Here is a 121,896-nt window from a genome sequence, read left to right on the forward strand (position 1 = left end):
AGCAGGTCACCCCCCAGACTGATACAGCAGCACAGCACCACTACAACTGGACTGATAGAGCAGAGCAGGTCACCCCCAGACTGATACATCAGCACAGCACCACTGGACTGGACTGATACAGCAGCGCAGGTCACCTCCAGACTTACAGCAGCACAGCACCACTGGTCTGGACTGATGCAGCAGAGCAGGTACCCCAGGCCCAGACTGATACAGCAGCACAGCACCACTGGACTGGACTGATACAGCAGAGCAGGTCACCACGCCACGTCACTTTCCCACAGACACGTCCTCTCATTACCCTGTCAAGGACTGGAGTGAAAATGGCAGGGCGGGATGCGCAAAATGTGCAAAGTCCGACACCAGGATGATGTCGTTTTTGCCTCGTTCCGGGAATCGGGTTTGGCAGGAAAACTCGAGCCGTACTCTGTTCCCAGCTCGGATTGGGGGGGTTCGGATTTCGAAAATCCGAACCCGCTCATCCCTATTGAAAACCCACACAAGACCAGATATGATGGCTTCTACTTTGTGGGTAACAAACTAATCATGAGTAAGAAATCAAATTATGCTTACAGTGGAGAGCAGTAAGGATCAATTTTCTCAGACTGATCCATTTTGAAGTACAATATTTCTTGACTGGAGCAGAGAATTCTGGGAAATAGTTGAGGTCACTGTCAATCGTGTGCTTGACACATCAAGAAGCATTTCTATTATTGCTGTTTATATAAAGTGCTGCCATAAGAATATGAAGGCATTGTACATAAGAATACATATATGTGTGTGTGTATGTATATATATATATATATATATATATATATATATATATATATATATATATATATATAATATCTAGGATCCTCCTAGTGGGTGCTGTTTAGCCCACCAGATGAAGAATAGGTGGCACTCCATTTGTTGTGGAAAAACGTTTTTAGTATTTGAATTTAAAACTTAAGGACATTTTCACATGTCCTGAAGAAAAGATGGATCTTGTAATGTTGACTTATATGTGATGTTGATTGACAGCTCGCCCCATTTTGTAGGCATGACGGGGGGTGGCTTCACAAACGGAGGCATTCCCATGCGAACGCCTGCCGTTTGTGGGCGGCCCCACTGACATCACCAATGATGTCAGTGAGAGAGCTTCCGGCTCTATTTGAGCCAGAAGCTCTCTGGGGCTTGCGGCCACGAGACCCTACCACCAGGGTCTCATCGCAAGCCCAATGGTCACGATGGTCTTGACCATCGCGACCATCATCATGGCTGCTCGCAATAGCTGTGGGTGGTAACCCACAGCTATGCGAGCGGCCAAGAGGCCGCAACTAAAAAAACCTGCACCCGCCCTGTTTCAGAGCGAGCGCTCGCTTTTTGCGAGTGCCTCTGAATCAGGCCCTTTGATCTTTAGTTCTTTCCATAGATATTCAATTGTATTCGTCAGGTGATTGGCTGGGCCATTCTAGCAGCTTTATTTTCTTTCTCTGAAACCAATTGAGAGTGTCCTTGGCTGTGTGTTTGGGATCATTGTCTTGCTGAGATGTCCACCCTCGTTTTATCTTCAGCATCCTGGTAGATGGCAGCAGATTTTTATCAAGCATGTCTTGGTACATTTTTCCATTCATCAAATAATTGAAGTAAGGAAGTATGCCAGTACCGTATGCTGAAAAATAGCCCCACACCATGATGTTTCCACCTCCAAACTTCACTGTTGGTATGGTGTTTTTGGGGTGACGTGCAGTGCCATTTCTCCTCCAAACATGGTGTGTATTATGGCATTCAAAGAGTTCAATGTTGGTCTCATCTGACCCTCTAGCCCTCATCTGACCAGACTATGGCCCTCATTCAGAGGCGGTCGCAAGAAGCGACCACTTGCTCTGAATGAGGGCAGCTGCTTGCTTTTTCTAGTGCGGCCTCCTGGTCGCTAGCTAAGCTGTGGGTTAACATCACCCTGGTTGGTCGCGATGGTCAAGATCATCGCGACAATGGAGGCTTCCGACGAGACCCTAAGGTTGGGTCTCGGCAACCACAAGCACCAGGGATCTTCCTGCTCTGATCGAGCAGGAAGCTCCCCACTGACATCACTGCTGATATCAGTGCGGCCGCCCACAAAGCGGCAGGCGTTCCCTCAGGAACGCATCCATTTGTGTAAAGCCTACTCAACAGCCGCCCCTTTTTTAGTGAGCTCTGAAGCAAGAGATTTTATCTCTCGCTCCGGGGCTTGCGCACGTGCAGTGCGGGCACAGGGCCATAACATCGACCCGGTTGCGAGCGCCCAGCGCTTGTGACCGGGTCTTAAGGAGACCCTATATTCTCCCAGTATTTCACAGGCTTGTCCAAATGATGTGCAGCAAACTTTAAACGAGCATCAACATGCTTTTTCTCCAGCAATGGAGTCTTGCGTGGTGAGTGTGCATACAGGTCATGGCGGTTGAGTGCATTACTTATTGTTTTCTTTTAAACAATTGTACCTGCTAATTCCAAGTCTTTCTGAAGCTCACCAGAAGTGGTCCTTGGCTCTTGGACAACTCTTCTGATAATTCTTTTCACTCCTCTGTCAGAAATCTTGCGAGGAGCACCTGGTCGTGGCCGGTTTATGGTGAAATGATGTTCTTTCCACTCCCAGATTATGGCCCCAACAGTGCTCACTGGAACATTCAGATGTTTAGAAATTCTTCTGTAACCAATGCCATCAGTATGTTTTGCAACAATAAGGTTGCAAAGGTCTTGAGAGAGCACTTTGCTTTTACCCATTATGGGATGTTTCTTGTGTGACACCTTGGTAATGACACACTTTTTTTTTATAGGCCATCAGTTTGGACTGAAACAGTTTATATTAATTTGCATTGACAAGGGGCAGGATTGCTTTCTAATTACTGAAATTAATAAGAGAACAGAGTAATGGTTGGCATATGTTGACGTAACTTCACAGTTATTTTGTGCAATAATAATTTATTTTGCTCTCTGTCCTTCCAGAGGCATGCAAGGAAAAAACAGTTTTCTACATGACTTCTAAAATCAGAAACTAAAATCTTAGATCGCTATTCCTTAAAAACAATTCCACAGTGGGATGGAACAAAGCTTAGGTTCCTTTCAATATATTTTGTAACAGGATTTATGTACATGTTTCTTACATATTAATTTTAGAAGCTGTAGGACAATTGAGTATTTTCAGCTGTGGAGAAAATTTAGAAAAACAACTAGGTGCAATAATAATAGAATAATTCTTAATAGACAACCATGTGAATTAATTGCTGCTCCTATTGGATCGTATCTAAATCCCAATAGAAGGAAAATGTAACTTTATTAGTAGACTATGCAGAGTAATGAAAACAATAGTCACAGATGCTCCTCTAATAAGGAGCACACCACAATCTAGATAATTTGAAATTATGTACTACATAACATTATTATCTCCAGTAGAAAAGACATGAATCAATATATTAATAACCACAAACACAGAAAATTTAAAAAATATATAAAAATACACATATTAAACACTCATAGGCTTAAGCTCACAATTGTAAAAATACAATAAGTCTAATTGTACCTCTTGTGATTGAATGAATAAAAAAACATGCAATTATGACAATACTATGAATAACCAAATAAAACCGACCGCAAAAAATAATTTTCCATCAGAATATCCCTAGGAGGAATCCCTGTGAATACCTGATAAAACTATAACTACAGTGACTGATGTACCAATGAACTCATACAGTCCTGATAATTTCAATAATCAGTTTAAGTGTTGAAGTGGAAAAAGTTAAACATAGTAGGGAAATACTGATAAAAAAAATATTTTTGCAAAGATGGATTGAAAAAAGTGTCCTCCAACAAAAATTGCCAGAATAGAAAAGAACTGTATAGTTTTATGCGGCTTTGAGTTACCAAGTGGTAAAATAAGTCATTAAGCAAAGGTAAGTAGAGGGTACTCTGACAGTGTTTGGGAATATCCTATATGGATATTTTCTTCTATATTTTTGATATTAGAATACAGTGGTAGAGGAAATGCTCCTTGGTGTCTTAGGGCCTGATTCAGATCATTACTCAAATGCCATCGCAGCTGAGATTTCTCACAGACCACAATTGCGAAAATATGCAAATGACCTACTCAACGTCCACTGAAAGCACCTTATCCACTGCTCACGCACAAAACATCAAACGCAAATCCAGTGGCCTTCAGCTTTCTGAAAAAGTCTAAGGTGCCACAGACAATATGTTAAAAACCCATCCTGATTACCTTTAAAAACAATTATTTTGTGATATTACTATTAGAGAATGGCATATGATCCCGTCATTTATATCTGTTTTTTTTATTTGCTTTGATTTTATGTCCGTAACAAAAACACTAGTTTGCAGGAATCTATGACCTGCAAACTTGATGTGCTCTAGGGAACAGGCTTGCCACCTAGCAACAGCATTTGGGTTAGGCAGCAAGCAACCCGAATACGATGGGCAGAGTTTTCGGAAGCTCGCTGGTGGCAAACCAATGCTAAAGAGAATAGTTGGAAAGATAAAGGCAACTCTTAAGCCTGACTAGTCTGGCTCTTTAAAATTGTGTAGGAGGACTAAAGGTGCCCATCCACTAGAAGATATGAAAACGACTGCACGATTACGACATTGTATTCATGCAGTAGTTTGTCAGTCTGATGTGCCTACACCTAATGAGCAGTCGTTCAGTGTAGGAACATCAATAATCTGCAAACATGCTGAACCTGACATTATAGTCAGGTTGTCCAGCATGTTTGCCCATTGATAGAGGTCTAAACGACCAGTGGGAGCGCGCATTGTTGGTCATTTTAGACATTTTTGCAAACGATTTATGAACAATTGAATGATAACGATATTGTTATCATTCAATCGCTCAATTAAGTCGTCTAGTGGATGAGCACCTTAAGACACAAATGATTTCCAACCAAGAACAAGTTTATTGAACTTTAACGGACAACTCATGGATAAAGTTTATGCGCTGAGATCAGAACTGGAAGGAAAGAAACTGAAGGACAGTATTGGCTCCAAACTTTCAGGAAAGGACTCAATGTTGGGAAGTAGGTTATTTCTGTGCATTATTGGTGGCTGCCCGAGGTTTCTTCGGGTCCCTTGCTGCACCTTGAGGGATGACCAAAGAAAAAGGCTATTAATACCCAAACATATAATCTCCAGAGGAAACAACAGTCCCAGCAAAGGAGAAAGGGTGGGAGCTGTTGCTAGGTGGCAATCAGGGGCTGGCTGGCAACTTTCAGCCTGGGGGGCAAACACAAGCCAGTGGCCCCGGTTTTTCTTTCAGCATATTGTGAAGCATTTAACAGCTTGGCCCCAGAAGGGTAATACCTGAACGCACCATCACCGGAAAACCCCGACCCCACCCTCCTGCTGGCGTTACTGGATAAACGCTCAGGGGGAAGTAGGGGGCACGGCAATGCAGTGCACTCTATTTTTATATATATATATATATATATATATATATATATATACACACACACACGTGCAATATTAGTGTCAAGAAATTATAATTAACGGGAATAGGAACCGATAATTAATAAAAATGCTGCTTTGGGGCACCATGTTAATGCATATATAAATACAAGCATTATATATACCCCTCACACAGCTCCACCCCTACAGCTCTCACCCCTCACTCAGATCTTTCCCCTCATATAGCTCTCCCCTCCTCACATAGATCCCATCCTCTTATAGCTCTCCCTCACACACAGACCCCGCACCACACAGCTCTCCACTTACTCATATCCCCCCATACAACTCTCTGCCCACTCACTCAGCTTCCCCGATCACACACACACAGCCTCCACCTCTCAGACCCCCCCACACACAGCTCTACTCACTCAGGACCCCCACACCATTCCACCCCACCCCTCACACGGCGCTTCACCCACACATAGATCCTCGGGCCCTGGCCCCCAACACAGAACACACAGGGGGAGATCACCTGCTGAGCCTTCATTACATTGAGAGATCAGTGCATCGGGTGTGGGCGTGGTGGGAGCAGCGAGTGCCACTCTTCCCAGGGGTCAGAGCACCCCTGGCAAAGAAAGAGACTGGCGCCCCCTTCCCCCCATTATATTCTAAATACAGTGCATTACAAAAATAAAGGTTTGTAGCCTCATGAGGATGGGTGTGGCCACAAATTAGTGCCAATTCAAATTATGCCACACAGTATTTAACCTCATTCACATTACCACACGGTAGTCCCCTTAATCACGTGATGGGGCTACCACACAGTAGTATCCCTTATTCACATTACACCACACAGTAGTGCCCTTTATTCACCATATGCCACACAGTTCTATCTCTTATAGAACTATTTACCTCCCAATGCATGGGTGCAGCTAGAACATGGTAGGGTAGTAGGTATTACACAGAGCAGAGTCTTTGCCTAACTTTTTTTTTTTTTATAGAATAGCATCCACCTATTTAGCTATGTAGTTATTATGCTAGGACTACAGATGCCACATAATGCTAAACTACACAGACATACAGCAGAATATACTGAAAGTGTGTCTGTGTGTGCAGAGAACGTGCTGTATTAGGGAGGGCATTAGCAGAGAAAAGAGCAAAAACAGAGACACTCTCAGTCACTCATTGGCCACGTCCCCTACAGAAACAAATTGTCACACAGCAGCCAATTGGCACATCAGGCCTAGTGCATTGCACACTTCACTTCTGCCAGGAATGGAGACTAATCAAGGCTCCGAGGGGCCCCGGGGCACTTAAGACAAGGGGAAGGGGGCCCCTATGGACTAAAATAAAGTAACTGCAGTCCTTGGTAGTCAGCCCCTGTGTGGGAACAAACAGCCCCTCCAGCCCCCCACCAGGTGTCTGGAACCTGTATATTATATCTTAAGAATATATATATATTCCTAAACCACAAACATTAACTTCCCAGGTTACAAATTCAACAAAGGGGGTGGGGGGGTTGGACAAAGACAGATGGGGAAACAGAGGGGAGGTTTAGGACATAGCACAGGAACACAAACAGGGGCAAAGATGCCCATAAACCCCAGGGAGGACAGAGACAGAGGGTGAGAATAATACACACTGGGAGAGTGGGTTTACTAACACTTACCTACCTATTCAATGACAGCAGCACTGGGAGGAGGTGGAGTAGAAATCCAGGAAGTGCTAAACTAGGCAGCTGCTGCAAAGATCCTCACAGCATGCAGCAACATGAATCCAAGGGGGTGTGGCTAGCTGACTCGCAGGCAGCTGGTGCCTGGAAGGAATGTTTACATTTTCATTGCATTGCCATCTTCTTATGTCCTCTGGCCTGGGAAGTGAAGCACCCAGCTAGCCAGCAGAGGAGAGGTCAGGGGGCGTGGCATGCGCGTGTTATGTGACGCCCACCACAAGAGCTGTGGCTGTGCAGGTTGGTATATTTCTGTTCCCCCGGAAAACAGAATGCAGTGACCATATATTTCCTCTATGGGAACAAGTAGTATGCCCTGTCCATCATCTCCTCTCTCAGTGCGGATGCCGTGGCCAATGCAAATTAGAATAGAGTATTTTTTTTTTTTATAAAGGCATCTGCACTTGCCACCGGCAGCGATTAACAGATGGGCCCCAGGTGGTCCCCTAACCCCCGCCCGTGCCCTCCATTCTTCTGGCAGATAGCCTGCACATAGTTAGCACCACATACCTCCGGGGCCTAGAGCAATGGAGAAGGGAGCCTCCATTGTATCCCGTAGTACCGCACCGCCCGGCCTTACACACGCAGAGGGAGAAGGCGGAGCTGAACAGCCTCCAGGCAGCTTCAGGATTCAACATACTTTGTAAATGACGCGGGTGGTGAGGTGCACCCCCTAGCCACACTCCGTAGTTTCCCCAGTGCATGTCAGTGTCTGCCGGCCCCTTCACTACTTGCACTGCTGCAGCCTGACAGTGACAGCCGGGAGGCAGGCATAGGAACCTCCCCGGCTGTCACTGATATATTCTTACAGAGTGCAACGGCAGCCCCTAGTGCTGGACAATTGTACCGGCCCGGAGGGCAGATGGCACCCTGCCCCCCGGCCCAGCCCGCCACTGGTGGCAATCCTGTTCCCTAGAACAAATCCAGTTTGCAGATAATAGATTCCTGCAAACTAGTGTTTTGTCCCTTGGGTGGCTTGCCACCTAGCAACAACAGGTGGGCAGACTACCACATACCTGGTGGTACATTAGCAACACTGTTCTTTTACATGTATTTTTGAACATTTAACAACTTTAATCCACACTGTCTCTATATCTCACAGCCCTCACTCCAGTTTTCATCTCACTTATTACCTTGTCCACAGCATGATCACCCTTACTTCAAACAACCCCCATATTCTATGTCCACATAATCCTCTACATTATCCATCCCTATCCTCCCCCTCTTGTCTCCTCCACTTGCTGTTCCCCCTTTTTTCTCTCATCAGTCTGCTTTCCAACCCCCTGCTTCTTTCCCCCGCCTTTCATGTTCCTATACTCTCAACCACCTCCCTCCCTCCATGGCCTTGTTACCCCACCACTAAGCCACATTCCCTCCTGTTTCTGCCTGACACCTCCAGGGCTGCCAAGAGAAATTCGAGTTTGCACGTGGAGTTCGGATTTTTCCCTCCAAAAAAACGGAACTCAGAAAGAGGCAAAACGTCATCTTGCATGGACGAACATCATCATTCCTGCACCTCGCTAAATTCCCCACGCTGGGATGAACCAGAGGTTTATGTTATCTCCTCTGATTCCCATTCTACAGAGGGAGATTGGCCAGAATCTCTAGAAGTAAGATGTGGCTGTTTGGTAGGTGACCCCCTTATACTGACTGCGGCTCACTTCATGCTGCCAGCTAGGGACACATATATGTTATGCCAGCTACGGGCAGTAGTATTGTGCTTGCTCCGAGTACTTGAATGTTGCCTGCTTCGGACAATTCCAGGGAATGAGGGAATATCACCAGAGCAGGTTACCCTGGGGTTAAACTTACTTTTATTTTTATGTATTCTCCTCTGTTCCTGTGGGCTCCATGAACGGAAAGGTGACCTGGTACTTTCATGAGGGAAATAAAATAGATAGAATCTGTGGAGTGAGAAATTCCCAAATTTCTGACCGGAAAATACTTTCCTTTTTATGGAAAAAAATTTCAGAAGAAAAGGATGAGGATGATAGTGCCCTTTTACGGGCTCTCTTCCCTTTGACACGGCCAGCAACAGCAGATATTCTGAGGGAATCTGTCACAGAGACAGAAAAATGTGCCCAGCGGTGCCTGGCGCACGCTCACATTACCGTTATTATTTCTTTATTAGTACAGCATTTCAGTGCATTGGATGAATTAATGATAGAAGCATACATGCATAAACAGAATTAATTTTACTAACCAGTAACTGCTCCCAACTCGTGAGAGCATACTGTACGGCAGGGGACAGAATAGACAAACTAGTGCTGACATCGCTATAGCAATGTCCAATGCATTTTTATGGAGACTGTGTGATATAAGGTCGAGGGCAAATACAGAGCAAATAATTCCTTTTGGTAATAAAAGCTGATACAGAGATAGTATTTAATATGTCCGCTACTATTATCAGAATGTGACTGTAGAATATAATATAGGCCATATAAATATTCAAGTACTAAAATGATGTGTAAATATAGGAAATTGATATAAAATATTTTTGTTATGGTTATTATGCAGTCTCATATAGTTTTTAAAATGTAAAACCTTATAAAGCATACGTAAAATAGAGCAGTGACTTGAACATGTCATTTTATATTGATATTACAGTCAAAATACCATTTGTTTGTCAGCTGATGTCATTTTGCCCCTAATTCTCTGATTGGAGAGAACATTCCGCACCTGGTGACTATTGATTTCTATTTGACACAGATGTTCCCACCTCCAATTTTATTTCATTAGGCTAAATTGCTTTTACAAAACTCATTTTACAAAAGGTGCAATCTGTTCCTTTAATCTATTGTATCTATAAACGTTCTACCTTATTTAGTTTTATTTACATTTTTTTTTCTTTCAGAAACCATATGTTCTAGTTTTGTTTATTCCCTACAACTATTTTGCTATATATGTGTTTCTGTATATTGCATTAGTTGAAAAAACTACAGGCTGTTAGTTTGGCATTGCATTGATTCTGTCTAGAGTAGCTGCAGTAATGTCATCCATAAATACAGTACCCTTCCATGAACATTTAATTAGCTAATCAGGTACCAAGACAGAAGTCTTCCTTCTATGCACAATGTTAGATTAGAGCAAAACGGAAAAAAAAAGGTACTTCCGTATCTTTGCGGCCCCCTGATTACATGCTAGTAGGACTGTGCAATGGATAAACTAATAAGGCAGAGGTTCCCAAACTCCACCATTACAGTCCACATTTTAAGGATATCCATGCTTGAGCACAGGTGACTTAATTAGTACTGCAGTCATTTTGGATATCCCTAAAACCTGGACTGTAATGGTAGAGTTTGGGAACCTCTGTAATAAGGTCTGATTCAGAGGAAGACCGTGTCAATGTTGCACGCAAACGGCCGATGTTTTAGTTCTGCGCATGTACCTAATTCGCACAGCGCATGCATACAGATTTTCTGCACACAGGTTCAGCATAGAATAGGACGCAGGGTATGAGAATTTTAGTGGTCGTTCCTTGGAGGTAACGGGAGTGGTGAAGCCGAAGTGGGTACGTTGCTGACAGTGGCTGGGTTCAAAGACGCACATCGCTTATCACACAGGAGGCCATAGTCACATGGAGAAACTGCACCTGCCATAGGGCTAGTGCAAATTTTCGATGGTGTGTTTAAATACACACAGTGATGGAAATTCCATGTCTTAAGATGCTGCATGTGGGAGTCTCAGTTGTTTGAAAATCGGACGCAGCATTAGCATAAAGACGCAGCCATGACTGAGGCAAAAGACTCTGCTTCTGCCTCCACCTCTGAATCAGGCCCAACGTTCTTTCTGCTATGTATTTGTGCTGTTGGGAAAAGATAACCAGTATGTCTTTAATCTCTCTTGATATTTCAAAACATTATATGCCAAAACATTTTTCTGATTCAGAGATGGACACAGTTAGCATCGCTTCTGGATGCAGCAGCGATGCTAACATGGTGATGCAGCAGGAGGTGTCTGTAGAAAAAAAGACGCCTTCTGCCTGCATCTGCGAAGTGTTGCTTCCGAAGACGCAGCATCAGATCACCATCGTGTCCATCAGAGTAAACTTAGGCAATTGAACTGCTCAGCCAGGGGGGCAGGAAGGTCTGCATCTTCATGTCGTCCACGTTTTCTAGCCTGGCACTCTCATAAAACTGGACAACATGCCCCCGTTTCCGGGAACATAGGCCTGTTCCACAAAGTCCCCTGTCAATCAGGCTACGACTTGGGGAACTGCGAGGAACAAGGGAGGGCATTCACATGTACGGAAGTGAAACATGCGTTGCAACATACTTAGACTTTTTGTTTATCCAATTTGCAGGTACTGGAGTACCAGTGTAAAGATACGTAGTGATGATGACATGAGCTGCCATATCTAGCTGCTTCTAAATCACTGTCTGCATATGGACCACTCCAACTGAGGCAATGATATTCAATTGTTGTTTTTTTTTAGTCATGCCCAATAGACCGGGTTCAGACGCGTAAAACGACTAAACCCGTCTAAGGTCCTGGTTAGAAGGTCCGAAGAGCAGTTTGGACACCCAAAATCAGGATTTTTTGACGATTTCTACTTGCTGCCTCATGGGAGTGCGCCTGATGGCAGGAACAAATGAATAGCTGCTGTCGGGCGCATGTACTAAAACTACACTTACCATTGAAATAAAGGCACTCCTGCTTCTTCTGCTATTGGTGCAAAGCAGGAGGTGGCTACTGTGATAGGTAAAAGTAGCCCTGCTGAGGAGAGTGAACATCAAGTCCCCCCATGGCGGTGGCAGCAGGGACACATCTTGTGCTGGCTGCACTGTGTGTGACTCCCCTCTCTCCTCTCCGTACAGTTGCAGCAGACTCAGCAGAGATATTTTTTTTTTGTCAAAACTTTATTGACAACCGGCCAAAGTGACAGAGGTCAATTCCTGCTGCTTCACTGAGGAGAGGCAGATAACGGCAGCTGTAGGTGATGAATCCGGCGCTGGAGAAGACAGCTGATGGTAAGTGACATGTCAGCTTAGTAACAGCTGGGTCCTTTAGCGCTGCTATAGATGCCACTGGCAGCACCAATATTCTAGCCAGCTAGTAGCACTAGCAGGCTGAAGAGAAATACCTTTAGTCCAGATTGACAAGTGATGTATACAGGGATTGCCTTTTTTTGATTGGCCCCTTTTCTCCACTTAGTACATGTTTGAGAACCAATTCTCTAAGTGCCAGGTTTGTTCTACATTCTGTTTTGGCATAACTTTCTGTTAGTATTGGTGACATTTCATGATTTTCCATCCAGGCAGCTATTTTTTTTACGCACACCAAGGTGCTGAATTCACTTATCTCTTGAAATTGCTCTGCCATGAAACTAGGACAATTGTTTATGTTGGACTCCACATAAATTAAGTTGAAAGAGTGTGTTTATAATATTGAAGTAATCATGACAGTTCTCCTCTATAAAATGGAAATTTCTGGGCATTAACACATCTATTTATGGCTTGAGAAGCTGGCATACATGGTTAGGAGATAACGGTGTTTAGTCACCGATGGCAAAGACTGCCTCCACCTATTTCTTCAGTCACATATATGACACAATTACATCACACCAATGCTCTATAGTGCTCAGACCTTCAGCACATGCTAATTCTAAAGACCTTGAAAGGCTATAATCAAATGAAATATCTGGGAATCCCTCTGGCATTGAAGATATTGGCGTCTTGCTGCTAATTTGAAGCAAGTAAACACTGATTGTGCCTCCAAACCTTACCATCCCAAATGGAGCTGTCCCATAGCACGTTTGTTCATTGGCCTCATCTATGTTTTTCGCCTATTTGTTTTCAAAACTGATTTAAATTATTCACACTGATTGTCTAGTGCATTTGCATATGATATCTTAAGTACAATAGGCCCATAAACATAAATGCAGTTTTAACTACTCCCTAAATCCTGTCATCAGCCCATAAATTTACTTTGAACTAATCCATTGTTACTAATGGCTTATATTCTTACAGGTCTGAGTGTCAGGCAGACCCTTTCACGTTTTTTCTGTCATTGTCTGTGCTGCAATGACATACATGCTTATATAGCCACTTCTTTAGAATGTAAGCTCTCACGAGCAGGGCTCTCTTCCCTCATGTGCTTCTCCACTTACTCCTACTTTAATTTACAACAGCACCTAACCCTTGGTTGCTGACACCATGCTGCTTATTTAAGTGTTATGCAGCAATGTATATATCATGTATGTGTCCTGCATTTTTTGTTAATAACTGTTTTTCTTGTGTGCTCATTTGTTTATGTACTTCGTAAGGCGCTGCGGAACCCTTGTGGCGCCATACAAATAAAGGATAATAATAATATAGGGCTGGTGGCACACTGCTGCAACTGCATTAGTGTCTTTTGCTCTGGTCCTGTCTCAGACATACTAATGCTAGAACGAGCCCCTCCCCTGGTGTACAAACCTGTGTCTGACTATGCAAGGACTGAGACGCCCACATTGAGCATCTTCAGACTCTGAAATACCGCTTGGTGCATTTTAGACTATACTTGCCGACTTTTCATTAATCTTTTCCGGGAGCAGCCCGGTCATCTCTGCTTTGGGGACGGGGCCAGGCTTCAGCTGTCATTAGGTCCCATCCCCTTTGATGGAAAGCCTGCAATTCGTGGGTCCACGAGGAGGGGGCGGGACTAAATGACACGATTTGTGTCGTTTAGCTCCATCCCCTGCATAAGGGCCTGCAAATTTGTCCTAAAATCTCCCCATCCTGCCCACTTCACTAGTAAGTGGGTGGGATGCGGGAGATATGTCTACTCTTTCAGGAGTGCGGGGGGTTACTCGAGAAATCGGGAGCCTCCCGGGAGAGAAGGCATGTATGCTTTAGACGCCACCATTGGTCGCACCATCAAAACTTGCACCAGACGTATGGTAGATACAGATTTTCTGTATGTACGCCAATTTTAGATATTAAGTGTCTATAGGCCTGATCCAGAGATGGACACAATGGTGATTACGGACACAGATCGAGCGATTGCATATGCAGCTCTGCATGTCAGAAGAGCTCCCAAAGCTACAGTAAGAGCAAGATGGCTGCTTGATGTGCGTCGATGTTACCGATATTCACGCGGGTAAGCGACATCTTATCAGAAGGCAGCAGTGGGCATCCTTCTGCAACCAGTTCAGACCATGACACTCCCATAACATACCCATAAGATGGGCCATTTCCGTGCATCTGTATAGCCACCTCCCACTCACTGGCCAGGAACGGAGCTCATTTCCTATACATTTCTGATACTGTGCGTCTCAATTGCAACTGTGCCTCTGTCTTATGCTGGGTACACATTGGCAGATATATTGGCCGCTCAATTTATCAGCCAATATATCGGGTGCCCGTCGGCCAGTATGTACCAGCGATGTCTGAATGACATCGTTCACAGACATATCGCATCGACTGTGCTGCATAACCGATGCCCAATATATCTGCCGATATATTGGGGCATTGCGCTGTGTGGGTAAGGCAGGGTTGCATAAAATTGTTTTTTTTTTTAAAAAATATCAAAAACCGATTTATTTGATTTAAATCAGTTTTTTTGGATTTAAATAGGATTTTTTTTCATTTTTTTTTTTTAAGTAAACGTTTTAAATTCTTAAACATTTATTTAAAAAAAAAAAATTATAAAAAAACCTATATAAATCAAATAAATCAGTTTTTGATTTTAATTTTTTTTAAAAAATCCAATTTTATGCAACCCTGGTGTAAGGGCGGTCAGCTGACCGCCCATACACTTGCAGATGCTGGGAGGGGGGCGTGACCTACCGTCCTCCTACACACAGAACACAGATGATGGTTGTTCAGTGTGTATGAACAACCATCATCTGCAGATATATCTGTTCAGTGTGTAGCTTTACACACCATAGGACAGTGTTGGCTAACCTTGACACTCGAGCTGTTGTGGAACTATATATCCCAGCATGCCCTGCCACAGTTTTAGCATGCCCTAATAGCAAAACTGTAGCAGTGCATGCTGGGTTATGTAGTTCCATAACAGATGGAGTGTCAAGGTTAGCCAACACTGCCATAGGAGTTCTTAGGGTTTTTCACACACACCCAGTAGCAGAAAATCAATCAGCTCTGGGAACATCAGCATTGCATGCGACTCACAATCAGACTAATTAGCAGCCAATCATTAACTAACATGTATTTCCTTTTTAAATCCAAACTGTTGAAACTGCCAAATGAATCTGTACTTTTCAGTGACATATGTGGGACTACAGTATGTGTACAACATACTTAAACCATTACTTGCTGTTCTCGGGGGGAAAAGATGAGATTCTTGGATACAAAGACATTAATCAAGCCACAAAAACAAATACAGTATCAGTTAAAAATACATTTATTAGTAAGTACAAGAAAATATATTATGACCACTTAACTTGCTTGTCAGATCATCTACTTAGGACATAAATGGCTCATTTCCAGGAGCCCCCTCCAACACCTTGGAGCTGGAATCTCGCACATCAAGAGAAAGTCAAAAGTCTACTGAATCTCCTTTGTCCTGAACTTTTATACCAGCCTGCCATCAGGCTGCAGACACCACTTACAAATATGGGTAGCAGTCTATTTCAAACTACTCTGTTGGTTAAATACTGATAAGACAAGGTATAACAAACTATGCATGTGTATAGACCTAAGGACAATGCCTTGGGGATTTATGGTGTGTCTAGTTCCCACATTCCTGTACCATCTAATGCAATGCCTGACCACCACCTAATGTCTGACCATTATCATAAAAGCACTGCACACAACATGGCTACAATGTAGTTCCACACTGTCACAAGATGAAAAGCAGTGATCAATAGAATAAATCACTGCAGCACTATAAATAATAATTCCCTCATTGAAATCTAGGCCATCAGTTATTGTGGCCTGCTAAATATTATGCTCAGTGCTATGAGCTTAGTCATCAGCTTGATGTATTGCCCAGGATATGACATACTTGCAGCTACAAATATAGTGGAACAAATTCACATATTCCTCTTGAAGTACTTACTCAGCTTGTCTTACTCGAATACCGTTTACTGGTGTTTATTAACCAACACGTTTGACCAATGGGAGAATAAGTTTTACATAATGAGCAGTTGCTCATTATTAGTATTGACTATAAATACAGAGTATGTGCATAGTTTATAAAGCAGTGTTCTTGTTTTTTTTTTTTAAATAACTGTAATTTCTGCAATTCTTTTGGTGACTTGCAAAACTATAAATGTTTAAATGCAAACCCAGCATGTTGACCTAAGATGCCCATACACGGTGAGATTTACTTACACGATTTGGCTGTTTTCGATTGATCATAATGACCAATCGTGTAAATGGTGTTTTCCTGGACGATTACGATGCCGATGCGCATCCCCGTCGTTGTGTATTGGCATCGCAGATCAACTGAACCTGCAGTAAGATTTCAACCTATCATGCACATATCGTTCTGTTTGTGCACACAGAACGAAATCATGCACGATAGAGATGCATGTAGCACGGACCAGGGAGATCCGTGCTGCATGCATCTGTGTCATTGACATAGAAGCAGGGACGGGATCAGTGAGACCCGTCTGTGCTGCTGTGTATTTCAATGACACATATGCACGCATGGACCAGGAGATCTGTGCTACATGCATTTGTGTCATTGATACAGAGCACGGACGGGATCAGAGAGACCCATCTGTGCTGCTGCGGTAAAAAACAAGAACAAAAAACCTGTGTAAAAAAAGAAAAAAAAATGCCCCCCCCCTACAAAAAAAAGCAACCAGCCCCGGGCTTTTAGTGACCCTGCTGGTTTTAAATACAGGGGACAAACAATGTAGGGGTTTCCTTGTATTTAAGCTCACCCAGCAGCACCGGGCTAGTCAGAACCAGCCTTGGTGGCCAAAATATGGGTGACAAACGACGTAGGGGTCCACCGTATTTTGTGCAACCAACACTGGGCCCTGATCCGATCCTGGTTCTGGAAATACAGGGGGACAAAATTAGTAGGGTCTCCCTGTATTACCCAGAACCAGCACCAGACTTTTTCTAGCGGGGGGGCTAATGCCAAAGACAGGGTAGCCCTTTCACCGGGCCCCCCAGCTGAAGCATTAACCCTGACCACTAATCAGCCCAGGCTTGGGATCCCTGGGAGCTGGGGACCCCAATGAAGGGTTTCCCCTCTCCAGGGTACCCCAGGCCTAAGCTGATAGCCCGGGGCTATCCCCGGCACACCTGGGCGGTGGGTGCCGAGTTGATTATGTAGTGTAGTGCATTTGAAAGTGTTGAAAATATTGTCTTTTGCTGTGGAACTGCAGGTCCCAGCAAGCCTCCCCCGCATGCTGGTATTTGGCGAACCACAAGTACCAGCATGCGGGGCATTAATGGCCCACTGGTACCTGTAGTTCCACAGCTAAAGCAATATTAAAATAAACACAGGACACATACACAGTACAAAGTATAAGTTTATTATACAAACATGCACTCCACATGTACACATACTCACCTATGTATCCATTGGTCCTCTTCTCCATGTAGAAAATCCATAGAGTAGCTGTAAAAAAATATCCATGCTCACCTTCTCCTATGCGAAGTTTGGGTCCTCTTCGTTCCAAAGTAGGCATCCCTGGACTTGGCAAAATAAAAACACGCATTTCGCGGACCCACGGACTTTAGTACCATCCTATAAGGATGGTACTTCCAGAATGAGAGCTCAGCGGCTGGATTCCACTATGGAGACCCCGCCGCTGAGCACTCATTGGCTGAGAGGCGAGCCTTCTGCCTCTCAGCCAATGGGGGGGGGGGGGGAGGCTCGGCTCTGTGTGGCTTGGAGGGGGCCCCCACAAGTTTTAATCCGGCCCTGACTGTACATTTACTTAAAGTTTCTAAATATGAAAAGTGGTGGTGATGCCCATAGTTTATGCCTATCATTTTCTAGGATGCAATAGAGAAATTATAGCTAGGGGTAAATTTACTAAAGTGAGAGTTTTTAGAAGTGGAGATGTTGCCCATAGCAACCAATCAAATTCTAGCTATTACCTTCTAGAAGGTGCTGGTTAAATGTTAAGTAGGATCTGATTGGTTGCTATGGGCAACATCTCCACTTCTAAAACCTCTCACTTTAGTAAATTTACCCCCTAGAATTTGATTGATTGCTCCAATATCTGCTGCAGTCTCTCCATTTCTAATAGCAGCCGTAGTGCCTATAGGTTTCTATGGGGACTGCAATGCTGTCATATTTATCAATGCGTCACATTCTGGAATTTGGCCCTAACAGCTTTGAAGCCTATAGGTTACATTCCACAAAACTTGGCAGTTGCACATGCGTGGACAGCGGACTGTTCATGCGCAGGAGCATCGCAAAGGCTAATGTGATCATTTCACTTCTAACACATCGCAGGGAACTCCTGTCCCTGCATGGGTTTTTTTCATACATTCCTGTGAATGTTCATTTCATATTGCCGCAAGGATAAGAAATTACAATTATCGGCTCTAAAACCCAACAATTGAGGCCTATGTCCCTAAATGAGCTTGATATTGTTCGGAGTTTTGTTAACCATACTTATCAGCCATCAGTAAAACTTAAGAAAGCAGTAAAAGAAATATGACAATTATTTTCTGTAGTAAATTTCATAATCAGTGGTTTGGGGATTGAATAGAGTTAAACATATACTTATATAACAATTAATTTAATGCAATAATCAATTGTAAGATTACATTTTGATTTTAAAAAGGTTTATAGTAATTATTTAGTATGCCTAGAAACTGTAATTCATGTCATTGAGATAATATATGATAAGGGCAGACTATGCATAGCTGCCTACAACATTCTACTAATCATTTCTCATTGCATGCATTTATTCCTAATTTACAATGATAATATATAGTAAAACCTCATTTAATTTATAATACATAGCAGGGTTGGAGTTTTGCTGCATAAATGTCCAGGGGAGCTTGCAGCTAATGTATGCTGAAGCTTTGCATATAGATAAACCTGTTAACAGCATTTTGTCCAAATGTACTGAATACTTGGAACATTTTAACGTATCATTTAAAATTTTACAATATGGGCAAAAACAATTTCTCATTGGTTAATGAATGGCTTCTAGAACAATCGGTTGTATTGGTAAAAGCACAATGTTTAAAAAATGCCTTAAAACTCATCACTACACCACATTTAAAGTGCAGTTTTTATGCATGTTACCCATTTCCCCAGTGTGTATGTGAGAGCAAGCCTTTTATAACCATTGAAAGTCATTAGCTATGTGTGAAATATCATGAAAGCACCAACTACACATTAGAAATACAAGAAAAAAAGTGATGTATTGGATCTTATTTTAGAGTTTTTTTTGTGCCCGACACGTTTCCACATATATGCAAAATACGATGCACAGTGCCCTAATTCTCAGTGCCAACAGACAGTAGGAAAACTCTTGTCTGGTAAACAGTTAATATAACAACAAGCGTGAAATACCAGAGGTCAGATGTTTTCTGAAAACCGATTGTCAATATACCATTAAACTAACATCATTAATGAAAAGATTGGGGGCACACTACTAAAACTTGAAACCGATTAAACAAATTAGTGTTTTTTATTTTTTAACCTATGCAATATAAATAACAATTAGGACCAAATTATTTGTTGCTATTTGGTTCAGCAGTCTTTCATCTTATTCACCATTTTTCATCATATGGATTAGATTACAGAAGCCTATGGTGTGAATGGTATTGTGCCTAAAGTGTTCTAGGCCCATCTTGTCTCATTTGTAATCTTTCTGTGCATTAGGTAAGTTTGCTTTTTTATGTAGCTCTGGAATATAACTCACAGCACTCCTATGGATACAGCCATAGCCAGTGCCGAGAGTTTTACTGTATCCAAGTGCAAATACATAGCTAAAAAGAAAACAGATGGAAGATAGAAAAGGAAAAGCAATACATTTAGTGAAAGCAAGCCCCCTGAAAGACAAGTGAATTTTGACTGAATAACCCAGATAACAGTCACCACCTTCTCCCTTTTGTCTGTTGTATAACTGGGAGCAATGGTGGATAACTGCGTGGAAACGTATCAGTGACGTGCAGTGAGATCAATGGCTGAAGAGGCACATCTGGAGATGGGTCTGAGGGTCTCATTCAGACCCGGTCGCAAGCGCCGAGCGCTCGCAACCGGGTCAATGTTAAGGCCCTGAGCACGCGCAGCGGCCACACTGCGCATGCGCAAGCCCAGGTGCGAGAGAGAAACTTTCTCGCTCCGGAGCTCACTACAAAAGGGCTGGCTGTCGATGTTGATTGACAGCTCGGCCCGTTTTGTAGGCGGGGCGGGGGGGTGGTTTCACAAACGGAGGCGTTCCTTAAGGAAGGCCTGCCGTTTTCTGGGCGGCCACACTGACATCAGCAGTGATGTCAGTGGGGAGCTTCCTGGGGCTTGCGGTTGCCGAGACCCAACCTTAGGGTCTCGTCGCAAGCCCCGATGGTCACGATGGTCTTGACCATCGCGACCATCACTCTGGTCAGTCGCTAAGCTGTGGGTGGTAAATGGGTTCCAAAGCAATTAACCAGGGATCATAAGGCCCAGAGGGTGGAAGTGTGCAATGACCTTTTGACCAACTTTGAAGCCAACCCTGAGACGTTTTTGGAAAATGTCATTACAGGAGATAAGACCTAGGTATTCCTTTATGTTTACGATATCCCATATCATTGATTAGTGTTTCTACAGTGCCATGGCTACATTCAAGTACATCACTGATATCTCTGATGGTCTGATGGTCACACGATGGTCTTTCTGAATCATGGCATCGACTTTGTGTTGGTTCTCTGCTGTCACTGCAGTTGATGGTCTGCAACCACGAGGTTTGACGCACATGGACAATTGTCCCGATTGAAAACGCTTCATCCACCTTCTGACATTGCTATAGTCAATTGTACGCTCACCACACACTTTTTTCAGTCTTCTGTGGATTTTTGTAGCACTGCAGCCTTCTTTTTTTCCAGAAATTCAATGATGGCTCTTTGTTTCATCTTGGATTCCATAGTATTTCTTGGACTACCTAAACAAAAATACATGTATAACTAGCAGACATATTAAACTACAAACTGACAAAGTTTCAAATAAATGAACAGTATGTTTTTCCTTTGAACATCTATGTAAAAGTCTAATGCGGCCCATACACGATGATTTTGTTTCACGATCTGGCCGATTTCAATCATTCATAACGACCAATCGTGTAAAAAATGGCATTTTCTAGACGGTTACGATGCCGATGCATAACCCGGGCATCGTGAATCAGCATCGTAGATCAAACGAACCTGCAGTGAGAATTCGACCAATGGTGTACGATGTGACACACATCGTATGCTGTTTTGCTTGTCGAAAGATCCGATGTACAATGTCTTGGAAAATCCCTGGCCACTCCCCGCCTCCATTTTCTGGCAGATGACATTGGTGAAGAGGCAAGGAGGAATCATGTTGATCATCTGTCTCAGCTGTTGACTGTTTTCAAGTGAGTACAACCTCATTGTACACCATGCCAACCCCTGGCACACCAATGTTTATACCCCTGGCACATCTATGTTTATACCCATAGCACAGCTATGTTAATACCCCTGGCACAGCAATGTTTATACCCCTGGAACAGCTATGTTCAAATATAACGGCCACTCAATGGTGGGTATTAATGTACTATAAAAACCGAATCAATTGTCTAAAATAACCCAACTGGTTAAACATTAAAAATATGTATTAAAATAGTTTATGTTCTTTTTTCCCCAGAAATGACAAGTGCTAGAGAGCGTCAATTTGTGACTGGATTTGTAGAGCGATATCGCGCCCATTTGTGTTTGTGGCGTGTAAAAAGTAAGGAATACAGCAACAAGACCAAGTGGACTATTTACTAAGCAGTGTTAGGAGACAGAGTGAAAAGTGATAAGGTGCCAGCCAATCAGCTCCCAACTGTCATTTTTCAAACACAGCCTGTGAGATGACAGTTGGGAGGTGATTGGCTGGCATCTTATCACTTTTCACTCTGTCTCCTAACACTGCTTAGTAAATAGACCCCCAAGAGAGTTGCTGCAATAGACGAGCTGGTAACCTTTAGCTTGCCATACCATGATGCGGCCTCTCCAAAATGGGCAAAAATCCAAAACTTGCAAACAGTCTATGTGAAGGAGCATAAGAAAAAGCAGGATTCGCGGGCATCTGGAGCAGGGGCAGATGATGGTACTACCAGCTACTGACGTTCCTTCATAAACAGGAGCCGCAGCGAGCATCACAAACGCTAATCGTAGACAGTGTCACTGAGGAGCAGGGTATGGACAATACCAACAATGGTCAACCGTCCTCTTTGGATGTCGGAAGTACACATACATACACACCATGCCAATTATTTTTAAATTGTTAAGGGGTCCGCTATTGTTAACATGTTTTAGCGGATACAGGGCCTGATTCAGAGCCACTCGTAAGCGGCCGCTCGTTCTCTCTGAGCGATGTTCGCACAACTGCGCATACATATGGGTCGTAATGCGCATGCGCAAACCAGTCATTGCGGTCGGGAATCGTGCGCTCGCAAAACAGCGAGGGGCTGCTAATTTGATTGACAGAATGTACCGTTTGTGGGTGGTAACAGGGGAAGGTGCTTGAAAACGGGCTTAGTGGAGATCCGAACGCAGGCGTGCCAAACGTTAAAAAGGGCGTTTAATGGGAGTGCATAATTAGTAAAGGAGTGTCATCGACCACGTCACTTGGTTGTCTTTTAGCCTGAACTGCTCGCAGTGATAGCGGTCAGAAAAACCTACCACAATAACTGCGAGCAGTTCAGATGCCTGTCGATGTATCCGTTTAATCTAATAAATACCGGAGATGACGTGTGAATGCGAACGGCAAAGGGGTGTCTTTATAAAATAACGAGTGCATTTTTTGTTTGCTCGTTCAGACATAGAGGCGTCAACAAACCGCAAAGAGCGTGCGCTCAATTTAAATAGCTGGCCCCTTTTTTGGAATGACCGTCCGCAAATAGCGTCCGGCTCTGAATCAGGCCCACTGTCCCCCTGCTATGGTACTGTAATCTCACCCATAAGTGACTTTGTAAACTGTCACCGTTTTCCTGCAAAAACCTGAACCAACTTACCAAATTCACCATACAAACTCACGCCAATTTGGGACTTTTCTCCATTTGCCCTTTATTGGACATACACAACATATATTCTGTGGACTCCAAATGCTGCATATGGACTTTATGCTAATCAGAGCCATAACTAGACTTTTTGGTGCCCTGTGCCAGAAAGAGCATTGGCGCCGCCCTCATTTTTCAAAGGGACATAATGCACCCAAAACAGGGCCATGGCTTCATGGGGAAGGGCCAGGGAAGATATAGGAGAGGCCAGGAGAAGCTGGGGATGAAATAAGAGGAAGCTACAAGCAAGAATGATAATAAACAGAAATTTGACATGCCCAAACAGCGCCCCCTGACCTGTGGTGCCCTGTGCGATGGCACCGGCCGCACTACCCTAGCTACAGCCCTGCTGCTAATAGGAACATTCCTCTACCGGTGAAAGAACTTGGTAACTATATATCCATTGGACAGTCCCTCTGTTTCTCAAAATGAGAGTGGTGTAAATTGCAACTTGATAAGTGTTCATTTTGCCTCTGGAAGTGTTTATAGGAACAGGCACCATATGTAAAGACAGCTACGAGGGTGAGGCCCTTGCTCGCTTATTCATCATTTTTATGCAATTGCTTTTTGTTTATTATTACATTTGATATTTTTTTATTGAATACTGTATATTATCATACATCATAGCGCTATTTAATTTATTCTTTGTTCTTATGTGAATGTAAGAGATTGAGTACCCCTTTTTTTTATATAACTGCTAGGAATAACAGAACATCTCAGCGCCTGTAAAAAAAACTTTTTTGGTATTGGATAACTACAGAGCAGAGTGTGCCCAGATCTAAAATGGATGCCTGCCTTTTATACCCTCTAGATAAGCCCTCGCCCTACTGAGGTTCCAGCAGATGCATTGTGAGGTTGTTTGTTGCATACGATATATCATAAACCATTTGCAATCACTTTACGACACATCTAATCGTATGGTCGTTTGTACAATCGTTCCATTTGTTGCCACAAATCGTAAAAAATTTCAAGGGAAGAATCTCAAAAGCAATCGTACACGAGATTGGAACGTTTGGAAATCGCACCGTGTATGGGTGCCTTAACATTCAGTTATACTATGCAGGCAGGTTGAGATTTTTCATCTTTTACCGTACTTGTGATGTCACTGACATAAATCATTAATAGCTTTTGTGATGTCATTCTGGGTATAAAGTTTGGAGCTGGGCACTGGAGAGTCAGGGCCTATTTCAGAGCCGGACGCTATTTGCGCTCGCTCGTTCAGAAAAAGGGGCCGGATATTTAAATAGAGCGCTCGCTCTTTGCGGTCTGTTGACGCCTCTGTCAGAACGAGCGAATGAAACATGCACTCGCTATTTTTTAAAAAACGCCCCCCTGGCCGCTCGCATCCTACGTCATCTCCACTATTTATTAGATTAATCGAGTACATCGAAAGGCGCATTTTCCTACCGCAATCATGCGAGCAGTTGAGGCTAAAAGACAACCAAGTGACGTGGTCGATGACACTGCTTTGTTAATTATGCACACCCTTAAATCGCCAGTTTTGACCGTTTGGCACGCCTGCATTCGGATCTCCACTCCCCGTTTTCAAGCACCTTCCCGTTATCACCCACAAACGCCTCATTCTGTCACTCAAATTAGCAGGCATTCGCTATTTTGCAAGCACACAATTTCCGACCGCAATGACTGGTTCGCGCATGTGTATTACAACCCATACGCATGTGCAGTTGTGCGAACATCACTCGGAGCGAACGAGCGGCCGCTTACGAGCGGCTCTGAATCAGGCCTTCAGTTATCAGCAGTATGTGAGGAAATGTGCCTTGTATGTGATAATCACTTCTGTCACCATGTCAGCTGGGTCAACATTACGCAGTATAAGGTAATGTTATGATATATTTGAGAAATACTTATTTTGACCAAGCAAATTACATTTTACAAAAAATATGAACATATTAAAATCAAGAATTAATATTGTCACTAAATTGGGTTATTTATGAATTCATACTTTAATGCTATCATCCTGAAACAAAACACATTCAAATGTTTAGGCTTAAAAAGTTCCATATTATACTTAATATCAAGATGACTACCATAACCTGAAAATATATTATTTTGCTGATGATCTATTATTAATTTGCAATTAATTGTATTGTATAATTTGTACTGTGTATCATGTCTTTTGTTTTTTTCAATGTGATAAATGACACTCTCATAGGTGTCTTTCCATTATTAGAACTTGGAGATGCTAGTGAACAACTGTAAAGCCCTGTACACATTGGACGATGTGTGTACGAACGATGTCGGATGCAGGTGGGGGTGCCGGCATCGGCAAGTGCATACAAACTTGCCGATGCGGGAATGACGGTGGGTGGGGGCGGGTTTGGGAGTAGGGCCATGCTGGATTCGGCAGCATGGCATTGCAAACGATATCCCTTGATTGGACTACATGTACAGATGACTGCGGATATTGTTAACAACCCGTGGGAGCACGCATCGTTCTTTGGTAAGTGCATGCATACAGGACGATTTGAACGATATATCATTCAAAGATATCGTTATTGTTCATATCGTTCAAATAAATTGTCCAGTGTGTATGGCACTTTAGTACTTGGATAGTTTTAGAGCTAGAGTTAGGTTTTAAGGTGTAATCTAAGATTAATATATTTTTTTTTGACTCAGAAGATTTTAAGATCATATTGGTTCATCAACTACCTTGAAACAAGAAGTTCATTGTTTTCCTAGCACAACTGAGACTGAGAAAGATGTTCCTTTAGGAGGGGTTGGGTAAGGGATGCCGGTGTGCTATCCAGATTCCAATTCTAGGAGACCTATTGGTGTGACACTCCTGTCCTCTTGGGTCCAAGTCAAATGTCTGCATTAAAAGTAAAACAGTACTGACCCATCGCCTATGTGACTATACTGTCATCCTTAGGAAGACAAATTCCTCTGTTGTCATCTTGGAGCCTCCTCTTAGCTTTGATGTGGTGTGCTAGTAAACATGTGTTAATATCATTACCCTCCAATAATCTGAAAGCAGTGTCTCTCCAAGATCTAGCATTTAATAAACATGTCATTTGCTAAAGCTTTAAGCTCCCAATGACATTGCCTGGAAGAAGGTTGATGCTGAAGCTACAAAATGTATATTATATTTAGCAATACAATCTTCTAAATAAGAAAATCCAAATGATTAGCAAGGCCCTGCATTTCATTTCTGTTGTGTACTGTATTTTTAGCACAAGGGCACTTAGGTTTAGCATCTCTTTGGGAGAGATTTAGCGATTTCCTCCCTCTTTTGCACAATTAATCAGAAACAGCAATCAAGATGATCCTGGAGAGATGCTGCATAGGGCGGGGGAGGTTGATAATCCAAGGGTCAATCTGTGCATGTGCATTCCCATAGGTAGCTGCCATGGACAGGATAAACACTGGACATTTGCCATAAGCACCACTCTCACTTTCTCATGCAGATTAGTGGTCTCTCTTTTGGAATTTAACCCTTTTGCTATGTGTGATGAAAGGTTTAGAATTATTCCACTGGTTTTATGGAAAGGCTCATACTGTCAGGGGCAAATGCAAGATTTCTGGAGGAGGTTCCCAAAATGCTTGGTCTTAGCCCACTTGTGGCGAGCGCCATGAAAAGGGCACAATTAGCAATTAACAAGCTATATAGTATGCCTTATACAAAGTGCAGTGTATGCAATGCTTCATAAGTAATATAACCAGCAGGAGACAGGACTGAGCTCTCTCCCACCCAGGGCTAGATTAACAATGGGGCAGATGAAGCTACAGCTCAAGGCCTCCACATAAAAATAGGCCCATCACCATGACATCCTCCCAGCAGTTGCCCACGAATCACAAGTATAAAAATTGGATTTCTACTTTTCTTACCAAATTATGCAATTTAAATTTTTTTATGTGTTTATAGAGAGTGTGCAGCTGATAGTGTAGGCCCTTAATGTCTATATTATATGCTATTATTGTATACTCAGTTAAAAGAAATTAAGTCTGGGAAAAGAATTTAGGAACTGTGTGTGTGATAAATATCTGCACACACTAGGGGCTATATTTACAAAGCAAAGTCGCTGCTTCTTGGTGTGTTGGAGCTGAGAATTGAAAGCACCACTCACATACAGTATACAGCCCCGCATGCTTTACATTGAATGTGAGTGTGCCACTTAAATGTTCAGCTCCAGCCCGCTGAGAAGCCGTGGCTTACAAAAGTAATTGTTTTTGTGTAACTACACATCCCAGCATGCGCTGCCACAGTGTTAGCATGCCCTAATAGCAAAACTGTGTCAGGACATACTGGGATGTGTAATTCCACAGCAGCTGGGCTACATGTTAATCCTCCTGCACTAAGATATTATAAGACCCATTTACTAATGATCGAATTTGCAATGTGATTTGTGTGCGATATAAGCGCCTTTGATTGCATTGCAGGATGTGATCATACCGGCTAAATGTATGAAAAAGCGACCAGTCCTTGTGATGTGCTGGGAGTGAAGTGACCGCGTCAGCGGTCTCTTCACTCTTGTGCTGGGAATCCTGCGCATGCTCGGTCTACAGACCACGCATGTGCAGAGGCCAATGCCGGGGGAGGGTTCCTAAGGAACCCTCTCCCGGCTAGTATTGCTATATGCAGCCCATAGGCTACAATGGCTTACACCATCTTCAGATGGCGTAAGCGGCAGGGACCAAGGTTCAAAATGCGAAGCATTCTGCAACTTGGTAAATGTGACAGCATCGCATCCCCTTTAGAAACCTACGGGGAATGCAGCTGCTGTCGAAAATGAAGAGACAGCAGCAAATATTGGAAATATCTGCTGTGATACCATAATACATTCAGGGGATGCTAAATATTTACAGGTGTCCCCCTAACAGGTGTTTTTGGGGAATAAGCAGCAAATATTTATTGATACATTTTTTTCAAAGTCCAATTAACCTACCAATATGTTTTGGGGTGTGGGAGGAAAATAGAGCACCCCCACACAACTATGGGGAGAACATACAAACTTCACACATATAGTCCCTTGGTTAGGATTTGAACTGACTGTGATGTGAGGCAGCAATGCTAACTGCTACTTTCTATTTGTTTTTCAAGAATATAAAGGAAAATAACAGATGCACAAAATAAACAACCCCCCCCCCCCACACACACACACACACCCCACTACTGAATAAATTAAGAAAGCAAGATTTAACTATATACAGAAATGTTTCCTCCCTTCACTAAACTTTCTGTCATCAGTGATGGTTGGTTTGCTAATGTATGCACTTTGCAATTGCTGTGGAGCGTTATTTAATCAAGTACTTCCATTGTGTGTTTTACACTTGATCAGAGTACAAGCTTTCTGAACTAATTAGCCTGTTATTAATGACCACTACTTGGTGTTACATCCTATACGGATATGTCTTCAATATGTTTAGAAAATGTAGAAATATTTCACTGGAAGTTTATCAACATCCCCAGATCATGGAATTATTATGATCGTTGTTTATGTATTGTAGCTGTGATATTTTGATTTGATCTTTTATGCATATTCAATCTGTGAGACTGTCGTTCTGCAGTCTTTGTTTTCTCTTACCAGATACTGTAAAATCGTGAAGCAAATATCCCCTTTAGACATGAGCTGGGGATCCGACACGGCGTGACACCGTTTTTTTTAACAAGACTTCAAACCGTGTCTCAGCTAGGGACCACCTGTCACACTACACCTTGGACTAGGGAAATTACCAGGTCAAGCCCATGCACACTGAACCTGTGTCTGCCCTGGCATTCAGTGTAATTCATTGAAAAGGGACACTTTTATTTGGCTCGCAATAATGAGCTCATGAAAACTGGCTGGTGACTTGGCTGCATTGGTTTAAAAATTGGTGACAAGTTACAACTGAGCAGCCCAGAGCTCCTGGTTTTCAGCATTTTTTTGCACTTTCACAAGACTGATGCAGCTGCTGACACTGTACTACATTGCACAGTGTAATTTCAGAAAGAGAAGGCCACCTCATCTTCACTCCAGAGAGCCATGGTGTCAGAAACAGCGTCTATTACACTGTCATGTGCTCTGGCACATTAGATCATCTACAAGTGCCCCAAACAGCCAATGAAGTATTTTCAGTGCAAACTGGGTCTAAAAACCAGGGTTATACCGTTCACACTACAGGCGACCCAGGTCAGTCCCGGGAATAACCCTAGTTCCGAGCAGGGACGCGGACCCAGGACATCCAACCTGGGTCGGGTCTGTTCACACATAGCCAAGACCCGGGTTGAGCCACAAGAAGGCTCTGTCTGAAAGGGTGTAGTAGGTATTACCATGGCCGGCGGTTCAAATCCTGACAGCAACAGCCCGACAAGGGTGAAGATCCCGTTCGTCCTAAACGTAAGTATAAACTAACCTAATTTAACCCCCTAACCCTCCTTTAGGGTGTCTAACCCTAATCCCCCCTCTAAGCGCCTATACCTAACCCCCCTTTCCCCGCAGCCTAAACCTAAGTCTCCCGGGGGGGTGCCTAACCCAAACCTCCCCCCGGGGGTGCCTAACCCTAACCCCCCTTCCCCTGGCCTAACCCTCCCGGAGGGGTCCCTAACCCTAAGTCCCGCGGCAGCCCTAAACCTAACCCTCCCCCCCCCCGCGCGGCTATCCGCGCCCGGCTTACCTTCGTTCGGTATGCCGGCGTCGGTCTTCTGGCGTCTGGTTAATGACAGGCGTCGAGTTTTCGACGCCTGTAATTAGTACCACGCTGGGATTAGAAAGTCTGGAAGCCGGCGGTCGGCATTTAGACCGTTAGCTTCGAAACTACATCCCATCTGGAAGGGGAATTAATCTCTCAATGTATGGAGTCACTTTCTGATCTTTTTCATCTGCCAGACCGTTGTCAGATTGCCTGGAAAAATCTTTCAGTTTATGGCCTCTTCAGAAGAACCATACAGGGGCCTGATTCAGACTTGGGATGGAATACAGTAAGATATAGCGAGTAACTGTGTACCTGGACAAACCATGTTGCAATGCAAGGGGTGCAAATACATATATAATTATTGCATGTGGGGTAAATACTTTCTGCTTTTGCATGTAGCCTACAAATGCTGGACAACTTTATTTTTACACTGCAATTTAGATTTCAGTGTGAATATAATCTAAATATCTCCACACATTTTACATCTGCCCCCCCCCCCCCCCCGCCCCTGCGGTGCAGCATGGTTTTACCAAGGTGTATAGTTACTTGCTCTTCCATACTCTTTTCCCAACTCTAAATCAGGCCCAGCGAGAAATTATCATTATTTACATCAATCCCTGAACCATTGGGGTTTACAGCCTAAATTCTCCACAACATACACACACACAAATCTGAATATTTTTGTAGCCAAGTAGAAAAATTTGCAGCAAATTGGTTTACTGCAATTGTTCACATTATGTTTTCTCCTTGACTTCACAACAGTCATTGCTGGAAAAAAAAACATTATTTTAGCCATCTTGTAGAACAGGGGTAGGCAAACTGTGGTACGCCAGCTGCTGTGGAACATCCCAGCGTGCCCTGCCTCAGTTTTGCTGTTATAAAACTGTGGCAGGACATGCTGAGATGTGAAGTTCCACAGCAGGTGGATACCATAGGTGCCTACTCCTGTTGTAGAAAGTTTAATTAATTGTGACATTTCATTGCTTTGATGGTTTATGGTTTGTAGAAAATCCTATAATCTGGTAGACTGGAATCATTGTTTTCCATTGTAATGCAATTTGCCACTAGGCTACCTTTCTAATTTATATCATACAGTGCTGGTTGAAAGAAGTTATTGACTTTTCAGGCATCAGGTTTACAACAGTTTACGTTATTTTACGTTGAACTTTATTCCCGATCTGCATTTATTAATAAAACCATTTTGGTGGCTACAGTGCAGATAGAAGCACATGTCAGAGGCAGCGGATGTTTGCTGAAGCTACTAGTGCAGATAATAATGTGGATGTGGGTAAAAGCCGGAAACATAGTAAATGCATTGAAAAAGCCGATAAGCCATGTAAAGGGGATGTAGTCTGGAAGCCGACGGTCTAAATGCCGACCGCCAGCTTCCAGACTACTTAATCCCGGCGAGGGTTGAATGACAGGCGTCTAAATCTAGACGCCTGTCATTTTACCGATGCCGGGAGACCGACGCCCGGCATCCCGATCGAAGTGATTCCGGGCGCCGCAGCGGACAGCCGCCGGGGGGGGGTTACTTTTAGGGCTCCCAGGGGGGACTTAGGGTTAGGCACCCCCCAGGAGGTTAGGGTCAGGTTAGGGGGAGGGAGGGTTAGAGTTAGGCACCCCCGGGGGGAGGTTAGGCTTAGGCACCCCCCCCGTGGGACTTAGGTTTAGGCGGCGGGGAAGGGGGGTTAGATTTAGGCACTTAGAGGGGGGATAGGGTTAGGCACAGGGGGGGAGGTTAGGGTTAGACATCCCTAAGGAGGGTTAGGATTAGGGGGGTTAGGTTAGTTGATACTTACCTTTAGGACGATCGGGATTTTTTCCTTTGTCGGGCAGCCGCTGTCGGGAATTGCGGCTGGCGGTAATACATATCATACCCATATAAAGTGTATTGAAAAAGCCGGAAATCTTATTAAATGCATTGAAAAACCGGAAACCCTATTAAATGTATTGAAAAAGCCGGAAATCATATTAAGGGCCATATCCAATTAGTTGTGAAAAGCTGCAGTTTAGTGAAAAGTTTACACTTGTGCAAACTTTTCACCAAAAATTTGTATTGTGCTATCCTATTAGCCACGGCTTTTCACACAAGCGAATTTTGCGCAGCTGAAAGCAGAAAATTGTTTTCACCATCTCAGAGCAGATGAAAAAATATACAAAACCCCTATTTTGTGTTAAAAATGTGGTGGCTTGGTTCAGAAACCTTTGTACTCTAATGACTAATTAAGCAAAAATATTTTTTTTAATTAACTTAATTCCCCATAATAATGACATGTCATTTTGGGGGTCAAAATGTAAAAAGTGTTAGAAAAGAGGTTTTAAGTAGTGTGGTAGGTATTTTGGGGGCTGTATGGATGGGAAAAGTGTCTATGGGATTGCAGATGTCTGCAGCCTGACAAAAAATATAATTGGGGAAGATGGGGAAAGGGATTTCAGTAGGTGCTGTCAGTTAGGCAGCTGGTTCAAATAGAGGTGTCAACTCTTTATCAATAGAACATGGAAAACGAACAATACAATTCAATACATGACTTGCAATTTTATCCATTGGATTATAACTGCTTCTTGAGATTTTCATTGTGTTTATTTGCATTATTTTATTCCTTTCATTTTTAGGATGCCCAAATGATATCCTATATGTGTTTTTTATCCAATTTGCATATTATTGAATATCTGAAATTGTTCTTTCTTTTAATCAAGCCATATACAGTCGTTACTGCCCAATGCTAAACATATTCATGTTTATAGTATCTGCTGTTTATGTATATCATGTTTATATGAAGGAGTACCAATGACTATATGTTAATTTAACAATTCATCATCGTTTATTCAATTTAGCGCTGTTCATATTGTATTGTTTGTTTTCAATGCCAAAAAAATATACTAGCACCCAGTTTTATGTACCCTAATTTAACTGCAGCATTTATTTTGCCCAAAAAAATTGTTTTCTATAATTCTTCCACTGTTAAAGAAAATGTAATAAATAACAGCCATTTGACACAATGTAAAAACTAAACTATTACCCAATGTTAGTTTACCTTTTTTGGGGGGTACAGGCACATTTCCCAATTTTCAGGCACACTTTTTGCAGTATTTTTTTTAAGGCAAATGCTGCATCGCGTATTTTGTAATAGGATTGCCCGAAAACCTGCATATGCGATAGTGACACATTCGAGCGAAGGCTGCAAAAAGTTTGCACATGCGAAAACGTAACCATATACGATTTCCAGCTTTTTCAATACATTTACTATGATTTCTGGCTTTTTCAATGCATTTACTATGATTTCCGGCTTTTACCCTCTTCCTAATAACATAGACGTGCATAATGCAGTAAGCTATGGCCACCTTATTTAGGGGGCACGGAGCCTGGAACAGAGCTGGCCGCTTTATAGATGGGCGCAGAACTCGAGGGATTGTGACCGCCTTAAAGAGGGCCGCGGAACCCGTTGCAATGTTGACAGCATTTATGGAGGGGCTCAGTTCCCGGGGCAGGGCAGCAGGACTGGGCTCGTCATAGAGGGGCGCGGGACAGTGCTTGCTGCGTTATAGAGGGGCACATATTCCACTGCACGGCAGAACAGGTCACCTTATAGAGAGAAGCCCGGGGCAGTGCTGGCAGCGTATTACATGGGCGCGGAGTCCGGGGCAGTGCTGGTCTGTGTGTTTGCCTGGCGTAGGTAGGCTGTCTGTGTCCGGCACTGGGACTGATGCTCACACGTGAGACATGTGGCTGCCAGGCTCCCAGCCAGCTGCCCCCATTGGAGGGAGAAGGATGCTGGGGACCTCCCCTTATCTCCTGGGGGTGGGCAGAGAGTCACACAGCCTGATTTACCCGATGATCATGTGCTGGAAGAAGTGATCAGAAAGTAGACGGCAGAATAGTGACTTTCGCACACGACATGAGCTTGGCAATAGTTTCCCATCCCCGCCGGCTCCCTGTCACCCCTCTCCTGAGAGAGATGCTCCTCTAAACGGCACATGCTGAGGACTCACATCCAGGCGCCATGGCAAAGCTCAGGGTGGCTTATGAATACTCAGAAGCCGAAGACAAAAGCATCCGGCTGGGTTTGTTCCTAATCGTCTCCGGGGTGGTCTCTCTCTTTATCCTGGGCTTTTGCTGGCTGAACCCAGCTCTGCAGGATCTCCAGGGCAAAACAGCCAACTGCACGGTGCTGTCTGTGCAGCAGATCGGGGAGACATTTGAGTGCACGTTCACCTGCGGGAGTGACTGTAAGGGCACCTCTCTGTACCCCTGCCTGCAGATCTACGTTAACAACTCCGAGTCCAACTCCAGGGCTTTGCTACACGAGGACGAGCAGCAGCTCATCAGTAACCCCAAGGTACACTCAGCTGAGGGTCTCTGTGGATTGTTCACCCCTGTTTCTGGCCTAGCAACCTTATGCCTTATATGTTAAAAAAGATATATTCTTTTATACGTATATATTTATCTATTATCTATAATTGTCTTATTACAGTAATCATAATGCTGATGTATATGTCCATTACTCCTTTTGTTTACTCGACTTTGGGCTGTATTATTTTACGAGTTTGTAATGTGTTACAAGCTTGATCATGTCATCTTTTGTCTTTAGCCTAAGATTGATTTATATACGTGAAAAACTGGAGCTGATTGCACATTAGGTTTATTATACATCCCTTCATCTTTGTACATATTGTCCAGAGCATATGCTACTATTTGTCTGGTGTATCTCTTTGCCATTATGTTCTTTTGGAGTTAAGAATCAACTTGCTACAATGTATTTTATGCTCCTGTGTTTTAAAGATAAAGAGACATTTTTATTTAGCATAAACAATCCTAGCTGTATACCTATTTCTGCTATACTGGTATGATTGTAGTGTTCTGTTGTACTTAGTTTGCAGAAGGATTAATGTAGCATTGCAGTGCTCAGAATGGATTGGATAGCATTGCAATCCTGGTATCATACTCAACATGATGGGGTTAAATAACATTTGAATAATGTATTTGTTCCTTCCTGTGTGTGCGGATTATATGTTGTCACTTTGTACCCTACCACAAATCTCTACAATACTGCAATTATCTTTATATTAAACAAAAACATATAACTTTGAGTTGAAGCAGCAGGTATGTTCCCATGTGTAATAGTTTTCTTTAAATATACAATAATAGACTTGCATATAGCTATGTGAAATTAATTATTTTAATATATAGCCAGAACAAGAAAAGCTTACATACTGTTGCTGTTAATCCACAACATAAATGGAATATGTTCAAAATGTGCTTGTTATTGCATACTCTGCCAATCAGCGCTGATGAACGAGTTAATATACAATTGCTACCATTCTGAGATAAGCTCTGTTGCCTAGGGGATGAGGTTTGCTAGTATCTGAGGCTCTCTATACAAGGAACTCTAAAATGAATTTAAAGATCACAGCAGAATAGTTCCTCTACTGCAGGAAAGATCCAATAATATCCAATGAACAACTGAAAAACAGAATACTGAACTCAGATAGTGCTAGGCTCATTATTCACAGAACATCAAACTTTATTAATTCTGTCACCTGGGCTGATCAGAAAATGCATACTGTACCATGTATTATTTCTGGCTGAGATGTTACAAGTGTTTGTAGCTATTTGACTTTCTAGGTCAATGTTTATGAAATATTGTTGACATTTACTTATTACAGTATACTTTATGTATCACATGAAAATGTTATGTGTGGTAAAACGTATTTTATTGTACATTTTTTTGGCATACCATTGTAAGACAAACCGCTTTTAAATCACACCAAGTTGAAACATAACGGAACTAATAGTGTATGTTATAGATGTACAGTAGAAGGCACTGTATTTTATAATTCAATTACCTTTTTCTGATGTAGTTGCCTGGAGCATGTTTGGAATAAGATAGTTATGCCCCAACAAGTTCTAATTAAAGCAGAGAAACATTACCACAAAAAAAAAACATTCTTAGAATATCTAACAACACAAAGATGCAGTTTCGTGCACTTTCTAATTACAGTACAGGGAACAAAATTTAGAATCCATATTGTGGTCATGTATCATATTTAAATTCTTTTCTGCTTTTTTTGAGAGAGAATTGTGGATACAATGTGTCAAAGGGAAACTAAACCTCTTATGTAACTCAACTCTGCAGCATGCCAATGTCATCTGTAATTTCTGCTACCCCAGTTCCAGAGCAAGTCTTTCACACTGTTAGGAGGTGATTGGTGCTAGGTAGGGAAATGTCTGTTCAGCTTCCAATCACCATAGAGACAGCTTAATTGAAACAAGGAAATAGAGAGACTTTTATGCCATTTTCTTGTGACAATATATGAAATAAGTAACCCATTTGCAGAAGCAGTTACTTTTTAGAATGCAATTAACATTGCAACCTTTTGAGACATAATAAATATTGAACTTCCATAAATATTCCTTTAAAAAATACCAAGGTTGACTTGTAATTCTGCAGCACAATATTAACTGGCAAATGCAGGCTCTCTTCAGGAGGAGTTGGGTACTGTATGCTGGCTCTCGGGATGCCGGCGGTGAAAATCTTGACGCCAGCATCCCGACAGATTTAGGATACCAACACCTGTCTGTAGGCATCCTAACCCTCGCCCTACACCTAACCCTCCATCCCCGGTGCCTTAGCCAACCCTACCCCCCAGTGCCTAAACCTAACCTCCCCCTCCCCGCACCCTAAACCTAACCCTCCCCTCTTAGTGCCTAACCCTAACCCTCCCTCTAGTGTCTGACCCTTAAACCTAATGCTAAGCCTCCCCCTAACCCCGCTACTTATCTTCGGGATGCCAGCACCGGGATTCTGACAGGTGTTGGGATTTCGGCGCCGGTATTCTAAGCGCCTGCATCCCATGTGTCGGGATATTGACCGTATCCCTTCAGGAGGGTTTCTGAATGCTTGATTTAGGAACAAAGTCATTGAAAACTGCCAAAGCATGCCTAAAGCAGACCAGTTTTTGTAGTTAAATTGTTTCACATACATATGGTTGATTATTCACAAAATCTTATAAAGTAAGTATAATATTTTAGTCAAAGGGTAAAATGTTTTATTTGTTTCCAAACCATGAAAAAACGTCTTACCTGTAGTGAAGTTAGCTGCATCAACCACACAGCGTATGAACATTTACCATAGAGAGGGTAGTGCTTGCTGCATCCACCATGTGGTCAATGTCTCTGAGAATGGACTGCAACTAAAATACTCTTTTATGTTGCCATGGTTACCTACTATGTTTCAGCCCTTAGAATGAATTCTGTAAACTTATAAATATACAAAATTATATATTGCCATGCTTGGTGCTGAACTGCCATTCTTCATCATAAAAGTAACTTGGCTTATGCAGAGGCTGCTGACAGGTCTGGAGGACACACATTCAGTGACAGGACAAACCAACGTAAGCAGGACTGAGAGATACAGTGACAATGATAGCAGACAGACTCACAGGTCAGAGAGACAGGCACTCTTATAGAAGAGACAGAAACACCAGCAGGACTAAGGGATATTCACACTGACCGTGCTAGAGGACAGGGTCACAGGTCAGACAGACTGACAGTGATCACTCACCCTCTTTCCCCTGTGGATAAGGCATCTACATACTACTCTGAGGGAAGTTCTTTTCTCCCTGAGGTGTGTGCAGACCACCTCCTAATGACATAGAGGAGAAAGGCCGCACACAATTGCCCTGTAATGCTGCTTCCCGAACTAGTCCCTCTCCTCTCTTCACAGCCTCCTGCAGTGCCCAGAGGTCCTGCATGACGGGTAAGGTTCGGGGCAACTGGAACCCCTCTTTAGGGCACCTTTGCCGAACACATACTGCAAATATTTTTATTAGTATGTATGCGCGCCTTCGGTGTGTGCCAAAAAAATGGGTGTGGCCACTGGAAAATGGGGGCGTGTCAACATGACACACCACCGTTTCTCGGCACTCTGGGAACATTCCCTTCAATTCCCTATGCACCTTAATAACCCCAGTAGTAGTGCCCCTCTTGCAATGCCCACTGTAGTAGTGCCCCTCTTGCAATGTCCCCAGTAGCTGTGCCCCTTATGCAATGCTCCTTGTAGTAATGCCCCTTATACAGTGCCCCCAGTAGTAGTGCCCCTTATGCAATGGCCCCTGTTGTAGTGCCCCTTATGCAGTGCCCCCATTGTAGTGCCCCTTATACAGTGTCACTTATATAGTGCCCACAGTAGTGTCCCTTATACAATGCCCCAGTAGTGGTCTCTGCTATGCAGTGCCCCTTATGTAGCTCTCCCAGTAGTGGGGCCTCATATACAGTGCCCCCGGCCAGTAGTGCCCCTTACATATATAACACACAGACATACACACAGAAATACAAAACAGTTACCTGAATACCCGCTCCTGCCGCCGCTCGCTTCTCCGTCCACCTGCTCGCACTATGGGAGAGACGTCATGATGCCTCTCCCTTCACCCATGAGTGAGCTCCAGCCAGGGGCTGGCTGGCAACTCTTAGCCTGGGGGGCAAATGCATGCAGGTGGCCCTGGCAGAGGAGTAGCGTGTAGCAAGGGTGCCCGAAAGAACGTGCGTGCTATGGCGCCCCCCCCCCTCAAGTGTTCTAGGGAGGAGGTGGGTCCATATGGGATTAATGTAAGGTAAAAATAAAGATTAGGGGCAGCCCCCTGTCGTAGTGCCCATATGCAGTGCCACCCTGTGCCACAGGAGGACACCCTTATGCAGGCCTCGAGTAGTGCCCCCAGTAGTGATCCCCCCTATGCTGTGCCCCTTGTGCCCACAGTAGTGGTAACCCTTATGCAGTGCCCCTTAAATAGTGGCCCCAGTTGTAGTCTTCCCCCTATGCAGTACCCCCACTATTGCCCTTTATATAGAGCCCCCAGCAGTGGTCCCTCGATGCAGTGTCCCCAGTGATAGTCCCCTCCCCCCTATGTAGTGCCCCTAGTAGTAGTCCCCTCCCCCTATGCAATGCCCCTAGTAATAGTCCCCTCCCCTTGTAGTGCCCCTAGTAGTAGTCCTCCCCCTTGTAGTGCCCCCAGTAGTAGTATTCCCCCCTTGTAGTGCCCCCAGTAGTAGTATTCCCCCCCTTGTAGTGCCCCCAGTAGTATTCCCCCCATTGTAGTGCTCCCAGGAGTCCCCCCCCTTGTAGTGCCCCCAGTAGTATTCCCCCCCTGTAGTGCTACCAGTAGTCCCCCCCTTTTAGTGCTCCCAGGAGTCCCCCCCTTGTAGTGCCCCCAGTAGTATTCCCCCCCTGTAGTGCTCCCAGTAGTCCCCCCTTGTAGTGCCCCCAGTAGTATTCCCCCCCTGTAGTGCTCCCAATAGTCCCCCCCTTGTACTGCTCCCAGGAGTCCCCCCCTTGTAGTGCCCCCAGTAGTCCCCCCAGTAGTATTCCCCCCCTGTAGTGCTCCCAGGAGTCCCCCCCTTGTAGTGCCCCCAGTAGTATTCCCCCCCTGTAGTGCTCCCAGTAGTCCCCCCTTGTAGTGCCCCCAGTAGTATTCCCCCGTAGTGCTCCCAATAGTCCCCCCCCTTGTACTGCTCCCAGGAGTCCCCCCCTTGTAGTGCCCCCAGTAGTCCCCCCAGTAGTATTCCCCCCCTGTAGTGCTCCCAGGAGTCCCCCCCTTGTAGTGCCCCCATTAGTATTCCCCCCTGTAGTGCTCCCAGTAGTCCCCCCCTTGTAGTGCTCCCAGGAGTCCCCCCCTTGTAGTGCTCCCAGGAGTCCCCCCCTTGTAGTGCTCCCAGTAGTCCCAGTAGTCCCAGTCCCCCCCCCCCCCGCAGCAGAGACATAATACAATTTTTTAAAAACTCCCATTACTCCCATTACTCCCATCACTCCCATTACTCACTGCGGGAGCCGGAAGATGTCCGGCTCTGGCAGTGGGAGCAGCAGCCGATGAGAGTCTGTCTGACTCTCATCAGCTGCTACAGCAAACACACAGCTGCCGGCGCCGGCGGCTGTGTGTTTGTGCTGTGTAGCGCTGACCGAACTCTATCCGGTCAGCGCTACACACGCGGTGCAGTCTGTGTCACAGTGACACAGTCTGCACCGCGGTGCGCGGCCCGCATGACGCTGCGGCCCGGGGGGCACATGGCACCCTGCCCCCCGGCCCAGCCCGCCACTGGCTCCAGCCCAGTTCCGGCCGTGAATGCAGCAGCCAATTAGAGGCTGTCTGACTCTAATTGGCTGCTAAAACAAACACACTGCTGCCAGGTAGTACAGGTGTTTTACTGTGTAGTGCAGACCACACTTATGTGCTGTCCGCACTACACTTACTGAAACCACTGACCTGGACTGCGGCTGGCGCATTCCAGGCACCCTGCAAGCCACATGCAGGTGACATGGCGTAGCGATGGTACTGCCCCAAAGGGCCCTGTGCAATGGCACCACTCACACACCCCTAATTACGGCCCTGCATGTGCATTACAAAAAAGGTTTCTTGGGGGAAAAAAAGCTCAGAATGAGGGTCAAAGTGTTTAGTTAAATACCATGAAATTGTAATAAAAGTAAAAATGGACCACAGAGAAATAAAATGTTGATCGATATAGAACTAAACTAGTAAGGATTAACTAAATTGGCTTAGAACTACTGCTATACAATTTTTAGATTATTTTTTATATTTTGCTTGCTATTGCATGATGAAATGATACATGGCCTTCAGCAGTGGCACAAGAGGAATATGTGAATGTTGACCACAGAAAAAGTGTGCCTTCATTTTTTACGGTAGTTTATTTTACAACTGCATTTCTCTGAAGCTTGTTCCAAGCGACTAGTACTTTTTCAGTTAAACAGTATTTTATAATGTTTTCAATAAGCTTTCCTCTGCCAGACCTTCATACAATTACTGGCACCTCTCTTCTTAAGATGACTACTTTAAGTATTTGTTGAGGAAAAGGTGACTGACAGACAAATAAAGAGTATCTCTGTGTTTAATGATTCAGAGCTTGTTTATGGTCCTAAACAGTTCTTTGCAATTATTCCAGGCTGATGAAACATTTTTTTTAAATTAACATGGTTGTTTAATAATTGTTTTGATTAATTTGCTTCAAAGCAGAATCTTTGACAAAAGTAAGTGTTAACATACATCAAATTTACTATGATGGGAAAAACCTAAAGACATATGTTTTGCTACAATATAAATTAGCTGCATTGCAGTAAACGAAATTTTAAAATGCCTTAATCTATATTAACAACAGTAAACAGACTTGTTGGGGTAAATTTACTTAGATGGAAATTTTATTAAGAAGTGATGTTGCCCATAGCAACCAATCAGATTCTGCTTCTCATTTATCTAGCACCTTCTAGTAGATAATACCTGGAATCTGGTTGCTATGGGCAACATCACTTCTTAATAGAACTCCCATCTTAGTAAATTTACCGTTAACTCTGTACTTTGCGCAAAATCATTTCCAGCCAAAGGCAGGTCAGTTATTCTTATCTTACGGGCACTTTCTTTTAGTGCCTCCTAGAAATATCTGGACAAAAATAATAAAAATATCTTCCTTACTGTAAATGAGATGCTGTGGTTCTCCCTCTCCTGTCGCTTCTTACCTGATATATAAGCTTTGGTTTGAGGAGGGAATGTTCCTGGATGTACCATTTAATACTGCTTTTTTGGGTTACTGATAGACTGTGTACATGTGAAGAGCAGTAACAAGCTGTAATACACAGTGAGATCCCCTCATACTTCAATATTAGCTCTTCTATCAGTGTGAAGCAGAATTCAACAATAATTGTACTGTTCACCCACTTATAAGAAACAAGCTGGGTTTACATCATCATGAGACAGGTTAGCTTTACACCACTTATTATGTGTTGTTATAATAATTGCAATCCTGAGTTCCTGTACCTCTGTTACCTATGTGCAATCCAGAGTTAATGTGCCTCTGCTACCATTGTGCAATTATTTTTTCCTGTTGTTATCATTGTGCAATTTTGAGTTCCTGTGCCTCTCCTACAATTGTGCAGTCCTGAGTCCTTGTGCCTATGCTACTCTTCATGTGCAAACCTGGTATTTGTGCATTTGCTATCATGCACAGTCCTGAGTTTCTGTTACCAGTATGCAGTTGTAAGTTCCTGACACACTACTACCGATGTACAGTTATCACCATCATTTTCAAAGTTTATCTGGTAGGAACCACATATTGCAGGTATTACATACAGAGAAACACTTGGTATAAGGAGTGCATGGGTGCAATCAGTGACCAAACACAAGGCATATGGGAAAGATTCACATAATGACACATAAAAATGATAAGCAGAATAAAAATGAATGAAATTTCATCCAAATTGCATTGCAGACAGAAGACATAAAAGACAGGCATGGCAGACTTGAATGTTATAGTTCTACAGAATAAAATAGATGCATAGAATTTCAAACAAATGTCATAGCAAACAGAAGAATTGAACATAAAACATACATCATAGGATGTGCAAAGAGGATGTAGAGTGGACAGACAGAAGGCAGTGAGGGTAGATGACCCTGCCAAGGAGAGCTTACAATATAGAAGGGAAACTCAATAAACCAGGGAAAAGTGGAAATGGGGAAATGGATTTTGAGCACAGGATTAGGATATGGGTACAGATAAACTATATATATCTCAAAAATCCACAATAAGCATAGTACATCCAACAGCTAGATATATGGATATATGTCTCACACGTGGAGGTGCTCCCCTCGAGAGTATCAAATAACTGGTCAAGAGAAAAGGAAGGAAAGAACTCTCTTTTTGGAGGCACTCTTATATTAGTAGAAAATTAAAAATTAACTTTTAATGGTCAAGTAAAAAGATAGTATTCATTGGGTCGCAGGCAGGTGAACAAACTAATGGTAGTATAAGAACTACCTAAGGACGATATACACAAAACATCGATCAGACAACATATAATTAAAAGTAATATTTACAAATATGAAGCTACGTGAAATATTACAAAAAAAGAAAAAGAACAATAATCATATATATAAGCATAAACATAGATGGTAATATGAGTTGCTGTTAATATATCTGGATATAAATTGCAAAAACCTGATTACATGGTCTCGTATATAACACGGCTGAATGATGAAATAATGACACAATGGTCAATCATATAAGTTGCAAAAACCAGATTAAATAGTCCCGTGTAAAGACACGGCCTAAATAAGAAATCAATTAAAAAAATAGAATAGATTGTGCTGAGAATATTATAAAGCATCAATATAATGCAATGACTGGATATCAAAATAGTGACACAGTGGCCAATCCAAAATCAGAGCAGACACACACAAAAGAACATAATTATGTATATTGAAATAAGCTCAATTTAAATTTGATTATGCTGTATATAACAGAAATCTCTCTATATATATATACACAGATATTAATAACACAGCATAATAAGCCAACAGTCATAGGTAGGTTACCTCCCCACTGTGTATGAGACCCAGGTAAAAGAATGTAAAGTAGGAGAAAGAAAGAATGAGATGAATGAAAATATGCTACTCTCTTATGGGACAACACAGCCGCAGCTGCTGCATCCCATTATAGTATATCATTGAATGGTACGTGAGCGTACTGCTGCATTGACCCAGGGTTGAGAAAATAGATAAATTGGCATCTGCTTTTAGGTTAGGTTAATAGGTGGGTCCTGATGTACAGACATATATATGTATATATAGTATATATAGTGCAGGAGCCACTGATGACCGTTACCCAATGAGAGTGCCTATATAAGATAATAGTAGATTGATAACACAGCACCAAATCGGGGTCTGCGTTGCTGCCACTCACATGCCAATAGGTTTTGGTGAGTGGTGGGAAGCGCAAATCGCGTGTGCAGTGATAGAAAAAAAGAGATAAGTAAGGCAATGTTGTGGCTAATACAGGGTAAGGGAGACTCTGTTACCCGGAGGCATTGCAGGGTCACGCAATCACCTCTGTAAAGAATAGTCACTATACACGCCAGAATCGAAGAAACAGGTACCTGGGTGCCTGTATAGAGCCAGCAAACACAGGGAGGGGATCCACCACTGAGAGGGCCGAGTAGTGTGCTGCTTGTCTGAATCCCGCTTGTGCACAGCGGGATCAGCGGGTCTGAGACGCGCGTTTCACATGTGCTTCATCAGTCAGATGCCGGTTAGTGGGAGTACACAGGTGCTCTATGTCCTGTGTAACAACCAATCGGAGGGCGAGTTCCCCGTTTGATCAAATGTATTGGCCTTGTTCATAGGTGAAGAGAGAACTCTCTCTCTATTGGCCATTTGTGGGAGGAGAGATATGAGTCATAGGGAGGTGTGACTATGTAACTGAAGCAGGGTTACGTACAGGGGATGACAGTAAGGAATGATAAGTTAAATAGTGAGGTTGCAGCTATCGCTGCATAGAGGCAGACTCAAATAGGATAAGTAATTGGTTACTTGTAAACCTAATATAGTTATCTTGACATTCATTATATAAGATAAACTAAAATGAAGCAAAAGTATATAAGCTAACAAAATAAATAAATGCAGCCCTGTAGCCTCAGAACAAGGTTGCTGCATAGAGAAAAGGATCTAATATTACTACATTTTTAATTTTTATAAATATATTCAATATATTCAATAAATGGCAAAAAAATGACAAAGTGAATATAACTTAAAATAATAATAAATAGTGATGGCTAGTATAGTGAGATGTGAAAATCAATAAATTGTGATAATCAGGTAAATGAAATAAAGTATGAAGATTATGATTTATGCTAGAATTAGTAGTAATAATAATAAATTAAAATAATAAAATAATAATGAGAATAAAAATAGAAAAAATAATAATAATAATAATAATAAAAATAAAAATAAAATAAAAGAGAAAATATAAAATGAAAATATATAAATAAATAAATAAAACTAAAATGTGAGTGAAATAAACTAAATAAATATATATAGGATTGTAATCATCCCTATGTGTAAACTATGATAAGATAGAATGTAAAGGAGTGAAATAGTGATATTATATGGCTATATATAGATAAAATGAATATAAATAAAATAATAATAATTATTATTATGAAAATAAATATTGAAAATAATAATAATAAAAATAAAATTAAATATGAATAATGATAATAATAAAAATAAAATAAAAATAAAATAGTATAAAAATAATGGTAGTAAAAATACATAATTGACAGACGTCAATTTCTTCATTTTTGCAGTGTACTGTCTCGCATTTTTAATGTTCCCTGCATGTTCTAAAATCCTCTGTTTGAGAATGCGGCTCGTCATTCCTATATATTTGAGGTTACAACTGCACTTCAGGCAGTATATAACCCCCATGGCATCACAATTGATAAACTGTCTTAAATTGATGTTCCGGCCATATCTGTCAATAACCTTATCTTTTTTAGTAATGTATTCACAGGCTTTACACCTGCCACAGGGGAAAGTCCCTCTGAGTATAGTTTGTCTTCTTGGATTGTTTACAAAATGGCTCTTAACCAATTTATCCCTGAGATTGTAGGATCTACGCCAACTGAAAATGGGTTTTTCTTCCAAGGATTTTTTCAAGTCACCATCATTGAGTAGAATGTGCCAGTGTCGTATCATTATTTTCTGGAGTTCTTGCCACTCATTACAGTAGTTGGTGATGAAGTGTACTTGGCTTTTGGTCTCTTTGGGTTTGTTATTTGAAAAGATCAGGGATTGTCTATTTGTTTTCAATGCCTGGTGTTTGGCTTTCTTATCAATTTTTTACTATAGCCTCTATTAAGCAGGCGTGTCGTTAAATCCTCACTTTTAAGTAGGTAAGCCTCATCAGTCGAGCAGTTCCTTCTAAGCCTAAGAAACTCACCCTTAGGTAAATTTCTAATGGTAGGTGGAAAGTGGGCACTGCTACTGTGAAGAAGACTATTGGTAGCTGTCTCTTTTCTAAATAGCTCTGTTAATAAATGTCTATCGTCATCCAAGAATAAGTGAAGGTCTAAGAAGGTGGCCTCTTCCTTGCTGATGGAGTATGTTAGTTTGAGATTGATTGAGTTCGTGTTCAATCTTTCAATGAAGTCCAAGAGATCATTCAAATTTCCATGCCATATCATAAAGATATCGTCTATATATCTAAGCCAGGTGGTTATATGGCTAGTAAGTTGTTCGTTGTCTTCAGTGAAGACAATTTCCCTTTCCCACCATCCGAGGAACAGGTTGGCATACGTGGGTGCACACGCTGCACCCATCGCTGTTCCTCGGATCTGCAGGAAGAACTTGTCATCGAATGTGAAGAAGTTTTTGTGAAGGATAAACTCCAGTAGATCCAGTACAAAGTCATTAAAATCATCCATTCCCTCCATTTGTAGGAAGTATCTGATTGCATAGAGACCAATGTCATGTTGGATACTTGTGTAGAGGGACTCCACATCTAGTGTGACCAGCAACTGGTCTTCTTCAATTTGTATGTCATGTATCTTCCTAAGCACGTCCCTGGTGTCTTGGACATAAGATGGTAATGTATGTACATGGTGTCATAGTTGTTGATCTAGGAAGATACTGGCTTGTTCAGATAGTCTCCCAATTCCAGAGACAATCGGTCGTCCAGGGGGATTGTTGATATCCTTGTGGATTTTCGGTAACATGTAAAATGTTGGTGTTTTTGGCTTATCCACAATTAGAAACGCATGTTCCTGTTTGGTTATAGTTCCTTTCTTAAAAGCCCCATTGACAAGTTGTTGATATAATAGATTGTACAGCTCTGTTGGATTGAAGATCATCTGTGTGTAACAGGTTTTGTCATACAGTTGTCTATAGGCTTCTGTCAGATACATGTCTTTGGGCCATAGGACTATATTTCCCCCTTTGTCGGATGGTTTAATAATTATATCATTCCACTTTTTCATATCTTTAAATGCCAATCTCTCCTCTTGAGTGAGATTATCACTTGGGTATTTTGAAGATATATCATGTTGTACTTTGTCCATATCATGAGAGATTAGGTCTAAAAAGACCTTAATCTCTGGACAGATGGTTTCAGATGGCATAAAGGTGCTCTTCTTTTTACAAATGTTTCTTCTCGTAGGTACCAATTGTGTTTGCCTATTGAGAGGATCATTAGTCTCATAGAGTTCTTCTAAATCAATGAGTGCTTGTATTTCTTCCTCTGTCTGAAAGAGTGAGGAATGGTCGTCAAGAGATGATTCTTGGATTAGAACAGGACTATTTAGTTCCTTATTCGAGAAGAATTTCTTAAGTAGCAGTTTTCATCCAAAAAGGCGTAAGTCCTTTTCCCATGTGAATCTGTCCAATGATGCATTAGGAGAGAAGGATACCCCTTGCTTAATACATTTGTTTCAGTAGTAGTAAGGCACCTTGAAGATAGATTGATGATTTTAAGATTGGATGATATTTCTAATTCTTGTTGCGAGTTCTGGATGATTGTCTCTGGGGTATGGGGGAATCCCATGTTCTTAAATTTCTTCCCTTTCTTATTGCTTCTCGTCCTCTTTTTTGATGATGCACACCTCTTGTGCTCCTGCTTTCTTCTAAAAAAGCGAGTGAGGTTCTACGAGGTGGTGATATTAGTTCCTCAGTGCCAGAGGACTCTGTTTCAGAGGAGCTCCATTGGGTAGAGTGTTTGTATTCTCTATTGGTGGTATGTAATTTGCACTTGAAGATATTGCCCTGGGAAAAGTCTCTTTTGTCCCTAATAAATTTGTTCCTTTTCCTATCTATGAGATTTTCCTCATAGGAGTTTAGATCTTCCTTAATTTTCTCAAAGGATCTTTGGAATTTACTATCATTCTCCCATTGTTCTAATGTTTTACCTAAGGCATCCACTTCTTTGTCAACTTCTTCCAATATTAGAAGATTATGTTTGAGAAGGAGATTCATAAGCTCATGGGAGCATTTTAGGAGACAAGCTTCCCAGTCATTTTTAAGGGTATTGGTGGCCAATTCAAAAGTAGGGAAAATTTTGGGTCTTAACCCCCGAGGAACGATCTTCTGCTTCAAATAATTTTCTATGGTGGTCAGCTCCCAATTTGTTCTAGTTTGTTTTTGAAGTAATAATTTAAGTTTTTTTATATCTTCATCCCAGTTGGATTCATGCGGTAATCCTGCTAATTCACTGGGAAATATACTATTTAGTTCTTCAATGGCTTTCCGTTTAGAACTCAATTCATTTTTAAGGCTAAATGCCATAATATACTGTTCCCTCCGTAAGAGAGTAACAATAAAAGGCCAAATTATGCAAATCCCAATATTACCTTGAATTAATGATGTAAAGTAATGCGTAGTGTATCGCTAAACCTATAAAGTTCTGTGCGTCAAAACGTAGAAGCTGGGGTAACCCAGAATTAGATTAACTCAATAAACCAGGGAAAAGGGGAAATGGGGAAATGGATTTTGAGCACAGGATTAGGATATGGGTACAGATAAACTATATATATCTCAAAAATCCACAATAAGCATAGTACATCCAACAGCTAGATATATGATTATATGTCTCACACGTGGAGGTGCTCCCCTCGAGAGTATCAAATAACTGGTCAAGAGAAAAGGAAGGAAAGAACTCTCTTTTTGGAGGCACTCTTATATTAGTAGAAAATTAAAAATTAACTTTTAATGGTCAAGTAAAAAGATAGTATTCATTGGGTCGCAGGCAGGTGAACAAACTAATGGTAGTATAAGAACTACCTAAGGACAATATACACAAAACATCGATCAGACAACATATAATTAAAAGTAATATTTACAAATATGAAGCAACGTGAAATATTACAAAAAAAGAAAAAGAACAATAATCATATATATAAGCATAAACATAGATGGTAATAGGAGTTGCTGTTAATATATCTGTATATAAATTGCAAAAACCTGATTACATGGTCTCGTATATAACACGGCTGAATGATGAAATAATGACACAATGGTCAATCATATAAGTTGCAAAAACCAGATTAAATAGTCCCGTGTAAAGACACGGCCTAAATAAGAAATCAATTAAAAAAATAGAATAGATTGTGCTGAGAATATTATAAAGCATCAATATAATGCAATGACTGGATATCAAAATAGTGACACAGTGGCCAATCCAAAATCAGAGCAGACACACACAAAAGAACATAATTATGTATATTGAAATAAGCTCAATTTAAATTTGATTATGCTGTATATAACAGAAATCTCTCTATATATATATACACAGATATTAATAACACAGCATAATAAGCCAACAGTCATAGGTAGGTTACCTCCCCACTGTGTATGAGACCCAGGTAAAAGAATGTAAAGTAGGAGAAAGAAAGAATGAGATGAATGAAAATATGCTACTCTCTTATGGGACAACACAGCCGCAGCTGCTGCATCCCATTATAGTATATCATTGAATGGTACGTGAGCGTACTGCTGCATTGACCCAGGGTTGAGAAAATAGATAAATTGGCATCTGCTTTTAGGTTAGGTTAATAGGTGGGTCCTGATGTCATTATTTCATCATTCAGCCGTGTTATATACGAGACCATGTAATCAGGTTTTTGCAATTTATATACAGATATATTAACAACAACTCATATTACCATCTATGTTTATGCTTATATATATGATTATTGTTCTTTTTCTTTTTTTGTAATATTTCTCGTTGCTTCATATTTGTAAATATTACTTTTAATTATATGTTGTCTGATCGATGTTTTGTGTATATCGTCCTTAGGTAGTTCTTATACTACCATTAGTTTGTTCACCTGCCTGCGACCCACTGAATACTATCTTTTTACTTAACCATTAAAAGTTAATTTTTAATTTTCTACTAATATAAGAGTGCCTCCAAAAAGAGAGTTCTTTCCTTCCTTTTCTCTTGACCAATATAGAAGGGAAGGTAACACATATTAGAGGCAGGAAGGACAGTGGACTTAGGGGCATATTCAATTAGCCGCGGGGTAAACCATAATTGTCGCGCTGGTGGAGATTCAATAAGCGGGGATTCCACGCGCGGGTGTCCACAAGACCCCACGCGCGAATCCCCGCTGACGGGCTTTACCTCGCACCTCATGTAGGTGCGAGGTAACAGCTGCATGAAGTCGCCCTTGTCGGCCTCGCACGTCAGAAAAACACACTGTTCCGCACTTCTCGCGGAAACAGTGTGTTCCCGCGAGCCAGGGTTCATTTACCGGCTCGGGGAAAAAGCTATTTTATTGAATAGCTTAACCCCGCGCCGCGGGACATTCGAGCTTCAATTACTCGCGGGAGAAGTCCCGCGGGTAATTGAATATGCCCCTTAGTGTTCCATTTAGGAAAATAAGGAGGAGACTACACAGTCAGAATAGCAGAAAGGTAGAGTTTTTAGGCAGGATGGAGGGTGAAGAGGGGGGCAGGAGAGGTGGGTTGTGACAGGAGGCTCTCTGGAGAGGCTCTAAGTGGATAAATTAGGTAGGATGTCTGTGGAGGCCCAGATACAGAAGATACACAATGTGAAGGCAAGGGAGATTATTGTCAGAAGAGCTGTACATGCTTTTTCATTGGTGGCAGAAATCAGTGCAGTGGGCCTTAAATCTGAAGAGAAGAATGCACCACTTACCATTGAGCTTGTGGAGCTGGGCTGGTCAGGGAACCTTAGACTCTCCTGACGGGGAGGACTGAATCAAGGCTGATGATCCAGGTCTAAGTGGCCAGATGCATTCAATGTTGATACTCTGAAGTCTAGAAGATCAAGTGCAGGGCCTCTTATGGTTGGAGGATGGCAGGCATGGGGTGTGGGTTCGTGGAGCATAGGAAAAGATACAGTCCTCAATCTATGCTACCTAAGTGCAATACTGAGTTCCTGACACTTAGCTACCCATGTGCAGTCCTCAATCTATGCTACCTAAGTGCAATACTGAGTCCTAACACTTTTAGTTTTTACATATGCCTACCTTTCTACATATATATACCCTCCTACATAAGCACTATATATATATTTTTTTAAATGAAAATTTACATATACTGTTGTGGTTTATGATACTTATATAGGGGTTACTAGTTTGGTGAATTCAAATGGCAGGTGCAGTTTAGAGTGAAAAAGTGACTGTACTTTTAAGGACAGAAGATGAGACTGTGATTTCAAGTATAGCAAAATCCAGGAATAGATTTTCATCTGCGTGGCAGGACAGATTTTTATCTGCGTGGCAGGTGTTCAGAAGCAGAGAAAGTAGTCACCCAAGAGACATGGTAAAATAGAAAAGCAGTTGTCAGGAAGTTAGAGGTCAAAGCATGAGAAAGCAGAAGGGTGCTGGATTCAGAATACTAGCTCACAAATACAAGGCTCAAAAACCTGGCAAATGGCTATTCATAGGAAGCTGCTAATGTAGGCCTGAACCTGTGGTAACAAGCCTCATGTGCTGGCAACTCATTACCAATAGCAGGTCAGAAGGCCATTCCCTGATGTAGGTCTACATAAATGAAATTTTAAAGGATGCAACAAGTTATCAACTGTGTCTATGAGTCTGGCTGGCAAATTGTAGCCTTGGGTGTATGCCTAAAGCATTGGCCCCTGAGTGGCAGCCCATACTTAGTGACCCCATAGGGAGACTGTAATTTTTAACCATCAGGGTGGTACTCCTTGTTCTGGTAACACCATTCCCAGATATGGTACTAGAACAGAAAAACTGAAAGAAAAAAAGTTTAATTCTTGGATTAAAGCATTTGAATATGCCGAACCATACCTTCCAGATGAACCAGGGCAACAGGGTGTTTACTGTTATGATTTGCAGTCTTGAACCGTTCTATTCTCTCCTTTTTCAATGATGCACATCTAGTCAACTTGTAAAATGCATACATCCCCAATTGTCCAGCCGATTGATCAAAGTGATACTGTCCAACAAAAATCAGGACAGTTGGGAGGTATGCAGTCCATCAATGTACATAGGTGGATGTGGCTAATGTTGCGTAACACACAAACAAATGGGCGGCATGCAGGCATGGGAAAACAGGTAAGTCAACAGACACACAGGAATAGGAGACAGAGATGTAAACAGCAAGGGGTGGGTGTTAGAGGGACAGTATGCAGTCATTATGTTGACATTTGCTATACCGGCATTCATAATGTTGACATTAGAATGTCAACAGTTATGATGTCAAGATGTTTAATATGTCAACATATGATGTCGGTATAGTGGATTTGTTGACATTAGGGTAAGGGTTAGATTTAGAGGTTAAGATAAATGTTAGGGTTACTGTTAAAGGTTAGGTTTAAGGGTGAAGGTTAGTGTTAGGTTACCTGAAAGCTTCATTGTCGACACTGTGACCATATCAACATGTTGGATGGTGAATGTCAGCATGATGAACATGTTCTGTTGACCATATGCCCATCTCGACATTCTCATGTAAACACATTGACTTGTGATTCCCACTAGCAAAGTCACAAGTCACTTGTGTACAAAGATGCTTCATCTGAACTTCTGAGAAACCCTATGCTTAAAAACAAAATGTGTGGTAGGTGGAGCAGAGACAGGAAGAGGAGGAGGAGGAGGGGAGAGCTGGGTATTAGAGGAGGAGGGGAGCCAGTGATTAGAGGCAGTTGTCACGCCTGGCTCAGGAGCTGAAAGCTGAAGTCTGGGGTTGTGGAAAGAATCAGAGGCGAGGGGCCTGAATGTATGACCTCCTCATCCACAAGTATCGGATGTTGGCGAGACCCAATCAAAGGCGCAGAGACTAACCTGCTGGGAGGTGTTCACCAGTGACCACTCCAAGCAGGATATGGGTTTAAGCTGCACCCTAGCAAGCAGGTTGTGGCCCTTTGATCAGGTATCCGACATATGTGGGAAATGGAGATAGAACACCGATGAGGCCCTGAAGGTTTGCACTTCAGAGAGAAGCACTAGCGAGGTCACTGTACGAGGATGTAGACCTCAGTATACAGGCAAGGTATCAGATGACCGCTGGCACAGGAGGTATACACGGTAGTTGTACTCGAAGAGTGTACTGATTATGTGGGATAGGTGTTCAGGTGCACCACTGGCACAGGAGGATGATGCTGTGATTGTATTCGCAGGAAGTACTGAGTACGCGGGCAAGGTGTTTCAGATGCACCGCTGGCACAGGAGGATGTCGCTGTGATTTTACTCGCAGGATGTACTGAGTATGCGGGCAAGGTGTTTCAGATGCACCTCTGGCACAGGAGGAATTTAGAATAGTCTTGAGAGTAGAACAAACAAGAGAACCTGGAATGTAGTGACGGCAAGCAAACACGAGTAGTAACAACGTTGTACAGGCAACTTCCTGTTGTCCAGAGCATGTTAAATACTCAAAGGTAGCAGTCCATTGGATGTGTTATATCCTGATTAACCCTTGGTACAATCCTGCCTATACCTTCTAAACCTTTATACGCTCCTGCTTATACCTTCTAGGTTGACGCTATTTGCGTACGCAGTCATACAGTAAAATAAAAGCCTTCAGACATTGAAATGTGTTTCCAAAGCACAAAGTATATTATTCCACATAAAAACAGTAGGTTACATGCTGTGATCTAAAGACAATTTAGCACAAAGAAATTATACAGACCCAAGGTACAGTTATACATACGCACGCGCACTGGAACCAGTTACCGGCTTCAACAAGTGACCTCCATCAACAGCATCAGCAAGAAGACTCCAGATGGGAGTCTGTATGCACATTTATACCCTTGCATGGATTGGGAATACAATAGATAAGTTTGGTATGATTCATTTGGTTCTTCTTAAAATTGTCTTGGTTACAGGGTCATTTTTTGGACAATTTCAAATGGATACAAACAGTCTCCAACCTCCCTTTGTATCCTTTTTCCCGGCGCATGCAAATCTAGGCTGCTAACATCACAAAGTACATTTTAGTGTTTTAACACTCTACAGTCCATAAGTTGAGAATGCATTTTGCGATCTTCTCACCGATGATACCGGACAGCTTTTGAGACAGAGTAGATCAGTACAACACCAAACACGGTTTACTTATCATGTACTAAACCTTAGATATCAAAATAGTCTTTATTTCACAACATTAGTAATAAATGAATAAACCTTGAATATTACACTTTGGAGCTATGGAACCTTTTATGTGAGTGTGCAGTATGTAAGTATGAGGGGGTTTGGGAAAAGACGCTAGTTAGTTATATGTAACTTAGGGAAGATGCGTACGCATGAAGCTAATAAAGAGCGTTCGCCTGCAGGATTTTATGCATTCGCTAATGTGCGTCATGTTAACAGCGCAACTGTGTGTATTTAATGTGTGTATGGGATATGGTGAAATATGCGATCGCATTATGCTAATAATAGCATCGCCGTATGTACTTAAGTGTGAGTTTCTCTAAAATTACGCTGGGCGGCCATTCGCAAAATGGCATCGTGCAGATCTCATTTTTTAAGATGGTGTCTTCTGGCCATTCTCAAGATGGCGTCGTTCCAATCTAATTTTAAACTGATTCTGTCTCAGCCAATTATCCAGTTTCGACAGTCCACCCCTTGATAGCAACCAACATGCTATCATACACTGGTCTTACATTTTGACATATCATTTAATGTTATTATGGGATGGCACAAGGTGGTTCTTAATCCATCAATAATGTGTCTCTAGGAGGGGACATAAAACTACCTTTATACGCACACCGCGGATCCTGGAGGATCATGGGAAAGGTGTGGGAATGCACCTATCTTATAAAGGAAGTCTTGTGGGGGAGATAGGGACTTACATTATTTGAGGTGTTTTTTTTAGGATAACATTTTAATAATACATTTTATGCATGTCTAAACATAATACATTATATGATGGTATTTCCTAGTTCAGGGTTGCAATGCAGTTCTACATTTACCTCAGTATTCATATTGCCATTACTGACCACCATCATTATTTCGTTCTTCCGGTTTACCTTATTTTTACATCTTCCACACTTCAACACAGTAGGAACACACCTGACACATATTCCAATTACTATGATGACAACCAGTATAAGGATCAGGAGTTTACCTATGCTTGCGATCATTTCCTGGACCCACTCTCCTAGACCTGAGAACCATTTTGCTGGGTTCAACCATGCAACCCATTCCTCTACCTTCTCCTCTACTTCAGCCACTGAAGCATTATGGTTCTTTCGAAATTCCCATTTTAGCTGCAGAATTTCATCCATCTTTTGGTCTATCACCTCCTTGGGGTCGCTGGTATCATTCGTGACATAAGTGCAACACTTCACTCCAAATTGGGTGGCCAAAGTTACGCAGTACCCTCCAGTGACAGCTGTTAAATAATTTAACACGTCTGTGTTGCACCAGCTCTTTCTTGTACACTTGCAATTCCCTACCTGTATACCTGAAGGTGTCATCATACATCTCGGTGATATTATCTATCAATTTAGCGAGATTTTGGATATAACTAAAATTTAGTGTACCCCGAGCGATCCTGGTGGGATCCAATGCTACTAAAACTTGAAAGCCAGTTGTCTCACTAATTAACTGTGTGGCTTTATGTACATCACCAGGTATCATATTTCTTTTGCCTCTGTGTTCATACTGCGTGTGAAGATATGGTGATGGTGTGTTTTATGAATACCAAGCATTTCAACATGTGTGAGGGTCATAACTTCTGGGACTATTCTTCCCAGATAACACAAACCTTCGGAACTCGGGGAGAGCCACTTATACGCTTTCCTTCCACATATAAAATATACATCATCGGGGAGAACATAAGGAATAGTATGCATTATTATCATTAAACACATTTCCCTTGCAAATAATCCTATCTCAGGTTCTTCCATCTGGTACATGCAAGTTTCTGGTTGTATGATCTTAGCACAATATCCTTCTGGTACTTTACCAATCATTTCTTTGGTGGAACTTAGTGTATACCGATACCTAAAGTGTCTCCCGTTAGATCTAATTGAGCATAATAGATCATGATTCATAGGCTCATTATCAGCTCTCAGTGAGAAGGTCATTGTCTGATTATTCCCCGTCACTTCCCAACTCCCTGGTTTATTGGGGTTGGTTATGTTTAAACACAAAAGTGATCTATCTACTTGGAATTGATGGAGTTTGAAATGAGGCGGTTTGGATGAGAGGAATTTTCCATCCAGCGTTTTCCCTTTTTGTAATTTTAAAATTTCCATAATATTCAGTGGAAATGGCACCAACCCTACATTATGCTGTCCCTGTGGCACGTGTGAGCACACCCAACAATCAGTCTGGTTTAAAACTTTGCCTACCATGCTATGATAATCCTATAAAGGATACCCACCCCAGTACGGATTATATTTAGGCTGGCACCATTGGATACAGTTCTCATCAACTAGGGACCCACAAAGTTCACAAATACAGGAATCTTCAGACGATAAACCTCCACACCTTCCCCGAGTATCCGGAATAGCAGATCTCTTAACAATTACAGTACTAAGATTGGTCAGACACTTCCCTGATTGGCATAGCACTCCTCCTCCTGACTCCACTCCATCAGCACTGCCATCAGCTCCCATCTCCTCTATCGGTCTCCCATCACAGAAACCAGATATCCCCAAGCAAACCAGGATGATGGAAACTCTGGAAGAGAATATGAAAATGAACACAGCAGACCAGTCCATCACCACAGCAAGGACCTGAAAGTTTCTCTAGCTCAGGTATCTCACTACAACCTTTTAATCCTCCCGAAATAAGCTTGCGATCGACAGGTCCATGTTATCAGCCTTGACTCCGCCTTGTTTCTCCAGTGGTTGGTTGACCTTTTTGCAGTGAGTGGAATGGACCCAGGTATCTCTTTCGGCCACCTTCAAAGATGTGGTATATGTCAGTAACACTTGATATGGACCCTCCCAATGATCAGTCAAGCAACCTGAACGTAAGAAATTTCGGATCATAACATATTCTCCAGGTTCAACATCATGACAGTTAGTTTCAGGCATATCATGGGACAACAATTTAAATTTCTGCTGTTGCTGTTTTAACTGCTTACTCATTGATATAAGATACCTTACAGTTACCTCGTTGTTACCCTTCAAGTCTTCCTGTGGACTTATAATCAAATGAGGTTGTCTACCGAACAGTATTTCAAAGGGGGACAGATTTAGAGGGGGTCTAGGAGTGGTCCTATGCTATGTAGGACCAACGGTAATGCTTCTGGTCATCCTAGTCCAGTCTCTGCCATGATTTTACTTAACTTATTTTTAATAGTCCCGTTCATCCTCTCTACCTTGGTGCTGGCTTGCGGTCGGTAGGGGCTGTGAAGTCGACTATTAATACCCATCAGTTTACACATATTTTGAAAAACATCACCTGTGAAATGAGTACCCCTATCAGTCTCGATAATTTTAGGGATACTGTATCTGCATACAAACTCCTGTACAATTTTCTTGGCAGCAAACTCAGCAGTATTAGTGGCCGCTGGGTATGCCTCAACCCAGTTGGAAAGCACGTCAGTGCACACTAATACATACTTGAGATTTCTGCAGGGTGGTAATTGGATGAAATCAATTTGTATTACCTGGAAAGGTTCATCAGTCCGTGGAATGTGGGATGGTTCGGTAGGGATCAATTTCCCAATGTTTTCCTCAAGCAGGTCAGACAGGACATTGCCATCTTTTCCGCTTGAGAAGAAAACCCCGGTGCACACCAGTATGCTCTCACTAATTTGCACATACCTTGCTTTCCCAAATGAGTGTGCTGCCTCAGCCAGGCTGGGGTAATTTGCCTTGGGAGCTACTGGCTTACCTTGTCCGTCCCTCCAGAGTCCAGAGGACTCTTGCCCACATCCTTTAGCATTCCAGACTGATTTTTCCTGGATAGAACACAAATTTTGCATCTCAATTAATTTCAGCATATCAGTTGTTTGATAAGACATAATTTGTTCCGTTGGTATATTCATTTTAACCCTGCTGCCCATTTTGCAGCTTCATCTGCTCTGTTGTTGCCCAGTAACACCGGATCATCCTCACATGTATGGGTTTTACACTTAATTACTGCCACCGTTTTGGGCAGCTGAATTGCTTTTACAAATTGTTTTATGTGTCTGGAATGTGCAACCTGTTGTGTCTGCTGCTGTCATAAAATTTCTCAGATGCCATAGAGCTCTGAAATAGTGTACCACTCCAAACGCATATCTAGAGTCAGTGTAAATGTTAGATTTGCCTGCTGAAAATTCACACGCTCTTTTTAGTGCTACTAACTCCGCCACCTGGGCTGAGTGAGGAGGACCAAGGGGTTCAGCTTCTATGATGTCTGTATCATTTACAACAGCATAACCTGTACATAATTCACCTGTGTCTGTTTGTCTATGACAACTCCCGTCCGTGTAAAATGTCACATCCACATTCTCTAAAGGTGTGTCATGTATGCCAGGTCTTGCAGTAAAGGTCTGGTTCAGATATTCCATACAATCATGTGCATCATTATGTCTGCTGAACTCACTTCCCGCCAGCAACTCGTCTCCTTCCATCATTATGTCTGCTGAACTCACTTCCCGCCAGCAACTCGTCTCCTTCCACCCTTTGTACATCACGTTGTACATATGGTAAATACGTTGCTGGGTTCAGCGTATTGCATCATTTAACAGTGATGTTTGCAGGTGCTATTAGAGCTAGTTCCCATTTGGTAAACCTAGCGGAAGAGACGTGTCTGGTTTGGGCAGAGTTCAGCAGAACAGATACAGCATGGGGTGTATGGAAAATCATATCATGGCCCAATACTACATCCTCACTTTTACTCACCAATAGAGCCATTGCTGCTACACTTCTTAAACACGTTGGGAGTGATCTTGCCACAGTGTCCAATTGGGCACTGTAGTATTCTACGGGTCTACTGGCCTCACCATGTTTTTGTGTAAGGACTCCTGCTGCACAACCATCGGCTTCCGTACAATACAAATCAAAAGGTTTTTCATAATCAGGTATTCCCAATGCAGGAGCTTTTGTCAGACTATCCTTAAGGTTAAGGAAAGCCTGCTCTGATTCCTCTGTGTGTATGACACGGTCGGGCTTTGAGGAAGAGACTAAGTCTTGTAATGGCAAGGCCAAAATAGAAAAACCTGGGATCCACATTCGGCAGTATCCACACATTCCCAAGAAGGTACGAGTTTGCTGTTGGTTATGCGACAGTGTCATGTTCTGTATGTCCTGGATTCGATCAATAGTTAGATGTCGTAACCCCTGGATTAGGCAGTTTCCCAAGTATTTTGCTCTGGATTGGCATGGCTGTAGTTTGTCCTTTTTGCGAGAGAGGAAGCAACAAAAGTTTAGTATCATTTAGAACATGACATAAACGAATCAGAACATAGCAATAAATCCTCTACATATTGTATTAGAACAGATCCATTGGCAGGTTGAAAAGATTGTAAACAGTTGTGTAAGGCCTGGTAAAAGATACTAGGGCTTTCTATGAAACCCTGGGGCAATCGTGTCCATGTATATTGTACACCCCTGTATGTGAAAGCGAATAGGTACTGACAGTCAGGATGATGAGGCACAGAGAAGAAAGCAGAACAGAGGTCAATGACAGTGAAATGGGTTGCATTTGGTGGGATTTGCATGAGAATGACAGTTGGATTTGGCACTACGGGAAATTGGCTCTCTACCACCTTATTAACACCTCTAAGGTCTTGTACCAGCCTATAACCCCTCCCACCACTCTTCTTTACAGGAAAGATGGGACTGTGGGACTGTTGGCTACACTGGTTGTACGAACTAAAATTCCCTGTTGCAGCAATCGCTCAATTATGGGATATACCCCTAATTCTACCTCCTGTTTTAATGAGTACTGGGAAATTTTTGGAGCTTGCCTACCGCCTTTTAATTTTACCATTACGGGGCTTACGTTTGCCATTAATCCAGTGTTCTGTCCATCCTTGGTCCAAAGTGAATCTGGGTTTGGGATAACATTTGATCTACCTGGGATGGATTTACACTTAAACTGGTAGAGAGATACATTATCCTTTGGGGAGTGTCCAACATATCCCTCACCTCATGCACAACTCTCTCTGGGATATCTAAAAATACACCATCAGGGGTACAATATATAACTCATCCCATCTTACATAACAAATCCCTTCCCAGTAGGTTAGTAGGAGCTTCTGTTGCCAGGAGGAAAGAATGCCTGGTATGCAACGGCCCGATAGTAACCTCTGTGGATTTTGTTAAAGGATAATGTTGCACTTTACCCGTTACGCCCATTGCTGGTACTGTCTCGTTGGTTACCTGTAAATTAACGGGAGATTTTATCACTGACCTGGTTGCCCCTGTGTCTACAAGAAAAGGATATTTAGTACCAGCTACATCAACCATCATTACCAGTTCTTCCCTAGTACTTCCCGTTAACCTGACTATCTGTAGACCACAGGTATGACCTGACCCCTAACATTGGCTCCCACTCTCCAATAAAGCATTAACGGCCACAATTGGAGCTGGTGCCTGTTGGACATTTGCTGGTCTCTGCGTATATTCTTTATGGGGATATCCAGGTACTCCTTGGTTAGGGGGTCCTACCCTCTTTGCCGTACAGTTCTTACTTAGATGTCCTGGCTGGTTGCAATTAAAACACTTTCATGGGTTGGATGAATGAAAGGTTTGTTGTGTAGGTTGAGCAGGAGAGAAAGGTGGTGGGTATGGGTAAGGATATTGAGGGAAAGGATATTGTGGGTGATATGGGGTTTGTGGATAGTATGGGACCTGTGGCTGTGAGTGATAAGTGGGGTAGGGCTGCATTTGTGGTGGTGTGGAATTAGTGAGGACATGTAACATTTCAGGTGCAGGTGAAGTTGTGGGTGCAGATGTGTCTGCTGGCTGTGGTGTTACCGTCATTCCTTCTAGAGCTTGAATACTGACAGCCATTAGTTTCTCGCTGTGGGTCTCTCTCTTCTTAGAGATGTTCTTATCATGTTCAATTGCAGATTCTATGAGGGTGTCTATTGTGACTCCCCTCCAGCCAGGCTGTGAGGTCTGAACCTGGGTCTTTAGGTTCTCTTTAAGACCATCCATGAGTACAGTGACAATCATTCCCCTGTGGTGAGTGCTATCTTTAATATCTTCTAACCCAGTGTACTGGGTGATAGCCTGCAGAGCCCTGTCACAATAATCTTCTGCAGATTCACTCTCTTTTTGTTTTATGGTGAAGATTTTGTTCTAGTTAACTACTACTGGAAAATATATACCCAATTGAGTTACAATGCGGGAAATGTTACCTTGATTAATTTGGTCTGTTAAGGGAACATCTCCATCCAATACACAATCCGTGATAAATTTTGTCACGTCGATATTGCGTGGTAGACAGGCCCTTAACACCACTCGCCAATCTTTGTTGGTTGGTTCGTGAGAACTACCAAAATTTCTCAAAAATCTTTGACATTTGGCTAATTCCTTTTTGGGATTGGGGAAATCATTCATTATGGAATTTAGCTCCGCTCTTGTCCAAGGACAATGCATTACTACTTCACTTGTGGGCACTACTCTGTTCGCATCCGCATTCCCATTCGGAACAGTTATTGTCCGGATGGGGTGCAGACCGGCCGCACTGCTACGTTTGACCTTATTACCTGGCTGGGGGTTTAGTCTGTTACTGCAACGTATAGAGTTAACAACTTCCTCTATGGGTGCAGTGGATGTTAACACTTCCTGTACTACCACTGATGAAGATGGTGGCGCCACTTGTGATTGTCGTGGTGGAGCATCTAACATGTGTATAGCATGGGAAATGGCAGACATAACAATAGGCTCATCATCCACATCATAAACATTTTCCTTATGGTTACTCAAGAGAAGGTACAAATTACTTGTTACATTTTTATGGGTTTTTTCAATAACTGTACCTGCACCCCCATCCACATAAGGTGGCGGTGGTGCACGTGAACCACTGACAATACCTTCCACAATGCTACTTTGCTGCATGTGCGCGCTATTTCGCGGCTCGCACGCATTGCAATTTAGCGCTGCGGGTGTACTTTCTGGTAATGCGTTCGCAACGCTAGTTTGCGTCGCTTGCACATCCTTAATCCATGTATCTGCTTCATGTTACCACAATTTTAAACATTCGTAATATTTTACCTTTTTCTCTCGAGAACGCACCAGACTGATGTCATCTCGGACATTGGCCCTCATTCAGAGCCGTACGCTCTGAGCAGAGCGCACGCTCTGAATGAGGGCCGGGCTCCATTTTCATGGAGCGTCCTCCTGGACGCTCGTATAGCTGTGGGTCACCACCCACAGGCTATACGAGCGTGCTTTGTGATGGCCGCGATGGTCGAGATCATCGCGACCATCGAAATTGCTAGCCGGAGCCTGCGGTTGAGGTTTTCAACTGCAAGCTCCGGAGTGATTTTGGCTCTATCAGAGCCAAAATCACTCCCACTGACATCACTAGTGATGTCAGTGGGCCGGCTTCTGATGGGAGGCGTTCCCGTGGGAACGCCCCCGTCAGGGAGGCACGCCCCCGGCACGCCCACCAAAGGGGGCATGCTGTCAATCAACATTGACAGCACGCCCCCTTTGATCGGACACAACGAGCGAAGGACTTTCCTTCGCTCGTCGCGTCTGGCGCATGCGCACGACGGAGCTCCCTCCGTCGTGCGCATGCTCAGTGCATAACATCGACCCACTTGCGAGCGGACAGCCGCTCGCGAGTGGGTCTGAATCAGGCCCATTGTTCGATACATCCTTATCAAAACTACCTATTCTGGGAAACGGTCTAACACTCTTCATCGTTATCTTAAACTATATGTCACAATACCTTATTGCATAAGTACCGTACTTAGTATGCATAATACTAACATCTCTATTGTTTGCGTGGCTCCCATCTTGGGACAACTCCTACATTTTTCAATAAAGATTTAAACTGGTGAAAGACAGTCAAGATACTTTCACTTACCTGCGGACGCCTTGGAAAAAGGGTGTATCCATGAACCCTATGGAAGACCTGTAGACGCCTCCACTCACCTATGGGAGAAAAAGCTGCTCCCACGCAGAAATCCCTTTTTGACTACATTTCAATTGCTAGGGGGCAACAAAGTACCCTTTGTTTTCCAGTTAATTTCGTCCACCCTCTCACCAGTTCACAATCAAAGTTTAGCCAAAACTATGCGGTTCAATTATAGTGCTCAAATAAACAGATTATCACACACTGATTACTGAATACTATAATCACACTGGGAGCCGAACCCTAACAAAAATAACCCATACACCTGCCTTGTGTAAAGTAAATGGTAAGCTGCTACCGAGTCACTAGGCCATTCGTTACGCCTAGCACTTAATGGTCCTACGATACCCTTAACATTTAGGTCCCGTGTTACACCCTAAACAAATTCTCACAGTTACACACTTTTTTCCTGGGCAGAAAAATACACGTTAACCCAGTTATTGGCAACAATTGATAATGTAATCTCAACAGCTTTGTTTAAAACATGTGGCAGCAAGACCGGAAATACGTATATGCTATTGTGCGACTAGTCGCATACACAATAATGCGACTACTACACAACAGTATTATGACTTACACTTAGCTGCATATGCAAAAATGCATCTCAGCTGCGTACGCAAAAATGCGACCCAGCAGTGTACGCAATACTGCGGCACCCCTTTTAGCATGCAATTCTATCAACAAAGGAAAACAAACTTTTTCCTTTCTTGTCCCTGGATTCTAGTCAGCGTACCTTGACTCGCAATCTCTTAGCATCAAGTGGTTGCAGGTAAACCCTCCGTGTGGCCACTCCAACCTTTGGTGAGAGATTGATAACCGTATATTTATCGTGTGAGTTGGTATCGTGACTTCACTCGATGAGCCCCCAACTGTTATATCCTGATTAACCCTTGGTATAATCCTGCCTATACCTACTAAACCTTTATACGCTCCTGCCCATACCTTCTAGGTTGACGCTATTTGCGTACGCAGTCATACAGTAAAATAAAAGCCTTCAGACATTGAAATGTGTTTCCAACGCACAAAGTATATTATTCCACATAAAAACAGTAGGTTACACGCTGTGATCTAAAGACAATTTAGCGCAAAGAAATTATACAGACCCCCAAGGTACAGTTATACATACGCACGCGCACTGGAACCAGTTACCGACATCAACAAGAGACCTCCGTCAACAGCATCAGCAAGAAGACTCCAGATGGGAGTCTGTATGCACATTTATACCCTTGCAGGGATTGGGAATACAATAGATAAGTTTGGCATGATTCAATTGGTTCCTCTTAAAGTTGTCTTGGTTTCAGGGTCATTTATTGGACAATTTCAAATGGATACAAACAGTCTCCAACCTCCCTTTGTATCCTTTTTCCCGGCGCATGCAAATCTAGGCTGCTAACATCACAAAGTACATTTTAGTACATTTAGTGTTTTAACTATAAGTTGAGAATGCATTTTGCGATCTTCTCACCGATGATACCGGACAGCTGTTGAGACAGAGTAGATCAATACAACACCAAACACGGTTTACTTATCATGTACTAAACCTTAGATATCAAAATAGTCTTTATTTCACAACATTAGTAATAAATGAATAACCCTTGAATATTACACTTTGGAGCTATGGAACCTTTTATGTGAGTGTGCAGTATGTAAGTATGAGGGGGTTTGGGAAAAGACACTAGTTAGTTATATGTAACTTAGGAAAGATGCATACGTATGAAGCTAATAAACAGCGTTCGCCTGCAGGATTTTATGCATTCGCTAATGTGCGTCATGTTAACAGCGCAACTGTGTGTATTTAATGTGTGTATGGGATATGGTGAAATATGCGATCGCATAATGCTAATAATAGCATCGCCGTATGTACTTAAGTGTGAGTTTCTCTAAAATGGCGCTGGGCGGCCATTCGCAAAATGGCATTGTGCAGATCTCATTTTCTAAGATGGTGTCTTGTGGCCATTATGAAAGATGGCGTCGTTCCAATCTAATTTTAAACTGATTCTGTCTCAGCCAATTATCCAGCTTCGACAGAAAGCAGCATCAGTTGACAAAGATCATGCTATCATTGGACAGAGGGTCAGTTAGGTGGTGAATACTGTCATGGCTGTGCCCATGATGGCAACCTCAGTTACCAAATCACAGGGCAGCAACTGGAAGACAAGCACACCTAAGGCATAATCCTCAGCGCGTCCTTCGCTGCTGCACCAAACGTCTGACCACGCGAGAAGTCAGGGGAAGTCAGCACTGAGGTGAGTAATGGCTGATCCTAGGCCAAAACCTGACAGTACCCTCCCCTTTCAGGGTGGACTCCGGACACCCACAAGGCTTATCAGGAAACTTCCTGTGTAAAGCTCGAATAAGTTGAGGGGCATGGACGTCAGGAGCCTTAATCCATAATAAGGTACTGAAGGAAATTGGATCGATATCGAGAATCTAGAATTTCCTCAACCTCAAATTCGATACACTATTGGGTCTGCATTTGAGGTGCTTTAGGAGAGAAACATTGAAATTGGTTCAAGATCAGTTCTAATTTATATACCACAGGATTAATCACTCTGAGGATGCGGTAGGGTCCAATGAAGCATGGAGCAAACTTCATGCTTGGTACCTTTTAAACAAATGTTCTTGGATGATAACCATACCCTATCTCCCACTCTCAGAAGGGGAACAGCAAGGCATTTCTTATCAGCAAATCTAATGTAGTTGCTTGAAACTTTCTTAAAGAACAATGGATATCCTTCCATAAATCTCAAAAGAATCCACCTGATTGATTACAGCTGGTACCTCTATGGATGGTAATTCTTGAAAATCAGGCACTCATGGATGTCTACCATAGACTGTGAAATATGGAGTGAAATTAGAGGAAGAGTGATACCTGAAATTATGTGAGAATTCAGCCCACGGCAAAAGATCGACCCAGTCATCCTGTGAAGATGATACAAATAGCCTAATAAAGTTTCCAACTCTTGGTTCACCCTTTCGGTCTGACCATTAGTTTGTGGGTGGTAGGCAGAAGAGAACTTTAGCTTAATACCGCAGATTGTACACAGCGTTCTCCAGAACTTGGCTACAAATTGTGCCCCTCGATTGGACACTATCTCTTTGGGTAGACCATGCAACTTGAAAACATCCTGGATATATACTTTCACCAATTGTGGAGTAGAAGGAAGACCAACAAGGGGAATAAGAAGGGCCATCTTTGAGAATCGATCCATGACCACACACACAGTGTTATGTCCATTTGGACGATGGTAGTTCAGAAATAAAATTCATGGAGAGTCCACGGAGCAACTGGAATTGGTAGAGGTTGTAACGGACCCACAGTTTTACTGCAAATGACTTTGTGCTGAGCACACTTAGCACAGGACATGATGAAATCGCAAACGTCTTTCCTCATTGTAGACCACCAATAGGATCACTGTAAAAACTTGTACATTTTAAGGATACCAGAATGTCCAGTGAAGAGAGAGGCATGGACCCATGTCAGTAATTGAGTAGTCACAATGCTGCTCTGGATTGGTGGGGAATGGGCAGGAATGGGTAGAGTTAGATAATAGAGGCACCTTACAAAACAATAGTGCCTTTTTTTGCCAAACATGACTGCAATTAGAAAAACTGATGACGAGAGAATCCAAAATTTGGTGGGACTCACACATTCCAGAATTGTACTCTAACAACAACATCATACCAAAAGGTTTACCATCCATAAAATGCCCACACAAAACCACGACAATCCCACCTTCATCCTAGAATGGAATAACATACTACAAGACTGTTCTAGAAACCTCATCAGACTAATCATAAACACTCACAAAGAAGAAATTTACAACCTCAACTCAAAGATTAACACACTCGACACCCAACTGGACCCATACAAAAGCAAGGAGGAGTTAAAAAATCTAGTAGACTTGACCAGGGATAAGCTACACAAAACTGAAGAACAAATCATAGAAAGAAAGAAATCCAAAATCATACGAGACAAATTTAAAATCCCCACAAGCAAACATACCAACCAGATTAACAAGAACAAAGAGAACACCAAAACATAACACTACACACCAAGCATAGGAGTGACACGACCCAAAACCAGCAACATCAGACACAACAGGGCACCAATCTACAAGAAGCTACAACTAACTTATCAATAATATATGTCCAAAATTCACAAAACAAAATCCAAACGCTAACCACAACACACACATGGAAGAATGAACCAACCGCACTGACTTAGACTTAGACCTAGACATCTCATTCAGCATCCATGAAATCGAGGAATTATCAGAGACAGAGCAGTATGACCATATTGCCAGAAAATCACTAGAACAAGGGTGGGTGAACATAGACAATGAGGTGAAATCAGTTTTCATGAATAAAGTAACCACCAACCAGCAGTCCTTCACACATCCCACTCACCATCAGCCGTCAAATAATGTGCACATATTGTGCAGCATAGCTCTCCATATATGGGCACAACATATGCAGCAATGTCGCTCACCGCACCCTGCCACATCAGGCACGTACATACGAACAGGCCACTGCTAAGCACCTTCCCTTACACACACCACCCTACGCCACAGTCTACACAACCCTAGGTTGTTCCCTGCACCACACCATTACGTGCAGTCACATTGCTCACTGCACCCTACCATATTAAATACACATATTGTGCAGGTCATCACTAAGCACACCTCCCCTTGCAGACACCACCCTAAGCCTCATTATACACATCCCCGTCATTTTGGATAAGACTGATTACATACAAGAATCAAAACACATACTACAGGACAGCAACACATACGAGACACCAAAATCTGACCGTACACACAAATTCGACTAACAACTAAAAAACATTCTCACATCCGGACTCGACAGAGGTATGCTCACAAAACAAGAACACAGCTTCATACATAACCCACACCCTGTAATCCCAGTCTTCTACTATCTTCCAAAGATCCACAAACACACCACAAACCCACCCGGTAGACCAATCATCTCCGGGATCAACTCCATCACATCCAACCTCTCGCAATACATCGACCACTTCCTACAGCCATAAGTGAAACAACAACCCTCACACCTACAGGACACTACAATATACTCAAAATACTAGAAGACAACACATGGGGGTATGACCACTGGCTTGTGACCAGCGACTTGACCTAATTATACACTGTCATAAACCACGATCAAGGCCTAAACACCATTAGGCACTACCTTTCACAAGACTCGACCCTAGACCAACAGCAAGCCACATTCATCCTGCAAGGTATAGAATACATTCTATATCATAACTACTTCTGGTTCAACAGGGACTTCTTCCTGCAGAAGATGGGAACTGCTATGGGGACCAAATTCGCCTCTAGTTATGATAACCTGTTCATGAGCAGGTGGGAGGACACCCACATATGGACAGGTCATGACTGGGGTGTGAATTTGGTCCTATGGACGAGATACATCGATGACGTTTTCTGCATCTGGAAAGGCACCCTACACAATCTCCTAGACTTCATCCAATACATAAACATAAACGACAGGAACCTACATTTCTCAACCACAGCCAAGACTCTGACAAAGAACTATACAAACAACCATAGACTGCATGAAAACCACAGACGGTTTCTACCACTGCGAGACACGCAGCAATTGCACAGCTCTCAACTAAAGAAGTACAAAACCAATGACAACATTCACGTCCACACAAACAGGTATAAACTACAAGATTAAAGAGCACATCTCCTGCAACACTGCCAATGTCATTTACCTTCTACAATGTCCCTGCAATAAACAATATGTTGGCAGGACCACCAGAACACTCAAAACCAGGATCTCAGAACATTTAAGAAACATCAGAAATAAAAAAGATAACCACAGCGTAACCCTCCACTTTCTGGAACAACACTGTAGCAGCAAAGGCCTAAAATTTACGGGGATAAAACACATGAATAAAAAGTGGAGAGGGGGGGGGGGTAACCAGAATCCTCAACAAGGAACAATTAAGATGGACAATGACACTACAAACTTTCGCATCAAAAGGTTTAAACATAGACAATGAGGTGAAATCAGTTTTCATGAATAAAGTAACCACCAACCAGCAGTCCTTCACACATCCCACTCACAATCAGCCCTCAAATAATGTGCACATATTGTGCAGCATAGCTCTCCATATACGGGCACAACATAAGCAGCAATGTCGCTCACCGCACCCTGCCACATCAGGCACGTACATACGTACAGGCCATTGCTAAGCACCTTCCTTTACACACACTGCCATATGCCACAGTCTACATAACCCTAGGTTGTTCCCTGCACCACACCATTACGTGCAGTCACGTTGCTCACTGCACCCTACCATATCAGATACACATATTGTGCAGGTCATCACTAAGCACACCTCCCCTTGCAGACACCACCCTACGCCTCATTATACACATCCCCGAGTTGATCCCTGCACCTATCCATAGCGACTGAAGAAACATCCTCAGCATTATTGACCTTAACAGCACGCACACCCACCCCCCCACACCCCACATAACACATCCGTTCTTTGCACACCACCTGCCCTCCCCCCACATACCGGTCAGATCCAGCTCCAGCCTACATCCACAAAGACAATTCCTTCCGCCTGACACTACCTCTGCCAACCAGCACCGCCACCCTCCCAACATGCTCATCCACCCATGACCCAGACACACAGCCCCCATCACCTCTCACAATAACCAACCCCCTCTGCACCATTCACAGGCCACCCACGGCCTGCAAATCCTGATCACCCGCACACCCCACACCAACCACCCCACATCAATCCCACTACAGCGACCACTCACCTACACCTCAGCCACCCCCCGATCTCTTACACACATACAAACCGCACACTCTGACACGGACACACCCCTCACACATAATACCTCTTCCCTCCCCATGTTGCCAAACCCCCCCGTCCCCCCGTCACATAACCTCTCATGAACATTACACTTACAACACAGTCACTGTCACACACCAATACCCGCTCACCACTATTCAACCCCATGTCACCTACCAGAGGAATAGGGCCACACCCGACAACCTTCAAAGTCCAGCACCACACTGCAACCCCATCCACCGTCATACTGCAACACATCATCAACACCAGGATTGCATACACAAACAAATCACCCATTACTTATAATGGTCCACGCAACTCACTGTTACCATATGCCATCCCCAGACAGCTTTCAAATCAACACCAGCATCACTACCTCAGCCCCGGCCACTACCAACCCGTTCCACCCACAACACATCACCACAGTTGTCACTGACACACTTAATACCTCACAACACACCCACTAGCTGCAGCCAACAGGATTGGCTGCAACAGAGCCATAAGATCGCACCAACCCCCGCTTCTGCAACCAACATGATTGGCTGCAACTTAGCCACATCATCGCACCAACCCCACCCAACAACTATTAAATATCCCCATGAGCAAGCACTCAGGTAACCTCCTTGAAGAAGGCAGATACGCCGAAATGCGTTGGAGATTCACACCCTCAAACCAACTTCCCATGCTATGTGAGCTTACACCGGTACCCAGAACCGGTGCTCCCCACATCTTCCCTCACTCCCCCGCCGCCTACACCACCTAAACGGCTCTACACGCTGAGACCCACACCCCGCAAGCACCGTCCAGGGGCCCATCAGGCTGTACATCAGCCTAGCAAAACATCAGGTACCTCTCTCCGTCCTGGTCCGCAAGCGCACAGCAGGCAGCGGACATCTCAACCGCACTGAACACAGAGAGAAAGGTCTAACGCCATCTGCAGGCCAGCCATCAGCTGTAGGCAACCTCCGGGCCCAGGAAAGTGCAGACTTCCCACACGCTGCCGGTCTTCAGCGCACCACAGCAACTGGTCGACCGCAGCTCCACTCTGCACAAGCACCTACCGGTAGGAAAGAGCTTTGCAGAAGCACCGTGCAGGACACCACCTTATTCAAGACTTTATTCACTGATATCACTTACCCCCCCTGGAAATCACACTCCAACACTCACTGCACTTAAGTCTGTAGACCAAAGGTCCAGCAGGGAATATGTGCCGGTGAAGAACTGCATGGCAAGGAGCCCCCTGCAAGGGTCTACCAACACTCCCACCCACAGCCAGTTGAGCACCTACACACCCTTTGCCCCCACCCACAGTCCCTCATCCCAGACACCAACCCATACCCCCCCTACCCATTCCTGCCCAATCTCCACCAATCCGGAGCAGCATTGTGACTACTCGATTAAACGGTTTGGCTCTATCTCTGTTGTTTGTCTTTATTTCCACACACAATAAAATTCATCACCACTAACACAACATCCCCTCCAACCCCCATATGAAGAGCGCTCCCGACCACCATTATCGCATTGACCATAAACAAAACCAGGTACTCCTTATAACAGGTGCAGCACTTCCCCCCTCCCATTACCCCTTCTTGGATTAGCGCGTCCACCACCTACCATTTACTTACCATGTCGGTAATCTTTTGCATAGCTGTGGAGCAACAAAGATTTTACCAAGTGGAGGAGACAGGAGTTGAGTGGGTGCAAAGACAAGAGGGTCCAGGATTTGGTGAATTTGATGTTGATCTTCTTCCTCCTGTGCAGACAGAAAAGACAGGGTATCAGCTTTCTTATTTAGTACCCCTGATCAAAACTGAAGCTTGAAGTCAAATCTAGCAAAGAAGAGGGACCAACGAGCTTGCCTGGCGTTTAAACGATGAGCTGTTTAGAGGTAAACCATATCTTTATGATCAGTAATGATGGTGACAGAGAATCTAGCACCTTCCAAAAGATGTTGCCACTCTTCCAGTGCCAAGCGCATAGCCAACAACTCTTGGTCACCAATGGCATAATTCTTTTCAACAGGGGTAAATTTCCGCAAGAAGAACCCACATAGATGAATCTTCCCATCCTTTGCAGTCTGAGATAGAATGGCTCCCACTCCAACCGAAGAGGCATCTACCTCTAAAATGAAGGATTTATCAAGTTGTGGTTGGCGAAAGGACTGGAACTGTCGTGAACGCTGTTTTTAATTTTTGGAATGCCGTCATTGCCGGGGAAGGCCAGTGAGAAGCATTGGCACCCTTTTTGGTGAGTGCCGTGATGGGAGCGACCAGAGTGGAGAAATTAGAAATAAACCTTTGATAATAATTAGAGAACCCTAGGAATCGCTGGGTAGCTTTCAGAGAGTTGGGTTGAGGACAATCCCGAATGGCCCTCAATTTGTCTGGATCCATCTGTAGAGAGTTTCTCGAGATGATAAGTCCCAAAAATGGCACAGAGGTTTGCTCGAAAGGACACTTGGAAAGTTTCCCAAAAAAAACTGTGGTTCTGAAGATGGGACAAAACCTCCCGTATGTTGTCTAGGTAAACCACAATGAACTTGTAGAGAATGTCCCTGAAAATGTAATTAATGTAACCCTGGAATACCGCAGGTGTGTTACATAAACCGAAGGGCAATACCAAGTATTCAAAGTGGGCGTCTCGGGTATTGATCGTGGTTTTCCACTCATCCCCCGCCTTGATACAAATTAAGTTGTAGGCTCCGCGGAGATCCAGCTTTGTAAAAAAGTGAGCCTCATGAGCCTTGTCAAACAGTTCAGAGATGAGTGGCAGGGGGTACCGGTTCTTGACAGTAATGAGATTGAGTCCTGGGTAATCTAAGCAGGGTCGGGGCCCCCCGTATTTCTTTTATACAAAGAAAAATCCTGCCCCAGCAGGCGAAGAGGATGGTCTGATAAACCCTGTGGCTAGGTTTTCCTTGATATAGTCGGACATAGCCGCCTTTTCTAGAACCGAGGGTAGATTTGGCCCCGAAGTGGCATTTTTCCAAGGATGAGATTTTTCCACAGTCCCAAGAATGATGAGGAGGTAATCCGCAGCCTGTTAAAAAAAGACATCAGCAAAATCCTGGTAAGGTTCTGGCAGATGGGGATCTGTGAGGATTTTCAATTGATGAAGAGTAGGAGGCTTAGAAACAAGACTGGTAGATACTTGATGGGTATGTACTGGAATCACATGGGACAGACATCTATGAAAGCAGCTGGGACCCCAAGCAAGGATGTGCATATTAGACCAATTTAGTGTAGGGTTATGTCTTTAACCAAGGCAGACCTAAGACTAGTTCAAGGGAGGTTTTAGTTAGGACCAGGAATTCCAACATTCCTAGATGGAGACATTCTACTCAGAGGGACACCGGGATGATAACAGAGGAAATAGACTCACCCAGAATGATGTTGCCGTCTATCCCTGAAAGAGCCAGCTTGCTGGGTAAAGGAGTAACGGGAATACCCAAGTTTCGCACCAATGACTCAGAAATAAATTTCCTGGCGGCTCCGGAATCTACCAAGGCCTTTGACTCCTTTGTCCTCGACTTAAGAGGCTATCCATTAAGTGGGAAGGCTTGATCACTACCCCCAACTGGATGTTCCCAGAACCAGTAAGGGTCTCGCGTTTCCCGCAAGAAGAGGACAATTCTTGAGAATGTGTTCCGAAGCTGCACAGTAAATGCAGAATTTATTCTGGAAACGGAGATTACATTCCATGGTCAGCCGAGATTTATTAACTTGCATTGGTTCTTCCTTACTCATAGCTGGAGAAGGAGAATGTGTATCAAAGAACTGCCAATCTCCTCGCCCTCTACTAGCCAAACGTTCCCTATGGTGTAAGTCAATCTTGATACATAGTGAGATTACCTCAGAGAAGGACTCTGGAAGATCTTGAGAGGCTAATTCATTTTTCATTTTTTCAGAAAGCCCATGTAAAAAGGCTGCCTTGAGAGCCTCCTCATTCCATTTCAGTTCGGAAGAGATGATCTGAAATTGAACCACATACTGTCCTACGGTACGGGTTCCTTGTAGGACTTGAAGAAGATCAGAGGAAGCCGAGGCAGTACGGCCTGGATCTTCAAAAATTCTTTTGAAGGAAGAAATAAAATTTTCATAGTTAGACACCAGCGGATCTGCTCATTCCCATGACTGGGAAACCCAATCCAAGGCGGTTCCCGTCAACAACAAAATATTGTAAGCCACCTTAGGAATAGGGAAATTCTGTGGCAGACATTCGAACTGGATCTCGCATTGGTTAATGAATCCCCTGCTAACTGACGAGACTTCTGTGTTACAGGAACCGGGGGATGGACTGGAGGATTTGAAGGAGCAGACACCGCAGGAGGAAGGAGTATCGTGGCCAAGGTAGATTGGATGGAAAGTAGTGACCCCAAAAGCTCTTGCAAATATTGAGCCACTTGATGTTGTGCTGCCTCCTGATTATCCATGTGAGAGGTGAGATCTTGTAGCACCCCTGCACCCTGGAGCTTCCATTCCACAGTACAAACTGTCACGCCTGGCTCAGGAGGGTCTCCTACTAAGGAGCTGAAAGCTGAAGTGCGTAGTTGTGGAAAGAATCGGAGGCGAGGGTCCTGGATGTATGACCTCCTCAACCGCAAGTATTGGATGTTGGCGACACCCGTTTAAAGGCGTGGAGTCTAATCTGCTGACCCCTCCAAGCGGGATATGGGATTAAGCTGCCCCTTTGATCAGGTATCCGATACACGTGGGAAATGGAGATAGAACACCGAAGAGGCTCTGGAGGTTTGTACTTCAGAGAGAAGCACTAGCGAGGTCACTGTACGAGGATGTAGAACTCAAGATACAGGCAAGGTATCAGATGACTGCTGGCACAGGAGGGATACACGGTAGTTGCACTCGAAGAATGTACTGATTATGTGGGCTAGGTTATCAGGTGCACCACTGGCACAGGAGGATGACGCTGTGATTGTATTTTCAGGAAGTACTGAGTACGCGGACAAGGTGTTTCAGATACACCGCTGGCACAGGAGGATGTCGCTGTGATTGTACTCGCAGGATGTACTGAGTACGCGGGCAGGGTGTTTCAGACGCACTGTTGGCACAGGAGGCTGTCGCTGTGACTGTACTCGCAGGATATACTGAGTATGCGGGCAAGGTGTTTCAGACGCACAGCTGGCACAGGAGGAACTTAGTATTGAGTATAGAACAAACAAGGGAACCCGGACCGTAGTGAAGGCAAGCAAACACTAGTAGTAACAACATTATACAACTTCCTGTTGTCCAGAGCCTGTTAAATACCCAAAGGTAGCAGTCCATTGGAAGGCAGCATCAGCTGACAAAGATCATGCTATCATTGGATGGAGGGTCAGTCAGGTGATGAATATTGTCATGGCTGCGCCCATGATGGCAACCTCGGTAACCAAATCACAGGGCAGCAACTGGAAGACAAGCGCACCCAAGGCATAATCCTCAGCACGTCCTTCGCCGCTGCACCAGACGTCTGACTGCGCGAGAAGTCAGGAGAAGTCGTCGCTGAGGTGAGTAACGGCTGATCCTAGGCTGGAACCTGACAGCAGTTGGGTGCTGGGGACAGGAGGAGGAGGAGGTGGGGAGCCGATTATTAGAGGAGAAGGGGAACCGGTGATTAGAGGCAGTGAGGTGCTGGAGACGGAAGGAGGAGGGGAGAGCTGGGTATTAGAGGAGGAGGGGAGCTGGTGATTAGAGGTCGTGGGGTGCTGGAGACAGGAGGAGGAGGGGAGCCGGTGATTAGGGGCCATGGGGACCCGGAAATTATAGGATGAGGGGGTGTAAAAGCTTTGAACTATACACATTGGGCCTGATTCAGACCCGGTCGCAAGCGCTGAGCGCTCACAACCGGGTCGATGGTGGCCCAGAGCACATGTGCACGAAGGAGCCGGCTCCATCGTGCGCATGCGTGAGACCTGGATAGCGACGGGCAATCCGTCGCTCCGGGTCTCGTACCAAAAGGGGCGTGCTGTCGATGTTGAGTGACAGCACGCCCCCTTTGGTGGGCGGGCCGGGGGAGTGGCTGCCCAAACGTAGGCGTTCCCATGTGAACGCCTCCGTTTGGGGGCAGCCCCACTGACATCACTCGTGATGTCAATGGGAGAGATTTCGGCTCTGTTAGAGCCAAAATCTCTCTGGGGCTTGCGGCAACGAGACCCTACCACAAGGGTCTCTTCGCAAGCCTGATGGTCGCAATGGTCTTGACCATCGCGATCATCTTCCTGGCCGCTCGCTATAGCTGTGGGTGGTCACCCACAGCTATGCGAGCGGCCAGGAGGACATTCTAAAAAAAAAATAGCCTGGCCCTGATTCAGAGCGAGCGCTCTGTCAGAGCGTCCGGCTCTGAATCAGGGCCATTGTACAAAATACAGTAAAAGTTTCACCATTGATTTGAACTAAAATTCTGGCAATGGAATCTTTACCAACTAAAATCTCCCCTACTTACCACCTTGTCTTACTCACACCATAGCTTACTGCATTCATTTATGTTCCAGCCAAAGGTCACTAATGATTTCTGTCAACATAATTTATTATCCCTGACACACTGCAGGTTACCTCTTGGGGCTGTGGAGAACACTGATCTCCTCTTAACCGTTGATCTTCTAACCTGCAGATGCTTAGCCATTAGCAGCAGCATAGGATTACAGGACACCAGGACTCATTTACTAATATTGCAAAATTTACATAACTCATGGCAACCTATCAGATACTTGCTTTCATTGTGTAATCCTATATTTGTAAAGATCTCACTGCCACACTTCTTAGCAGGGAGACAAATAGAATATACTGTACCATGAAAGGGACATATAATGAAAGGAAAGGAGAGAATGCCTTGCTCTCTTCAGCTTGCATTGTAAAAGAGAAATGTTAAATAAAGCACAACTGAACTATCATTATCCTATGCAAGTAATTGATTGGGTCTAGTATGTCATATGACATTAATAAACCACCTTAGCTGAAATCTTCTGAGACTGTGTAAGTGATGGCAACTTGATTATTTTACTTGATAGCTATACAGAAATAATAAGAATGGAATTCAGAAATAAGAAATGACTTGAATAGAAATAAGCTGGATACACACTGGAGCGATGTCGGGCCAATTTGCCACTTAATAACAACAAATCGCTTACATCTCTCAGTGTGTATGCTCAATATGCGTGTGCCTGCGGTCACTAGTGACGTCGTCAGGTTTCTCGTGCTGCACATCAAACCTGATGATAAAGCTAGCGGTATGGTGCACAACGCCTACTGTATACGGCCAACGGATGTCTTACGTTGTGTCGGTCCGATTTGATGTCACCTTTTTGCTTCTAGCTGTTCCACTGTCCTCTGCCATTTCTGTACATGCTGAATGTTGATGGGACTGTACAGAGAGGTACCTGAGTGCTCAGCAGCAGCAAGCATCACTGTGTGTTCAGTACTCTGGTATGTGTTGACATATGAGGCTACCTTTGAACATTTTGGGGGCCATGTGGGGGCTGTTGATAGAAAATGGCGTTTTCCTTATTTCCTCTTTATTGCTTTGTACATTGTATAGACCATTATTCAAATTTCAATGCGATCCTAACAACAATTGTTCTAGTGTGTACAGGAGCAATGATACATCGTATACCATCAAACGATACAATTATCCTTCGGTCGTTAGCAAGATTGCAGTTTGTACGCTCAATATCGCTTGTTCTGGGCTCAAGGGAAATCGTCCGAAATGATTACCGGTCGCTCCAGTGTGTACCCAGCTTAATGCATACCTCCCAACTTTCCCAATTTCAGCAGGACAGTCCTGCTTTTTGGGCACTGTCCCACCGGCTGGGCAAGCTCCCAGCATAATGAAAATGGGGGCGTAGCTTGTGGACCTGCCCATTGTTGCTATGCTATGCAGGGGCGTATCTACTCATTGGCCAGGATGGCACTCGCCAGGGGCGCCGACCAAATGGGGGGCGCCGCCTGGCAGTGCCACCAGTAGCCAAGGGGTGGACAAGTCCCCCGGGCCCCACAAGTGTAGGGCAGACCGCAGTGATAGCGGTCTGCCCTACACAGTTTACAAACAGACAGCTGCCAGCGGCAAGTGATAGCGGTCTGCCCTACACAGTCTACAAACAGACAGCCGCCAGTGTTTGTAATAGCAGCCAGCTAATGAGAGTCTGCCTGACTCTCATTAGCTGCTGCGTCGTCCGCGGAGGGTGCCGGCTGGAGCTCACTCATGAGCTCCGTGTTCCGGCTCCCCCCGCAGCATGTGATGGGAGAGACGTCATACGTCATGACGTCTCTCCCATGCAGGAGAAGAGCGGGCCGGGACTCGGACAGCGGCGGTCGCGTCAGGAGCGGGGATCAGGTAAGTTGAATTTTTTTTTGTTCTTTGTGTGTAAGCCTGGCACGGGGGGGGGGGGGCACTGAAATAGGGGGTGTCCGCTACTGGGTGCACTTTATGGGAGGGGGTGCCCGCTACTGTATTGGGTTGGCCACTACTGGGGGCAATTTAGGGGGGTGGCCACTACTGGGAGCACTGTATAGGGGTGGCCACTTCTGGGGGCAATTTAGGGGGGGGGTGGCCACTACTGGGGGCACTGTTTAGGGGGGTCTACAACTGGGGGCACTGTATAGGGGGGGCTACTACTGGGGGCAATGTATAAGGGGGAACTATTACTGGGGCACTGTATAGGGGGGACTACTACTGGGTACTATTACTGGGGGCACTGTATAGTGGGGACTACTACTGGGTACTATTACTGGGGGCACTGTATAGTGGGGACTACTACTGGGTACTATTACTGGGGGCACTGTATATGGGGGGCTACTACTGGGGGCAATGCAGCATAGGGGGAATTACTACTGAGGACAAATGTATAGGGGGGCTACTACTGGGAGGACTGTATAGGGAGGACTACTACTGGGGGCAATGCAGCATAGGGAGGATTACTACTGGGGGCACTGTATAGGGGGGCTACTACTGGGGGCAATGCAGCATTGGGGGGATTACTACTGGGGGCACTGCATAAGGGGGGTAGAGGGGGCGCCAGTACATTACATTGCCAGGGGCGCTTGGATACACCCCTGATGCTATGCCCCCTAATTTCGGGCGTTCACCTTCAGCACACGCTATTTTTCCAACTTCCACTGCACAAAAGTTGGGAGGTATGGTAATTTACTAAGTGACCCAGTGCCCCGATTGAAAAGTACTGTATTGATAGATCAAGGTATTGTACTTTTTAGTTTTATGGTCTGCTTTAGTGTACAAGATTAGACTAGCACAAGTTTATTTGGTGAAATATTATAGTGACAGTAAGGATGATTTAGAGTTGTACTCTATGCCAATGTTCACACAGATGAGCGATTGTGTCACAGCTATCGAGTAGATAATGGATGCAACCTGTATTTTGGGAATAGGTGAGAGCTATTTCCAAGACGTGGAGTCTAATGTGCCGGCGGTGTTCACCAGGGACCCTCACAAGAAGGTATGGACTTGGCTGTGTCCGACACACAGGTCACGGTCCTCAGAATAGGTTCCCCTATACAGGTGCTGGTGAACTCTGGATGGAGCGGAGAAGACTTTCAGCGTAGTCAACAGGCCGGGTCAGAACCAAACGAACAAGACTGTACCAGGGTGCAGATTTATGCGGGTCGCAGAGGATAGCCAAGGTCAGAACCAGATTACCAAATGCAGTATCAGGGATTAGACAAAAACGGGTCAGGAACGAAGCCAAGGTCAGGAACAGACTTGCTGGAGCTGATTACAGCAGGCCCAGAGTTAAACTCACCAAGGAATCCTCTAATCAGTGCAGCTGGTGATTGCACTGGGCTGGAGAATAGGAAGCAACTGGTAGATATGAGGCCAGATTGCGTAATGGTTTGCCCAATGGAGCCACAGAATAGCAGTTGACACAAGGAAGCAACTTTTTGCTCTGGCACAAGTGGGAGTTCTGAATCTGTTGCAAGTTCCTGATAGGCTGTTAAGGTCACCTGAGGCAGGAGCACTCCCACTGGAAGAATGCTATCAGCTGACCTAGTGCATGATGGTGATGTCAGTGCGTGGTTCTCAAACAAGGTCAAGCAGAAATCCTGAGCTGCGGCAAATGGCAAGGTAAGTCACACAATTAGAGCAGAGTGTGACAGATTGTTTACTACTGTGAATGCGTAAAACTCTGTGGAAGTCCCACTGCGCTTGCATGTGATGGCATTCACAATGTTCTGTGTTTGCAAGGTCCTGAGCAGACCACTGCGATCCATGGGCGTTCCTGTGTGGAGCTGGGGAGGAGGCCGAAAGTGTTTGCAATTAGAGGCCGGTCCATGTGCGTGTTATGGGACCTCCAGTGGTGTGTCTTACGTTCGCGGCTGCATTCCCAATTACAGAACCAGTCTCAGATGCCAGTTTCAGAAAAACAGTTGACATGTAATCTGCGCAGCCCAGGACTTACTCTAGGAGTTAATGTCCGTCCAATGTTGGTGTGTTGTTAACCTCCGGTGGATCTGCACACAACACAGATAGGGGAAATGGGTGTAGCAACATTTGCACGGTCCATCGCACACTATTTTAGGCGGGGAGTCTGTTATAGGCATTAGCCTATTTCAAGCGTGAATGCAGTTGAGAATGCATTAGCATACAACCATGGGAATCGGTATGTAATGCCGCCGCCGATGGAAGGCCGAAGCATGCAGATCCCGACTGGGGCAGGTAAGTAGCCTAACCCCCCCCCCCCCCCCCCCTAAACATATCTCTCCATTAGTGGTGCCTAATCCTAATACTTCCGTGGTGCCTAAACCTAACCCCCCCTCCCTTGCACCTTAAACCTAACCCAGGCTGGCACCTAACCATAACCCCCCTCCCCATAGCCTAACCCTCCCCGGGGTGGTGCCTAACCTTAAGTCCCACCAGAGGTGCCTAAACCTAACCCTTCCCCCTCACCGCGGCTACATGCTACGATTTCCCGCTTACCTTTGTTTGGGATGCTGGCCTTCGTGATTTTGGCGTCTGACTAAAGATAGGTGTTAGGATTTAGACGCCTATCTTTAGTACCAGGTTGGGCGTCCGGCGCCGGGATTCCTTCAGCCGGCATTCCGGTCGCCGGTAATTGAGCTGCATCCCCAATTGTGAATCTGGACCAGTAGTTTGCAGCAGAGTCCCATCACAAGAGTATATATATATATATATATATATATATATATATATATTATATTGTACAGCATTACATAAATGAATGATCATAATTTTGCACTTTTTAGTTATACTGATTGTTCATAGCATGAAATGTGCCCTTCTCAGTACACTACATTGTCATGTTTGGCTCCTGAAACCTTAGCAATATTTTTCATATAATACTATTTCACAATAGCATCCTGTTTTTATTTTCATTTATTTAAATGATTCTACAGTACTTAGGCCCTGATTCAGAGGCGTACGCTATTTGCGTGCGCTCGCTCTGAATCAGGGCATCCCTATTTTTATTTTTGACCGGCCTCCAGGCTATGCGCTCGCGAGCGGGTCTGAATCAGGCCCTTAGTTTGAAACAGGTAACAAAAAAGTGTTTGTCCAAGTTCTCTTTGCCATCTTTGTTTATGACATTGTCAGTCAATATGCAGTACTGGCTGGACACTGTAGCAACCACAGGACCATACAAAGAAGTTAAAAAGAACAATATTGATTTTGTGAAAAAGCCAGCAAAATAAATAAATAATCAGGATTTAATAAAACATGTGTTTTATTATTTAATTACAAGCAGCTGACTCAACTGTCGGAGGCTTAGATGCAGTTTATTAAAACTTGACAATCAATAGAAGATAGTGCCGAGTAAGATAACCTGCACTCATCCCTTGATATAATGTATCGGAAATGACAAGCTAGGCTGCAGAATGTTCTTTAATGTTGGTTTTCCTATAATTGTGTAGCAGAATTTACTATTTATTGTATTATACACCCATTAAAAAGGAACATGTGATCTAAACGATATGTAGTCAGGAAGCCAGTGGTCAAAATGCCAACCGCCGGCTTCCTGACTGTGAAATCCCAGCATGGGACTAAGAAACATACGCCACCAACAGTCGCCCCCTTACCGAGCACTATATAGCAGGGGGTGGAGCAATGATGACATGATAGCCAGGAAACACAGCAGGGGGCATGGCAGCAGCATTGGTGGCCGCTGTGGGGGTGTGGCTGTGTGAACGCCATGTACCGCCCACCTATCCCACTGCCATGCCACTTGCTATGTTTTCCTGGCTGCCCCCTCCTGCAAGAAAGTTGGCCTGCATAACCTAGGTGTAGCAACAGTACAACACTTCCTCCCTTTCTGCTTTGTTCTCTGACATGAATAGCTTCCCTGTCATGCTGGAGCTTCGGGTACTCCAGGGGTCAGGATGCTGTCAGCAGAATGGTGAGACTAGTTCATCCAGCATACAGCTCTGGTAAGAGGAGCTTCCCTTAGGGGGCTCTGTAGTTGCCTGATTCACAGGAGAAAGAGGAATGAGCACTGTCAATGTGTGTGGCCAAGGCTAGGCATTGTCAGTGTGTAAGTTGCTTTAATGATGTAAAGTGGCAGTCCACCAGCAAGCAGGTGTACATTTTATATTGGCTGTGATTGTATGTTTGCAAGTTTTTAATATTTGATCTAAAGGTAAAACACAAAAAGTAACCATGAAAACATAAAACAATAGCATCTTAGTTGCCGTCCAGTCATCGACATTGACCACATGGTGGCTGCATGAAGAACTACCATCGCTATGGTAAACGTACATTTCTTTTTGCAGCCCCGTATGCTCCTGAACAGAATGCAATGGATTTCACTGCAGACAAAATTGAATTGAAAATTATATGAAAAAAATATTTTACCCTACTAATACTATGAATCTTTATAGATAAGACTGCATGAATAAGTAACAGTTTCGGACTCAACCATACCGACTGTTTGTGAAACAATTTAACTACAAAAAAGTGCTTTAAACTTATTATTTCAGTATGTGCATAATCTAAACTCTGTTAGATCTCCCTCTTTTGGATAATCCTGCAGTCCTGGTTATGTCTATGAGCTCCCGTGTGACCCAGCAGTCACCTGGCTTTAATATAACAACTCTTATTAACACAGTAACATGTAAATGTATCAAGTATTTTCTTTTTTTGTTATTTGCATATGTGCATTTTATCTATAACACAGTGACATGCACCAGTATATATACAATGGTCAAAAATAATATTGAGGTAAATCAGACGTTATTACTAATATTGTATGTCAATATAATTTTTTACATTTTGTGCACATACAACTCAGTATAGATTTAAAGCAAACTTAATAAGAAATAACACATTTACACATAGTTAGTGCTGAGAAAACCGGTACCAATAAGGTTTGCATACCTTTCTAATCACTGGCCATCAATTAGGCATGCTGTTACCATGTCATGGGTTGTTTCAGAAAACGTGGCATGCAATGATACATAACCATCCACCACAGAGGTCCCTGCTTTTCTCTCCTGAGCATGTGCAGGGGGCTGCCACATGTGTCAATGAAGTAAAATGTACTTTCAATTCTAGTTGTAGGAGTTTATGAAGCAGATGACCTCACAAGGCTAGGCCACACAGCAGCTGCATGGACTGCTCCAATAGTAGTAGCTTTACACAAAGCAGTTTAGAGTATAGATCTCCGGATGACATTAGTTTTAAGAGGATGGAGAACATTCAGCAGTAATGGAAAGGGTCCATCGTTACTAGGAGAAAGTAATGTAGTTTGGGCTAGGGATTTGGCAGCAGAAAAGTAGAATGGCTAGGCAAAGTGAGGTAGCATGGAGAAGTGTAAAGGGAAGAGAGAACATAAAATAGAGTAAGGGAATATGAGACTTAGAAAGAGTTGGAGATGGAAAAAGCATAGAACAAGCCTATTGGGAAAGGATTGGTACATTATACAGAAAGAGAGAACAAGGGACACATCAGGCAGCATGTGCGAAGAACAGAGAAAGGAAGAAAGTTATGAATAGAGCAATGCTAGGAAAGGGCAGAGAAGAATGCTGAATAAACAAAACTGTAAGGACAGTGGATCAACGCCAAATGTAGCTGGACTAATCTCCATTTGAAGACATGTTATTATTTGGGCACAAATTAGATTCAATGCTACAGAAATCTTTGGCTGAAAAAGTTATTTGTTTGCCTCAGTGATTGAAGAGTTATTTTCAGCCATCCTCATTGCATCAGCAGTTTAAAGATGTAAAAGGTTATAAACCTGGAACACAGTACAATAGATAACATTTTCCTTCTACTTCCAGCCAGGCCTTTTGAGCTTTAAAGATCAAAAAGTGAGAGGCACAACCAGAGAACCTCACAATGACTGTTATCAGGATCAGTCCCCTGTAATACCAGTAGAGGGCAAAATTCCTCACTTACCTGTAAGGGCATACGGACTGATTCAGAGTTGTATGCAAACCCGAAGCTTTATGGGCTGGCAACATTTCCAACAACCCTCACAAAGGTACTAGTAATATTGACAATGGAATTTAAAAAACAAACAAACCGGTGTACAGCCATGGCCAAAAGTTTTGAGAATGACACAAGTATTGGTTATCACAAAGTTTGCTGCTTCAGTGTTTTTAGACCTTTTTGTCAGATGTTACTATGGTATACTGATGTAATATAACAAGCATTTCATAAGTGTCAAAGGCTTTTATTGGCAATTACATTAAGTTTATGCAAAGAGTCAATATTTAAAGTGTTGACCCCTTTTTTTCAAGACCTCTGCAATTCGCCCTGGCATGCTGTCAATCAACTTCTTGGCCACATACTATCTGATGGCCACCCATTCTTGCCTAATCAATGCTTGGAGTTTGTCAGAGTTTGTGGGTTTTTGTTTGTCCACCTGCCTCTTGAGGACTGACCACAAGTTCTCAATGGGACTAAGGTCTGGGGTGTTTCCTGGCCATGGACCCAAAATTTGAATGTTTTGTTCCCTGAGCCACTTAGATATCACTTTTGCCTTATGGCAAGGTGCTCCTTGCTGGAAAAGGCATTGTTCATCACCAACCTGGTCTTGGATGGTTGGGAGGAGTCGCTCTTGGAGAATGTTTTGGTACCATTCTTTATTCATGGCTGTGTTCTTAGGCAAAATTGTGAGTGAGCGCACTCCCTTGGCTGAGAAGCAACCCCACACATGAATGGTCTCAGGATGCTTATCTGTTGGCATGACACAGGACTGATGGTAGCACTCACCTTTCCTTCTCCGGACAAGCGTTTTTCCAGATGACCCAAACAATCTGAAAGGAGATTCATCAGAGAGAATAACTTTACCCCAGTCCTCAGCAGTCCAATCCCTGTACCTTTTGCAGAATATCAGTCTGTCCCTGATGTTTTTCCTGGAGAGGTGGCTTCTTTGCTGCCCTTCTTGACACCAGGCCATCCTCCAAAAGTCTTCGTCCTGTGTCATGCCAACATTAAAGCATCCTGTAGCCCTGTTTGGAGAGGCATCAGTGTAGGACTTTGTAAAGCTCTGTCCATTTCATCACTGCTGCAATTCTCCATAGGCCAGTTCTGCGATGCGGCTTCATTGCCGCCTTCTTCTTCTTTCTTGATCCAATTGGTCTTTGTCTCCTCTAGCACTGTTGCTTTCCATCTTCATCCATCCTAGAAAATCTTTGGAGTTGCTTAAAAGTCCCTCTCCACCGGCGATTGACTGCTCCACTTGTGACAACCAAACATATGGCTACTGCAAGGGGAGGGAGGAATGACACGGCACACTGAGATTTGCTCACTGCCCTGGCTATTGATTGGTGGAGCTTCAATCTTTTCATATTCAAGACTCCAATACCAGGATGGGGATCTGGTAATGTATGGGAGCAAATGACAATTGAACATTTGTTCATAAACACTGAAAAACAGTAAAAAATGGACATTCATCCAAACACGTTAAATAAAACAAAATGAACCAATTTAAACAATCGTTTTTTTTTGTCTGTTTTCCAGTGTTAAAACCATATAATCGATTGTCATTTGCTCCCATACATTACCAGATTTTCATTCCAACCAGCCAGATTGTACAGATATCTGACAGATAATTGTATAGTGTATTCCCAGCATAACTCTGGATTTAATATGAACTTGCATTAGCCATAAAATTTGACTCTTGCTGAGACTGTGAGGTTAGAAGGATACTTTTGTATCTTCACACAGATTTTTGGCAGACTACCAATTTCCACTGGAGCCAGCCCTGGAACATATGTAATATAAGAGTGTCCCCATTTGTAAGGATTGTGTGACAGTGTTTGGCCCTGACGAAGTTCAAACCTAGGCAAAAATCTAATCCTGGTCAAACTACACCCCCATGACAAATTTGATGGAGCGAGGTCGAAAACTCTGGCCGTGCATAAAGTACAAACTGACAGACAGACTAGCTTTCTCGCTTATTATATAGATAATGCTGCCTTCCTGAACTCTATTAATATGATAAAAAAATATATATAACTATATGTACATATATATATATATATATATATATATTATATATAAAATACAGCAGATGGCTGGCACTCCTCCACTAACAGTAGGTGCCTGGGTGCCCTCGGTAATAGGATATACAAACAGTGGGAAGCCGCGGCACTCACAGGTCTTACTTGATCAAAAAAATACAGGGGACACTACACCAATAATCCCTCATCAACGTTTCAGTTTTCATTAATTGTCGTCCTGAAATGTTGACAAGAGGGATTATTGGTGTAGTGTCACCTGTATTTTTTTGATCAAGTAAGACCTGTGAGTGCCACGGCTTCCCACTGTTTATATATATATATATATATATATATTTAAATGTTTCTAATATTTTACATGTCTGATATTTTACACGTTGATTTATTATTTCCATTGTTTATGCAACAGATTGACAAAAAACAAAAAGAAAACCAAATCATGCTGTATTGGGAATATAAAAAAAACCTGATAATTTTTTTTACATTTATTTCAACAGTGTTCGTATATTCCTCCATGTGAGAGAGAGAACCAGAAGAATTCTGAGAATGTTCTGCGCTGGGAGAAATATTGGAATAAAGAAATTGGCTTCCAGCCATTTACCTGCTATTTTAACCAGCATAGAAGGTGCAGTATGACATTACGTTGTGAACATTGGTGAATATTTTACAGAACACTTACACAGGCTCTACTGATGTTATTGAGCAACAGCATTCCCTACCAGGTAGATGAACGAGGCTCAGGGACAGTGCTACCACTAGGTGGACAGACTTCCCTAAAACACTGTATGAGTAAAATTATGTTACTCACTGATATGGAACCGGTGCCGGATTCAGGGGAGGGCCTGAGTCTGTATACAAAGCACACAGATATACAAGTATCGCATATCAAATTAGTGTGCGCAGTCTCTTGCATTTTCAGCAAAAAAGACACCCAGCAATAGCAGAGTAGCACGGGACCTGACGCGCAGAGAGGGGATGTTTGTGCGACTGCAGCAGTGATATCTTCCATCTAAAGGAAAAAAATGTGGTCATCCAAATTATTAGAAATGATGGCCCCAGATTTATCAATCAGTGATATTCATGTTATCACTCGTTTCTAATCTTAAATGGTGCTCCCACCAATCAGCCTCTAACTGCCATGTGTAATGACAGTTGGGACCTGATTGGTTGGAGCACCATTTAAGATTAGAAACGAGTGATAACATGAATATCACTGATTGATAAATCTGGGCCTGAGGGGTCTATTTACTAAGCAGTGTTAGGAGACAGAGTGAAAAGTGATAAGAAAGTGATAAGGTGCCAGCCAATCAGCTCCCAACTGTCATTTTTCAAACACAGTCTGTGAGATGACAGTTGGGAGCTGATTGGCTGGCACCTTATCACTTTCTTATCACTTTTCACTCTGTCTCCTAACACTGCTTAGTAAATAGACCCCTATGTCTTGTATGAGATGTATTGTTTAATAAGTGTTTGATGATATGGGCCAAAACGCTGAGTATGTACTGTAGTGATTTCAGTTGTGACGTCACTGGCTCTGCCCATGAATCAACTAATCCAGGCTGCACGTTTGCCAGGGTAAAAAAAAATAGCAGTAAATCTGTCTCGCCGAAAATATCAGTAAAATACATTACAGCAAAATGTTATAGGTATAAATATCACCTTTTAAACATCAATAAAGCAATTTGCCCAAAAAATAAAATATGCATGTTTTGCAGCTTTAAAGCCATTTGTACCTATGTACACATGCACTTGTATTTGTGGACAAAGATGTTGCTTCTGTAGGGCTGCAAAATTGAGTGTCATCTAATGTAGAATAACACATTTAGGCTGCTGCTTGCTGGACTAGGTGCTTAAGTGGGCTTAATTATGTATCCATATATAAAAACAATATTTTGCTTGTGGAGTGAGATTACTTAAAAGAGCTCCAAGGGATTGTAAAGGTGTATTTAGAAGGTTGGCGTTCCCTGTTTGTGTTAAGCATCATCCGCAGAGCATTTTTCTCACAACACAAAGCCGTGAATTGTATTGGTTCTCAGCAGCTGCCCGGTCGTCCAGGGGAGTAATATATTGTTAATGGTATACCTTTTGCACATTCCTGGCACAAGTTATACAGGAAAGCACTTTTATAGACATATTTTGGACTAATTTAATAAATGCATTCAAATTTATAAAAGTGGTATGTTGTTAAGACATACAAAATGCTATACTGAGCAGGATTTTTGGAGATAAAATTGTTTCATCATGCCACTTCCCACTCAGTGTTCGCTGCGGTGGGTAAGGCATTCTGACATGTTTTCATCATTACTGCCAAAGGCAAACTCAGGACTTCTAGAGGTGCTATCCAAGTGCTTGATTTTGGAACACAGTAAAGCCTGCAACAGGCTTTTGTAAATAAATTGGGTTACTTTATATAGCATTGCATTACAAAATATTGAGAATTTACATAGTGTAAAATTGTATCCAATAACATGATTCAGAATAATTTCACTAAAAAAATATATATATTTTTGTATGAACTTCTAGTGATTACCCATTTAATATATACTAATTAAGATACTGTATATACCTGGATCTGTAACATTTACAATGACACAGTGCTGTGTTGGCCCTTATGTAAGGTTTACAGACCGTAAAAACCGTACAGATGAGTAACTCTATATTACAATTTCTGAGTAACTCCATCTTACTTCTCTCATTATCACAATGAAAAGTAACTCACCAATAACTGAGGCTCTTAGCTGATTCCTATTTTTGTATATGGTAGCCACACTGTTCTTGTTATGTTACAAAAATGTATTAAATTTAGGTCTTGTAGGGCAGCCATGTTTATGAAGACCAACATATGATTGTTTTAGACTCTGAGCTGTACATTATTCTAAGTACTAATGTTCAACTGTCCGTAAGTGCAACCATGATTGCTTGACCTCATTTAACTTGCAGACATGCAAATTCCTTTGTAGAAGAATAATCTGCTATCTCGGGAGTCCAGGAGGTCTCTTGAACATTGGTTGGGGGCTCAATCCAATTAGGCACATGTTTGCAAATGCGAGTTTGTTTTATGAAACTCGCACACTTCTCACTAATGCGCATTGCCGAGAAGTAGGAGATCTATTTAGAAATGCCAATTTGCGCTACTCTTAGTGAGGTTGCACAAATTTTGTACAAAAAGCGAACTGAGAGAAGAACATGAAAAAGTGGGGAAACCATCCTGGACCCCTAAAATTGGCAATTGTGATAGAAGGACCATATAGAAGGCTGCTAGTGGTCATCAGTTTACTGAAGGTTCTTAAACTGTGTTAAATATGTTTTTACTTTAAAATAAAGATTTCCCTACCTTTTCACCTGTTAGGTGGGTTGTTTAATGTGAATGTTGGTAGACATGAACAATAAGATAAACTAAAGTCCAGTAATAAACAAACTAATATATGTGGCAGGATGGAACTGTAGTGAGTGGGAATAAATGAATGTCCAGATCAGTGACAGAGATGAATGAGGTGCATCCAGATAGACTGTCAGAGTGAAGTGGAAATCCTGGTATGCTGAATAGTGGCTGAGAGGGATATTGGGTAATGCTGTGATGATGGCTGAAAGGGAAATCCGGTAATGCTGTGATGATGGCAGAAAGGAGAATCCGGTAATGCTGTGATGATGGCTGAAAGGAGAATCCGGTAATGCTGTGATGATGGCTGAAAGGAGAATCCGGTAATGCTGTGATGATGGCTGAAAGGAGAATCCGGTAATGCTGTGATGATGGCTGCGCAGGAGTGGGTTAACTGAGCAGACAGTTTCAGGCAGGAGTGGGTCTGGTGGAAGGTGCAGGGCTGATCCCAGTGGAGTGCGAGGCAAGGCAGAGCATTGCAGGCTATGCAGGGAGCCGGAGGCTGACAAGGAGCTAGGGCAAGCACCGGAGCACAAGTCTCAGATTCAGGAGCGCAGAGAACTCTCTCACACAGCTGACGCTCTGATCAAGTTGCACTGGCAACCACAGGGTGCTCCGAACACCCTTAAGTACCCAGTAACAGAATGTGATAGGCCAGAGAGAGCAGGTGACCCACAGATGATTGACCTGCTATGTCACATGGCCAAAGACAACACGTTGGCGCCCAGACACGTGACGTGGAGACGCCACTAAACTTACCCTTGCCAGGACTGCCCAATGCTGGCAGACCTCTGCGTACACCCAATGCCAGTCTCCACACAACAGCTCCCCTGCCAGAAGGACCGCGCCACAGCGCCCTCACCGGTAAGGACCTCAAACCTCCACGCCGCGAAACCTAGGTCATTACAGTTTGCATGTATGCCTTCAGCAGTTACTATTGGTCATCTATAGTAACCAATTAATTTTGTTTGAATAGATCTTTCATTGATTTTGACAGTTGGTCATTATGATGGTTTCAAGAGAGATGGAGATGCTATAAGTGTAGAGTGAAGTTGTTTTTATTCATTATTTTTTATATTAAAGAGTTTACAAACACTGTGATTTAGGTACTTTTCCTTATAAGCTATTACATTAATAAAAGGCAATGAACAAACTGCATTGACTGCATTCCCATGCCGTCTCAAGTCAAGTGATTGATTATTGTGAATAAAGCTGCAGCAACTAAATCGCTTGTCTAGCTGTCTCATCTGTGCTGCAGAGCTGTAAATTACAGTGCTGAGAGTTTCCCTAAAGCACAGAACATGGTGTGAAAGGCTATACCTAGCTTCTTCTATTGCAGCAACATTTGGTAGATATGATAGTGACTACGTTCTCTATTCTATTTTGTCATCAAAGAACAATAGTAATTTCCCATGGTATTAACTATTGATACACATTTAGACTTCTGCACGTTTCAGTGTCGAATGAATATCAGCTGTTTCCCAGCACCCAATGAATGGGCATTTCTTGGTGGTAACTGGCTAGCAATAATGCGAACGCACGCATAATGACAACTGTGTTGTGAGTGTATCATGGTATGTTGTGGGTGTGTAGCGAAAGTTAGTCACTATTTTAAAAGCTGACTACACACTGTACGACGGAACGACCCAGCATCGCATGTGCCATACACACTGCACGATCTGGTACATGGTGGCGCGATATATCGTTACATGCGCCATGTAACTGTACCTTGTCGCTCATTGCATCGTCCCATCAGCCTTGCAGCACAGCAGTTTGGACCGTACGATACATTGAACAGTGTGTACCCAGCTTAAGTCGTGAATATGCATTCTGAACTTTAAATTCAGACGGCTCTCCTGCACCTAACAAGGGGTAGATGTCACAAACTGACGGATAGATCGTGGACGCTTACTTGTACTTTAGGATTGACTAAGACCTAGTACAGAGGCATGGAGTCTAATGTCGGGACCTCTGCAAGAAGGTTTGGAGTTAGCTGCACCCGACACACAGTTTGTGGCTCTCTGACTAGTGACGTCACACTAAGTGCGCATGACCCTTTAAATTCAATACAGCGCGACGGTCACCTCCATAAGAAAGAAGTGGCCATGGTGAACCAGCCGCAGCAGCAGCCCTCCAACCTCCTGCCTGCTGCCCCGACTCTGGCAAGCAAGAGATCCCCACGGCGAGTGCTGATGGACTTCCCCCCCTGCAGTGGATCCCATCGCGCTGTGACAATAGGTGGAAGTGACAAGGATAATGATGATGGCTGTTCTCGCATAGAGAAGTAGTGTGGTCACATAGAAGCATACTCATTAGGATGTATATAGTTGCTTCAGCATTCCAGTCTCAGCGGACAACCAGATACGCATTCGTACTACGTATGACTCAGAATCATTATCTGCTTGCTATTTGTTCTGACTGCACTTCTGATTTTTAGATACATTCCTTTAATGCAGGGAGGGCAATTAGTGGCCGTGCAACTGCTGTGGGACAACACATCCCAGCATGCCCTGGGACAATTGTGCTATTAGGGCATGTTAAATCTGTGGCAGGCCATGTTGGAATGTGTAGTTCAACAGTAGCTGGAGTGCTGCTTATTGCCCATCTCTGCTTTAATGCATACTTGGTGACTTAATAGTCATGTGTACATAATGAGTTTAGCATTCAGGAGGATATCATATTAGCTGTGATAACTTGTTTTTCCCCGAAAAGTTTTCACCGATGAAACTTTTTGGGCTATCCTATTAGCCGGCGTTTTCGCGGGTGCAATTTTTTGTATTGCAATTATCGTAATTCTTTTTTTGGGGTCCCTGGCACAGGTGATAAGTTGTACAAAACCCCTATTTTTGGTCTAAAAATTTTGGGACTTGGTGCAGAACATTGGGACACTCTTTAATGGCTTACTAAGCAAAATACTTTTTTAATTAGCTTAATTTGGCCAGTAATTACATAATTTTTTGGAGGAAAAAGTAAAAAGTTAAGAAAAATGGGTTTATAGCAGTGAGACAGGTTTATTGGGCTGTATGAATGGTACAGGTGTTTAAAGCATATCAGGAGGCAGTGACAGGTGTATTTTTAAATAATTTTTAAAAGTGCCCTAAAATGACTCAAAAATATATACTTACTCACATTTTAGTGTACCCCTAAATTAACTACAGCATTTATTTTGACCCAAAAAACTTGCTTTCTGTCATTATTTTACTGTTTTGGAAAAATGCTTATAACAGCCATTTGACACAATTTAAGAACCCCAAACCCCAATTTAAGAACCCCAAATTTGTTTTAGAAAAATGCTTATAACAGCCATTTGACACAATTTAAGAATCCCAATTTAAGAACCCTTTGATTATGGCCACTAACATACCCCTTTTACACCAGAGCTAAAACCCGGGTAGCTCCTTGGTGTAAAAGAGGACTGGGTTGGATTCCCGGGTGGAGTGACCAGGCAATCCAACCCAGGTAACTTGCAGAGTTTAACACGGGGATAACCCATGAAACCCTGCAGTGTAAATGGCGCGATCCGGGTCACAATGACCTGGAGCGCTGCATGCCTGCCGTTTGACCGGCTTCAGTGGTGGCTAAATTCCGGGTCTGATCCGGTTTGGAACCCTGTTCCAACCTCTGGGTCAGACCCGAATTTAGGTATAAAAGCAGTAATAGACTTCTATACTACTACCCAATATTAGTTTACCATTTTTTTACCAGGCTGACTTTACATATTTTCACCTGTACTTATCACCTGTCATCCATGCAAGAATTATCATGCAAATTGGTTACTTTCGGTTTTGGAATAGGATAGCCCGATAAATGGAAGCACACATAGGCCCGTATTCTATTTGAGGTGAAAAGCCGGAATCGGAGAAAAAGTTTCACCAATGACGTCATTTCGCCAGGCGGAAAGGTATCGCCATATTTAATTTGAAAGATTTTCCGCCTAGGCGGAGAGTCAATGCAATGTAATAGGCACAAAAGTTTCACCTATGAATAGCAGGCGGAAAAAAGTGCAGAATTGGGGTTTTGGGGTGCAACGTTGCGGGAACCCCCGTGCAGCCTTCAGATAGTCCCCCAAAGGTAAACTGCGTCAAATTTTATTTTAAAAAAAACTTAACACCCCAAAAAATCACTTTGAATTTGGGGGTGAAAAAAAAAATGTTGGGGGACAAAGTTCAAAACTAGCGAACTAGACTCAAGGGGGTCCTCAAGTATGCCCCAGGTGCTTACGGCAGATGGATTTTTCACAATTTTTTAAACTTAACTTTATCAACTTATAAATATGCTGGCCCCCATTTTCATGTACCCCAAATTTGCTGGGATAAGTTATTTTCTGCAAAAAACCCCACCTGAATACTATTCTTCACCACTTGTAAAAAAACGCTATTTAGCAGCTATTGAGGCCATTTAAAAACACCATATACCTTCAGCAAGCCAAATCGGGAGTAACCATAGCTAACCCCCATGTCAGAGCATCTTTTGGGGGTGTCTGGCTGATTTCTCCAAATCTAACATGACTTTCCGATTGTTTAAGTTTCGCCGGGTCCCGTTTTCGCGTATTTTCAAATTGAATACGGGGATGCGCGGGGATGCGCGCGATACCTTTCCGCCTGCAAAACAGGTGAAGTAGGCGAAAAGTCCTGGAGGCGGAAAAGTATCGCGGGTCCGCTCAAATTGAATACAGCTCATAGCTGCAATAAGTGACATATTCAGACGATAGGTGCGAAAAGTTTTCAACGGAAAAAACATTTTGTTTTTGCTTCTAATTGGATACCTCCCTCAGTATTGGACCCCAAATAGCAGAGACACACAATCATGGTGATAGATAGTGATGCACATTCAGACCACAGTAGACAATCACCTATCACTGATTACTTGATGAGATTCCATTTTAGGGTAATAGGGGCTGTGGACCCAAGTTCAGAAAGCTGACAATATACTGCGCATGTACGCATTGGAGATCATCAATGTTGGGAACTGCCCTTCTTGCAGAAAGCCATGACCCATAGCATCTGGTCAACTTCATAATGTGGCCCCCAGTATTGGCAATGCCAAAGTGGTAGTGCCCCTTATGCTGAGCTCCCAATAGTGGCGCCCCTTATGCAGTGCCCCCAGTAGTAGCAGTGCCCACAGTGGCAGTGTCCCTTATGCAGAGTCCACAGTAGTGGTGCCCTTTATGCAATGCCCCCAGTAGTAGTGCCCCCTGTAGTAATACCCCCAGTGGTAATGCTCCTTGTAGTAGTGCCCCAGTAGTAGTGCCAAAATAGTAATGCCCCCTGTAGTAATGCCCCCTGTAGTAGAGCCCCATGTAGTAGAGCCCCATGTAGTAGTGCCCCTTGTAGTAGTACCCCCAATAGTAATGCCCCTAGTAGTAGTACCCCCTGTAGTAATGAACCCTGAGTAATGACCCCTATAGTGAAGCCGCTTACACACAGAAAAAAAACAAACATACAGTACTTACCTAAAGCCCCGCTCCTGCATCCGCTGCCTCCGGTCTGCTGGCTCCTCAGAACTATGGGAGAGACGCCATGACATATCTTCCATAGTGCACTACACACTGCAGGAGCTGTAAGCCAGAGATCAGGAGTGAGCTCTGGCCTCCGGCTGGCGCTGCGGGGAGGGAGCCGGGCCCCCGCTGGTAAGAAAGTCTCAGCGGGCACCCGACCAATGGAGCCTCCTTGCGGGCGCCGGGCTGAGGTGGGCTGGATTAGGCAAAACGGAATCAGTATGTAATACCGCCAGCCGCATGGCCGGCAGTTTGGTTCCCGGCAGCGGCAGCCTGACAGCGCTGGAAATCCCAATCGTCCCCAGGTAAGTATGAACTAACCTAACCTACCCTCCCTAACCCTCCGTTAGGGATGCCTAACCCTAACCTTCCCCCCCAAGTGCCTAACCCTAATCCCCCCTCTAAGTGCCTAAACCTAACCCTTCCCCGCCGCCTAAACCTAGGTCCTCTGGGGGGTGCCTAACCCTAAGTCCTTCCCCGGGAGCCCTAACCCTCCCCCCCCTCGCGCGGCTGTCCGGTCACGGCGCCCGGCATCCCTTAGATCGGGATGCCGGGCACCGGTCTCCCTGCGTCGGTGAAATGAGCGGCGTCTACATCTAGACGCCAGTCATTTCTCCCTCGCTGGGATATGACAGTCGGGAAGCCGGCTGTCGGTATAATGTCACCCGGCTTCCCAATTGCATCCCGACAGAACTGGTTCCATCTCCCGTTCCGGCCCACTTTAACCCCTGGTGGGGACATGTAGGGGTCCTTTATGTGTGGGGGCCCCAGAACAAACGCCCGTTAATTTGGCCCTGGTTTAGGTAAGCTTTTACCAGTTCTGCAAACTGTTTAGTGAGTGATTTTTGCACATTCTGCCTTGCAGATTTGCACCAGGTTGTTCAGGATGGTCTGATGACACTTGTGGGCTGCACTTTTCAAATAGTGCCATATATTCCCAATTGGATTGAGAGCTTGACTGTAACTTGGTAATTGTAGAACAGTGACCTTTTTTGTATTGTTTAACCATTCCAGTGTTGCTTTGTGCTTGGGATCAGTGTCCTGCTGACACGTGAACTTTCTTCCAAGTTTTAGTTTTCTACCAGACTGAAGCGGGTTGTCTTGCAGTATCTCCCTGTGTTTTGCGCCATCTATAGGTCCTGCAAATTTGACAAGGTGCCCAGTTCCCACTGAGGAAGAGCATCCCCACAACATGATGCTGCCACCCCCATATTTCACTTATGGAATGTTTGCTGAGGAATGGGCACTGTTGTGCCATGCATGCAGTGGCGTAAGTTCATCCCAGATGCCCGGAGGCAAGTTATCATTTAGTGCCCCCCTATCCCCCATATTTACAGCTCTAAGTGGGATGAAAATATTATGGGTGATGGAGGAGGTGCCCCTTCGGTGCTGGCACCCGGCGGCAGGCGCCTCCATTGTCTCCCATACTTCTGCCCCTGCATGCATGACATTTTGAATTGGAGCCAAAAAGCTAAATTTTTGTCTTTTCAGACCACAAAAGCACACCCCACACTTTAGCTGGGTTACTGGGTTTTTGGCAAATTCTAGATGATGTGTTTTTTTTTTCTTCATTGATGGCCTCTTTCTAGCCACCCTCTCATGCACGGCAGTAGTATGCAGAGCTGTTGATATTAAATTGATCACAGACTGCGCTAATAAACCTTAATATACTATAAATCGTGGAATCCACATGCATCAAAAACCAGTCATGGCTCCAAGCATATATGAAAAACACACTTTAATATAAAAATATATATTGCAATTAATAAATAAAAAATCAACATACAATTGGCACATGTCTTATATCTTACATTTCAACAATCAAACTCAATTGAGCATAAAATAGCTGGATCGGAAACAACACTTAATTAATATGTATAAAAATAACTTGTTAATCTGAATTGATTAGTGAGCACCTGATGGTGCAAAAAAAAAGTCCAGCTATATAAATCAATGTCCAGAGAAAAAGAAAAAATATTGATGAATAAAAAACATATAAAAAAATAGTGTCCCGTGCACAGTTCAACTATTTTTTCTTTTTCTCTGGGGGGGAAATGGCCACGAGGGGGGGTTGTGTAGCGGCAGCCGGCGGTGCATACACAGCACCTTCTCACTGTATTTTTTCCAAAAAATACAGTGAAAAGATTGCGGTGGGGATTTGCAGGGACAGAGCTATATCGCAAGCTCTGTCCCTACAAGTGATTTTTTTTATAAATCCCTGTGATATTGCCTGAATTTGCAATGCGAATTCAGTCGGAAATATCACACTGCAATCCGCATGTTAAATACGGATTGTAGTAAACAGAGCCCTTTGTCTTCATCTTGTTCTGACACTGAGTTTTGAAGGACGGCCTTATCTAGGCAATGCTCATTGGGATATTCAAGCACTTGGTAAATTTACTGGTTACTTAATGCTATAGCAGAGAAACTGGAGTATTCACTGTATTACATCACAAAATGGAGGTTCCCGGCATGTGTCTGTATGAGACATGGACTAGTAGCCCGGCATGTGTCTGTATGAGACATGGACTAGTAACTTACTGTTTAAAACTGCAAGCGTTTAAAATATATCCACAAGACAGACAATCTCAGTGCATGTGCTAAGCCACCTGCCTGTCACTGACCTGAAATGCCCACTACGTTTTTTCCTGTTTCTCTGACAAATCGTTATCCAACCCTGTGCACTAGTATTTATGTATATTTATTTCATGAATGCCTAATTCTGTTGATGTTGTTCCCTGAGATACAGTGCAAAGTGAAGTTAACCTTTTAATTAAATGGCTTGATTACAATAAGAGTTCTTGTAGTGTGATTGCCACTTTCACATACTGTTATAGTTACATATATCAATAATTAGGTGTCTGTCATTCTATAATGACCTTCTTGAATGCACAGCTACATTACTGCACATCAATAAGTCATGATGATAAATAATACATCTGTCATTAGCTGGGTACATATAACAGACATACACTGTGAGGAATAAATAAATATATACTCTGGAGTCATGATTGTGCTATATGCATTTAGTCAGTAATCCTATATAACTAAGTGCCATTACATAATGTTTTGTGTATTCGAAAGTCTTAATTTTCCATACTGACCATTTGTGGTTGTTTTTTTATGTTTTAATTGTATAGATTTGTTGTTTCTGTTTGTTCTTTCTGAACATCACGTGCTAGTCTCCAGCAGTTTTTCATTATACCTTCACGTCCTAGAATGTAAGTCAGTAAATTATCTGTTGCTACAGTTACACAACTCCACTTCTGTGGACAATTTAATATCTTCCATATCTAATTAGTAAAAAGAGAAAACAACAGAGACAAAACAACTTCCTACATCTGCTTTCTGTCAGAAAAGAATCTTCACAGTAGCAGTTTCTATACAGAATACTATTTTTTTTCCTTTACAGATTAGACCATTGAGAGCTTGTAAGTCATGATTTTGAAAGGAAACTTTCATCGCTTTGAAGATAGGATTTTTTTTAACTTGGCATGATAGTTCTGTTTGACACCAAAAATATTGACTAATACAGACCATAGTAATATAAAAGGTTTATAAAAAAAAAAAAAACATTTCCATGGCTCTTCCTTTTCTGATCTTTGCTTTGATTCAACTAATCAGCTCAATTTTATGGTCTTGAGTTGTATGTATTCAGATTGTTATTGCATGGGTGAAGGACGTCCTTGTCATTAATCTGTGAGAGCATGGCTTCTGCTCCACTCTTTGATGTATCAACTTCAACTATATAGGCCCAACTGGAGTTGGTGGATAGGCGCTAAGGTAAACAGATGCGTGGGAAGCCAAAAAACTGTTGTACCTGGGGAGTTCTTGACATTGTGAGACCTCTAGTTAGCCTCAAGTAGGTTCCTAAACAAGAAATTTACACGCTTGGAATACAGCTGTGGTGTCACTCAGGTCGTATTCATAGCAGCCAACCTATGTGTTAAAGTATGTCTTATTTACATCTTTCCTCCATAGATATGAATCAGGTTGTATGCTCTTCATAAGTCTAGCTTGGTAAAGATTGTGGATTGATGGTGACTCTTGAAGAGGTATGAGATCAGGGGGAATGGCTACCTATTATTGATTGAAATTTCACTGAACCATCGATTGTCGACGCACGGTCTCAGGGAGCTGTAAATACATTTTCTTATAAATTTGTTCGCGATTAGGCCACACCTCTGAATAGTTCATGGGCCTGGTCAAGCTTTTTACGGCACTGAGTAGTACAAGCAATTACCAATTTCACTGGTTATAGGCAAGTGGTCTAGCATAACTCATATAATTCTGATAGATTTTTCCCTTCATGTACTAATTGGATACAAAAAAGGGTAGCTCAGGATGGTTGGGCATTTTGTGGTGTGGACTGGACCTCTTATATTCTATTGTCAGATGATTGAGTTGAAAAATCAATCACTCATAGGGAGCATCATCTGCAAGGACTGGAATACATATGGGAGATCAGCAGTCGGGATGTCGTCGGTCAGAAGACTGGCAGCAGCATCCCGATGCTCAGAATCCTGACAGGGGCTTGGTATGTATCCTAACCCGCCCCCCTTCACCTCCTAACCCTCCCTTCATGCAACCTAAACCCTAACCGTCCCCATCTCCGCAGCCTAACTCTAACCCTCCCCGTTAGTGCCTAAACATAACCCTCCCCGCTTAGTCCCTAACCCTAACCCCTTCCAGTGGTGCCTAATCCTAATCCCCCCCTGCCTGCAGCCTAACCCTTACTCCCCCAGTGGTGCCTAAACTAACCCGCGCTCTATACTTAAGTTTGGGATGCTGTCTGTCGAGATTCTGGTGTTGGCAACTCAAGTGATGTCATGATACTGGCGCTGGTATTCTGCCCGCGGGTCGGGATTCCTGTGCCGGGATTTCGACCGTCGGCATCTTAACTGCATCCCGCAAGGACTACGTACAGGTTTGCTAACACTATATTTTTTATAATACATTATGCAGACCAAAATTTTTATTGACATTATTATTATTATTATTATCTAATTCTAAAATGAATAAAATATGAGAGTAACAACACCTACAGCATGAATGCCCATGAGTTGACTAAAGCCTCCAGCTTCTCAGAAAGTTCTATAGAAGTATTTTTACTGATATCCTTTCTTTCTGTGGGGCAAACATCCGGCAAAGTTACCCTTTTATGACAATATAGGAGCTGATGCAGAGTTGAATGCAAGTTAGCTGCAATTGCTCCTGCATTACGTACACAGTACTAAGGACCTCATTCAGAGTCGGTCGTTGCGGCCGCACGGTCGTACGCCACCGATGTTCGCTAAACTGCGTATGCGTAAAGTTCACAATGCGCGTGCGCAAACTAGCTGCTACGATCGGAAATTTCTCTCTCCTTGAACACAGCCAGGTCGGTAGTTTGAGTGACAGAATGAGGCGTTTGTGGGTGGTAACAGGGGAAGGTGCTTGAAAACGGGGGAGTGGAGATCCGAACGCAGGCGTGCCTAATTATGCGAACAGCATTTTATGGGAGTGCATAATTAACAAAGTAGTGTCATGGCACACGTGACATGGGTGGTTTGTACACTGACCTGATCGTAGTGCTTAAGAGAGGGTATGGTCAACCTTAAGCTCTACGACCAGTTCCGATGGTTACCGATGGTCTCGATTAATCCTTATATGGCCGGAGATGACGTGTAATGTGTACGAGAAGGTGGCGTATTTTTTGTCTTACAGCCGCATCCTCCCCTTGGTCGGCCAGCTAACGATCCGATCTTAAGGACGCAACTTGCGAGTGCATCATTTGCATATCCGGCCCCTTTTCCCTTACGACCGTGCGGCCGCAACGACTTACTCTGAATGAGGTCCTAATTGTGCATATTCACCTGTATGTATTCTCTACCAGAACTCCCCTACCCGTATGCTGTCATAATTATCAGTTTGCACATGTACCACCTCTCCTTGGTGCCAAAGATCCATCTGAAAACAGAATATTGCTTAAATGAGAATACCCCATTACAACCCAGTTACGCCCCTTCAGCTGCAAGTGGTAGTTGCAAAAGCACAGTTCTAGAGCAGCGGCGGGGAGGGGAGGGGAAGTGGGGGGGGGGGTGATCCCGCCAGTGCAATATATAAATACAGATGCAGTTGTGAAACATAAAGTGGTCTGTTCTCTATTTTGTTTTGTTTTGTAATTGAAACCCAGAGTGCTCTTATGTCCAGCACACTGAGTGGATGGCCCTATGCAACCTCTCACAAGTCCAAACTACTCTTTAGCTCAGATTTTATTACCAGCGAGCGTCCACCGGCTCTCTAACTGCGGCCGGAGGATGGAGCTCATTCCTGAGCTTCGCCTTCCGGCTCCCGCAATGGGTGTTGGGAAAGATGTCATGATGTCTCTCCCACAGTGCCGAGTGCGAGGAGCAGTTGGACGGCGGCGGGTGCAGGAGCAGGGCTTCAGGTAAGTACTGTTTGTTTGTGTGTGTCTGTCTGTGTGTCTTTATGTGTAAGGGGCACTACTACTGTGGGTAATGTATAGGGGGCACTTCTACAAATGGCACTACTACTGTGGGTAATGTATAGGGGGCACTTCTACAAAGGCCTCTACTACTGTGGGCATTGTATAGGGGGCACTACTACTGTGGGCAATGTATAGGGGGCACTACTACAAGGGGCACTACTTAGGGCAATGTATAGGGGGCACTACTACTGTGGCCATTGTACAGGGGCACTACTCCTGTGGGTATTGTATAGAGGGCACTACTAATATGGGAATTGTATAGGGGGTACTACTACAAGGGGCACTACTACTGTGGGCAATGTGTTGGAGTAACTACTACAAGGGGCACTACTATTGTGGGCATTGTATAGTGGGCACTACTACTGTGGGCATTAGGAGCACTAATATTGTGTGGCATACTGTATATAAGGGATACACTACACTGATGAAAAAGGGACATGTCTTAAGGTCACATCCCCTTTTGAGTGGCCATGCCTGCTTTTCAGTGCACTCATAAGTATAACCTTAGATTTTCCATACCCCCACATCCCACTTTGACCACTGTGTACAGAGAATTGGGAACAGAGCATTAAGTGTATACATGTCATACATATAATATACACATAAGTATGTTAGATATGGTTTCTGACATGGTTTAAAAGGAATGTGCGTCATCACCCTTTGGTTATAAGTGACAGTGTAGTTTTTATTTCATCTGTTGCAAACCTCTTAACATTTAGTTTATTCAAATCGGGTCATTGTGTGTGGTAAGCGCTGTCATGATCAAATGAAGGTGGCATGGTCAGACCCTTCCCTATCCACGTGTACCCAGTTATACTAGAATCGGGACAAAAGTCCTGACTGGTGGGATGTAAGAAGATTGGGAATGTCCCAAATAAATCAGGATATTTGTGAGTTTTTATGTTGTCTTAGAGGGATTCCAGGAAACTATGTAACACAGCAGAGATCTTTATTTCTTTTCACAGTTCTGTAACCTACTGTACATTTTAGAGCAGATCCCAGAAATAATACTAGTGTCTATAATCAGATCTTCTAAAGCCACATTTGCTAGCAATTTTGTAGCTGCAGTGCTTCAAATATGTTCCAAATTCAGAAGTAAAATGTTTGATTATTAATTATGTGAATTCAAAGGAAAATACTCATAAATGTACTCAAGTGTTTTTTTTGTTTTGCATTTTTGATAAATGGACCCTGTTGTGGAAAATACATGTGTCACAGTCTGTGGTCCTGGACACAGCTGACGAACATATGCTGTATACCAGTGGTTCCCAAATTCTGTGCCGTGGCACCCTGGGGTGCCTCAGGACACTTGCAGGGGTGCCTCAGCCTGGTGGTCCAGTACCAAATCAAATTAGTTATTATCAATGTAATGTAAATATGAGGACAAACAGAAGTGCAGACCTGTTCCCCAACACATAACTGAGCCTAAGGATTACAGGTAAGCACAATTTACTTAATCATTTTTTTTTCTGAATTTCTTATTAACAGACTTTTGGCCTAGGGGTGCTTTGAAAACAATACTCATACTTGAGCGCGCCGTGATTCAAAAAAGTTTGGGAACCACTAGTACATTTCTGAAGCAAGACAAAAAGGCTATTTAGCTTAATAAGATAAATTCACATGTGAACGTTCAGTGGAAGCCAAACACTTTCTACATTTTTAAATCTAATTTATGTATTACATCCAAGATGGCTGCCTCACCTGAAGGGACTTAAGCATTGGAAAGAGGCAGAGTAGCTGATTAAAGTAACCAATCAGCGTCTGTCATTTCAAATATTGTGAAATATGAATTGTTCGTAGTAGAACTTTATTGGACCTAATGGTGTGGACGGGAGCTGCTAAGTACTCTAGGTGTCCAAGCTTGCAAAATTCAGTAGTTTATCTTATGGGTGTTTGACCCTAGCGCTGCACCTGTGTGCCTCTTTCCGTAGTGTATGATATACCTGCGTGTCCCTGTTGCACCTCAGGAGTGACAACATATGTATATATGTGGATATGAGAGTGCTCTTCAGTGATCGCGCTGAGTGGCAAAATATGGACCAGGGACCCTCCATTTTAAGAAAATGGGGTCCTATCTGACCATTTCTGGGTCCCATCATAATTTATGCTTTAGATGTCCCCATATGTCCCTCAGACCTCCCCACATGCCACCACACATCCCCACATACCCTTAGAATGCCCATCTGATACCGCCAACAGCATCAGACCTCCCCACATGCCCCTTAAATGCATCTTTAATACCTGCATGATCCTACACACATGACTAGTATGTACACAAAACCCATAGTGAATAACAGCCTTAACACATTATGCCATGCAGTAATGCCCAGCATTTACATATTATGCCAGCCATTACACATTATGCTATGCAGTAATGCCCTTTACACATTATGCCATACAGTAATACCCAGCCTTTACACATTATGCCATGCAGTAATGCCCTTTACGCATTATGGGATGCAGTAAAAATAGATTCTAGCAGATAAAAAACTCTCCATATAATTGCAAGCGTGACTCCAGGATCAAAGGGCACAATTGATTGCATGCAAAAAGTCCTAAACAGAATAATCTTGCATGCATGAAATCCCCAGCAGCCAGTAATAGTATAAGCAATATTGATTAGGTGTCAAGCAGCTAGCTGATCTGGATAGTCAGCAGTGGCGGCACTAGAGTGTGGTGGGCCCAGATGCAAAAATATGCGTTGTGCCCCCCTATGCAGTGCCCCAAGTAGTAATCCCCCTATGCATTGCCCCAAGTAGTCCCCCTATGCATTGGCCCCAGTAGTAATCCCCCTATGCAGTGCACCCATTAGTTGACCCCCTATGCATTGCCCCTAGTAGTCCCTCTGTGCATTGCCCCCAGTAGTAATCTCCCCCCTATGCAGTGCCCCCAGGGATCCCCCCCTATGCATTGCCCCCAGTAGTTGACCTCCTATGCATTGCCCCCAATAGTGGCCCACCTATTTGCCCATAGTGACCTGGGCCTAATGCCCAGGTCACTCACACCTGTTTAGGGGACAGATACCTTCAATTGGGCCTAATGCCCCCTATGTAGCTCGGGCCTATATCCCCACAGGCCTATTGCCTGAATTTATCTCACGGGCCTAGTGGCCGACAACTCTGGTGGTCTAGGGAGGGGTTAAATACCGGAGGCCCAAGGCCGCCTACCGGTTCTTTCCACCCCCGCATTCCTCTCTGGTCCTCAGCTTCGTTCTTCTGCCACCTCTTCCTTACTTCCTCCTTGATCACGCCATTTTCTGTCCTCTTGCGCGGCCCCGGAACTGTTGCCACAACGCTCTTCTCTTCGGGAGGTCTTCACTCCTCCGCCACCGGACTGAACTTTCCTGCTCAGCGGCGTCTAAGTCAAGATGCCATGAGTGGGCGGGGCTATGACGTGGCGATCCGTGATTGGCTCATCGTGTCTGCCTCCTATTGGCTGCTGCCATGAGCTGTGTTTGGCCCTAGGCCAGTGCCAAACAACCACCATCGCTTCTTGGCTTCCGGGCGCTCTCCGCTTAGCTTGCGCCCGGAGCCAAGCTTCTCCCGCCGCCACTTTACCACCGACGCTGGTGGAAGGGACCTGGCGGTCCCGTCACCTGGTACCCGCCGTAGCTGCTTACCCGGCGCTGGGAACAAACACACTGTCCTCTGCCTGCCCCTGCAGCTGTGCCGATGCTGGGATCAGACTCTTGATACCAGCACGGCTTTCCACAGCAGCAGTCAATGAGAGTCTGTCTGACTCTCATTGGCTGCTATAACAAACAGCGTTGTGTTTGTTACACGCTGTGCTGCAGCCAGCTGTCAGGAATTGGCCACAGCACAGTGCGTCGCCGGGGACCAGGCTACTTTTGAAAAGTAAGTCCCCACTGCTCAATCTCAGGTAAAATACGCGCTATAGCGCGTATTTGCGAACACTGGCCCTTTTAGTCCCTAAAAGGACACTATCACATCAACATCTATACATATCAGTGCTTTCCCCAGATTTTATTTTCCAGCCAGGTGGCATCAAAAAGTAGCCATGTTGGAGCCATCACAATAATAAAATGTTTTAAACCCGGACCTTATAATGATTTAAACTTGAAATAACATTTTATATATTAATTCTCCACTTCTTCTTAGAGGCCCAGTTTGCAGCTTTTTCATAATCAAAGTCTGTCAAAGCATTGGGGGGGGGGGGGGGGGGGGGGCAGAAGAAGTGCCGGGCGGTAGCTGTTTCTTGCTGGGTGGTGCACCCGCAAAAAACAGCCTGGGGAGAACACTGCATATGTTGTCACTCCAGAGGTGTAACAGGGACATACACTACGGAAAGAGGCACCCTAAAGGAGCCATCTAATTTCCCAGGCATCACTTAAAGACTATTAGATGAAATGGAGAACGAATTTCCACCAGAGTTTTAGGAACACTGGGCCTGATTCAGAGGCAGCTCGTTCACTCCGAGTGATGTTTGCCCAACTGCGCATGCGTACGGATCGTTATACGCATGCGCAAACCAGTCAGTGTGGTCGAAATTCATGTGCTCGCAAAATAGCGAATGCCTGCTAATTTGAGTGACAGGATGAGGCGTATGTGGGTGGTAACAGGGGAAGGTGCTTGAAAACGGGGAGTGGAGATCCGATCGCAGGCGTGCTTAAAAGTCAAAACCGGCGTTTTATGGGTGTGCATATTTAAAACAGCAGCGTCATTGACCACGTCACTGGGTTATTTTATAGTCAGAACTGCTCGCAAAATTGTGGTAGCAAAAACCAACCACAAGAATAGCGAGCAGTTCATACAATGTTCGATATACTCGATTAATCTAATAAATAGCGGACATGACGTAGGATGCGAGCGGCCAGGGGGCGTAGTTTCCCAAAAAACGACCGCAAGTTTTGTTCGCTCGTTCAGACCTAGAGGCGTGAACAGACCGCAAACAGCGAACGGTTCATTTGAATAGCCACCCCTATTTTCTGGACGAGCGAGCGCAAATAGCGACCGGCTCTGAATCAGGCCCACTGTATCTTCATGTTAATAAATTGGTAATAATTACACAAAATCCTACTTACTAGTGATTATTTCTCCTAACACACAGGTGCAGTGCTAAGTACAAACACCCATAAGATAATTGCAAATATTGTGCTAAATAAATGACAGAAGCTAATTGGTTGCTTTGCGCAACTTATCAACTTTCTCTCTCTCCAAGGCTTGATACATCTCTCCCTTGTCCACTTTTTGATGTAATAAACAATCCCTGGATTTGATGATTCTGTGGAATTTAATTTAGTATCTCAATTTCTGTCATCTGTAATTTCCCAATGTGTATTACATTTGCAAGCATTGCTTATCGTTCCCATCATAACCTATCGCATTTGTGAATAAGATGCATTTGAAGGTAAAAAGTTGCACAAAAATATGCTCAGCACTATCGCCATGGCATAGCGCTACTAGAAGGGATTTTTAATGTGCATGTAAGTAAGATGTATGTGGACACATCTGTATAACAGAGTCAAATAAGTGCAAAGTTGTATGTTAAGAACGAAATGCATTGATGCAGGCACTCTGATTAACTACCTTTAGTCCATTCAGCATCCGACATGTCAAAAGCCTCTGAGCCTGAATCAGTAAGGATCGCTATTGCAATCGCAATAACAATTACGACCGCAGTCTCACTGTGAAGATATGCTAATGATTGCAATCGCAATGCCATACACAGTCTAAAATACGGACACCACCCTTACCTTACACACATCCATAATACTTAGCAAGACTGCGAACCATCGGTAACATCGAGTACAATCGCAGCCGCACGCACTCTTGCACAAGGTCTGACCTTGTTGAATTGGCTAAGGTAAGTGTCCCTTCACTCCCACTGGCAAATAGACCCAATAGTGCATTGCTGAAACTGAGAGACCGGGGGGAGGGATGGGAAGGTTGGAATGTCTCCATCTCACCTACAGCTTTGCATAGAGCAGCAGTAAATGATGGCCCCCGGCATGATGAAAAACAGGGACGCACAGCAAAACATGACCCATATTTTTTCTTTTTTTCCATTTGTTATTCTTTGCTTGCACATGTAACTACCTCAGTAGTATCGAGCTTGTTAGCTAAGGCCGTGATTGGAAGTCAGTGTCTAAAGGCCGAGACGGTTATTGCCTTTGCTGAGCCCAAGGCAGAAAGAAAAAATGTGTTGCCCTTTGAACTGCGCACAAAAAGTTTTAGCTTACAGTATGCAGTACACTCATGTCTCTTTGGCATAACATTTTGAACTTAAGTCATGATGAGCAAAGATGTAATTAGTTCCCAGTGAATTGATAGGCTGGACTCTGAAGAATATTAGCTCAGTACACAATATAACTGCAGTAACTAGTAGGAATAATTAGAAATATAATGAATATATTTTAAATCATACTGTACTACTAAATTGTGCTAATTAAACTACCTATTAAAAAATAATATCTGTTAATTATATGTTCTCTATCCCCTCCCCCATTTATATGTTCTTTATTGTGCTACCCAAGCCCAATAATTAACTTACCTTACTTTCTTCTTGATCTTCCCTATCCTGTTGGCTCCTTTATTGATAGGCAATGTCACAATGTCATTGTATTACATCATTGACACTTCCAGGAACAGGTGCCACGGGGAAACAGGGATCCAGGCTACTTTTCAAGTATTGCCTCTCATCACACAGTGCTGGTAATGGAGCCCAGGGTGGTCTGACCGCACATCCTACCCCATGCCACACAGTCACAGTGGGGAGTGCTGCTATATGACAATACTGCAGGAGGTGTGCAGAGTCTGCATGGCCCACTCTAGGTAGCACACTGGTGAGGCCCCCTTAGCAGCTACAGCCTCAATCCCCATACAACATATTCTTCAAGCTAAGTTAAATGTCTGTACTCACTGTCTTTGGGCCTCAGAGGATATTTCAAACATTTTGCATAGAATTATTTTCTGCCCTTCAAAAATTGTGGCTCAAGGCAGTAGCCATGGGTGCCTAGACCTAAAACCTGGCCTGTCTACAGGTGCCTCTGTGTATTATTACTACAACTACAAAGCTCATTTTATTATTTACTTTATTGTCATAGTAACTGAATGCCCCCTTATGGATTGCAACAGAGAGGAACATTTATTTGTAATGGATTTTTCTCGACCAGAATGCTCAGGACGATGTAAATATATTTATATATGTGGCATGTGATATGCTTTCCACTTTGCTCACAAGTATATTCTATTGCTACAAATAATTGTAATATTTGAAATCTGTTGAAATACTTGTGTCCATGTTACATTTTGAAAACTGTTTTCTTTAATAAGATTACATATACATGTTCTTAGTAGAGATTACAATGTTCATTTATAATAAAAAAAATAGGCATTTTGGGTAACATAGTTATTACAATATATTTTTCTTTGTAGAATTTGCCAATATGAAGATCTATATTTTATGTACTTTGATGTCCTATTTTTGCAGCATTCTGGCGTTTGAATAATATCAGATGTACTATATAGAGCCGGAATTCAACAAAGCATTTGTTGAGCCACAATACACACACAAACTCCTCTCTGCATGTTTCATAATTGTGATCTGCAGGGGAGGCTTAATATTCAACATGAACAACATTAGTTTAGGCCACAATGCATGATGATGATGCAGAACATTATTAGATAAGTAGTGTGTTTGTTTTCTTCCATGAGAAATCCAGTACAGTGCTGTTTCCCAGCACAGGAAGTTGAGCTTTCAGGTCACCAGACGGTCTTAGAAAACGGGTAATACCATTTAGAACTGTGCCTCTCAGTAGCAAACAACCAAGACTCGGGATTCTCCCCTATCTGTGTTATATGGTATATCGGACCTGCATCCAGATGCAAATTACTCCCTGATACAAGTGCTGAAATCCAAAGTCATTCGGCAAATAAGAAAATGTTTGAGTACTGTCATTTAAAACATGTAGCACTTTCCTCTTTTATTTCTAAAGCACAGTGGACCTCATTCAGAGTCGGTCGTTGCGGCCGCACGGTCGTAAGGGAAAAGGGGCCGGATATGCAAATGATGCACTCGCAAGTTGCGTCGTTAAGATGGGATCGTTAGCTGGACGACCAAGGGGACGGATGCGGCCGTAAGACAAAAAATACGCCCCCTTCTCATTCGCTTTACATGTCATCTCCGGGCATATAAGGATTAATCGAGACCATCGGAGCTGGTCGTAGAGCTTAAGGTTGACCATACCCTCTCTTAAGCTCTACGATCAAGTCAGTGTAAAATCCTCCCATGTCACGTGTGCCATGACACTACTTTGTTAATTATGCACTCCCATAAAATGCCGTTTGCATAGTCAGGCACGCCTGCGTTCGGATCTCCACTCCCCCGTTCACAAGCACCTTCCCCTGTTACCACCCACAAACGCCTCATCCTGTCACAAACTAACGACCTGGCCAAGTTCAAGGAGAGAGATATTTCCGATCGTAACAGCTAGTTTGCGCACGCGCATTGCGAATTTTACGCATGCGCAGTTTAGCCGAACATTGGTGGCGTACGACCATGTGGCCGCAACGACCGACTCTGAATGAGGTCCTGTGTACTTTTTGCGGGAGTTTACGCTCAATGGCTAGGGAACAGTTCTGCATTATATGCACTTTTAAAACTAATGAGTAAATGTCAATGAATGGCTCACTGTGGTCCGTAGATAAGCAGATTAATTGCATGGCAAATGATGAAAGTTTCCCTCTTATGTCATCACTCTCAGGGGGTGTGCAATGCTAATATATATTGTTTGCGATTTATTTAAAATAGATTTTATAGAGATTTTGTAATTAAGTCTGTAACACAAAAGTGAAACTGTGGGAGGGATGGATAGTTAAATACCTTAGTAGTAGACAAAACAAATCTATTCAAAATATAAGGTTATATAGCATATCAACATAAGTAATTTCCATTAGATAACAACTGAGGGCCTGAGTCAGCCTCAAGGAAGCAGCTGTGCAGTACTGTCCAACACAAATGCAAATGCAGCAGGAGGGGTCTGTAGGAAATAGACACCTCCTGCATGCACCTACAATCCCAGTGCAGTGTCCATAGACACTTCCTCAGACCACCATCGCAACCATCTCTACCATCGGGCGTGATGGTTGGACCTTTGGCCAGGGTACATAAGCTGAGGCTTGCTCAGTTTGTCTGCTTCCTGGCAGCCTGCGAGTCCAGGAAATTTACATCCCCCGACGCAGACCCTGGTCTCGTCCCTCCCAGGAAATGGGGAAGGCACGTCCCCGTTTCCGATAATGCTATCCAGCCACGTCCCTGCTCCGCCCCCAAATGCTGCATCATGTCAATGATCCTGCGGCATGGAGGTTATGCGAGCGAGAGCGCAGGACCTGTTTTGTACCTGCGGAGAACGTTTCCTGCCCATGCACAGACCCAAAAATATCAGATGTCCGCAAACAATCAGGTTATATTAGTTTTATTGTCCACAACTCTGGTGTTACACTCTCTCTGGCAATTGTCAGGAAAGGATACTTAATTTGCATGAAGCCTGGAGGGGACAAATTACTGAGCTTTTGACTATTATTTCTATGATTTGAGCCCAGTTCTCCAGATCCAGGATGTCTCCAGTGTCCTCTAACCTTTTCAATTGATGGAAATCTTTAGGTGGCTATCAATTGTTGATCGATAATTGGTAGAAAGTTGATATCAATCGTCTGAACAGATGAGTCAGAAGGACAGCAAAGGGTTAGGGGAGCGCAGTGCTGTGTTTGGCCTCTATTCACCACCACAGTGGCTTTGAAATGAAACAAACAAGATATGTGCTTTAACTGCAGACTTTCAGATTTAATTTGAGGGTAATTACATCCAAATCAGGTGAACGGTGTAGGAATTACAACGGTTTCTATATGTGCCTCCCACTTTTTAAGTGGCCAAAAGTAATGGGACTATCAACTCAAAAGCTATTTCATGGACAGGTGTGGGCTATTCCCTCATTATTTCATTATCAATTAAGCAGGTAAAAGGTCTGGAGTTGATTCTAGGTGTGACATTTGCATTGGAATCAGTTGCTGTCGACTCTCAATATGAGATCCAAAGAGCTGTCACCATCAGTAAAGCAAGCCATCACTAGGCTGAAAAATCAAAACAAACCCATCAGAGAGATAGCAAAAACATTAGGTGTGGCCAAATCAACTGTTTGGAACATTTTTAAAAAGAAAGAATGCAACGGAGAGCTCAGCAACACCAAAAGACCCGGAAGACCACGGAAAACAACTGTGGTGGATGACAGAAGAATTATTTTCCTGGTGAAGAAAAACCCCTTCACAAAATTTGGCCAAATCAAGAACACTCTCCAGGAGCTAGGTGTATATGTGTCAAAGTCAACAATCAAGAGAAGACTTCACAAGAGTGAATATAGAGGGTTCACCACAAGATGTAAACCATTGGTGAGCCTCAAAAACAGGAAGCCAAGATTAGAGTTTGCCAAACAACATCTTAAAAAGCCTTTACAGTTCTGGAACAACATCCTATGGACAGATGAGACAAAAATCAACTTGTACCAGAGTGATGGAAGAGAAGAGTATGGAGAAGGAAAGGAACTGCTCATGATCCAAAACATACCACCTCATCAGTGAAGCATGGTGGTGGTAGTGTCATGGCGTGGGCATGTATGGCTGCCATTGGAACTGGTTCCCTTGTATTTATTGATGATGTGACTGCTGACAAAAGCAGCAGAATGAATTCTGAAGTGTTTCGGGCAATATTATATGCTCATATTCAGTCAAATGCTTCAGAACTCATTGATCGGCGCTTCACAGTGCAGATGGACAATGACCCAAAGCATACTGCAAAAGCAACCAAAGAGTTTTTTAAGGCTAAAAAGTGGAATGTTATGCAATGGCCAAGTCAATCCCCTGACCTGAATCCGATTGAGCATGCATTTCACTTGATGAAGACAAAACTGAAGGGAAAATGCCCCAAGAACAAGCAGGAACTGAAGACATTTGCAGTAGAGGCCGGGCAGAGCATCACCGGGGATGAAACCCAGCATCTGGTTATGTCTATGCGTTCCAGACTTCAGGGTGTAATTGCCTGCAAAGGATTTGCAACAAAGTATTAAAAAGTGAAAGTTAGATTTAGGATTCTTTAGTTTGTCCCATTACTTTTGGCCCCTTAAAAAGTGGGAGGCACATATAGAAACCGTTGTAGTTCCTACACCTTTCACCTGATTTATGCACCTGACTGTATATACATATTGGGCTCTATAGCAGCACATCCCTAATAGTGCATGTTTTCCAGATCTCCTAGTTGGTGCACAGGTTATTTATTACTGACTGATACATGTTAAAAGATATACAGGTGGAGCTAATTATTTCATTTGTGATACTGAGAAGAACATGCAGCGCTAGTAAAAGTCTATTACATTACTATTTCTATTGTGGTCATGGTGTGGGCTGTGGAGGGGGGGTTTCCAGGCAGACGGAACCCCCCCCTGCGTTTGCCTATGAAAGGGTTAAGATAAAAGCAGCATTACTTGATATCTACTCCCCAACACGTTCTTCAGCAGAGTTGGCCCTGGTGCTCCATCTACTATCACTAAGTTTTTCACTGCATATATGTGATCACTTAGTATGGTTACATAAACTCATGGAAAATCCATCTGCAATCCACCACTGTGGACTAATCTGCCCATTCAGCCTGTCCTAGACCAAGTTTGCCTTTGAAGTGGTCATTTATTAAAGGGTATTTAATGCTTGCTTTATTTGCTCCCTTCATAACAGCACACTTAGGCCCTGATTCAGAGCCGTTCGCTATTTGCGGTCGTTCGTTCAAAAACAAGGGGTGGCTATTCAAATGATCCGTTCGCAAATTGCAGTCTGTTCACACCTCTAAGTCTGAACGAGCGAGCAAAACATACGCTCGTTTATTTGATAAAAACGCCCCCTGGCCGCTCGCACCATACGTCATGTCCGCTATTTATTAGATTAATCGAGTACATCGTACAGCGTATGAACTGCTCGCTATTCTTGTGGTTGGTTTTTTCAACCGCTATTTTGCGAGCAGTTCTGAGTTAAAAAAAACCAAGTGACGTGGTCAATGACGCTGCTGTATTAATTATGCACTCCCTTAAAACGCCCATTTTGACCTTTAAGCACGCCTGCGTTCGAATTCCACTCCCCCGTTTTCAAGCACCTTCCCCTGTTACCACCCACATACGCCTCATTCTGTCACTCCAAATAGCAGGCACTCGCTATATAGCGTACAAACGATTTTCGGCCGCAATGACTGGTTCGCGCATGCGTACTAAAAACTGTACGCATGCGCAGATGTGCGAACATCGCTCGGAACGAGCGTACGGCCGCTAGCGAGCGGCTCTGAATGAGGGCCTTAGTTACAAGAACATAAGGATCATAGGCTGCCATTGCATGAGGCAGTGAATTGCACCCAAAATCCCCCCTTGTGTGTATTTTAAATCCTCTTCACCCATTAGATGAGCAAGAAAATAACAAATGTATGTAAGCACTGCTCTCTTCTGATTGATGAAATATTTTCAGGAAATTTGAGTAGCCACAGGGTTCAAAATAATTCCTCCATAGTTTAGGAAATTTGAGCAAAACATGATGCAGGGCAACATACATTAAATTCTAAGTAAAGTAACAACTTAATATTACATGTGATTATTAACACGAAAATGCCTGCAAGTATCATTGCATGTGTTTATTAACACAAATACCCACAAAATACTTATCAGGCAATTTCTCAGGTGTATTAAGTAAATGACTCACATACTCATAGTTTCCAATGTTTCAGAGCTTTAATCGCTCTTTCATCAGGAACACATACAGCTATTTGACTGGAGTTGTCATAAATTTACCTCAAGGACAGTAACTAATAGGATTTTTTAGTTTTCAACAATACCCTGACCCATTTACAAGCACATATCTGTTCTCATATTGCAGTGGCTATGCAAGTATATTTGGTTTGTCTAAAATTACCTTTAACAGGTGTTGTTCCATAATAAGTAATATTCTCCAAACCAGTATACTTAAGAATTTGTCATTTTATTAATTAATTAAATAATTAGATCAAGCCCTTAACTGGGACATGTTCTCCCAGGGTTATAATGCAGGAATAACAATGATTGACATTGTCACACAGTACTTATACATTATTACAATATTCATATTATACCCCCCTTTAACGCCCACTACCATTATCAGATAATAGACAAAGCTTGCTCTTGTTAACTCCTCCTTGACAATCAGAATCGAAACTGAATTAGTTTTGAGTGATACTCATGGAATACTGCATCCCATATTTAGTCTGAATAGTTTCCCCAACACAAGGACACATATATGGGCATTATCTCTTCACTGTGTTAGATAAACAGTTTCCCTCGGGTGCGGCCTTAAAGACATCACACTCATTTCCATTTAAAACTAAGTTTGGATAGAGAAACAAAATGGAAGTACCAATGCCCTGTTAAATCTCATGTACTGCTTCATTATTCAGCATAAAGCATATATAAATATGGAATTATGTAAATTAGTCTTCGACAGGTTCTATACAAAAGCTGTGCTTCCTTTAGTTACATACACATCCCAAATATTATTTATGTATTTTTTATTTCTCATACTTCCAAATAAAGTTCTGTGGCTTTCTCTTATTAAGGTAGAAACAATATAACTCATGTGTTCTAGACCAATCAGATCTGCTGCTTCCATCTAAACCAGTGGTTCTCAAACCCTGTCCTCAGGACCCCACACAGTATAGGTTTTCCAGGTCTCCTAACAGGTGCACAGATGTAGTCATTACTCACTGACACATTTTAAAAGATCCACAGGTGGAGCTAGTTATTTCACTTGCAATTCTGAGACATGGAAAACATGCACTTTTTGGGGTCCTGAGGACAGAGTTTGAGAACCTGTGATCTAAACCATTGTTACTATGTTGTTATTATCCCAATATCTGAGAGATTAAACAGCTAGGCAACACTTATGTAGGACAATGAAACCATAACTGCTGTAGAAGAATAACTGCCACACACTGTGTCAAATCTCTGTATTTGGTAACCTTTAAGTCATCCAATGATAGACAGGGTCTGCATATTATCCACTATACAGCAAGTATATAATTAAATTAGATAAATTGAAGTGCTAGGGAATACTATCATATTAATTATGCAATATTTGCAGTACAGGCCAACTTGGCACCAGTTTATAAAACTGCCCAAGAAACCAAATGTCATAAGCAACTATTTATTAAGAGACTTGGAAACTATAATTTGCGAAAATTACCCTTGAGGAAAACTGTTATATATATTTGTATGTATAGGCATTGCTATCTTTGCACTTACTATTGTAAAGGTCAAATACAATACTACTTGACTACTATTTGATGCCACAAGACCCATAAAATGGGTAAATAACCATTACAATTTTTTTTTTAATGCATGATAGAAATTATTTGATTTTGTATGACTAAATCGCTTTCTAATCTCCTGTGTATTTTTGTTCTCTTTCAGACCAGAGGATGTGCTGCTAAAACGCACCCATGATGAGAATGTTCTATTGCACTGTTTCTTGTGGCCACTAGTCACCTTCATGGTGGGTGTACTAATCGTGGTGCTCACCATCTGTGCCAGAAGTCTGGCTGTTAAAGCAGAAGCTATACAGAAAAGAAAATTTTCGTAGACTAATATTAATTAATAAACTACAAATGGAAGCTTCAATTGAAACCAAAACCCCAAATTCCTATAGTTCCATTGTTGCCTCTTCATCACTTTTTCTCTGGACTTGATATTTGAGGATGAAAGCTGAGCACAGTATATTTACTCAGACTTGTACCAGACTGCTGCTTCCTGCAGGAAGAATGCCCAGATAGGCTCAAGATGGAGGCAGATATACAGTATAAGGAGTAATGTAATGACTCATATTTAGCCAAGTGTAAAGTGAAACAGTCCAAAAGTTTAATTTCACCTTTGCGATAATATATTTTTTATTTGGTATGTAAAATATCAAGATATTTCAGTTTATTTTGTATCATGTACTTCTAAAATATTAAAGTGTGCTTTTTTATGTCCTAGCACTGAATTTTATAGGTTTGATTATTTTTACTTTGAGCTGCATTTTCTTTACAGGTCAAAGACTACTAAGAAATGTATGTCTCTTACAATAATCTTCTTGTGTTTTCAGGTAGCATTAATCAAACACCCCTGAAACTTACTGTTATTTTTAAAAAAACACATGCTGTTTATTCTGTGGTTGGCCAGTTATACACTTATGTCAATTATATTGATATATTAATAAAGGAATTCTAGTTTTTGAAAATGATGTATAATTTTCTCCTTACACTTACTTAACGCACAACTAACTTTGATAGTTGCCTCTGATGGGGTAAATTTAGTCGCATTGTAACTAAGCTAATCATTTTATACTATCATTACTCTTAGTATTATTATTACAAATACATACAGTATGTCTGTACATACTTGTAATAAAAGTGTCCTGGGGGAGAGAGACTGATTATGAATGGAAACCTTGTGAACCTTTACATAAAACATAATGCAGATGATGGTAAACCTCTGTTAGGCCTTTGTGAGTAAAACTAAGTGTCTTTTAAGAACTGCTGCCACATAATCTAATAACATTTTCCACAATAGCTAATAAATATCGTCTTGCATAAATAAAAGCACAAGACAAGTAAGGGCACACTGGAAACAGATGGCTGTAATTATCTGTACTCCTGTAGAACAGTAGATGCCTACATATATGATATGTGCTCTGATGGTATTGTGCTGGAATGATAGTTTCATTCAACTTACCTTCTTAGCAATTGCATTTGCTCTTGGACTATATTTCCAGCCTATAAATTAGCTTTGTAATTTGATGGCGAGCAGTCCTGTATCAGGATGCTGCTGCGCCCCGTGCTGCACTCGCCCCCCTGAGTGGTGCTCAAGCCATCATGACTGAGTGCCCCCAGCGGGAGGTAGGGTGGGATCACCATCTTAAGACCACTAGCCTACTACTCGAATCATCCTAGAGAGGCTCCTAGTGGCAGAACAGATTCCATGACACTGTGGATGAAGACATAACATCTCTCCCTACCAGGGCCGTAACAAGGCTTAAATACGACCTGTGCTTGCCCCGCCCCCTTAGTGCCCAACGCCATGATGTCGCGTGGAGGGGGTAGGGCTGGCAGCACAAATAAGTGCTCCAGATCAGCTGCACAAATGGCAAGGTGCCTGTCTGGATCATCTAAAGGACTCTCCGGCTGTGCTGCAGCAGTGATCTTGACTGCAGATTGACCACAATCCCCATATGCACCAGGCTATGGAAAGCAAAACTTGGTGGAGTTTGTACCACATAAGAAACGCCATCTGTAGATGGTGATGCCTAATAGAAGCCTATGGGCTTCTTACAGCATATACTGTATCCCTGAGAGGGAACCAATAGGATCACTCCCAGTGTCCCCTGCGGCTCGAGCAAGCACAGATGTAATCCCCTTGTTATGAACCACACACTGCAAAAGGCAGCTCTTATCGGAAGAGCTGTCCTATGCGATTATAACAGTATTTGTACTAGCATATAGCATTACTAAACAATGCTATGTATGTCATGTATCAGCGGTGGGATGTATCGCATCCAAAATGTGATGCTTGATGCATCCCACCCATGAAGTGAATCAGCTGAGATCCTTACAACTCAAAATCGCCGAGAGAAAAATGTGTATTTTAGTTTGCTAAAATTTAGTAGATGTGGCCGCCTGTTGAGATGTGATCAGAATGAGGCCCTTAACCACTAAGTTGGACTTAAACAGTCAAATGTTTTTCTAGCAAACACTTAACCCCCCTTCATTAGAAGAACCTGCAGGTAGGTTCTTGACCAGACAAAGTTCAGTAGATAATGGTGGCTTATGTTTAGCATTTTGTTCTATTTGTTTTTATTATTATTCAATGACCCTGGTTGGGTGACAGGCAGTGTTCAGGCAGAAGGTGGGAGAAGATGTTACACTTGTGTTTTGGGTAATGCAGTGTCGATCAGTCACCATATATTGTTCTTCAGCCAGGGAATGCACAGATTGATCAGCAGCTGATACAATAAAGTCACAGGTCAACACCAGGACTGACTTAAGATTCTATTAAGTAATGCTTTGTAAAGCGCTGCGGAACATTTGCGGCGCCATATAAATAAATGATAATAATAATAATAATGGAAAAGATCACAGTAGTCATCCCCCAATATACTTTTAAAAACAAAGGCCCTCATTCAGAGCCGTACGCTCTGAGCAGAGCGCACGCTCTGAATGAGGGCCGGCCTCTATGAAAATGGAGCGTCCTTCTGGACGCTCGTATAGCTGTGGGTCACCACCCACAGGCTATACGAGCGTGCATTTTGATGGCCGCGATGGTCGAGACCATCGCGACCATCGAAATTGCGAGCCGGAGCCTGCGGTTGAGGTTTTCAACCGCAAGCTCCGGAGTGATTTTGGCTCTATCAGAGCCAAAATCACTCCCACTGACATCACTAGTGATGTCAGTGGGCCGGCTTCTGATGGGAGGCGTTCCCGTGGGAACGCCCCCATCAGGGAGGCACGCCCCCGGCACGCCTACCAAAGGGGGCGTGCTGTCAATCAACATCGACAGCACGCCCCCTTTGATCAGACACAACGAGCGAAGGACTTTCCTTCGCTCGTCGCGTCTGGCGCATGCGCACGACGGAGCTCCCTCCGTCGTGCGCATGCTCAGTCCATAACATCGACCCACTTGCGAGCGGACAGCCGCTCGCGAGTGGGTCTGAATCAGGCCCAAACTTCCTTGTTGTGGTATCCCTAAAGTATAATGTATGAAGTTTTCTCAAGAGACTAGCAGCTCAAAGAAAAAAATAATACGTTTTCCATTTATGAAACAAATGTGCAGTTTGAGTTTCTTGAAATGTGGAAATAAATGAGGAATAATCTGAGTTTTTTAAGAGTTAGGAATAGAATAACAGGAGTATCAGATGTCAGGTAAAATAAACAAACTTGTAAGAGCCCCTCTGAAACTGATGGGGGGAATGTAATAGCAAAACTGTCGATTTTCCAGCGAGTTTCAAGGTGCTATATATAATAGAATAAAGGCAAACTCTCTATACATCCACCAGAGTCACTGTCTACTGGATACAAGTTGCTGTCCTGATTTTTGTAATGCCAAACATACAAGTCATCAGATGTAATAACCTGTGACTAGTAAACTCGACAGAAAAATTCACAGAATAAAAAAAGGTGCCACTGGCCACAAGGTTGCTCAAACTGTATGCAATGTATGCTATCTGTCCAGGCGAAAATTATAAAAAGCCTCATTAAACATATGTATTACTTTGCCACTACGTAATACTTAACTGAGGGGCCCCAGAAAATAATAAATATATTGATGGTCCATAAATATTTAATTAATTTATTGTTGGGGCAATAATGTAAAAAATAAGAACATTTTAAAGTATGAAGGCAATAATATCTTTAAGTTAATTGAGGTCATCTTAACTAATGACAGAAGCACATCCATGCTGGCTCTTGTAGTGCCACAAGATTGTAAGCTAATTGGTGCTTTTATCATTCATTAATATGTATGAATTAACATAAAATATTTATGTACGCATAAACATCATTGTAAAATATATTTAAGAATTATGACATTAATATTTTAATAATTTTGGGGCCCCTTTTTTTAATGACAAAGTAATGCATATGCAGTATTTAATGTGGCTCTTTATTATGATTTGTCCAGACAGATAGCTAAAAATGCATGCAGTTTGAGCAATCTTTCTGGTCAGAGCCATTTTTGGCAAATGTTTGGTTAGCTTCTGGTGAATTTGTCTTTTTTATCTCCCAAAAATCGCTGAAACTCGCAGCTGATTTACACACACAGCCATAAAATTGTGAACATCTGGAGATTTTGGGCCTGATTCACTACGGATCGCTATTCTGCTTATAAGCGCGCACCGCAGCTGCTAATATCAGTAGTGATATTTAAATGTTTGCATTCGCATTGTGATTGCAGCCTGACATAAGGACACTCACACTTCCCCTTACTCACATCCGTATACTTGGCCAACATAGTGAAACAATCGGTAACATCGAGTAACATTGGACAGTTAGAGAAGCCCAATCCTTACTCAGGAATTGTTTACTTATGCGCACGCTATGACGCCTCAGGTATCACAGTGGATCATTTATGCACACCCTGCAACGCTTTTGAAATGCACTGGCACGTCTGCATTCGCCTGACCACCCCCCCTGTCACCACCCACACACGGCACTTCCTGTCTATCACTCTGCCATGGGTCTACGTAGTTACTGCGAACGTAATTCCTAACACAGTGCCTGGCTCGCACATGCGCACTCTGATACATACGCATGTGCAGTGTGAATTAATTGTCCGATTGCATGCGTATAAGCAACTGCATTCCTTGCTGAATCAGGCCCTTTGATGCTAACTTGTCAAAAAACAAAACATTTAATTGCAACCAAGGATTAGATTATGATTAAATTAGGATTAAATGCAAATAAATCCAGATTAGGCAACACACCTTCAGACAGCATGCGGTATATTTACTAAAAGTCTATTTTTGGTTAATTTTGTGTCTCAGCGTCTAAATCACACACTTACTAACAGATGGTTTTTGATATTTTTTTTTAAATGCTGTAAAAAAAATCATATAAGTGAATGTGGGAAGCACAAAATGGAACAAAAATCGACCCAACATGGACCCAAATCGGCTTTCAATAAATATACTCATAAATCAGACATTTACTGACAGATGATATGTGACATTGTTAAAACAAAATATGTACTGTAAAAAAATCATCTGTTAGCAAATATATGATTTAGACACTGAAATACAAAATCACCCAAAATCAAACTTACAAGCTTTGTTGCTTCACCTGATAGGGTTACAAAGTTAGAGAAGCCCCTCAGTGGTGATGGCAGATGGAGGAAGGGGAGGTGGGATTGTGCTATGAATGTATATGAAAACATGAGAGATGGTCCAAAGCCTTTCTGCTCACTTCATCATATGTCATATCAGTGGTCACTGGCAAATCTATAATGGGTGCAGGGTGTGCAATGCGCAGGGGGTCCCTGATTCCATGGGGGCTTTTGTTTGATCTAAATCTATGTATATGTTTGGTTACTTGTTGTATAAACATCGATGTATTATAATGGTTAATGAATAACTCAAAACTTTTAAAATAACAGTTTTAATCTACACTTGAGTAGTGGATGTCTTCTGGCTTCATCATATCTGTTAGTATGGAAAGATGATGACTAAATTACTATTGCTGTTTTTATTTGCAGAATCATTCCAATTTCTGCTATTGTTAACATTTTCCAATCATTTCATTAAGTAGCAATAGCAAACACTTCAAATGATCATTTTACATCTCTACATTTTACATCTCTACATGTTCAATTTCATTCATGTCTGTTGGTTTTTGGCTGGCTACTGAGAGACCTGATTTAATTTGATACTTGTAAAACATAGTTTAAATGTCTTACTGCAAAGCTCATTGATCTTTAACTAAAATATGTATTAAGTATTGGAGTTTGTATCCAAGATTTTCTCTTT

General features: G+C 43.1%; 1 protein-coding gene across 1 annotated transcript; it reads left to right on the plus strand.

Annotated features, from left to right (window-relative positions):
* The first annotated feature begins 33,731 nt into the window (after positions 1-33,731).
* On the plus strand, positions 33,732-116,597 carry KCNMB4 (potassium calcium-activated channel subfamily M regulatory beta subunit 4). Its single transcript, XM_088452467.1, has 3 exons — positions 33,732-34,240; positions 86,467-86,594; positions 115,818-116,597. Exons 1-3 carry the CDS (start codon positions 33,905-33,907, stop codon positions 115,984-115,986), a joined length of 633 nt encoding a protein of 210 aa, XP_088308593.1. The 5' UTR covers positions 33,732-33,904; the 3' UTR covers positions 115,987-116,597.
* The last annotated feature ends 5,299 nt before the right edge of the window (positions 116,598-121,896 follow it).

This window comes from Taudactylus pleione, unplaced genomic scaffold (genome assembly GCF_031769625.1).
Source record: "Taudactylus pleione unplaced genomic scaffold, aTauple2 ptg000038l, whole genome shotgun sequence".
NCBI lineage: Eukaryota > Metazoa > Chordata > Amphibia > Anura > Myobatrachidae > Taudactylus > Taudactylus pleione.

Coding starts and splice junctions, on each gene's coding strand:
- KCNMB4 (XM_088452467.1), top strand. CDS start 33,905: ATGGCAAAGCTCAGGGTGGCTTATGAATACTCAGAAGCCGAAGACAAA. Junction 34,241..86,466: donor AGCTCATCAGTAACCCCAAG/GTACACTCAGCT, acceptor TTATTTCAACAG/TGTTCGTATATTCCTCCATG. Junction 86,595..115,817: donor TATTTTAACCAGCATAGAAG/GTGCAGTATGAC, acceptor GTTCTCTTTCAG/ACCAGAGGATGTGCTGCTAA.